The 144,179-nt window shown below is 38.5% G+C and overlaps 2 protein-coding genes across 2 annotated transcripts; both read left to right on the top strand.

Annotated features, from left to right (window-relative positions):
• Nucleotides 1-2,512: 2,512 nt before the first annotated feature.
• smpd3 (sphingomyelin phosphodiesterase 3) lies at nt 2,513-119,372 on the top strand. Its single transcript, XM_038286929.1, has 10 exons — nt 2,513-2,708; nt 46,588-47,313; nt 48,772-49,023; nt 49,802-50,753; nt 94,530-94,605; nt 98,915-99,076; nt 100,795-100,884; nt 106,345-106,408; nt 106,655-106,823; nt 117,269-119,372. Exons 2-10 carry the CDS (start codon nt 47,012-47,014, stop codon nt 117,368-117,370), a joined length of 2,169 nt encoding a protein of 722 aa, XP_038142857.1. The 5' UTR covers nt 2,513-2,708; nt 46,588-47,011; the 3' UTR covers nt 117,371-119,372.
• Nucleotides 119,373-136,406: 17,034 nt separating this feature from the next.
• On the top strand, nt 136,407-138,151 carry LOC119784736 (monocyte chemotactic protein 1B-like). The gene is made up of 3 exons (XM_038286942.1): nt 136,407-136,560; nt 137,291-137,408; nt 137,498-138,151. Exons 1-3 carry the CDS (start codon nt 136,500-136,502, stop codon nt 137,610-137,612), a joined length of 294 nt encoding a protein of 97 aa, XP_038142870.1. The 5' UTR covers nt 136,407-136,499; the 3' UTR covers nt 137,613-138,151.
• The last annotated feature ends 6,028 nt before the right edge of the window (nt 138,152-144,179 follow it).

A 144,179-nucleotide genomic window follows, 5' to 3' on the forward strand; every position in this document is an offset into this window, starting at 1 on the left:
AGACTCGTTCTCTGAAGTGATGAATCGTGTCTCTCCATCTGGAATTCTGATGGGTTTGGTGGTTGCAAGGAAAGTTGTACTTGTCTGGCTGCATTTTGCCAAGTGTAAAGTTTGGTGGAGAGGGAATTATGGTGTGGCTTTGTTTTATATTTTTTTTCTCATGAGCAGGGCTCGGACCTTTAGTTACAGTGGAAGGAACTCTGAGTACTTCAGCATAGCAAAACATTTTGACATTTCCATGCTCCTAACATTGTGGGAACATTTGGGAGCTGAAACCATAGATGGCAGAGTGTGTTGTGTATAAACTTGACTAGCCTGCACAGACGCAACCTGATATGTCATGAATCGCAGACAGATGGACCCAGTATTCAGGAGAGACAGTCAGTAGGAAAGCTCAAAAGGTTTATTAAAATAAAAACAAAACAAAAGCGGAGCTGTGGCTCGCGGACACTGCAGGCGGGGGGGGCGGGGCACCGCCCAATCTCAGACACTCTAGGGGAGGAAACACCGGTAAGTGACCACGATAAACTGATATATGATTATCTGGGTTGGTCACTTACCTGGTTTAACAGTCCAGACCACAAGTGTCCCCAGTGCTGCAGTCCCAGAGGTGATGCTGGAAGCTGATCCTGGTGAGGTATCCAGATCAGGCAGGAACAGAGACAGGTGGCAGGATCCAGACTTCCAGACATGCGCAGGCTTCCAGGAGGGTTCAAAGTCAGACTGGGACCAGAAGCATGACCAGGTGGTCACGCACAGGAGCAGACAGGATCAGGTGCAGACAGGCAGGCACAGTGGAAGAGGGTAGCCGAGACAGGACGTAGGAACCAGAACTTGAAGCAGACTTTAAACTGGTCTCCTCCTGGAGCCAGGCTTACTTTGATAAAAACTGAACCTCCCCCATAATGAGCCAAAAACCCAGAGGACTCCGCAGGGGAGGAACAGTGGACAATCAGGAGAAGAGACAAACACTAAAACCCTCTTTCCACTGGCAGCTAGGATCCAGGACATGAACCAAATAAAAACTGAACAGAAAGACTGACAGAAAGACAAGCAATGATCTGGCACTGAATGCTCAGGCTGAACTGAGTATAAACCAGAGGAAACAGGTGAGGGGAATAAATTATAATTGAGGCTGGGAAGGAAGAGGGCAGGTGAGAGGAATTACTAATTAGGGGAGAGCAAACAGGCCAGATCATGACATGATAGAACACATTTGGGATGAATTAGAGGAGAGATTGAGAACCAGGCCTTCTTATTCAACATCAATGTGTGACCTCACCAATGCTCTTCTGGATTAATTGTAAAACATTCCAAGAAGCAAACTCCTAAACCTTGTGTACAGTCTTTCCAGAAATGTTGAAGCACTACAAAGTCAAAGAATGACAGTCTCAGGTCAAGTTATTCAAGGCTTAATTTTCTGGCCAATACAGTTACCGCGAGAAATCATAGAATATAAATACTTACAATATCTTAAGTTAACACAGCTAAGAGAACTTTGGACAGATGTTTCATTAGTTCCAGATTAGATTGTGACACATACATAAAAAACCCATTTATCTTTATATATAATGAACACATCATCAGCTAGCATTCTTAACTCTTTTCCTCCCTCATGTGCATAAATCTGTTTGCTAAATCACAACACTAAAATGTCGGGTAAGACTGAATTATAGGCTTTCTGTTTGTTTTTAGTATTTTTGATGTGCAGCTTTGGAAGAGGCAGGGGGGTAAAAACCATGTACCAAGAACACACTACTTTAATACATTTCTTAATAATGTAAAACTTAAAAGTAGCCATTAAAAAAGAAAATTATTTAAGAAAGGGAAAAAAAGATAAATAGAATGGCTAATCAAGAACTGACCTCTCAGTGACAATCAACAATTTGCTGTATTCTCACTTAATCTCAGAGTAGTTTAGCAGTCAGAAAAAGGCATAGTTTGAACAAACAAAAAGTCTTTCTGTAAAATCAACTGTGTGTCTTTATCTAGTGCATTTCTGGATAAACAGTGCTTGTTTTTCCTTGAGTAAAATTAATTAACTGTGGATGAGAAGCCAGATATGTCAAATAGTAATGCTTCATAAGAAGAGTTATTTACGTAAAAGTTGAAGGTATAACTACCATTAAAAGTATTTTTTTTACCTTAACATATTGTAACTATTTATGTTTTATGATTACTCAACTATCAACATTTCTTTAGAAAATATCTGGCCTAATTTTATATCTTTTTACTTATCTTTTCAGTCAATTACAGATTACATGTAGAATTGACTACAAGTCAAGACAAATAAGTGTTAAATTCTGAGAAATAAAGCTGAATAAAATGCCAGAATGATAAACATTTACAATAATAGCAAATAAACACAATTCTTGAAGAAATCAATAAATTCGTAAAAAAAAGGACTTAAAGCTTGTTTTAAGTTTGGAACCCTCCCTCGCTAAGCACGGGAGGCGTGGCCACTGTGGTCGCTAGGAGAAGTGGGCGTGGAGTCGTAGCCATGAAGTTACGTCAGCGGGAGCTGTTCAAACCAATGTGGTGCTGAAGGGAGCACTCTGCCCGCCGCTCAGTCACACAGCCAGCGGGCTCAGGCGCTCCGTGGCTCGATCGGCTCTCTTTACTCCACGGGGAATCAGCGGCTCCTGGAATTTCCACGCACCGAGGAGCCCTTTTTTAACCGCAGCTCCTGTGGGAACAGTTTCTAACAAGTAAGCGGTGTCTTTTCTCTCTTCCTCTGTATCGTGTGTGTCAGAGACCATTTGCGGGGGGTGGGGGTTACTCTCCAGCTGCATGGGGGTTAGAAATGATCCTGTTTTGCTGTTGAATTGGCTCCTAGAGACTGGCTGAAGCTGCAGTCTGTTTCAGTCTGTGTGTGGCCCCCAGCCGCACCTAAGTCTTACCTGGTGCCAGCCCGGGTGAAACATTTGACTCGTATTTGCATAATCCAGCAGGCAGTCGTCAGACATGCTCTTTCTCTTTCAGTCCGGCGTTTATAGGCTACATGGACACTCTTCTAGTGTAATAATTTTCCACAGCCTGCCCTGTCCACGCAGCCCATTCTTCGTTTTTTTTTTTTTTTATCCCAGCGGGATCAAACTGGGAGAAGTCTTCTGTTACTGGTTGGGTTTCTGGGTGGCTGATCCAGGAGCTTGGAGCAGAAAGTGAAGAGAATATGCTCAGTTAGGTTTTTTTTTCTTTTTCTTGCAGAGCATATTTAGGTGCGGCTTCTCCACTTCCCTTTTCTCCTTACTCCTTCTGTTTTTTAATCTCTTCTTTTGCTCTGACCATTTTCCAATCTACTTTCCATCTTTGTATCTGTCCCTCTAATTTGTCCTCCCATCTCCCATTTCTGTTTCCATTTAACACCACTTTCCAATCATCTTTATCTCCCCTTCTTCTACCGAATTTAGTTTCCTCTGTTTGTTTCCCTTGTGTATTTTGCCAGTTTTTTCCTCCCTTTATCACTGCTTTTAGCCTGGTCCTGCTACTCTCCCTCTCCCATCCTTATCTCGATTTTATTGCCTCATAGCTGATGTTGTAAAACAGACACACTACAGGCCATAAAACTGCCACTTTTTTTTTTATCCTAAAACAAAGTGAATGTGAATCAGTTTGATTAATACTCTGATTTAAGTGAGCATTCAGTTCTCTTCTCTAGGTTTATTTATTTATGATGTTCAAATAAAGCTTTGTATTTACCAGTTTATTTAATAGCAGACAATTATATTGATTATCAGAGCCGTAAAAAAACATAATCAGTGGTTATTTTATGGGGTTTTGAGCCTCCTCTTCCTTTAGACTTTGATTGATTCTGAGTTAAGTTTTGTCTTTTCACATCTTCCCTAAATAGTTCTTTTAGAACCTGATCCTTTTAGTGTATATGGAGAGTTCCCTCTTTTGCTGCTATGCCATATTCATTATTTTTTAAGTCTTGGTAATAGCTTCACCTTCTTTTAATCATCCAATTTTCCATGACCTACTGTATTTCCTGTACTTCTGTGATTCTGTTTCTTGATTAATGTTCATCCCTAATGAAATCGTCTGGAAAACAGATAGACTTAAACTGAGCATGAATAGTGAACTCTCTTTTCCAATTAGGTATTTTCTAATGGGAATCAATTGCAAAACATTTCATTAGTGAGTATCAGAGTGAAAATTGCTGTACCGCTCAAGTTCAAAAGAAGTGGTTAATTTTTCTGCTTCTTATAAGATGTTTTAGGCAATTTTTCAAGTGGCTTCTTTTGCATATACAACCTTGGGTGAAATCTTTTCTGAAGGTCTGAGAGTTTGACATTTCCAGGAGACCTTATTAGACCCATCAGATGGAGGAATATGTTTGGCAGTTCATTTTCTTACACATTAACGCAGTAGGAATATGTCAGTTTCCTGACAGATTCCTAGAACCTTTCTGACATCATTAAGCTCTTTACCTTTTTCAAGAAATATGTCTCGGCTGCAGAAAAGCTGCATTTTTCACAAAGCTTAGAATGATGAAAAAACAAATAAACAGTGAAAAAGATATGAATTTTAAAAGAGTTTGATGCAGTGTTTTTTTTTTTTTTTACTGCTTCAATTAAAAAACTTGTAGGTAGACACCTCTTCTTGGCTATGTTTGTCATTTTTTCTTTGCTTACATAATTTTGATCAGCTGTGATTAATAATCAACTGGCTAGTTACTGAAAAATTACATTCTTTTTTCTTCCTTTAATATATTACAAGAATTAAAACGAAACCTTTCCCTAATTTTTTGTAAATAAACTCATAAGCCAACTTCACATATTTTGTAATTATAGTTCACAATGAGGTTTTATGGTAATGCATTTCCTATTAAATCAGTTACAAAAAAGGTATTTCCCTCCTTTTTATAGCTTCCATTATTTGAGAATCATAAATCAGAATGGATTAATACATGTCCTTTAAAATGATTGCTATAAAATATCCAGCTGCATTTTCTCAAAAGATCAATATAAATATATGTCTGTAGAGATGGCTTCTATCTTTCACTTTAAGCCACAATGAATGGTTGCACAGAAGTGAGAGTAAGTGTGTCTAAAGCTAAATAGAGCTTGCAGAGTAAAAGAGGACAGTGCAGTAAAATATGGATCATTTTCACCAATTTGTTCAAAAGAAATAAAGAACAAAAGTATTAAGCCTTAAGAGCTAATTAGACTGGATAAGCAGTATGCAAAGGTCAAGTCTTGAAAAAATATGCCACTCAGTTGAAACAGGAAATGTAAAATGTGTCATCATTTATCTCATCGTCTATTATATATTGAGGTTTTGCCTTGCAGTTCTTTAGGATCTAGTTTCATTTCTAGATGTTTTTGTTTTCACTATTTCTCCCATGTAAGGTCCATGCAGCCTCAGCAGTTAAACACTTGAAACACAGAATATTTCTTTCTTTTTTTTTACTCAAGTTTCATCTATAGACCTCAGATGAAGCTCAGATCTTGTCCAGATTGGTTTTACTTTCAACCCAGATTATCCTGAATCAAACACATAAGATTCATTATCATAGGGCCATTATATCAGCTGTGGGAAAACCCATCTTATCCATTTTATTTTGTCCAGTTTACAAATATTTGCCTCACATGAAAAAGCAACATTGGTTGTGTAGTTAATAACATACTAGTAATCTTTGTCAACCAGTAGCTTTGGTGATTTTCATCTTGATGCAGTTGAAATGTGTAAAAAATTGTGCAGTGGTGCGAAAAACTGTTTCCCTTCGGTCAGGTGCTATTTTTACATAGTGATTTAGAGGTAAGAGCTGGGTGAATTTAAACTAAAAGTTCAACCTGGAAAGATTCCCAAAGAAGACAAGCAACAATTAAAGAGTTTTATTGAAATGAGAAATATAGTCTTTGGTGCTCAGTTTGTGGTGGAAGAGACGTCCCCCCCAACAGGGGCCCGACGCTAGTGGTGGAATGAAGGACGAAGAAAGATGGGGTGGAATAAGGTCACAGCTTGATGGGGCAGAAAAAAAAAAAAAACAATTGGCAGAACACAGGCGCTTTAAAGCAGAGTCCTAGATGATGATTGGTCATTTTCAGACACTGGACTTATTACCTAATAAAAAGTAGCCGAAGTCCACAGAAGGTCTGAAGATCAAATTTTTAACAAGACGTTAGAATACTGTTAAGTTTTCCTCCGTTGAAGCAAAGCATAGAGACATGAAGAATGACTCAGTACTGTTACAGAATGCTGTATGGAGATGAAGAGGAGTTTTATGCTTCTCCATGCGGACTGAGATCTGGGCCCGTAGCCCAACTCTTCCTACAGTTCTCTAATCATCTCTGTATTAAAGTAATCCTCTGCATTTAGCCAAAACAACGCTTGCTGTAACTGCTGTGGCTTATTTATCACACTTTTCGGCTTAAGACCAAGATGCCGGGGCAGCAGAAGTCTTTGCAATATGCACACATCTTTAAACAAAATCTTCAGACTAACCTCCTCAGTCTGCTCTGCATGACGTGTCCTCGTTTCCTAGTTTGATTGCTTAACTCACCTTCTGTTTGATATGTTTTTAATAAGACCCATTCATACCCATGCGAGGAAATTATTTAATTTCTTACAATGCAAATCAACCCTCCCCATGTTAATAGCCTTTAATATAGCTAAATAAGAGAGTTTTTGTTCTTCCTCCTCCTCTTTCTCTTCTCTGTCTCCATCCACAGAGCTTAGTGGGTCTTTGTTAGATCAGCCAGGTCGATTTGATGGGCAGGTGGGGGTGTGTGTGCTGGGGGCTCCTTTGGGACACCTGATAGTGCAGGATCTGGTTTCTCAGCCTGTGAGCAGGTGCAGAAACATCAGCCCCATATAACTGCGCATAATGTGGAGTAATGTTTGTATTTACTTGTTTCCAGGCAAAGGATTGAAGTTGCATAACTTGGGGTGAAAGGAACAACATGTAATTGATATGTTAGGTCTTCTGTGAGTAGCTCACAGGGTGTAGATAGGATATTTATATATTTGTTTTTCATCTTCTGCTTTGGTATTTATTTGATTTCCTTACAGTTGAATGCCTTTTACTTTCTAAGCGCTCATACCTTTTAATCTTTTAAATGAACTTTGTTTATTAATGTATTTCAGTTAATCAAATAAAGTTTTATTTTGTTTTTGTAATTCAGTTATTTTTACTCTCTTGCTGATTAACTAGTTTTTTGTTTGTTTTTTATTTGATTCAAATTCTAATGTTTAGCTGTGGCAAATTTTCTTCTTGTTCATCACCAATAATAGTTTTCAGAAAGGAAGAAGATTCGAATCGGTATGTTGAGTTCACGCTAATAGAATCCTAATCTTAAATTCTAGCAGATAATCATTATAGTAAACAGAAAAAAGTTAGAAAACATTGGTGCATGTGTAAATAATCTCTCTCACTTTTAAAAGGAATCACTACATTTAATAAAACAAAAGAGGCACCATCTACAGCTGAAGTGTAGCTGCTTGAAAAGGCCTATTCCCTAATAATATTTGGTCAGATGACCTAAGGGTCTGTGCTGAAGTATAAAGTTTTAATAAGACAGGTTTACCCTGAGGTGCACAGCTGTGAAAAGCCTTAAAAGTTACCAATTTTAAAAAAGACATCTAAAAGTAAAAGCTGATGAGTGAACCTGATAAAACAGGAATCCTTCACCTTCATTAATTAGTTCCAGTTGGGAGCTTTTTGTGCTTTCTGGAGGCAATCAAATCCATCTTTTTTCTGTGGTGCCGCAGTTGATTTTTAAACTTTTGAAATCCACTAACCACTTAGGGAAATCTTTAATTTGGTTCCCCTTGGTAGGCACAGTTAAGAACATTTAGAGGATCTTAGGTTTTCACTGCTGATATTGAACATTTGAGGTTAAGAAGAATTAATTTCCTAGATTTATGTGTTGTCTTATACTTATAAAGGACTATTGAGGTAAAATATTCAGTAGGACAACCCATATATAGAGAACCTTCTCTCATAGGATGCTGTCCAGTTACTAAAAGGGGTCTGAAGATGTCCAGAGGCCAAAGAAGATATACAGTCCTTCCTCCAAGTTCTATACTTAGGCTTCTATTAAAGCCTCCTGAGAGTTTTGAACAAAAAGGCTTCTTGATCCGTTCACTCTTCTGGTGGTTGGGAGAAAATTAGCTTAAAAACCTTTACTCCTTTTTATTCTAAATTTAAAATAAAAAAGTGTTTGTTTTTTCAACCTGTTGTGCTGGAAAGTGTAGTAATTCGCATAAAGGCATAGCTGAGGTCCAGTAAACTGTTCTTTCCCAGTGCACCTCCTAATAAAGTATTTGTGTTAAAACAGCAGCTGATGACCCTTTAAGTGACCCGATGCTGTGAAGTGTTGCTCACTGTACATTCTCCTTTAGACTTGGCTTGGACACTCTCTGAACAAGGCTAATTTTATCTGCTTCTATCTTGAATCTCATTTGTTCGAGATCCTCATCAGATATCACAGATAAGGATTTGATTGCTAATTCACCAGCACATAAAGAGCTTCGCCTTTGGCCCCAGCTTCTACTTTACAGCAGCAGTCTGTAGTAACAACATTGTTACTGCAGATGTACAGCTCAATTAGTCTGTCTTTTTCAGTGTCATCATGTATCAATGACACACCTAGTTGACAGTATTTTCTTCTAAAGAAGTAGAGACTCTTCCTGAGAAAGAGGCGGCAGTTTGTCCTTTTTTTCAGGTGGGAATCACAGCCTATGGCTAAAAAGCAGCTCATTCTCATCAAGCAAAACAGAAACTAATTATCAAATGAGACACCCTTCTGTCCATAGAAGATATCTTAAGAACTTGTCTATAGACACCTGAAACAGGGCTGGAGGCTAGGAGTCAAATTGCACGGGAAAATCCATTGGGCCTTTTTCTACAGACTGTGTTAGTAAATCTTAGAAAGTTCTTTGATTTGTCACAGAGGAGCAAATACCTATACAGTACAGCTGTCATGAAAATAATAGCAATGTGTTTTAAAATTAGTACAATCTCCAAAAAACTTGATTTTCATACATTTATACATACAAATTCACTGGGAACATTGGATATTCTACTCCAAATAAAAATCAAAGTATAATGATTAAAAACAAACACCATGCTAAAGAAGGGAATACTATAATTAGGGTTGCACAATTACATAAACATATGTGAATATGGCGTTACTGCTGAAGGTTTTGACGTTGAATTATCTCACATTTGTCTGTTTGCATTCAGTTGGCATACTATGCTATGCTATATTATGGAAATGAGGGGTTCCAGACGCTTTTAATGTTTAGTCATTACAAAACTGCCTTTAGGAATTCTTTTGCACACACAAATGTAGGAATGGCGATTATAATCGGTTATATAGTAAATCTCTACTTATGATCTTTCAGAACACATAGCAATGTCAGTTTCCTTTTTTTTATTCGCAAATCAAAATATTTACAGAATAAACTGCACAATAATTACTTTTTCAGATTCAGTGCATTTCTTGGTTTTGGGTCATAAAAATGTTTAATGTCACCCTACAGGTTTCCAAATGCAATCATTACAAGGTTTTGGTTCCGGTGTATCGCAGCCAATTTATTTAGTTATTTAACATAGTGAAACATGACCTCTTTAAGCATTTTTAGGTATTCCAGTGGCTTTATAATGCATGGTATGTATTAGAATCAGTATGACATAATAGTAGGAGAAACACCCCTTTGATCGCACATCATAATACCACAGCTACTATGCTTTAAAAGGCAATGTGGCTTGAATTCAGATTTGAGAAAAGCCTGTAGGGCTGGGAGACATGGACCAAAAATATTTCAATAAACTGTTATTTCCATAAGTGATTATTAAAAAAACACTTTGTCCAAAATGTTACACAGATGTACCATAGATGTATATGAGAAACACATGGCTCTAATAAAAATAAATAACAATCCTCCTCAAATAAAATGAGTTAATCGGTGTGGGGGAGTGATTTGTGTTCAAGGGAAATGAGAAGTTCAGTACAGACCAATGGGGAAGAAGAGAAAGAGGAACTGGTGGGTCTAAAATTATAATTGCAAACCGACGCAGACCATCTGGATATTAACAATATACTGTGGTGACATCTTATATCATAAAGTATCTACATTTTAAAGGAAAAAAATCTTAATATACATTAGCCATCCACAGTTGCATGTTAAACTGCCTTGACCCAAAAAGGACTATCTTGCTATTGTCAGTCTTTTCCAGTGTAAACTGGATCACACATGATTTTTTAAAATACTTTTTTGAATTCTCAAAGACTAACTATAGAGCTTCCTCGATCACCCTAGAGAAGAGCACTGGCTGAGTTTTTGTCATTTGGCTGTTCTTTGATCTCTTGAAATAGCTTCCCCCCCCCATCTTATTGGAAAGTGTCTGGTTTTGGCCTCACTTAGAAAAAAGAGAGAAAGAAAGAGACACGAGTGTTTTTCAAAACAAGATTTCTTTTTTCCCAAACTGTCAGCCCTTTTCTGCACATTAGCCCCCAGATAAAGGTTATTCCTTGAAATGATTTCTTAAATAACTTCTAGATGAATGCATTATAACCAGCCTGTCTACCGTTTACCATCTTCGGCTTTAAATAATGGCCAAGTATGGAGATCTTTTTTCCCCCCTGGATCAATGACCTCAGTAACTGACCTCCAAACTGCTATTATTTCTAATGCTCTCCTTCAAATTAAGCAGCACTCAATTAATAGCTATTGAGTTTGTTTTTCTCACAGACTACAACACCTGCAAGTACATTTTTATTCAACAGTGATTGATCTGCTGTTATATTGCATGTGTCTATAGAGAAAAAGACAATTCAGGACCTTGGACTGACCTCATGCTTCATATTAAAGTTGTATTTGAAAAGACTGGGCAGGTAATTACAGCAGCTAATGGCTGTTCTTTTAATTGCCCTTCTCTCTCAGGTTTACTTTACTTTACAGATCTCTATTACACGTTTGGACTAGAGGCTATGTTGACAGTGAACCTCCTACCTCTTTGTCGCCTCTTCATATTCAACATCATTTTTCCCCCTACATTTCAGCCAAGACTTCACACTCAAGTGCATCCCTCTAATTTCCCTTCGCTCTTGCTGATAGGTGCTCTCACAGAAGACTGAATAGTTTATTGTCGCCGCAGCTGGCAGCAATCAGATAAGAAGCTTGTCTCAAAGTAGCCACACTGGGGTAATTAAGACAGCGGGAAGCACAGAGTTTTCTATTTCCATTCTGATCTGAACACTGAGGACATCAACTCAGTGTTGCAGAAAGGAGAGGCTTTGTTGTGGACAGTAGAGTGGAGGCCTGCTGATATTTGAATCAGAAACCGCAAACCTTAAAGGATGTGTGATGTCTGTGGGTTTTTGTTGTTAATTTGAAACCAGGAATTCAAAACTGGTGTGAAATCCGACATCCCATGGAGAACACTGTTTAGAAAGCCTTAACTGGCACCAGCTGAGACACACTCCCAGTTGGAGGTTATTTATTTTTACCCCGTGGGTTTCATGTGTTCAGACACTTCTAGACAGACAATTCAGACAATTCTAAATTTGTCACAATTTCAGTTATTTCTCTCAGTGTATATAGAGTATTTTTTTTAATCTGTTATATATGCAGATCATTTCTCTGTGGCTGTTTTTAACTATTGCTTTACATCATGGCTTCATCCAATTACAATACGGCTGATAAACGGTTAGCCAGTTTTCATTTCTTTCTCTTACGTTCCCCAACAGGATGAGGATTTAAATAGTTAATGATTTTCATAAAGTTGAACTCTTTTTTTGCTAATGTTTCAGATTGTAACTATTGTTATGTAATCACAGATTAACATTCAGCATTTCATTTGTTCCACCCTATTCCATTGGAGTGTTATTATATATTTGCAAACAAATACTTTTTCCCTAGAAATTGACTTATAGTGGCTGTCACGCACCTTGTATATAAATTTTCTTTTCCTTTAAGTAAAAATACCTTTTTTGGGGGGGGGTAATTTAAGAGGATGCACAATAAAGAGTGAGTTGATTGTAAAGCACAATAGAATTACTGGGTATAAAGTTTTAAGAAAGCATAATAGTAGTAAAACAAAATACATTTTTAGACTGACCCCCCAAAAAATGTACAAGGAGTCTATAGCGCTACCTCCAGAATTTAACAGAAAAGGTTTACTCTTTTAATTTTGCTAATCACACCTAATTTTGCCTTCTTACTTAAGATTTTGACAAAGTTATAAATCCTTTTTCCCCATTTGTTGCAGTGTTTTTGCTGCGAAAATAGAGTGTCCCACTTCCAATTATAGATGTTCCACTTTAACAATATAGTGTCTCCAAAAATCTGACACACACGTCACCTCAATCAACTTCCCATCTTTCGCGGCTTTCTCTGCAACATGCTAGTTATGTATTCTTCTCATGATAGTTCACCTCGCAGGTAGTTTGTAAGATGGGTCACCTGTGGCCGCCTGGACAATAAGCTGGCAGCTTGTGGTTATCCGATGAGTGAGGAGATTGGTTAGCTTGGCTGATAGAGCTGTACTTATAGTTTCATGCATGTCAGCTTGTCACGTTCGATGTGGTAATTTCATAGTATGCCTATACAGGTTGGAAGACTGATTCGTTCTCGCCCCCAGATATACATCCGTGTTACAATATCAAGGTGAAAGTCAGCATTGGTATAGACCCAGCCTCCCAACCCAACAGTGAGAATAAATTAATATTTTTTTTATTGCCCAATGAGAGTCTGGCATTAACGCAGCATTTCGTCTTTCATTGTGTCCCTAATGGAAGACAATGGCCGACTGATGTATAAAAAAAATAAGATTTATAAAAAAGTCTTGTTAAATGTGTTTCTTGTTCATTTCACCATTTGGAAACATTCACTATAAACAATTATAAAACCTAAAAATCTACTAAAGAAGGCAAAGTGTAAAGCTGTAAGGCATTTTTTTTCCTCAGTACTACTAAGAGAAGCTTAATAATGTTAAGTAACTTTATTCAACTGGGAAAGGGCCGACTGAAATGAATGTACCATTGTGTGTTTGTTAGACCACATTTGTCACTGCTGTCAGGAGAAGGTTATAAGCCTTTCTATATCCATTTTTGTTTCTAATCTAAATCTAGCTTAAGGAGAAAATTTGTCATTTTCCCTATATATAAACATTTCCAAAAGGCCTTTTTTAAACATAACTAATAGTTTTTAAAATAGGCTCCACAGTTTTGAGCTTTTGTTCTGTACAGAAATGTTAAGAATACGTCTTGCTCATGGCTTAAGGGTTTTCATGGGCTGAAACCCACAGCTAACATGTAGGTGGTGTTTAACCAGCAGAATGCCATCTACTTACAGTAAATGAGACTGAACTTTATGACTTTAACCCTTTTCAGAGCACGTACAGCTGATTAAAGACCATTTGCAGCATGTCCTCCACCCTCTACTCTCGCCTCCTCTGTGATTTGTCCTCAGATTGAATGGGCTCCATGTTTTCCTCTTGCCTTCATGTGGGCCCTGTCCTCAAAGTCTCCATCTCTATACCCTCTCATCACTCTTGTGTGTTGCCCTCCTCCTGTCCCCCATCTGTCTATCTGTTCACTCCATTCATGCAGGCAGTTAATGGTGCCAGCATGGCAGCACGAGTGGGATGTCTGCTAAACTCCTCTATTTCTCCAGTGCTGTCCCAAAAGAGAAGGAGAACAAATCAAAATCTGAGCTATGGACACAGCCCAAAGTCCTTTTGTTATTCATCTGTTTTTTCTGTTAAGAGGAGAAATCTTGAAAAAAAGGAAAAGACAGAGACGATATAAATTGGAGCACATTTTGAACAACTAATCTGTTATGTTTAATTAGCATATTAATAGATAAATTTATTTGGTGCACCTCCAGTTTTATTAAAACTTTTCACAACTTTGGGATTGTGGTGCTTTCCTTACATGTTATAATCTGAATTATTTTTAGGCAATTGCCTGTTTTGTATGTTTAGATTTGAGTTCTTTTTTGTGTGTGTCTTGTTTTGCCTGTTTAACTCTTGGAATCCATGTCCCAGAGCTAGATAATAGCCCAATAGATTTACTTTTACAAGCAGGCCATTATGCCATAAGGTTCGGGAATAAAATCATATGCAACTGACACAGAGACGGAAAAGGAGGTGAGAAAGGGAGAGGGGATAATAATTAAGGGGAGAGAGAAAGAGTCCATGAGACAAGAGGGAAACAAGCAAAACAACAGCAAAGAGAAAAGAAAGACACCAAGAGTGATCATCCCTTAGATACCCAGTCAGTACATGTGTGAAGAAAACAGAATCTTTGGTGATTATATTATATTATTCAGGGTTATATATATTTGTAGCTGCAGCTTAGTATTTAGTATTAGTGTGTATCAGTAAACACCTAAAATCAAACTCCTTTGGTATGTATGCAAACCAAAGGCATTTGAAGGGTTAACACGCTTCTTCAGAAGGAAAACCTGCTCAAAAGCAGGTGTGGGTGGCCTCAGAATTGTCCTTCAGAGCCCAGGATTGTGACCAGAGCCCTAGATATCTACAGTAAAGGCACTCCAAACCACAGGGACACAAGGGGGGCAGACCGCTGCAACTACCAGAGAAGGGCAGATGAGAGAGCCGGGGCCTGTCTTCAGAGGGGCCAAACTTAGATTTTATTTCCAAATGCAGAATTTTTGTTTAGCAGTGAAGTTTCAGTTAAGGGGAGTGTTGACCTAGTGGTTAGAGCAGTGTTCTTGTACTCTCAGAAGGTTGTAAGTACCCGGTTTGATCCCCACAGCCTCCACTCTGGGTCCATGAGCAAGACCCTTAACCACACTGCTCCCCTGGCCCCGCACAATGGCTCTCCACTGCTCCCCAAGTGGATGGGTTAAATGCAGAGGGAAATTTCTCCAGTGTGAGATTAATAAAGTTCAGTTAGTATTATTATTATCACCTCTAGTCACAAATCCAATATGTATATGCATGGAGCAGTTCTGAACATCAACAAGCCTCCAAACATTACCTTTCAGGCCTGTTTTAGTTGTAACTTCTACCAGGAAATGAACACAACACAGTTCTGATAGAAACTGCTAAGCTTGTTAGCTCTAAAAGGCAATGAGACGAGAGGTCCAGCAGTATTTTGCAGGTCGACAGTGAAACCAGCTGACAAAGCCAGTATCATTTCGTCACATCAGAATGACTGCCTGACCCAGAGGGAAGAGAAATATTAAGACTACATTTTACTGTCTCTGTCTGTAGTTCACTGAACATTTTATACCTTTACTGGAGCGATGTAGGGATTTTAAAGTCAGAAAACGTTAGAGATTTCAAAAGTACTTACTTTTTTTACTGAAGCAAATGTACAGATACCTGTGTGATTAAAGACACTGGTAACAGTAATAGTACAGATGTAAGTCCTTTACTTATGTAAGATAAAAAGCACAGGTTCTGCATTGTACCTCATTACCAAAGTAAATTTGTTGCCTTAAATAATATGAAATGCCTTTGAAATACTTTCTTATAAAAACAGATATATCCACAGAAAATAGGTCAATATTCCTGTTTTGCTCATTCTGTTGGTACATTCTGTTGGGAGAACATAGAAAATACTAACTGAAAATATGAAAAAATACAATTTCAGACAGGATAATATTGATTGAGCTGAACAGAAATTGTGCATGAGCAGCTGAGTACTTTTAGAGCTCTGGTATCCATTCAAATATTAATGCTGGTTATCACAGCATTAAAGTTGCAAACAGAATTAAAATAGAAGCTTATCTTGAAGCATAATCGAATTTAAAATCTACTGAATGAGGAATGGATAGGAAATGACTTATGCCTCTGAATCTGAGCTATCATCTTCAGTGTTTTCCAGCCTCCTGTCTTCATCTGTGTTTTTCTATAAACTAACTGGCTCCAACTTGACAGATTCTCTCTTTGAATTCTGCGGTTTTGTTAAGCCAGTTTGAGAAAGTAAGGAGTAGAAAGTACAGATCTTTGTGTTCAAATGTAGTTCAATTCAATTCAATTCAGTTTATTTATATAGCGCCAAATTCACAACACATGTCATCTCAAGGCACTTTACAGTTCAACCAGATCATACAGTCAAATTGATACAAAGTTTTCTATCTAAGGAAAACCAGTTGATTGCATTGACTCATTGACTCAAATACAATCCCCCACACTAAGCATGCTTGTAGCGACAGTGGAGAGGAAAAACTCCCTTTTAACAGGAAGAAACCTCCAGCAGAACCAGGCTCAGTGTGAGCGGCCATCTGCCGAGGCCGACTGGGGTTCAAGGAGACAGAAGCAGAGATACAAAAAGCAGCTGTAAAAGGCGGCCCCGTCCAGGAAACACACAGCCAGGCAGACGAGCTCCAAGGCAGCTCCCATGCCAGAGGACGAAGAGAGCACATCCACTCAGTCACGGTCAGAGAAACAGGACCACACTGGAAAACAGGCCGATCTCCAACATCTATTAACAAGGGTGTTGATAGAAGCAGCACAGCTGATGTTTTTTTCCAGGATGACGTCACAGCCAAACAGGAACAGACGAGGCAAAGCTACTCTGAGGAAAAGCAGAGAGAGCAGAAGGTTAGAGATTGAACTAACAGATTCTGCAGAATAGGAGAACAGAGAGAGAATGAAGCAGAATGATGAAATGGGGGTCCCTATGTCCTCCAAAAGTCTAAGCCTATAGCAGCATAACTATAGAGATAGCTCAGGATAACCTGAGCCACCCTAACTATAAGCTTTATCAAAAATGAAAGTTTTAAGCCTAGCCTTAAAAGTAGACAGGGTGTCTGCCTCACGGACTAAAACTGGTAGTTGGTTCCACAGGAGAGGAGCCTGATAACTAAAAGATCTGCCTCCCATTCTACTTTTAGAAATTCTAGGAACCACTAGTAAACCTGCAGATTGAGAGCGAAGTGCTCTGTTAGGAACATAAGGAACAATCAGATCTCTGATATAAGATGGAGCTTGGCCATTTAAGGCTTTATATGTGAGAAGGAGGATTTTAAATTCTATTCTTGATTTAACAGGAAGCCAATGAAGAGAAGCCAGGATAGGAGAGATATGATCTCTCTTTTTCATTTTCATTAGAACTCTGGCTGCAGCATTTTGGATCAGCTGAAGGCTTTTAACTACAGTTTGTGGACTTCCTGATAGTAAAGAATTACAATAGTCCAGCCTTGAAGTAACAAATGCATGGACTAGTTTCTCAGCATCACCCCTGGACAGGATATTTCTAATTTTTGCAATGTTCCTCAGATGAAAGAAGGAAATTCTAGAAACCTCTTTGATATGGGATTTAAATGACAGGTCCTGATCAAAAATAACACCAAGATTTTTTACTTTATTATCTGAAATCAGTTTAATCCCATCCAAATGAAGTGACTGGCTAATCAGTTTCTTTTTCAGAGACTCTGGTCCAAAGACTATAACTTCTGTTTTGTCTGCATTCAGAAGCAGAAAGTTAAGAGTCATCCAGGTTTTTATGTCTTCAAGACATGCCTGTAATCTATGTAATGGGTTAGCTTCATCTGGATTTATAGACAGATATAGCTGGGTATCATCAGCATAACAGTGGAAATTAATCCCATGCTGTCTAATAATTCTACCAATTGGGAGCATGTATAAAGTAAAGAGAATTGGTCCTAGCACTGATCCCTGTGGTACTCCACAGGTAACCTTTGAGCGTGTTGAAGATCTATCATTAACATGAACAAACTGAATTCGTTTAGATAGATAAGATTTAAACCAGTCTAGTGCTGTTCCTTTAATTCCAACAAAATATTCAAGTCTTTCTAAAAGAATATTATGGTCAACTGTATCAAATGCAGCACTAAGATCCAACAGGACGAGCACAGATACAAGTCCATTATCTGAGGCCATGAGAATATCATTAGTGACTTTCACCAGAGCTGTTTCAGTGCTATGATGAGCTCTAAAGCCAGACTGAAACTCTTCAAAAAGTTCATTATGGTGGAAGTGATCGCAGACTTGTTTGGCAACTACTTTCTCAAGAATTTTGGATAAGAAAGGAAGATTGGATATAGGTCTATAATTGACCAAGTCATCTGGGTCAAGAGACGGTTTCTTAAGCAGAGGTTTAATTACAGCAATCTTAAAAGCTTTAGGTACATATCCCTGTAACAGAGATAGATTAATCACATCTAAAATGGAGGAGGAGATCAAAGGGAATACCTCCTTAAATAACCTGGTTGGAACTGGATCTAACATACAAGTTGAAGGCTTAGATAAAGACAATAATTTTGCTAATTCAGAGAGTTCAACTGGATCAAAGCAGTCTAAACCCGGTTCAGATTCCATGACTACCTCAGGTACAATCGCGGATAGAGGAGTGCTTGTGATCTTATTTTTAATAAGATCAATCTTATTTATAAAGAATCCCATAAAATCATTGCTGCTAAGAGCAGGTGGAATGGACGGTTCAACAGAGCTATGGCTCTGGGTGAGTTTGGCAACTGTATTAAAAAGAAATCTAGGATTATTCTTATTCTCCTCTATTAATGAGGAGAAGTATGCTGCTCTTGCTTTACAAAGGGTCCTCTTATACAGCAGTAAACCATTTTTCCAGACTAGGAAGGACTCTCGCAGGCCTGTGGAGCGATATTTTCTCTCCAGTTTCCTAGCATTTTGCTTCAAAGTACGCAGCTCTGCATTAAACCAAGGAGCAAGCTTTCTATTTTTAACGGTTTTCATTTTCAAAGGAGCTGCGTTGTCTAAGGCAATACGCAGAGAACTAGCAACCCCATCAACAAAATCATCAACCTGTGAAGGGGAATAAGCTAAGCTTTTGCACTCTGCAGCACTGCTCAGTGACACAGAGCAGAGAGAAAGTGAAGCAGATTCTTTAAAATTTATAACTGCACTATCTGATAAAGATCTACTAAAATTGAACCTTCTTTTGGGGGAGGAGAACTCTGTTAAAGTAATCCTGAAGGTTATTAGAAAGTGGTCAGAGAGGACAGGGTTGTGAGGAAATACTGTTATTTCTTCACATTCTATGCCGTATGTCAGCACAAGATCCAAAGTATGAAGATGAGAATGCGTGGGACTATTCACATTTTGAACAAAGCCAATAGTGTCTAAGATAGCATTAAAGGCTTTTCTTAAGCTATCGCCTTCAATGTCAGCATGGATGTTAAAATCTCCCACTATGATGACCCTGTCAGTATTTAATACCAAATCAGAAAGGAACTCTGAAAACTCATCTAAAAATTCAGAGTAAGGACCTGGTGGACGATACAAAGTTACAAAAAGAAGAGGTTTTCTTGCCTTGAAATTTGGATCAGGGAAATTAAGGGTTAAATGTTCAAAAGAGTTGTAGGTATTAATTGTTTTGGGAGTAATCAGTAAGTCAGACTGGAAGATTGTTGCTACTCCTCCTCCTCGCCCAGAACTTCTGGGGAGGTGAAAATTTAAATAGCTTGAAGGAGTTGCCTCATTTATGCTCACATAATCCTCTTGCTGCAGCCAGGTTTCTGTAAGGCAAAACAAGTCAATGTGATTATCACAAATCAAGTCATTAACTAGTAGACTTTTAGAGGAAAGCGATCTTATGTTAAACAGACCGCATTTAATTGTTTTAACTTTTTCCACAATTGGAGTTATTTTGATTTTAATTAGATTATCATGATTTACTCCTTTGGGAATCTTTGCTAATTTATTAGATTTTGGTCGTGGGCAAGACACTGTCTGGATGGAGTAAAGAGTGGGTAACAGTAGAGAAGCTGCAGAGATGTGTGTTAAACTACAACTCTGCTTCCTGGTCTGCACCCTGGGTGGTCAGGGTTTTGGAGGACTAATAAATGTGGCCAGTGTGAGAATAGTGAGAAAAATACTCAAGAAAAGTACGGATACTGAAAAAGAATTCAATTATTTATAGTTACTAAGTATTTTTACTTCCCACCTGTGGAAAATGGGTCAGCATTTTGGCCATTTTTTGTTTTTGGGATTGGGGGGCTTCTTGATCTTTATTGACCTGGATGATCGGGATATTTTATAACCGGTAAAAGACAACTACATTTTTCTTCAAAGTCCTATTTTTAAAGAAAATCTTAGATATAATTTGATGTTTGAAGGATGCAGTTCTGGACTCCCCGCCATAGGTTGAAAATCTCAGCTGGATCACAGGTCTTCTAATCTTTGTGTCCCAAGTGTCCAGCTCTGTCTTTGTCTTCTTTAAAAGTAAAAATCTTTATTTGATTTATCAATATGGTTTCTTTCAGATCTTCGGGAAGTAGTGAAATATTTTTATTTAAATAAAGTTGTTTTAAATGGCAACTGAGGCAAATATACAATTCTCCATCTTAAATTTCTATTGGGTTCTTTAGAGCAGGCATGCCCAAACTCGGTCCTCAAGGCCCCCTGTCGTGCAGGTTTTAGAGGTTTCTCTGCTTCAGCACAGCTGGTTATAATGAAAAGCCTGTTTAAAATCAGTTGTGCTGGAGCAAGGAAACCTCTTAAACCTGCAGGACAGGGGGCCTTGAGGACCGAGTTTGGGAATGCCTGCTTTAGAGATTTTCGTTAGTCCAAAAATATCTTAACTATTTCAAGGATGTCAAAAAATAAGAATCTTTAAATTTTGGGAAAGAATAATGGAAGAAAAGTTTGTTGTTTAAGGCTTGTGTTCGAAAAAAGCATCCAGGATTACAAACCCCCACCCAAGCACTTTTTAGTTCTGTTTAAGTTTTCTTTTTAAGTTTTCATTGGTTTCATTTTCCTTTTGTGTGGTTTTCTGATTGTATTTGAGTTCTTATGTATTTCTTGTTTACTCTCTGTTGCCCTCTTGTTCCAGTCTCCTTTCCCCTAGTTCCCCTTCTAGGTTCTTCTGTCCACACCTGCTCCCAATCAGCTGATTACCCCAGTCTGTTTAAAATGTGTTCTGTTTAAAATATATACTCCTTCTATTCAGTTACTGTTTGTTGGTTCCTCGTCGTTTCTTTGCTCCTTGTTTGTGTTTTTCCTGACGTCTTTTTTGGTTTCTGTATTTGTGGTTGGACGTTGCTACTAATACCTTTAAAACTGCATTAAATCAGCAATAGACATGCAGCACTAACTGAAACATTTCCAACCTGAGACATTTCTTTAGGGCGAACAGGCTTGTTGCTCTATCGCCTGCCTTTTAAGAAAATAAAACATGACAGGGGTCAGCAGACGTCCAGAGTGAGAGTGGGCGGCAGCTGCAGCACAGCTTTAACTTAACAAAAAGAGAAAAAAAACAGAGCAGGGCATGATCTGAGCAGTCTGAAAAGCATTTCTTCTTTGTTCAGGGCCCTTGGTCTGTACAGCGTTTTATTTTTTATGTCGTCACAACATTTACAGCTTCGAACGTTTAAGAGGCTCTAAATAGAGGAAGCCAGACAACCGACCCAAGGTCACCTGCCTGCTGCAGGCAAGACAACTGAGCGCACACACAGACACATCATAAATACACATTAACCTCACTTGTGCTCTATGACACATAGAGATTATATAAATGGGCTCCTGCGTCACACAGCAGCACACAATTATATGGTCTCTTCTCTTTTCAGTGTGGAGCTTTAAATCCCTCTGTTGCTGTGATCGGAAATCTGATTGTTAGAAACTACTTGAGGTGGTTTCATTTATTTGTCTCTGTTCCCATTTGTTTTAAAAACACTACCATTCTGTAAGTTAAAATAGTTATGCAGGTGCCAGTTAAAGCTGAAGTCTGTAAGTTTTAAAAATCACTTTTTTGTCATATTGGCTAAAACTGTCCCTATGTCCAGACAGCAGTACATGTGATATGCAACCTGTGAAAAAAACTGCTTCAATTGGTCCCGCCTACTGCCTGTATTTCAATCTGGAAAGAATAATTCGGGACGAGTCAAAACAACCAATCACAGCCAGAGGAGCGTCTGATGGAGTGTCAATCACAGCTCACACACGCTGAATCCCCCCCCCCCCCTTCTGGTCCATGCGGAAGCCGCGCAGATGCTGTGAGAGGGGTGGAGCTTGGAGGTGGGGCATGAGTGAAGCAGAGAGGGTGGGGGAGTGGCGTGAAACCTGTTTTTCTTCAAATTTTCAGTCGAAGTCTGCTCTCTCCTCAATGTTACAGACTGCAGCTTTAAGGCTTTCAAATATATATTCAAAGACAATGTATGTTGCCATATGTTTTTCTAGATTGAAACCAAATCACCCTTTAGTCCAATACAACGATTATTTGGTCCATGTTTGAGTGAAGCGATGCTACGATGTTGTGAACCATAATTATAGGTCTTAATCGCGTTCTGAAATAATGAAATCTGATCTCAAGCAGCTATACCCACAATGTAGATTCCAGATAGTTCATATTTATTTGAAAAAGAATGCAAACAGAAAAAATAGCAAAAGTCAGCAAAACTGTGCTGCTTTAACTGCAGCCAGATGCTACTAATCCAATGCGCTTGATTACCTGATCATCACCATCAGCAGGATCTGCTGCAATAGCAGATGTTTTTATACAGATGTATGCCAACATGGTGCTGTGTAGGGAAGAAATCCATACTGAATACTACTGTTGTCATACTGAGAGATATCAATACAACCTCCTTTTTTAATTTGAGCTGGATCATAATTGAACTAAGAGTATGAATAACAAACCAGGATGTGCAAGGCTCTTTTAGAAACAAATATCTGGGACAAAGTACAAAATATATAAAAACAAAAAAAAAGACTTGTTTTTTTGGATGAATGTATTTTTAATTTTAAAACTTTCAACAGGTAACAAAAATCCTTGTGGTCACTATAATGACGTTATACCATGATCACATTGATGTGGCCACATTCCACATGAATCCTGGGTTAAAAACGACAACAAAAAAGGGAGACCCTTTCTGAGGGAAATTTGTGAAATCTGTTAAAGTATGGCCCATCCAGTGGGAGGGATCAAAGCCACCTTTTGTCCCCCCTAACTCTTTTTTTAGACCTACATGATATCAATCTCAGTGTTCCCCACCACTAGTTAGAACTGAAGAAGCCTCTTGGATAAGAGGCGAAATGTCTTCTAGAAAACTTCACGTCAAGTTGCCTAAACTTAACTTTTTCAAGCTTGACCATGACCTGGATGACTGAGAATCTTCACAGATAAGGTACAAATATGAGTTTCTTTAAATTGAGAACACTGTGTTTTTGCCCTTTGGGAGCTGTATTATACACACCTGTGTGCTGCTGAGCAGCTTGCAATAGAGGTGTTCACAATAATCATGACCAAATCATCAAATGCATTTGATTAGTAGCTCCTAGCTTCTATTTTTTCTTTTTAATCAGAGAGCAAACATCTACCATGATTTTTTAGCCAGCCAAATTAACTTTCTTTTTTTTTCTAAACAACATCCAGGTGTAATAAACTAACTTTTGAAAGTCAATGCATTTCAACTTGTTCTGTTTTAAGTTGTTAAGGATGCTGATGTATGTATGCCTGTATATGGCTTCACGGTGGTATCTCCAGTTGAGTCTTTAGTCCAGGTGAACACAAATGCATTTATATGTAAATATATACATAATTATATAATTCACATATAGGCATCTGGAACTAGCTCGTTGATCAAGATACTTTGTGTTGTATTGTAGAGTAGAGGCTCAGCTCGATCACCATGTCAGATTGGGTCATTTAAAGGCAGATTGGGAGAGTAAAGCACAAGTCCATACCAATGAGATTGACTGATTGATATATGCTCCGGATTATGGATTATTTGCTGAAATATTCTGAGCGCATTAAAGCCAATGGACAGCTGCGTGGTGGATACTGAGTTTAAATAGAAGTCATTGGGAGGGTTGGTTGGGTGCCCACCGCTGTTGGCAGGTCAGTGTGGACACAGAGTGTGAATATAAACACAGATTATGTTTCCATCGCTGGGAAGTTGCAGAAAGCAGGATTTGGGCTGGGTCAGTTTAATCTTTTAGTCAGGGGGGTGGGTTATATTTGGAAACAGTGAGAGCGTGTGGGTGCTTTCAGTCATCATCACTGTTAACTGATGAAATTACAGACTCTCATTTAGAGCAGAATGGGTCCACACCTTCCGCACGCTGCCGCTTTTTCATAGGCGGAGTTCTGTAAACCATTTAGCAGGGCGTATCGGATGCCAGATGCCCTGATCAGACCCACCTTAACCTCATGGCTGCTGCTAACATAACAAGGCTGATGTGGTTCCAGGAAACATTTGAATCCCAATGGTTTTAAAAAATAGATGACTGGATGTAATGATGCCCTAAAATGATTTTTCTCATACAAGAAGAAAATAAATATTCTAAAAACTGTGTTGCCCCTTCTGTTCAACCCTTCTGGGTTGGTGTCCTGTTAAAAAGGTAACCCTATTTCTCTTTTATTTAGATTTAACTTCCTCATTGAGCTCTTGGTCATTATTTTGGCTATAAGGAGCTACACTATAGGACCTAGCATATGTCAAATATTCAGAATGTGCTGCAGCATCAGCAACATTGTGACATTTCTTAAATTTTTAAAAGCTAACCACCTTACATTATTTTTGCAGTATTATTTTTACCATCATCTTACCATTTTCTCCCGCTTAGTCCTTTTCAGGTTCACAGTGTATTGTCTTATGTATTGTCTATCTAGCAAAAACATATTTCTAAAATCAAGTTTTTTTTCAGCTTATTGTGGAACTCATTAAATCTCAGACTAGTTCTGCAGTCTTACATTGCCACAGCATGATTCCTCCACCACAACACTCTTCTATATTTTCTTTGAATTAGTTTAACTCTATTTAACAACCTTCTCAAAGCTTAAAGGAAAAGTCCGATCAGCAAGGAATGATCAATGGATCATTATCTATACCTTAAACTAATATGTTTGTGATGATTTAACAAATTTAGCGTTAATCACAAAAAAAATCATCACTTAGTCCTGGACCAGCCATTTTTGCCCAAAACATAGTAACACCTCACTCCTGACATCTTCCGGCAGTGACGTCAAAGTGCAGTAAGCCTGGCATCATCCTACCCGCTTTAAAAGCAAAATCGATGGAAACTACTAGACACATGTGCAATCAACAACAATTATTTAAGATTTCGAGAGGACTTCACCTTTGAAATTCAAGAGAGCTATAGTTAAACTGACAATGCCCACGTGCATGGCAGTTGGATGTTGTAATACATCCAGTAAAAATGAACAAAAAAAAAAAATTGTTATTTCACCTTTCCGATTCATGATCCTGCATAATCCTCATGATGGGGATGTGCAAGGACAAGTAATTATCAGTAGTATATGATCACACATAACACACAGAAAAATAGTGACTGCGCATCTTGAATAGAACCATTGGTGACAGCGTGCCACCACATGTTACAGACATCCCAAGTTCCAAAAACTTATCAGGGTAAATTGAATCCATTACAAATACACAGCAAAACAAATAAAAAACCATTAAAGTTGGTTGTAATGTCATTAATTAAAAATGTTTAAAGGGAGCTTTTTAATAAACTGTAGTTTGCAGAAAAGGAGCTGACTCAGTTTGTGCTGTGTTGACAATTTTTTTAAACTCAAGTGTAAAGTAACAGCTTAAATTATAAGAAGAACAGGGCATTGCAGCCAGAGCTGCCCTATAGGTGGTAATACTTTCTGTCTGTGTGGCTGAAAAGAGAACCTTGGGGTGGAGTCATTTGTTTAAGATGTGGTCGAGGTAAAACATGCTGTTTATACAGAGGGGCAGAAGTGTGCTGGAAACCAAGGGGCTAACTTAGATAAGTGCATATGCAATAGAAAGAGAGTCTCTTATTATCTGTGTAAGTTAGAGGCCTAGTTCTAACTTCAGAGACAGATTCTGTGCTTGTTGAGCGAGGACTATAAGGGTGGGGCGGACCCCTTGTGCTGTAATTAGTGAGGTGATGAGGTTAAAGATGACATGTGAGCCGGGTGGGCTGTGGTTCTGCTCTGCCTGTTAACCTGATTTTCGACTTCCTTCACATTTGTTTTTTTTTTTTTTTCTTTTCTATTCTCGGCCGTCAACATGGCAGACTCAGAGTTGCTGTTTGGCTGATTAGATCCATCCAGATGCAACAAGTACATCTGGTAGCATCAGTAAATATGGGAACAGATTTCTTGCATTTGCTGGAAGAAGTCGAGCCAGGTATGAAATGAAACTGGTTTAATTTGGCAACAGCCAGACAACAACCAGGTTAGACCTGAAGGCAGCAGACACTGCTTTGTGAGGACGGCTACACCACAAGAAGCAAAGAAAAATATATTCCCATTTAAACATGTCTTTATTTGTTTTGTTAGACGTTATAAAACCTTAATAAATAAGTTTTTAACAGATATTTATATTATTAACCTTTTAACAAATATTCAAAAAGTGTATATATATATATATATATATATATATATATATATATATATATATATATATATATATATATATATATATATATATATATATATATATATATATATATATATATATATATATATATTATTAATCCTATTATTGACTTTTAACTCTAATGATTTGTTGCCACAGAAATTTACCTCTTTTCTTTTTCTATGCAGAGATCTCCAGATCTCTGCAGAAAGACCTCATAGCTACAGTCAGCATAAGTCTCTATTTTGGTTACTGGTTATTCTAAAGAACACTTTTAGTGGTTAGGCCTCTCATGGTTAAGCTTCTAATTACATCTGTAATGTTAATGTGAAAATTGACCATAGGTGTTACCAGATGCTTTAATTAGTTCCTTTGACCAATTTTAAAACCTGGAACATTTCATAAATCAGTTAATTTAACTGTGGAACATGCTTTTGTTTCTTTACTACTAACAATTTAGGAGTAAACTATTTAATCCAAGAAGGGTTTGTCAAACAAAGGTATAAAGTTCTATTTGCTATCAAAATATAAAAGAGACCAAAAAAGTTAAATAAACGTCAATTTCAGGCAAAAGAAAATGACAAATATTGAAACTTTGCTGATGGGGATCTAATGACCTACGCTTTCACTGACCATCAGCTAAAGGAATTGGTAATAAATATGAGCACCATTATCAGCTAATATCCCAAAAGCATAATAAGAGGCTTCAGTATATCCTGTCATCTTTATCAAACTTTGTTTATGTGTCATAACGGCCCAGTGACAGATGATCAGATTCACATTGTTTTCAGAAGTTGACCAGTTGTGGATCAATCAACCGATGATGCAGCATTCGCACAGCTTCCGAAACAGCTTATATGTGAGGCCATCTATATAAACAAACATCTCCTGAGGAACTCGTCTGTTAAAAGCCTGGCTGATGGTCTTATTGTTTTCTTTCTGGTGTACCACAATCAGATCCGTCATACTAACACCCATTAATTCATTATCATCCTCAGCCTAATGAATAATTGATGCTGTGTGTATGATGGGTACACTACTCAGGGATAAATAAGGCTTTTTCTAATGTCGTGTTTATATGAATTTGTGTTTTTGTGTTGTTTTTTTTAATGCTGTTCATAATGCAATATAGGCATTATTGTTACCTCTGCTAAGGAGTTTATTTTTTTAGGAGAGTTTGTGTGTTTTTTATTTTTTATCAGAGGTGTCCCTCCTGCCAAGAAACAATCTGTAACATTTTGGTGATGATCATATTTTGGATACAGGAATTAAAAAAAAAAAGATTCTCAGACATTGTGAGATAGGAATATTTGGCGGAACAAGCATTTTCCTATTAAACTAGAGGGTGGCAGCAGTTACTACTGAAGACCTTAAGCGTCAGACTCAAAAAGTCTGGGGGTATTTTACTGAAGACAAAAAACACAAGAGAATGGGACCTTGATGGTTTGCTGTTTGGATCAATTGCAAATTTATGAATGGATTTTTTTTGTGTTTTTTTTTTACATTTTTTTACCAGAAGTGTGCCCCATGCTCATGGAACTATTCATTTAAATTTGGTAATAATAATTCAGATAATGTCCCAGTTTTAGCTATAGGTGTAAGTCACAATATGGGGAAGAATTTGTTGCTTGCCTGCTTGTCTGCACTCTTTAAGACTTTTTCTACTTTTCATATTATAATTAGATCAGAAACTCATTTGGAAAGAATTCAAATTATGGAAGAAGTTTCGAAAATAATAAAACGTCACATGTGGTGGTTGGAAATTTAACTCATCTTCTTACGTTGATAGAAAATATTCTGTTGCAGGAGTGAAACATTTATAATAGCAGTGAGAGCTTTCAGACATGGAAAACTCAGGGCCCTCTACTGTAACTTCGTGCTTCAGAGAATAATTTAAAAAAAATGTATAACTGTGCTTGAAATTTTTCAAAAACTGTTGGGTTTCTGAGTTTGGCTGGGATGATGTGGCTGTGCAAGACTATGAATAATTGGTGCAGCTAGAAAAGTGCTAAAAAAATTCAGTCCCATTAATAGTATTAATTAAAAGTTCTAACCACAGGTTAACACCTCTCCCCTCAGCTCCACAGCGGTGGAAGGTCCAGAGGACCTTCATTGCACCATGCAAAGATGGTGCAATGAAAGCCAGTGATAAATGATAAGGTCAAACTGCTTAACCTTTCATTTTTGGGGATCCGGATATTTTCAACCGCTTTATTCCTCAATGGAAGAGTAGTACACTCAATACAGAGAGGCTATATTTGTTGCTAATTTTGGTACATTTAATATTCAAACTTAATCTTTTTCATTACCTGAGTTAATATATACACTCAAATAATTTATCTAATGAGTAAAAGTTCATATACCCATAAATATTTTAATCTAGAGAGGTAAAGTAAATCCAGATGCTGAGATAATTCAGATTCCTGTCAAAGTGATGTGATTTCTGTAAATTTACTGCGGTCTGCATCCAGCACCCTACAAAAATAGAATCAAATCAAATTTTATCATGCAGAGCCTGCTATTTAGAGGCTGTATAAATGCTCCTAATATTTATAAATGCTTTGATTTGCTATGATGTGCAAAGAGGGAGTTTTCTGTCTAAGAAAAAGGACAAAGGCAGGCTACAATTTGTAAACAGAACCTATGAAATAATGCTCTTTAGAAAGATGGCTTTAAAATTGAATCATCTGGACAGCGGGACAAAGGATATATATACCATAGCCCAAATACAGCATTCCAGGAAAATGACATAACTGTTGCAAAGCATAGAGGTGGCAGTATCATGGTTTGTTGCTGCAGGCAGCTCACTATAACATAAACCATCACAATTCCTACCTTGAAGAAAAGATCATCTTAAAGACATTAATTGAAATGAAGGGAAAATTAAGGGTAAATTAATAATTAAATAATAGTAATACATACTGTAATGATGACAATAAACTGAAGCAAAAATGCCAGTAAATTGATGAAAATCCTGATAACATATCCTTCATCAACAGGAAAGTTGAAAGTGATTGTCTAGGCTCAGAGACCTCCTATATTTCGAAGAAAACATCCTTGGCCAGATGTTGCATCCTTGGGAATAAAAAAATACTGAAAGTACAGTTACGTAAGAACTCACTCTAAAATATGTTTGGCAGATCTCTGAAACTGTTTCCTAAATATGCATTTGTTTACTAGTACTGAAATAGAAAACAAAAATTGTTACTAATGCAAATTGCTCATGATGTTGTGGAACAGTGCTTTACGGATTTAGAGCCTTAAAAGCATACAAAGCAACTTTTATTTTAATGGATCCATCATAACTAACCCAGACATTGATAGGATCATTCAGCGGTTTTGGATCGAGTTCCTGAATGAGGCTTTTTGCAGCAAATGTCTTGTCTGCAGTAGTTGAGGTGCTTTATGCTTTCTTTTTGCCTCATAATCAGGTCAAATCTGCTGTCTCTTGCCCCTTATCCAGTCCATTATAGTTGTACACCTGTAACCACCTGTAAAGTGTATAATATATGAGTACACAAAATAAAAATCAAAAATCAAAATTGAAATTTTCAATATGCAATATTTCAGTTTCTTATTTTATTTTTTGCTGTTTTTATGATAAAACGTATAATTCAGTTAATAAATAGTATGACATAGAAAATTGCCAGAAAAAATAAATAACTGTCAGGTTGTTTTTTTTACACTGCAAACACTTTTCAAAAACAAGTAAATATTTATCCAAATAAGTGTATTTTCCCCTTATTTCTGTAGGTAGATAAAATGATCGGGGAATGGATGAACAGCACACTAAATAAAAGGGCTGAAATAATTAAATAGCATGTGCTTGAAATAGTTTTCCTTTTCTAATCAAGAAAAACATAGTACTTTAAGAAAAGTTTACTTTTTTGCATTTAGATTAAAACATCTTAATTTAATTTCAAAGTTTTTTTTGATAATTATGCATTCAAAAAAAAATCACCTCTCATCAATGGAATCTCCTGTGAGTTGTATTTTAAATGTTGTATTTAGTTTGGGTTTATTTTACACTGCATTAAGCTGGGTTAGGACGTCAGCTGCATTTTCTTCAGTCGTGGTTTTACATTCACCCTGATGTCATGTTTGTTGAGTAATTCTGTTTACATTTTCTTTAAAAATAATTGAATTCAGAAATCTTTCATGAGGATTGTGGTATAATGAGGATTGAGGAATGCTGCTATTGCGAGCCACACCCCCTTTGGTTTAGTAATCTTGGATGCATGCTTTGAAATTTCACAGAGCATGGATTCTTTTCAGTTTGATTATGTAATTGGACAAAATGTCCAAAACTGAAAATGGTTTGTTAAATATTATCATATATTATTGTTCTAAAGCGGAGATAGGTACCAGCACCCCTCGGATGGATGGATGGATGGATGGATGGATGGATGGATGGATGGATGGATGGATGGATGGATGGATGGATGGATGGATGGATGGATGGATGGATGGATGGATGGATGGATGGATGGATGGATGGATGGATGGATGGATTATTCTAAAGCTATGTGTGATGTGTCATCTTCCAGTTATAAAATTTAACAGGTACTCAAGAGTCCAGGATGAAAATCTGAGGCCTTTTATAATAAAATAAGAAACAAATTATTTATTTATATATAATTGTCTTTGGTATGTATATTTTTTATCCTGAACATATAAAAAGGAAACATATGACTAAATACATGGTCATTAAAGGGTAGAAATTTGAAAATGTCTGTCTCTACCACCCAACACCTGTGTTTGCTATAGCCTGGACTTCGGGCTGTTTCCATGACAGCGTTCATCATACTCAGCAGCAGTGACAGCCATGAAGCAGTCAGCTTGCTGCTGTTTTCTGTCTTAATAGTTAAAGACTAAACCTCTTTTTCACCTATCCTAATTTCATTTGCAACTGTTATTTTTCTTAAAATTCAGGCTTAAAAAAATCGTGTTTTTTTTTTGGATCGTGACTCATGAACAGCAAATCCATAACGGTGGACATGCTGAGCTTATAGTTGTAGCTTATTGTCCAGAGAGAGAACTCATAGCAGAGGAAGAAATGACTGGGATGTGGGGCATGCGGAAAGCAAGGGGCCGCTGTATGTAGTTTGATAAATAATTGATAGGACAGGGAGAAGTTTTGGTTGTCAGGGGAGAGATCTGCACAGACTGATAGGACAGCATGCAGGGAAGCAATAATACTGTATTCATAAGCCGAGCTTTGGTTTCTAAATTGTAAGAATGTTCAGAAATATTAAACAAAGACAGAATTATTTAAACTAAGCAACTAATCGAAAAATATTAAGAAAAAAAGATAAATTGTTAGGACTCCTATACAACTTACAGAAAAGTCTGCTTGCTGAAAGCAAAATATACCAAAAGGAAGAAAGACTTTCACATATTACTCTGCATTGTTAAATTGAGATAGGAAAACTCATTGACAAGTATATTTTGTGTAGGGTATGGCAAATTCAATGCATTTGCTAAATAAACTAAACATTTTTTCAAAACAATTTCATCACATATTTAACGAGAGTAAGACAGTGACTTTAAACTCCAGCCCTTCATATGGAGCTAATGCACTTAAAGTGGGTTTTCTGCTATGAACTGCAGAGGCAGACAGACCCATGCATATGAGTACAGTAAACACTTTTCCACACAAAAGCAACAGTCCTGTAGCAATTGGCTCTGCAAAAGCAAGCTTGCAAGGTCATAAAAAAATCACTGAAACCATGAAGTAAAACATTTGTGGTTAAAAATGAGGGAGAAAATTTGAATTTAGATTTTTGACAAAATGGTTCTGCCCTAATGTGTCGTGAGAGTCAAAACATTGTGAACATTTTTAACTTAAATGCAAAAACTATATACTATATATGACTCATTCATTTCTCTAGGGTAGCACAGTGCCCCTGGGTATGTATTGATGGTTTAGTGAACTGAGAGTGCCTTTGTGTCTCTCTGTCATATTGGGTTTTGTTTCTCTTTTTCTCTTTGCATGAGCTGACATGTATGCAGGGGCAGAGGTTAGGGTTCACTAGTGCAGAAAGGCATGCGATCAAAAATAGAAGCTGGGGACTGAATGAAATGGATAGAACTCTCCAGAGCATTGTCTGACAAAACACTGAATACAACACTGGAAGTACAAATCATTTCTATAGGTGCCTACCTCCTCACTTTCGTCAATTACCAAAGAGAAGGGAAGTTTCCAAGAAGCATTCAAACTGAGAGAACCTCTGTATTAATGTGTTTGGTTTGTCCCTTTTTGCTTTTTCCACAACCACAACCACATTAAGCTCTTGATAAAGTTTGCTCCTTAATATATCAATAATTATGAATATCAAATTGACAAAGACTGCCACAAAAGTCCACCCCTAAAGAGGTATATTCTATAAAATAGCATCAGCATTTGCATCTTAATAAGTGGACCAATAAGATCCTGTAACACCTTACTCAGTAGAAATTCTTGCTAAATATAAAAACTGCTCATTGCACATATATTTATATAGAGATAGCCAACGTCCAGAAGCTTTACAGTTGATCTTGTTTACAGGGTAAACCTAAAATAACGAAATTTTAATCTGAAAAAACTCACACCCAGAGAAAAGACAATTAGAAGAAATTTATTGCTACAATTACTGTCTTTGCTGCTCAGACCTCGGCAGGAAACATAGCGCTATCTGAATGATATGCATTAACAGGAGTAAAGAACAGGGTTGTTTCTCCCCAGGCCTATAACTGATGGTGGAGTTGAGATAGATGAAGTTGGAGGTTCATGAAGTTGTAGACTGCTGGTTAGCGAGACGGTATGCTGAGCTTTATGGGGAGATCCAGTGGATTGCATGAGCTGATACTAGTGCTTCACTCAGGGACCTGGAAGATGGAAGTCCAGTTTGGATAACACAGGTTGAGAGAACCTGTCCATGATGAGCAAGCATGAAGCGACAGTGGAAAGGAAAACTCACCATTGGTAAGATCAAGAAGATCTTCTCCAAACACAAAATCCCAGTACATTTCAAGCCAAACAAAACCCTTCAACAGAGGCTAGTGCATCCTAAAGATAAAACCCCCAATACAAGGCCTTGTCTATATAAAGACTCAAACTCACTGCGGATCCAGACATTTGAATTGAGAAAGCTTCCTGGAGAGGTAGCGAAACGTCTTCAAATCTTGGAAACTAAGTCCAGTGGATTTTTTTTTTTTTTTTTACTTTTACGGATTGGTAAGAAACCTCTGGCAGAACCATGCTCAACATTGCGGTCTTCTGCCGGACCGGTTGAAATGAAACGTGGAATGCAGAAAGAGTCCGGGGGGAATGACACTCTGGAGGTGGGTTGAAACGGGGTCATCTGAATGAACCACCGCCTGCACACTAGGTAGCAGACGAGTTGTGGATCGAAGGCCTTTTAAGATGAACTTTGAATGCTGATTGGCTTTTGTAGAGGTGTGGTTCAAAGCTGATTGGCTGTGCCGTAGGTGGATGAAGGCGAGTAATCAGTTTCTTCAGTTGAACTTCCGCCTAGGCTCCATATCTGAAAATAAGCCTCATCCTTGAAGATAAAAATCTATTTTAGGGCTGTAACTAATGCTTATTTTGCAAATCTATAAATCTGTCAATTATTTTTCAGATTAATTGATTAATAATTGGATAAAGAAGATTTTTTACAAAATGAAACCTGGTAAAAAATCTAAACTTTTCCACTGGAGGAGGTCCAGATAGAGCATATTGACAGATGAATTTTTAATTTTTTTAATGTACAATGTTAACATTTTTTCTTTTTACAATTTTAGTATAGTAAATGCTTTAGAGTTTTATAGTCTCTGTACTCCAGTTAACGATAAATCAATTTCTAAATTAGTTGAAGATTATTTCAATATACGATTGTTTCATCCCTAAGAAAATTTGCAGCAATTAAGTTTACTGAGGCTCAAGGTTTGTGATTCATGAAAGGTTTGTCCCTTATTTTGCCATGTGGGGTAAAATTTTCCCATATGTGCGTATATTTTGGCAAAGCTGACATAAATGTGGCAAAACAACATTAGCATCATCATTCAGTAATGCTTTTATTTGTGAGATCTTCCATGGTTACAGTTTAAGAATGATATGTATAGAAAATTTGTTTTCTTCGCATTTTTATGGGATATATTCAGTCAGCATCTTGAGAGAAAAAAAGGAGCTTTTAAAGTAGCAGTGATGACAGTCTCACAGTTATGTCTTCATTTCTGTTTAATCAATTATATTGAGTAATATATCTTATCTTTTTGTATCCATGTTGTTACTTTGTTTTATTTCTAAAGCAGATAATTTTCATTATGTCTAGATATGTTTAACCCAATTATTCCAGAAGGAGCTATGAGTGTGACTGTTTGTTTTTTATGTATTAATAGATTATAAACGTTAGCAAGTTTAGGTGTTGTCTTTATTAATTAAACTGATGGCCCTTCTGTGCTCTGTTGCATATTACTGATCCCAGCAGCTGTAGACAGACATTAATCGGTTTCCAGGATTGATCAATAGCAAACTAGCCGACCTGGATTAAGCTGAACAAACAGGGCGGCAGCGTTTCTGAATACAGTCACACTGTCATGCAAATGTAAACACAGCAAGTGGAAAAAACACACATATTGTTTGTCTGAGTCTAGATGTGGGCAAATATGAACGGCTACAAAAATGGTAAACTGCTGAACTGTTCAGGTAGGACGTTTTTGTGAAATGTGTAGTACTTTGGTCTTTCATAGATTAAATAAATAACAGCTTGTTTTCTCTCCACTCCTTTTGAACTCCTTTCTTTTTCCATCGTTTTTTTTTTTATTTTTCTCTCTCCATTGTCTTTTTAATTATTGTCTTTTGTACAAATAAAGCATTTCAATAAAGAAATAAAATAACAAAGATAATATTTCTATTCTAAAAGACTTAATTAATTTGAGACATCAGAACTTGGAGGGGGAAAAATATGACCCTGAATCACAGCCTCACGCTGACCTGCCTAACAATATCCCTGCAGAAGCCAAAGGTGCTGCTCTACTAACAAGTCCTTGCACTTGTCATAAGCAGCCGATGACATGCTGATGTGGGCCGTGAATCAAAAGCAGGTTAATGGCTCTAATAGCAACCTTTGCATTACATAAAGGGCAGAGGTGTGGCTGTGCTTCCCTGCAGGACAATTTATTAGATCAGCTGCAGGGAAGAGGGACAGAAACTGTGGGAGAGAGCCGGACTGAGAGATGAAGGAGAGGATGACATGAAACAAAAGGTCACGAGTTGGACTAATACCTTTAATGTCAGTTCAAGGAACCATTTACTTCAAATGAGATGAATAAAAGCCCAGATGACTAATGTTGCTTTCTTGTAACTTTTAAATAAATAAATCCTAGCATAAATTTGGACCATTTGTACTGCCAGTTGTTCAGAGAAAGTCCAGCTCTCTGTCCAGCAGTGACTCAGCCTTGTCCAGTTTGTTTGTTGTTATAAGTGCAGCCGTATTGCTCCAGAGCAGGTGGCAGCAGGTCCTGATAGAATTACCTAAGCCTAGTAGTGATGGCATTATGTGCCTTCCCTAACCATGTTACATAACCACAATTATTCAGACCAAGGAGGCAGATAAAGTAGGAGGGGGGTGTAAATACATGATGGGTTAAGATGCCTGCAGATATTTAATGTAAGGAAAATATTTTAATGTGATTCAATGGCGGCAAAGTGTTTGCTCTATACCTAAAGATGAAGGCTAAACTACTCTGTAAATAAAAAAAACCTATAATACCACATATTAATGCTTTATAATTTGCCCTAATTTCTTAAAGAACAGCCTTATTGTACTTCCTCCAAAATATAATACTAGAAACATTTATTTTATAAAGGCCTGTCTGGCAAACCAGGGAACGTACTGTGGGGGGAGGGGCTGGCCATCGTGATAGACTGATTGAGAGATTAAATGACACTTGATAGCAACACCAACATGGAGAGTGATTAAGCTGTTAAAATTATGTATTTAGACTCACTCCAACTCCCTTGCTTTAACAGAGCTGCTTTTTATACCCCTACCTAGAGCTGCTGATGTCACTTTCTCTGCTTCAGGTGATTGGTGGTCTAGTGGTTAGGGCAGAGAGCTTGGAATCCTGAGGTTCTAAGTTTGAGCCCCACTCCCACAGCTTGCCACTTAGAGTCTCTGAGGAAGACTCTTAACCCCACACTGCTCACAGGCACCCCATGATGGCAGCCCACCGATCCCCAAGGGGATGGGTTAAAGGCACAGGTAAATTTATCCTATGTGAGATCAATAAAAGTTCATAATTATTATGTCAAAATATCTGGAAAGCCAAAATGGCCATTAGTTGAATTAATAAAGACAACAAATAAAGTTGGTAACATTTATAATCTATTAATAAATAAATACCAAAAGGTCACATTCTTAGCTCCCTCTTGAATTGTTGAGTTAAACATTTCTGGATATAATAAAACAATTCTGGCTTTTATATCTGCTTTCAAAATCACATAAAAGAATAAGATGGAATCGAAAATACATGACAGATTTTAACACTAGATTCCCTTTTGTTTTTAATCCAGGTGTGCCTGACCTCAGTAACCATGACAACAATGGCCAGACACACCTGGATTAATCAGTTCATCCAGCAATGAAAGACAGGAAATAAAGGAGCTGCCTTAAGTTGAGAAAGTAGTAGAGCTGTGCATAAAGCCATTCTTATTGGAGTATAGCAGTATCACTGCTAGCAGGATAGCCCCACAACAACAATCAGCCACAACCATGCTTTACAACAAGTATCTTGTTATTTGGTTTGCAACCTGCACCTCGTCTCCTCCAGGGATTCTTATTTCCATTGTGACTTAAAAGCCCAATCTTTGTTGTGTCTGATCATAATAAAATAAAGATCTTCAGAATATGTTTAGCTTTTCAATATTTGCAACTTTAAATTTCACTTTCTTTCAAGCTTATTTCTTGGCAACCCTTCAGTCTGTGTTGTATGAAACAGGCTTTGCAGTTTTGAAAGAACCATCATAGATGAATTTCCTGGCTGCCTTGTGACACTGGTGTCAGAGCAGGTTTCTAGTTCGTGTCAGGTTTGTATTCTAGTGGCTCTTAGATGGTTCTTGTGTATCCTTATAGTTTCTCTTTTGTCTTTTGCAACAGGTCAATGTTCTTATTTACATGTCACAACTAGGTTTACAATGGCTAAAGCAGGCTGCTATTCAGCTTCACAGGAAACACTCTAGTTTGAATGAACTCGATTTTTATGGCCTTAAAAAAGTGAGGTAGGGACCTTTAAATATTATATTGAGGTGATTGTAAAGATTAGAGTTTGTAGATTTAACTGAGGATTGGAGAAAATGCTCAAAATATGCAAACCAGGGTTTCTTTTAAAAAAGGTGGCTGAAGATATGCTCTGTTTTATGTAGTTAACATCAGGTTTTTTGAATAGAGAGGCCTCTTAAAACACTTTCATCTGAAGTATATGTGGATCTGTTACGTGGATCTGTTTGGAGCAGTGATGTCATGGACGATTATGGATAATAAACACCCACCTGTCCTTTGACAGATGGTGAATAATATGACAGTTTATGCACCCTAGTGGATATGTCTTAAGTGCCAATGGGATTTCTTGCCCTTCTCATCAGCTCCTATGGGTCTTATTTTAGCCCTGATTGACTTGTTGTTGTAGACAGAAACATGAAGTCATATGTTTTAATTGATTAAAAATACCCACCTGGGAGCAGACATGTAATATGGATTGTAATGAAACCTACAGTGTACACACATACATACAATATTTAGACAACTTTCCATAAGTCTAATAAATTCAGTAGAAGAAATTGAGATATATATAGAGTCAAAATGAAGACCAAAAAATGTAACTTTTCAGCACAAGGAACTATTGATAAAGACCACCTTAAGAGATGTGAAAAAAAACTGGATCCTCGAAGCAAAGGGTATCACATGGATATCTCTTGGAGCTTGCGGAGGTAAAACGCTTCAGTGTGGTTTGAATTAAGGCAGGCTCTGTCCTGACTGTGCCTCTGTTTGTGTGTGCGTGCGCATGTGTTTTCTGTACAGTAGTAGAGAAGTGAGTAGGTCACCATGACAACCGCAGACCCTGGAGCATGCTGTCAGCAGAGTGACGTCACGAGCCTTTGCAGGTCCATGTGTGTGTTGATGTTGGTGGCGCTGCAGAAGCTGATGGCACACGCTGCAAAAAAAAACCCCACAGAAACAAATTAAAAGGTAAAAGGTAAGAAAGAAGACTGATAGATGGACTGAATTGGTTTGTGCTTGATTTCTTTATGTTATTACTCAAATCATGGGGATATATTAGTGTGATGCTTTCCACCTGAATTAACCAGGGGAATTTATAACTCTTGTATTTCATTCAACTGCTTATCTGACCAGCACAGTTTAACGGTTATGAAACAATAAACCACAAAACAGTACAAAACAGTTATTAATAGTCTACTCTTCCTAAAGAAGATGCAAAGATTGAATAGTAAATTGCACATTATACAGGTGCTGGTCATAAAATTAGAATATCATGAAAAAGTAGATTGATTTCAGTAATTCCATTTAAAAAGTGAAACTTGTATATTATATTCATACATTACATACAAACTCATATATTTCAGATGTTTATTTTGTTTAATTTTGATGATTACAAATGACAACAAATGAAAATCTCAAATTCATCATATCAGAAAATTAGAATATTGTGAAAAGGTTCAAAATTGATGGCCCCTGGTGCCACACTCTAATCAGCTAATTAACTCAAACCGCCTGCAAAAGCCTTTAAATGGTCTTTCAGTCTAGTTCTATAGGCTACACAATCATGGGGAAGACTGCTGACTTGACAGTTGTCCAAAAGACGACCATCGACACCTTGCACAAGGAGGGCAAGACACAAAAGGTCATCGCTAAAGAGGCTGGCTGTTCACAGAGCTCAGTGTCCAAGCACATTAATAGAGAGGCGAAGGGAAGGAAAAGATGTGGTCGAAAAAAGTGTACAAGCAAGAGAGATAACCGCACCCTGGAGAGGATTGTGAAACAAAACCCATTCAAAAATGTGGGGGAGATTCACAAAGAGTGGACTGCAGCTGGAGTGAGTGCTTCAAGAACCACCACACACAGACGTATGAAAGACATGGGTTTCTGCTGTCGCATTCCTTGTGTCAAGCCACTCTTGAACCACAGACAGCGTCAGAAGCGTCTTGCCTGGGCTAAAGAGAAACAGGACTGGACTGCTGGTGAGTGGTCCAAAGTCATGTTCTCTGATGAAAGTAAATTTTGCATTTCCTTTGGAAATCAAGGTCCCAGAGTCTGGAGGAAAAGAAGAGAGGCACTTCATCCACGTTGCTTGAAGTCCAGTGTAAAGTTTCCACAGTCAGTGATGGTTTGGGGTGCCATGTCATCTGCTGGTGTTGGTCCATTGTGTTTTCTGAGGTCCAGGGTCAACGCAGCCACATACCAGGAAGTTTTAGAGCACTTCATGCTTCCTGCAGCTGACCAACTTTTTGGAGATGCAGATTTTATTTTCCAACAGGACTTGGCACCTGCACACAGTGCCAAAGCTACCAGTACCTGGTTGAAGGACCATGGTATCCCTGTTCTTAATTGGCCAGCAAACTCTCCTGACCTTAACCCCATAGAAAATCTATGGGGTATTGTGAAGAAGAAGATGCAATACACCAGACCCAACAATTCAGAAGAGCTAAAAGCCACTATTAGAGCAACCTGGGCTATCATAACACCTGAGCAGTGCCACAGACTGATCGACTCCATGCCACGCCGCATTGCTGCAGTAATACAGGCCAAAGGAGGCCCAACTAAATACTGAGTGCTGTACATGCTCATACTTTTCATGTTCATACTTTTCAGTTGGCCAACATTTCTATAAATCCTTTGTTTTTATTGGTCTTCAGTAATATTCTAATTTTCTGATATGATGAATTTGAGATTTTCATTTGTTGTCATTTGTAATAATCAAAATTAAACAAAATAAACATCTGAAATATATGAGTTTGTATGTAATGTATGAATATAATATACAAGTTTCACTTTTTAAATGGAATTACTGAAATCAATCTACTTTTTCATGATATTCTAATTTTATGACCAGCACCTGTACATTGCACAAGTTATTGCAGTTGTAGTGTTGCATTGTAGAGTCTGGTTGCAGCAGGTATGAATGACCTGCAGTAGCGCTCCTTTTTACAAGCGGGGTTTTAAAGTTTTTCCCTAAAGGAGGTGCTCAGCTCCTCTACAGACTGGTGCAGAGGGTGAAAGGTGTTGTCCATGATGGATATAAGCTTCCAGGCAGCAAGATGTCTGTCCACTCTATAGTCCTTTAGCTTCCCCCTCAGCAGCTCTGAACTGATGGTGTTGAAAAGTCAAAGAACATGACTCTCACTGTGCTCTCGGTGGTCTCCAGGTGGGTGAGCGACCAGTTCAGGGTGGTGATTTTTAGGCTGGTTCACATATTGAATGTGGAGGTAAATTCCTGCAATACTATATTCAGAGTAACTGTGGAATATTTTCATTAGTTACCATACAGCATTATTGGGAAATTACAATGGTTGTCATCTGGTCTCTGTCAATTTATAAACATTCTTCTTTTGGATTAGAAGTATTTTAGGCTTTACCCTTATTAAGACAAACTCAGGCCTACGTTTAAAAATATTAAATGTTAAAAAATATTTGATCAAATCCTGGTATCATCCACATGAAACCAATGTTTTTAGTCTGTAAATAAACATCTTTGAGACCTGGTCCAAGAGTGAAGATATATAAAAACTTCCGGCCTCTTGGTTTTGTCATTGTCTTGCCTGTAGATTAAGAAAATTACAACAACATTGACACTGTACAGTGTAGTGCGCAGGCCCAAATTCCTTCTAGCTAGTTCACCATCATTGTGTCACAGCACCACCAACAGGTCTGGCCATCTGCCAAGGCTGACTGGGGTTCAAGGAGATAGAAGCAGACATACAAATAGACGCATAAATTAAAAAAGGTATGTAACTGTTGCTGGATCTGTGTCCTCTTTCAGGGAGACGAACTTCAAGCCAGTTTCCAGTTTAGTATTTTGCTTATAGTTTTTTTTATCCATATAGATTTTGAATTTGGTCCCTTTATTATTTTTTTGTGTATGTAGTTATTTTGTGGCTTTTATTTCTCACTTTGGTATACACATTTTAGTTTCATTCTTTTTTTTTTTTATCAGTAAATTGACATATGTATCACTCTTCTTAGATAACTTTCTCATGCTGCTTTTTTTTTTATTCTTTTGTTTGCATTTAAGAATGCCGTGCCCCTATATATTTTCTATGTGTGGTTTATTTGTATGTTGTATTGAGACAGGGGAAAATTTCTATTGGGTTTTTGTTGTTGTTGTTTTTTTTTTGTTTAAATTGCGAAATTGTGTCAAAATCACTCCTAATGGAAACAACTTTGATACTCATATTTTGCTTTTTTTGTGAAAATGTTAATAAAATTCGCAAGTTTAATACTTCAGTAGCTGAAAAAAAAATCTATAGACTATTGAGAGAACTTAGTTTATCCAGTTTGCATCTAGACAGAGATTATTGATTTGGGCTGAAAGGGAAATATTTTGAGGCAGATTTATGGATGAACCTCCTGACAGCTTTCAAGGTCGTATGTACAACTGTGATTTATCCCAGACATCTAGGCTGTCAATCAGAGCTGTCTGCTGTCATCTTTACAGCAAAACTGTAACGGCCAATAAATACTTTATGAAGCGTAAGCTGGAGTGTGAAATAAAAAATAGGATCTAGATAATCTGAACTTTATCATTTTATAAAATTACATAAGGTTCCAAAATGGGTAATAATTTCTAGTTTTTGGTAATTTGTTTGCTGATTATGTTAATTGTGAAGTTCTATTTTTATAAGTGTAATTTTTTAGTTTGGTCATAAAATCAGGTAAAACTCCCATGATCAAACATAAATAAATATATAAACTGGAATTTGTTTACACACAGAGGGAAAATTAAAACGAATCATCAAGTGCTTTAAAAAGCCACTTCAGAGAAGTGAAATGATTTTGCTTAATAGATATAATTAGGGAGTTAAAGGTCCATTATGGAAGTGAAAACAGTTTATCCATCCAAAGTGCTTGTCAGATATGTTTATCATAACTTTCAGCAGCTTTCAACAGAAAAAGTGTTTGCTTATTGATTCAGCAATGGCAGTTCAGCAAATTAATACTGAAATTAACATCACAATTTTTCAGCCTTCATCTTCACTAAGAACATTATAATTGCTATTTTTACATTGTATGTATGTTCATTATAGCGTGCTAAGTATCTTCAGATGACTGTTGTTACTCTCAGTGTGCCACAGTCTTCTGGGAAACTAAATAATAGAGGATAGTGATGTTTTGTTATGTTAGTTTGCTGTGTGTAATTTTTTACAGAGTACTTTATTACTTTTTATGGTGGTTGATCATTTTACACTCCATCCTTTGATTCATTGAGGGTACCTTGTCTCTATTTTCTCTCATTATTGGACCCATTTTCATTTATTGTCAATCCCTATGAGCTTGTGAGTTAGTGAAATTTAAAGTTTACTTTGGGTAAACTGTAGGTTTTTTTTCTCAAACTTAATTTTTGCCTATTTGTGGTTCGGCGTATCTGGGCCTTTTTGGGGTATAAAATATGCACTGCTGCATTTCCCCTGATAAGGCTAAGAGTGACAGTCTGCGCTTGCTGATATATCAGTTCTGATTGATGGGTGTTTTTTCTGGGATTGGTTATTTATGCTGTCTGTTGGTAGCAAAGAGAACGTCCTCCAGAGGATGTAAGGAAACAGTCGTGGTAAAGAGTAGAAGTCTTTAAATGTGGTGGGTGGTGGGAGGATTTAACACTGTTGGGAGCACAGAGCCAAGCAACAAACAAAACACAGTTCAGCAGAGCACATCTTTCCTAGCAGTTGGCCCTCTTTAACCTTTAAACTCTTGTCAGTCTTTTTGAGTTTTATACCTTTAAATGTCATGCAGTCGGTTTGGTGATAAAGCAACTCAACACTAGTGAACCCTGTTGTGGATGCAACAGTCTCCCTGTTTATGCATTACCTGAATATCCTTAGAAATGTTATTGAATATTATATATATATATATATATATATATATATATATATATATATATATATATATATATATATATATATATATATATATATATATATATATATATACATATTTATAAACAGATCAATCAAAATAGATAGATTTATGATGAAATGTAGGTGCAAAAAGGTATGGAAAGCCAAGATGCCAGCTAAAATCTCCCAGTAATGAGAAATCCATCCTATCCCTTGTCAGTGCAAATTAATAACAGCAGTTCATTCCCTAAAAATGGCCTATAAAAAGGTGTCTCTTGTATCACACAAGAAACATTCCATGATGGGTAAAAGTAAAGAGCTCTCTAGAGGAAGGAGGAAAGATGATGATAAGGGATGAGAAGGCAGGCTTTGAAGAAGCAGTTGACTATAGCGTGGATGGTGGTGAAAGCCTTTGGTGGTAGTGGTGGTAGTGGTAACGAAATCCAAGGCAATATGAAAGCTCGGATGTTAAGGGATAGGCAATGGTTGAAGAGGACTACAGGGAGGCTGGTGACTGATGTGACATGAAACTCACACTTCTCAGCTTTGACAAAAAGTTCCTTCTCTAGAATACCATGGAGAACTTGGCACTGATGGATCTTATGTTCGGATAAGGTCCTGGAGAAAATAAGAATATCATCAAGCTATACAAATACAAACTGATTTTTAAAATCTCTAAGGGCATCATTCACAAGTGATTTGAGAACTGCAAGTGCTTTAGTGAGACCGAAAGTTATTATGAGATATTCAAAATGACCTATGGGGTTCTTGAATGCAGTCTTCCATTCGTCTCATTCTCTGATTCTGACCCAGTGGTAGGCATTTTGGAGATCCAACTTGGTGAAGGAGGGGATATTTATTTTTCACAGTGATCTGGTTAAGGCTGTAATCAATGCAAGGTCTTAGTGATCCATCCTTTTTCTAACAGGTGAGGTAGAGGTACGGATAATTCTAGCAGCTAGCGACTCATTTATGTACTTCTCCTTACTCTCCCTGTCAGGCTTTGCTTATACCAACTACTGTAGGGCAGAGGAGGTCCAGGAAGTTGCTCAATAGAACAGTCATAGGACAGTGAGGCAGGAGAGGGTGAGTCTCAGACTTACTGAGAACGAGATTAATCTGATGATACTCAGGTGGAACCAGGGAGAGGTCTACCACAGTTTCCTGTTCTTGAGATTTTAAGGCTGAAGACACAGCTGACTGTAGACAGTTTGACAGATAGTGGTTATTACGTAACTGAGCTCTATTGTCTTTCCAGTTCAGGTGAGGATTATGAAGTGTGAGCCAAGAGTACCCTAAAACAATGGGAGATTGGTGTGAAGAAAACAGGAAAAAAATGATTTATTTTGTTCGGTCTGTGATTGCATGCAGAGGACTTCCATCTAGAGCTGAGTCATGAAGTGGTTCAGGTAGACATACAACAGGAAGAAGTAACTGTTTAGCTAAACTGTTATCTATAAAGCTTTTTTTCACAGCCACAATTAATTAAAGCAAAAGAACTCACCCCTAAATCAGCCTGCATCAGCCCACTGCAGGGCTGGATCAATCAAAAAGCTGAGCACAAATTAGATTTAGTCCTCATCAAACAAAAAAGACCTGGTAGACTGACTGAAATTTAGTGAACTTTGTAACAGGAATCCATGACACGATCCACTTTCACTCGGTTGATGACAACTGATGACTGATACATCTACTTAATTGAGAGATGAAGGAGAGCTCACTTGGATGTGTAGAATTTGATTCAGCAGGCTTTGCAGACTGTAACCCAGAGGTCCAGGGGAATGACAGTGGAATCTGAAAGCATTGGTAGTTGCTTTCTACCTGGTAGACATTGTGCTGGAGAGCAGGCAGGCAGGAGAAGAAGACTGAGAACTGCTGCTCAGAGATAAGACCTTTCCAATGAAGATTGGAGACGAACTGAGGTTCATTGGTTGTATGGAACAATAACAATGTTCCCATGAGAGAGATTCAAGAGAAGACACATTTCAGCAAGAAAAATATTCCTGTTTAGATGTTTGCCTGGAATACCAGCAGAGGTAATCATCCGGTGAATAGAGATGATCTTTCGCCTTCTTGTATACACGCTAATCATCCTGACTGAGAAATGTTCTCAGGTGTGCAGCAACACAAGTTGGCTCAGCCATGAGCAAAGATCCTCTCTGTAACAGGAAGCTCACTCACACCAGAAAAACAGCAAAACCCCAAAGACCCTAACAAAATGTGTGCATTTTACTGTAACTGAACTGAAATAAACTGCAAATATCAAACAATCTTTGATATATTGTGTTGCAAGGTTCAGTTTAGCACAACACAGACTTTGAGTAGGCTGCAGATGGAAGTATTGCACGTTGATCCCCAGACAATACAACAACTACTACTGTACCACAGTATGTCAGTCTGATGTGCTGATGAGTCAGCAAGCCACACTCTGTCTTCTGTTCAACGAGATAGCTAGAAGTAACAGGCTGCTAGTCAGTCATGGAACAAAACATAGGGATTATCCATCATAGGAAGGATCGTTATCGATTACTGTGTACAACAGGGTTGGATTTTATAGAGAAACAATTACTGAGAGGCAGTATTCAATAGTTATTGTTCGTGTGAGAGATGGGCTATTCAGAGAAAGTTGCTTTATCCAACAAACAAGCCTGATTTTGGAAGAAAGCCAACTGCCGTTACATATGGTTGACTTTAAAAAAAAATCTGTAACTTTTTTTAATTTATTTTAGAACATTGTGTAGGTGTCATAATGAGGATATGCTGACATGTTACATATAATGAATCTGTTAGTGGTCTGTCTTTAAACCTAAACTGGACATTTAATGAAAAATACATAAGGAACACATTATCTTAGTATTACACTGTATCTTGAAATGTTGAACAGGTTACATTTTATTGTAAACTAACTGTAATGTATCTCTAAATATTAATTCAATTCAGTATTAGTTTTGTTTAATTGGAGAGATACAGTGAAGTGAATGTAATCTATACCCATCCTGGTGGAAATAAAAAAAAAACAATTATCACAATGATTTTATCCCATTAAAGAATGTGTGGAAAAATATTTGTTGCTTTTCATTCTTAAATGAATATTTACTCCTTGTATGCAAATGATACAATAGGTAAATTACTGATATCTTCCCTGTTTTCCCTCCTCTCTCCCTCCCCTCTTTATTGATTTGTTCACTTTCCTCCAGGGCCGCAGGAAATCATGATGTTTAATGGAGGCCCCCTTCGGAGGTCATTGGAGTCTTTGCAATCATAGACCTGGCATCAAGGAAGCGGATCTCATAATGGCAACAAGCTACCTTCAGCCTATGCTTCTAAAGCCCTCCTGTGGAGGGTGTAATAACTGAGGGAGGGTTAGTGAGTCTGAGAAAAGCTTCCACCTGCAGATGAAAATCATTCAAAATATGTAGTGTTCCTTTCTCCAAAGAGGGGGGAGGGTGTAAACTGGATTTTGATTGCTTTTTACTTTCTTCTGTTCATGTAATCACTGAACAGATTTGTGGTTGATTGTTGAGTGTATGTGGGTGTTGGCAGAGAGTGCAGGGTGAGGAGAAAGGAAAGTGAAAGAGTGGAGAAAAAAAAGAGAGAAAGAACAGAAGAAGAAAGGAAGAGATGGTCCTCTACACCACCCCATACTCCAGTGCCTGTCTGCACTTCCTGGATGGCATGTCGTGGAGCCTGGTGTTTCCCTCCTACTGGCTCCTGGACCGACTCCTGGCCTCTTGTGTGGCCACCTCACTGGAGAAGCGCCAGCGCTCCCAAGACCCCTGCTCCTTCCTCACCCTGTGTGTCCTGATTGCTGCCCCCCTTTATCTGCTACTCTTCCTCGCATCTCTGCCTTTTGCCCTCCTGGGTTTCATCATTTGGGCTCCCCTACAGGCTGTTCGCCAGCCTTACCTGTACACATATCAAAGGTGAGTGTTGAATGAGCTACTTTTTTAATACTTATTCTAAGGGTGTGTACTAGTCTTATCTTCATTAGGTTTAGAGCACACAATTTCTCAATATAAGGCCACCAGGAACTCACCAGTTGCTACAAAGATTTTTAAGTAAATTTCATCTCAAGTCATTTTTCTAAAGACAATTCAGTCAGATCATCCTGTCAGATATGTAAAGTTTTCTATCTAAGGAAAACCACAGGATTGCATTTTGTCACTGATTATCAGACACACAAAAAGAACATAGGAGCACTGATTCATAAATACGTTCTATGTTAGAAGGGGTTATGGTAAGCTAGTTCCACAGATGCCTATGTCTAGGAAAGAAACAGGACTAAACACAAAAAACAACTCTATTATCTAAGCAGATATTTCTCTCCAGTATGATGTCAAAGCCAATCAGGAAGAGACCAGAAGAAAACACTGTGACAAAAAAAGCAAAGAGAACATAAAGTTAGGGTTCAAACTAAAAAACAACAGAATGGGATATGGATATTGAATAAAGCAGAATGATGAAAAGTGGTCCCTATGTCCTCTAGCAGCCTAAGCCTAAAGCAACATAACTATAGAGATAGCTCAGGATAACCTAATATATACAAACTTTGTATTCAGTATTAAAAAAATTCTCCTGAAGGACTCATATTATATTTTATTCTTTTGTATTTCTTTTTTCAAATAGCAATCAAATATCCCACAATATGCCCCTTTCTGTGTAAAATGTGTCCTGCTTCTTGCTACAAAATGTTATCTGTATTTTTAGGGCTTATAGCTCCTAGTTTGTGTTTTTTAGATGAAATTCATATTAGTTAAAAAAGATGTCTAACTTCTTGCAAAACCTCCCTTCAGGTTTCGGCATGGCAGCTCCTTACAACTGGCACACTGTCTTGGAAAAGTGCTTGCTTGGCTCACATATTGAACACGAAATTACTCCACAGAGGGACTGTAATTGTTGAGATATTTTTTAAAAATATTTAATATATTTAAGTGGACAGGTTCTGGATGTGACATAAAGGGTTTTTAGCTGGCATTTCAGGACATGAATCTGAGTAAATCTTTATCAGTGCACACAGAGAGTCTGCAGCTAAGCATAAGAGACTAAATTCTATTATTGGTTAAGTGCGACAACATTTGAGTAACACAAATGATTTTGTAGCAGTTTGTGTTATATGTGTCAAATTAATCAGATATCTGACAGATCCTGTAAAATGTTTTGACATGTCCCAATAGACTTTGTAGTAATGCCCTGGCTTGTGATCAAGCTGTCTATTCTGCAGTGTTAAAAGTGTGGGAAGGTGATGTCACTCCCAAACAGCTGTTTTAAATGATGTGAACTGTGCAAGTCTTATAATGTATCTCCCTTGGCAAAAAAGGGCAACTATTTTCCAAAATGTATTTCATGTTTTAGACTTTGTGTTGTATTTCATTTGTTTCCAGGCCAGATAAGAACCAGGCAGAGGAAGGTCAGGCTGGACCAGGTGGCACTGGAACTGCGGATTGGAGGCCACAAGGCAGAAGTTTCTGTTTCTGCAGTGCCAATGTTTGTCTCCTCCCGGACTCCCTGGCCAGGTTCAACAACTTATCAGACACCCAGAGGAGAGCTCGCGAGGTGGGCAAGAGAATCCGCAATGGAGCAAGCCGGCCTCAGATTAAAATCTATATTGATTCGCCAACCAACACATCCATCAGGTGAGGGGACTCTTCTTCAAATGATTTGATTCCATATCAATATAATTATTAGCCTGACGTAGTCCGACTCAATTCTAGTCAGAATATGAGTCTGATACTGCTCCATAGAGCTGTGATTATGGGGCGTGTTTTGAACGAACCAGGAAAAAAAATGCCTCTGTACTCAATTGGATAGACCTACAACCAATAAGAGCAACGGAGTGCGTGACGTATCTTAAGCGAGGCATAGTTGTTGTCCACAAAAATCAAAGCGTGCAGTTTCACGCCTAGAATAAGAAGATGAGACTTGATCGCGTTTCTCTGTTCCTCTTTTAAAATTAATTTGCTGTCGATATCTTCTAGAACAGACCTAATAGCAGAATCTACTCACCCAAACTCTCCAGCGGCAGCCATTATTGTTGTCACCCAAGCGCGCTTTGGTCACGTGGTTGATAACGTTACTCTTGATCATCTGTCCATCATCGTATAAAGCCCGCCCTGTCAATTTGATTGGATCGCCTGACAGTGGGCTTTAATACTCGCGCTACTATGGAGCAGAGCCAGACCGAACTTCCCCGAACTCAAACCTTGTGGGCGGGACTAAGTTCGGACTGGCACCCAGGCTATATAATTATAGGATCTAAATACAGAACCTGCAAAAACTTCATACTACAGAAGCAGATGGTTAAATGGAAGTATTTCATTCTTATTTTATCTAAAACACTGTATGCCTTAATTTTCTCAGCTGCTGGTGAGAACTATGCCTTCCAAACATATTTCTTTCTATTCTGTTATTTAGTGCTGCATCCTTCAGCAGTCTTGCCACAGGTTTCCGCCGCACTTCATCCCTGGACCAGCGTCCAGAACAAGTCCACACCACCAATGGCCCAGCAGAAAATGAAATCGAGCCCATCACAGAGTGCCCTGTCCACACTTCAGTTGCCACCGATTGCCCCGTTCACCCATCTTCAGGAGACCAGAGTTTTACCAATTGTCCCGTTCACGAAGCTGGGTCAGATGCCACAACAGATTGCCCCCTCCACCATGCAGGGACCAACAACAATTCAGACTGTCCAATCCACCCCTCAGGTGATACCACTGACTGCCCGATGCATTCGACAGGTGGTCAGAATGACTCTGGCCATCGTGACTGCCCAATGCACGGGGATGAAGCACAGAAAAAACCCTCCACAGAGTGTCCACTTCACACCTCAGCAGTTCAGATCAGCATCAGTGCCCCAGAACCAGACCCCCAGGAGGAGGAGGCTGAGACTGGAAATCATAGAGATTTGCCAGGAGGAGACACAGGGAGCATCACTGCCTCTCGGGAGTCTCTCACTCGTTACCATAGTGGCGACAATGCAGTAGGGATATCCTCCAACAACACTCTCTCTCATGTGCCACGCACGTCAATCTTCAAACGCCCTGGAAGGAAACGTCGACATGGAGATGAAATGTTTGACCATGAGATCTCTGCTTTCTTCCCTGCCAACTTGGATTTTCTGGCTCTACAGGAAGTGTTTGACCATGGAGCAACAACAAGACTCCGACATCAGTTACATCGCTATTTCCCCTATGTGCTGAGCGATGTCGGGTGTTATGGCTGGAAAGGCTGCTGCTCCAGGTTCAAATTCTTGAACAGTGGCCTAATGCTGGCCAGCCGCTACCCTATCCTGGATGCCCGATATGAATGTTACCCCAACGGTAGAGGAGAAGATGCATTGGCCGCCAAGGGGGCATTGTTTGCTAAGGTCAGTGTTGTCATTTTTTTTCTTGTCCCAGCTTTGCTTTACCTGTTACAGATTTTAAATATCTTTATTTTTAAAAGAATTGTAGTCTTTCTTTTTCTAAAAGACATGTGACCGTGGATAACAATGACACCCTAACAAAACACGAAGAAGCAGTGTGTTTAAGGTAATACCTTTAAAGTTGTAGGGAAACAACTGTTCCAACCATTGTATTTCCAAATTCTCCAGAGTGGTGCCCAAGTTTACACAAGTGAATAAAGTGAATATGATCGGTTGTGATGGTGATGGTGGCAGAAGCTTAGTTTGCTGTAGAAGGCTTACAGCCGTACATGTTTGAGCCCTTGCCTCGCAACGCTGCCAGTTCTGTTAGGTCTACGCCTGCCGAAGACGTACACGTCCATCCCCGTCAACACTGGGACGGAACTCAATGGTAAAGTAAATGATTCTTATTTCTTATTTCAACCGTTGCGCATATTAGCTGCGACATATGAATTAGGATGCTATGACTGAAAAAATTTGATTGACAGATGACTGTTGATATATGATTGGCTGAATTTAGGTGTACAAACTGACATATAACTAACTGGCCTGCATAAAATAATGGAAAAAACCCCTCAGATTTTAAGACAGGATTTTTTTTTTCAGATAGAAATTTTCTAAATTTTGGGACAATATAATCTGATAAAGAGTACATTTATATACATGTTTAAGCCAGAATGATTTGACAATTAAATATGACTTCCCTAAGAAATTAACTATAGTAACAGATGGGACTCTGTTACTAATTTAGCTCAGATGGTGGGATGTAATATGGGGCTCTACATCCCTGGCATCAACACAGCGGCTGTTTTGGCCAAGTGACCCATAGTGATTTATATATTTTAAGTGATGAATTTAAAGAAAGTGATAAGCACATTTATTTTCTGTTTTCTCAGATTTAACTACATTTCTTTTTGACTTAACTCGCCTGAAACAGGAAAAATTTTGTCAGATTAAATCTTTTTGGGTTGCAATAAGGGCTGTGTAATATTGCTTAAAAACACAATGATATATCAGTCGATGTCGAAAATTGATTAGTGTTTCGTTTTGAAATAAGGACCCACTCACTCACCCACGGGAAAAATTTGTTTAAAAATACATTTAAAAGACGAAATGATTTGCGTCCAAACCACATCTACATTTGGTTGAAAAGTGAATGGCGAAAAGCCTTAATTTTCAAGAAGTGGAAAAGATGCTGAAAAAGACGTCTAAAATCTCTTTTTCAACGTCTATTATTGGACTAAACTGGGACAAAATGAAACACAGACAAATTTTCAACAATTATTTCTCACCAGATTTAGCCTAAAAACCAAGGTCTAAATGATGTCTGGTGTTTGGGAAAGCCTACTTTTAAAATGTAACCAGAACCCTATTTAAATGTAAAATTGAACTTGTTAAGTTTGGCTGTGCGAGGCTGAGAAGCTAAGTCCTTTGCTCTACCTACATTAACCAGAATGCCATGTGGTGCTGGATCGGACATATTTGCTACTGATATTGTTCAGGTTTCTTTTGTGTTATAAGCTGGTATTTTTTGTTATGGAATAGAAGAATAGAATAGAATTCAACTTTATTCTCATTACATTGTCACAAGTTCAAAGCAACATTCATTCTCTGCATTTAACCCATCCCCTTGAGGAGCAGTGTGGGGTTAAGGGTCTTGCCCAGAGTGGCAGTCTGTAGGAGTGGAGCTTGAACTCAGCACAAAATATTCCTTCATCTACAAGATGGAAACTAATTTCAGAATAAGTCTGAGCTAAAGGTCAAGAGAGAAAAAAACAGAACGGTAACTACATCTCTAGTTTTAAAGTGAGACCCATTTAAGAGGCTTTGGGACACCTTTGGATTTCTTTATACCTTTCCTTGGTGTCATTTCAAGTCACATTTGGTCCTTTTACTCACTAAGTAGATTTACTGGTGAGCATTTCCTATTTTTTGCAGGTAGCCTTACCTTAATTTTGATAAATGATTGTGTCTGTTCTTGTTCTGCTGCAGTAGAAATTTGTTCTGTATTCTGATTTCTCCATGTTGCTGTTTCAGTCATAGTTATCTTCTTGATGGTTGCGTCTTTATGTTTACATGTACTTATAATATTTGTTAAAGATTGTATAACTTAATCACTTTCTGCTGGCTGTTGTTGGGCTCCTCTTGTTGCACGGGACTCTTGTGTAATGGCACATTTCAAGATCCACTTTCTTCTTCTTTTTTATCTTCACCTTATTAATGATAATGTGCTGAGACTTATTCAATATGCAGTTTTTTATTGAAGCGTTTGGAAACAATTTAGTGCTTGAAAGCTTTCCCTCTTGAAACATGTGTCACACATGTTGAAATTTACTTTTTTACGCCCACATTCATTCACACATTGAATTGAGTGAATCCTTGTTACTAATGTGCGCAGCTCCGCTGTGTAAAAGCAGAAACAAACGTCATTATTTTCACAAGGTCTACAGCTTTCATGTTTGTCAATGAATTGGTACATTTCCTGCTTGTGTTTGTCTGCAGTATTCAGCATAGTAATAATGGGTTCAATGCTGAAAGGCCGAGGACCTATAACTTTTCAGTGGCACATTCTTTTGTCTTCCCTGCATCGTGCTTATAGCCGCATTAATGTACTGAAATGAATGAGCAAATTATCAGTATTGTCTGTTGTTTAATAATATTTGGAATAGTCTCAATATAATTTTTTTTATTTGAGAATATATTGAAAATATGATATACTAAAAAGCACATAATACATGTATAATGCATTGATATGAATATATAGAGGTGTGCTACTCTGTCTACTTGGAAGGAGTGATGACTGCAAGCTGCTGGAGGGTGGCTTACTTCCTCCACCTGCTACTTTGATCTTGATTCCAGGTGTGTCTAAAGTGCAGCTCCTAAGGTCTTACAGTCCCTCATTTCAGTTAAAGAGTGATTTTGGTCTCTCAATACTGCTAATGGAGTCATTAGTTCTAATCAGGTCAAAATTATTACAGAAAATACAGTAATTGTCTTTTAGTAACTACACTTTTTATAATTTTCTTGCACTTAGGGCACCAAAATCTGCTGTTATTAACTTATTAAACTCAAATAAATAGAGCAAGAAATGTTTTATCCATATCTTGGTCTTATTCCTGAAAATAGACAAAATGTTTGACTATTTCTATCAGTTTGGCTGAAAAGAATTAAGAGTAAACTGATGTCTATATTTAATAAGGCCAATACATATACATACACATGCAAATAATTTGCCTAAAGAGATTCTGACTGCCTTCTCTGATTAAAATGTCTCATGTTCATTTTTTGTGGAGCAGAGTAAAAAAAAAAAAAAATCACCATAGACTTCCTGGTAGTTTTGGAATTCTTAAAAATTGATTGATCCTCAAATACTTTTGAGCAGACAGTTTTTGGCCCATGTGATTTAAGGTTTTGACACTAATATATATCTAATTTTTTTTGTATTTTGAAAACTACTTGAAATCAAATTAGAATTTATGGCTGAGTGGGAAAAAAAAGAATAAAATAAACTGCCATTAGACTATTTTAAAGGCTAGAAATATTTTTTTTTTCTTCCATATGCAAAATTATTTATCATCTATTTACTGCAGCAACCTCTGCGGTACCTGCTACCTCTCCATGAGGCCTTTCATGGTTTTGGTTTTGTATTCTCTAGGTGTAATGTGCTGCACATACTCCTCCATCTGGCTACTCTGCAATGGTTTTGGAAATGATCACAAACAGCCATTACTGCACCTCTGGCCTCGTCCAAGGTTTCTCACAAGAGTAAGAAAATAAACCTATCGATTATAAAAAGGGCCAAATTGGACTATGGCTAGTGAGAGAATACAACAGGAGTAAATATTGGGTCTGGTTTCAACAAATCTGTATTTGGACTAAATTGGGACTCAATGAAAAAGCTAGATAATTTTTTTTTTTTTTAACCTCAGATGACATTGTGCCTCTAAACAAAAGACCTGTGCAGTTGTAGGGCTGTACTGTGGTGCTTTTTCTCTTCTTCCATGAGCGTTCACAACAATGCTGTCATTTTAAATTCTCTCAGGAGGGAGCAAACATCTGCAAAAACTCTGGAACTTGCTCTATGCTCCGTTAATGCATCCATCCCGGGGATTCAAATACATATGGAAGGGGTTGCATGTTTACTCTGTCTGCTATTGTGATGGGAATGAGTTATAATATCATTTAGGTCATTACTGTTACAAATGTAATGCTTGCCATATGCCTAGCAGCCTGTGATGGATAGATATAAGGCCATTAACTATGATGGATTTAAGACATGGCTGCTAATGTACTGATGCAGGCTCTATACAGAGCGACAGGATAAATAAACTGGTGACCTTTGTTGCCTTTTTCCATTTCCATCTACCAGTTGTCTTTGTTACTTTGTATTATATCCAAACTCATAACTGTTGGATGAAAGCAGCGATGGAGAGTTGAAAGCTTTTCAGTGAACCAAATCACTGCAGAAGCAAAGGCAAGGGATGTACTGAATGTATGTCTTATGTAGCCTAATGACAGTGTGTTTGTTCATTAATCAGTCACAGGCTGTGATTATGGCAGAACAGGGATGATGGATCAGTTCCAGTCCCTGGTGGGCTGGATCGGCAATATGTGACCGGACGCAGGTGGTGAATACCTGTATGAGCATGTCTTTGCATGCCCCGATGTAAGGAAGCCGTATTCCATCACAGCTTGCACGCTGACAGTCTCATCCTGTTTCCCCGCTGTCTGCTGACTGTCGAGGCAGCCCGCAAGCTGCCTTCACGTTCATGTTTTACCAGCTCCCAGTATGTGAGGTCACTTTGTTTCTTGTTGACAAATCGGCCATGTGCCAGCTGACAGGTAATTTCCTCATTTAAAAGTGCCAGGAAAGAAAGAAAAAAGCAGTGTTTAGCAAAATGGTTCTCACCCAATTTAGATATATTTCTGGGAACATCTGTTTAAAACAGCAGATGAAATAAGTGTTTAAAATCTAATAAAAGGAATGATACCGTAGAGACCTGATTGGAAGTGCTGCTGGGCTTTATTTGTTTTTTTTTTTTACTCTAGTTTTTAAGAGCAAGAAAACTAAAATCATTCACTCGGCATGTTCCTTCTCTGGGAAACATATCCCAATTTCTGAAACCTTTTAGTATTATCTAATGCCACTTTACACACATGCACTAAATTGTTGGTCCCCCTTGTTTAATGAAAGAAAAACCCACAATGGTAATAGAAATAACTTGAATCTAAAAAAAAGTGATAAATCAAAGTTGTGTGAAAATGATCAAATGAAAGTTAGATATGTTGCAGCTCCTTCCAAAGGCATTCAAAATGTTTTAGGTCAGGGCTCATAGGAGGCCATTTCGTCTAAGCTTTCTTTCGCCATTATTCTGTGTTTGTAGCTGTGGCATTTGGGTCATTACGCTGTTGACATGTTACTGAGACCAAGCTTTCTGACACTTGGCAGCTCTCTCTAGAGTCCCTAGATTGTCTTGAGATTTCATTGAACCCTGTTGAGATTCCAGACACACTGTGCCAGTTAAAGCAAAGCAGCCCCAGACCATAACATGCCTCCTCTGTGTTTCACAATGTTCTCCTCTTGTGTCATTCTTTAATCTGTGTACATAGAGTTGAAGAAGGCTGATTTTGTGTCTCATCTGTCCATTGATCATTCAACCAGAAACTTTGTGGCTTGTCAACATGTGGTTTGTCAAATTCCAGTCTGGCTTTTTTATTATTTGTTTTCAACAATGATGTCCTCCTTGGCCATCTCCTATTAAATCCATTCTGCAGCTGTTGTGATCTGACTGTTGTTCTTTGAGCTTTAAGTTTACCTTTGATCTCTTTGGAAGTTTTTTCTAGTATCTTTTGTTAACATTCATATTCTCCATCTCTTCAATGTGTCATTAATTCTTCATCTGTGGTGAAGTCCTGGTAGGTTGGCTACAGTCTCATACAGTAGATGGTCTGAATATAATGCCTACCTGTCCTTACAGGAACAAGCTGATTAGAGGTAGTCTTATAGATTGTACCTTTATCATGCCTATATACAATTTTCTTTGTAATCTCCTGAGATAATTTTCCTGAGTTATGTCCTTACACTTCCATTAGGTACTATATAGTTGTAATGAACTTCTTATATTATTCAAAACTACAATAAAGGCTTCTTTTCAATCAGACACGTCACATGATCTGTAATTGGATTTTAATAGCATGCAAAAATAAGATAACTAGAAGTATTTGATGGACGATGGAGCATATTTGGATGTAATAGCAGACCAAGTATTTTTTGACAATGAGCATTAGAGCCGTGGCTTAAATATATATCTAATATATAGATATATCTCATGTTTTTGTTCCCGTCTTAGGTAATGGAAATACTGCAATTTAAAACATTTCCATTTTTTAAATTAGCAAATTCACACATTGTGTCCACATCTGTAATAGGACCAATGACTGATTGCAGGATTGTAGACATCTGTTCAGCTAATTAGTGGACATGCCTTGATTTAACATGTGTCTTAGTCACATTTACATTCTTTTTTAGTGGTGCCATCAGTTTTGTCTTGGCCTGCTTATTTTTCTTTTTTTTTTTAAATCATCCTGTTGAAGAATGGTTAAAAAGAAAACTTTCATTTGATTGTCTGTAAAAGATTTTAAATTACTTTTTCCAGAGTCATTTCCTTGACCATTGTGGTTTTATCTTTTTACTTAAAGAGGGGTACCGACAGTTTTGTCCACGTGTGTACCTAAATTCATAAAGTTATATTTTATTTGTCATCTAAAAGCAATTTTTAAGCAATGTTACTGTAAACACTGAACTGATCCCCAGATTTACTTAAAATATGGTTGAAAGCATACTTATGGAGCAGCATGATTTTTTGTTCAGTTTTTATCTTCAGTTTGGTATAAGAAATATCTTTGTTAATTAGAATATTTGAAATATTTATACAAGACATTAACTTGTTTGTGTTATCGTTTGTGTACAAAATAGCAAAGAGTTATCCCTAGTCTGAGTTTGGGGGGGTGCACCGCCCAATCTCAGACACTCTGTAGTGGGAGAAACACAAGTAAGTGACCACGATCACCTGACAGAAGATTATCCGAGTTAGTCACTTACCTGGTTTAACAGTCCAGACCAAGAATGTCCCCAAGTGCTGCAGTCCCAGAGGTTATGCTGGAAGCCGATCCTGGTCAGGGATCCAGAACAGACAGGAACAGAGAACAGGCAGGATCCAGATCAGGCAGGAACAGAAACAGGTGGCAGGATCCAGACCTCCAGGCATCCACAGGCTTCCAGGAGGGTTCAGAGTCTTACAGGGTCCGAATGCGTGACCACCTGGTCATGGTTAGGAGCAGACAGGATCAGGTGCAGACAGGCAGGCTCAGTGGAAGAGGGTAGCCGAGACAGGACGTGGAACCGGAACTTGAAGCAGGACTTTAAACTGGTCTCCTCCCTGGAGCCAGGCTTACTGGATAAAAACTGAACCTCCCCACATATTGAGCCAAAAACCCAGAGGACTCCGTGGGGGAGGAACAGTGGACAATCAGGAGATGAGACAAACACAAAAACCCTCTTTCCACTGGCTGCTAGGATCCGGGACATGAACTATGAACTAAAACTGAAACGACGGACTGACAGAAAGACAAGAAATGATCTGGCACTGAATGCTCAGGCTGAACTGAATATAAACCAGATGAAACAGGTGAAAGGAATAAATTGTAATTGAGGCAGAGAGGGAAAACGGCAGGTGAGAGGAATTACTAATTAAGGGAGAGCAAACAGACCAGATCATGACAGTTGAGGGCTCTAAAATTCATAAAGACAGATAAATATGTTAACATGTTTTGTCAAACTAATGTTTGCATGCATACAAAACCATAAACTAAGGGTACATTATAGAATTGCTGAAGGTTGCTGCTTGTTAAGGAGACTGTAATCTCTTCTGCCATCATCAGGTGACTTTAGTTCAGTTCAGTTCAGTAGTTCAGTAGCTTTTATTTGTCCCAGTATGGGCAATTTTGTGCAGTAGTAGTACACCTTTCACAAACATGTTCACATTTCACAAATCACAGATAAAAATAAAAGAAGCACAAGAGACACATAAATATTTAAAAAGTAAGGTGGATAAAAGAGACAGAAATGTAAAAAATAATAAAAAGTAAATAAATATGTGCAAATGAGAGCATAGGCCTGAATGCACGCAACATATGGCTATCTGCTTTTCCGGCTAGAGTTTAGCAGCTGAAGAGCAGAGGTTAAGAAAGTTAACAAAGTGATAAAGAAGGCTTCTTGTGTTCTGGGAACTCCTGTAGAACCTCTGCAGATAATTTTGCATTCTCTTCAGAAGACTGCTAAAAACAACAGAATAACTTTTCTAGATAATTTCTGCATACAGCAACGTACTGTATACAACAACAGGTTGAAAAAAAATCAATAAGAGTTGCAACAATTTAATTTCCCTTTGGGATCAATATAGTCTTATTGAATTGAACTAAATCACAAACTCAGCAAGAACAAAAACAAAAGTATTTTTCTATTGAAAGTGGCATTTCTATACAGCACTTGTAAGACACAGCACAAGAAAAAAGTTCAGCCGGGATAATGTGTGAAGGTGCAAATCTCACAAATCAGAGCTGCAGAAGCAGATGATGTTATTTGTTCTTGCACCACCCGATTAAAGAACAAATCTCTGTTCTTAGGAAGTACCACAAAAAAATTAAAGGTTGATAAAATCAGTATAGAAAAAATGTGTCTCTGCATGTGCAAGCAGAAACATAACATAGCAATAAAGATGCAAAATAAGAGGGTAAGAGTTTTTTATAAAGATACCTACAACGGAGTGCTGAGGATTGCCACACATTTAATAAGTGTCAGAATAAATATCCTGCTTGGCTCCAGAAACCAAAAGCAGGAAGTGAGAATGACACTCGAGATATTTGCTCCGCTGCTGCTTCCTAACATTTAAGTGAAATGGATGTAAACAGACTCACAGTGAGCAAAAACAACACAGCATATGCAAAAACAGCCTTGAATCAAAGCGGCTCCATAGGGAGTCAGACCGCAAATTTGAAACCTACAGCTTTATTTTAAAATGACTCAGATTCTCACTACACAAATGGTCTTTTCTTAACTCTGAAAAACCATGAGGTTTCTAATGTAGGATGCTTCTGTTTCTTTAAGTGGCTTCCCATTCAGGATTCACAAAGCGAAACAGATCCAAACTAACAGTGAGGTGATGTAAAATTAAAGTATTTGTATGGTTTTAATTGGTGTTTACCCAAAAGTCATTTTAAGATATGCTTAAATGAACTCATTGGATATACTCCAGTATTTTTATGTCCTAAGACTACAAAAAGAAATAAATAAAATAAAACCTCTAGCTGCATGTTTAAAAGTTTGACATCACAATAAATGGCTACTCCATCCTTTGTAACTTCCATGAAAAAACGAACATGCTTGTTTTAAAAAAAAAAAAACGCTAGAGACAAAGATACGCCGTTTATGTTTATGGCAAAACAAGTGCTCTTTTTTCGTACACAACTAACATGAACCTACCAGGACATTTGGAGGACAACCTTACATGGAATAAATATAATTTGTGTAGGTATTGGTTAATAACAAAACTAGTATAAAGAAGAGCTTCCTCTGCAATTTTTGTTTTTTAATTACTTTATTTGTATATACTCTCTAAAACCCTGAATTTGCCCATAATATTATATTTTGGTCTTTATTACATATTTTTTCATTATCAGATATCATTATGAGTTAATCAGTGCTTAAGTGGCTTTTTTTTTTTTTTTTTTACCAAAAACTTTAAGTCTTCCTTAAGTCATTTCTTGGTTGGCTGCTTTCTAATCTTACTGTAATGGGGTAAAATATGATGCAGGCCTACTTTTACGTTAGTAAAATTTTTGGGTACTCTACCCACCTCTGATCATCGTCATATGTATGACAGATTACCAACCCCCTCAGGCTCATCTAAACTTTCTGCTCAAAGTTGAGATGAAGTGGCTGTTGTAGCAGCTAATCTGCACAGTGACAGCAACTGCTCTATATTTAGCCTTATTCCAAGTCTTAAAAAATACCAGCCTTCCTAAAGAAGGCTAAAGAGAAAGATATGCACACACACAGGAAGAGGCAGCATTTAATGTATCAAGGGCCCTCTTCCAGGAAACAACTAATATTTCATAACTGATAAATATGTCAAAGGCAATATATCGTCATATATGCCTATAGTTGTCTGGGGAAGACTTAAAAAAAACATGATAAAGAATATTTGAATGATAAACAAGAGCAACGCCATAGTAACAGTCTTACAGCCATTTAGATGTATGAAGGATACAAACTGAAGAGAACGGGTGTCTGACCATGTCTGACTCCATTAGATATAGACAGAGACCAGTGTCACTGCAGATTATGAAAAATACCATTTAGATTTGAAAGAATCTCTCAAGCTTTGTAATTTAACAATGATGGTTTAGTTTGTCATTCTTTGGAAGCATCTAAAAAGCACCTAGAAACTGATGTAGAACATGCATCGCATTCAATGGTGTTCATTTGAGGCTCCTTTTTATATAAAGACATGTCATTTTAACCTATTCCGTTTATTTTCTTTATTTTCACAGAAACTGTCTCCACTGTTAGACATTTCCAGAGATTGAATTATATTATTTTATCAATTACACATACATGGACACTTGGGACTGTGTTAAAAGCCCTTTTAGGTGCAACCAACTGAGTCATTACTGGTGCAGTTATCTCTGAGCCCCAGTTTTCTTTCTCTATGTCACTTTTAATGCATTGATCAGCTTCGGCTCTGTGTTATTCCTCGTACGCCTGATTTATGGCCAGCTACAGCCTTTGACGTGTATGCTCTTTACTCCTCACCTCCCCCCCATCCTCCAGACATCTTGGCAACTGTCCGAGGTGAAACCCGCCTCCCCCCCGCCGGACCCCCAGCTCACTTCACTGCCAGCTGGGATGCATCTCATTAGATATAGTTCATTTCAGGCACCTGATGTTCACACTGTGTTTGTCTTTGTACTCACCAGATGACTTGATTGTTCTCTCATATAAAACACATTAGTGGCGTTGTCGCTTTGTTGATTGTACTGTTTGATGCTTTGCCATGTTAGCTGTGCCTTAGGATTATTTTTACATGTAATTTCCAGTTTCATTTCAATTTGTTCTGTAGCATCACAAACAAATATTCAACTTTGTTTAATAGAACAGTGTCACCTAATTCATTTATAATAGAAAAACTGATAATCAGTGTCACTTGTTTTTCATGTACAAAAAATAAAGCGAAACAATGTTTATTAAATTAGAATTACATCCAGTAAAATTTAAATATAAAATATTTCCCACAGTGCTTATGGTTCTTCGTGTTACTGGTCTTTAGTGTGAAATACTCCTTTGTTCTCTGACTTAATCAAGCTCAGGATATAAATTACACACACAAAAAACAACTTTATTCTGATTCCACATTGTTTAAAATCAATTCTGCGACCTTGATGATCTTTGCACCAAGCATGAAATGCACACCTTTGACTTTTTAAGTCATACAAGTTTAACATCATAGTGGCAGCATCTTGCTCCTGGATGAGGTTGTGATGCTACAGCAGTGATAGTAGCAGCAGTAACAGTTTTTATCTTCAGTTTGGTATAAGAAATATCTTTGTTAATTAGAATATTTGAAATATTTATACAAGACATTAACTTGTTTGTGTTATCGTTTGTGTACAAAATAGCAAAGAGTTATCCCTAGTCTGAGTTTGGGGGGGTGCACCGCCCAATCTCAGACACTCTGTAGTGGGAGAAACACAAGTAAGTGACCACGATCACCTGACAGAAGATTATCCGAGTTGGTCACTTACCTGGTTTAACAGTCCAGACCAAGAATGTCCCCAAGTGCTGCAGTCCCAGAGGTTATGCTGGAAGCCGATCCTGGTCAGGGATCCAGAACAGACAGGAACAGAGAACAGGCAGGATCCAGATCAGGCAGGAACAGAAACAGGTGGCAGGATCCAGACCTCCAGGCATCCACAGGCTTCCAGGAGGGTTCAGAGTCTTACAGGGTCCGAATGCGTGACCACCTGGTCATGGTTAGGAGCAGACAGGATCAGGTGCAGACAGGCAGGCTCAGTGGAAGAGGGTAGCCGAGACAGGACGTGGAACCGGAACTTGAAGCAGGACTTTAAACTGGTCTCCTCCCTGGAGCCAGGCTTACTGGATAAAAACTGAACCTCCCCCCATATTGAGCCAAAAACCCAGAGGACTCCGTGGGGGAGGAACAGTGGACAATCAGGAGATGAGACAAACACAAAAACCCTCTTTCCACTGGCTGCTAGGATCCGGGACATGAACTATGAACTAAAACTGAAACGACGGACTGACAGAAAGACAAGAAATGATCTGGCACTGAATGCTCAGGCTGAACTGAATATAAACCAGATGAAACAGGTGAAAGGAATAAATTGTAATTGAGGCAGAGAGGGAAAACGGCAGGTGAGAGGAATTACTAATTAAGGGAGAGCAAACAGACCAGATCATGACAGTTGAGGGCTCTAAAATTCATAAAGACAGATAAATATGTTAACATGTTTTGTCAAACTAATGTTTGCATGCATACAAAACCATAAACTAAGGGTACATTATAGAATTGCTGAAGGTTGCTGCTTGTTAAGGAGACTGTAATCTCTTCTGCCATCATCAGGTGACTTTAGTTCAGTTCAGTTCAGTAGTTCAGTAGCTTTTATTTGTCCCAGTATGGGCAATTTTGTGCAGTAGTAGTACACCTTTCACAAACATGTTCACATTTCACAAATCACAGATAAAAATAAAAGAAGCACAAGAGACACATAAATATTTAAAAAGTAAGGTGGATAAAAGAGACAGAAATGTAAAAAATAATAAAAAGTAAATAAATATGTGCAAATGAGAGCATAGGCCTGAATGCACGCAACATATGGCTATCTGCTTTTCCGGCTAGAGTTTAGCAGCTGAAGAGCAGAGGTTAAGAAAGTTAACAAAGTGATAAAGAAGGCTTCTTGTGTTCTGGGAACTCCTGTAGAACCTCTGCAGATAATTTTGCATTCTCTTCAGAAGACTGCTAAAAACAACAGAATAACTTTTCTAGATAATTTCTGCATACAGCAACGTACTGTATACAACAACAGGTTGAAAAAAAATCAATAAGAGTTGCAACAATTTAATTTCCCTTTGGGATCAATATAGTCTTATTGAATTGAACTAAATCACAAACTCAGCAAGAACAAAAACAAAAGTATTTTTCTATTGAAAGTGGCATTTCTATACAGCACTTGTAAGACACAGCACAAGAAAAAAGTTCAGCCGGGATAATGTGTGAAGGTGCAAATCTCACAAATCAGAGCTGCAGAAGCAGATGATGTTATTTGTTCTTGCACCACCCGATTAAAGAACAAATCTCTGTTCTTAGGAAGTACCACAAAAAAATTAAAGGTTGATAAAATCAGTATAGAAAAAATGTGTCTCTGCATGTGCAAGCAGAAACATAACATAGCAATAAAGATGCAAAATAAGAGGGTAAGAGTTTTTTATAAAGATACCTACAACGGAGTGCTGAGGATTGCCACACATTTAATAAGTGTCAGAATAAATATCCTGCTTGGCTCCAGAAACCAAAAGCAGGAAGTGAGAATGACACTCGAGATATTTGCTCCGCTGCTGCTTCCTAACATTTAAGTGAAATGGATGTAAACAGACTCACAGTGAGCAAAAACAACACAGCATATGCAAAAACAGCCTTGAATCAAAGCGGCTCCATAGGGAGTCAGACCGCAAATTTGAAACCTACAGCTTTATTTTAAAATGACTCAGATTCTCACTAAACAAATGGTCTTTTCTTAACTCTGAAAAACCATGAGGTTTCTAATGTAGGATGCTTCTGTTTCTTTAAGTGGCTTCCCATTCAGGATTCACAAAGCGAAACAGATCCAAACTAACAGTGAGGTGATGTAAAATTAAAGTATTTGTATGGTTTTAATTGGTGTTTACCCAAAAGTCATTTTAAGATATGCTTAAATGAACTCATTGGATATACTCCAGTATTTTTATGTCCTAAGACTACAAAAAGAAATAAATAAAATAAAACCTCTAGCTGCATGTTTAAAAGTTTGACATCACAATAAATGGCTACTCCATCCTTTGTAACTTCCATGAAAAAACGAACATGCTTGTTTTAAAAAAAAAAAAACGCTAGAGACAAAGATACGCCGTTTATGTTTATGGCAAAACAAGTGCTCTTTTTTCGTACACAACTAACATGAACCTACCAGGACATTTGGAGGACAACCTTACATGGAATAAATATAATTTGTGTAGGTATTGGTTAATAACAAAACTAGTATAAAGAAGAGCTTCCTCTGCAATTTTTGTTTTTTAATTACTTTATTTGTATATACTCTCTAAAACCCTGAATTTGCCCATAATATTATATTTTGGTCTTTATTACATATTTTTTCATTTTCAGATATCATTATGAGTTAATCAGTGCTTAAGTGGCTTTTTTTTTTTTTTTTTTTACCAAAAACTTTAAGTCTTCCTTAAGTCATTTCTTGGTTGGCTGCTTTCTAATCTTACTGTAATGGGGTAAAATATGATGCAGGCCTACTTTTACGTTAGTAAAATTTTTGGGTACTCTACCCACCTCTGATCATCGTCATATGTATGACAGATTACCAACCCCCTCAGGCTCATCTAAACTTTCTGCTCAAAGTTGAGATGAAGTGGCTGTTGTAGCAGCTAATCTGCACAGTGACAGCAACTGCTCTATATTTAGCCTTATTCCAAGTCTTAAAAAATACCAGCCTTCCTAAAGAAGGCTAAAGAGAAAGATATGCACACACACAGGAAGAGGCAGCATTTAATGTATCAAGGGCCCTCTTCCAGGAAACAACTAATATTTCATAACTGATAAATATGTCAAAGGCAATATATCGTCATATATGCCTATAGTTGTCTGGGGAAGACTTAAAAAAAACATGATAAAGAACCTTTGAATGATAAACAAGAGCAACGCCATAGTAACAGTCTTACAGCCATTTAGATGTATGAAGGATACAAACTGAAGAGAACGGGTGTCTGACCATGTCTGACTCCATTAGATATAGACAGAGACCAGTGTCACTGCAGATTATGAAAAATACCATTTAGATTTGAAAGAATCTCTCAAGCTTTGTAATTTAACAATGATGGTTTAGTTTGTCATTCTTTGGAAGCATCTAAAAAGCACCTAGAAACTGATGTAGAACATGCATCGCATTCAATGGTGTTCATTTGAGGCTCCTTTTTATATAAAGACATGTCATTTTAACCTATTCCGTTTATTTTCTTTATTTTCACAGAAACTGTCTCCACTGTTAGACATTTCCAGAGATTGAATTATATTATTTTATCAATTACACATACATGGACACTTGGGACTGTGTTAAAAGCCCTTTTAGGTGCAACCAACTGAGTCATTACTGGTGCAGTTATCTCTGAGCCCCAGTTTTCTTTCTCTATGTCACTTTTAATGCATTGATCAGCTTCGGCTCTGTGTTATTCCTCGTACGCCTGATTTATGGCCAGCTACAGCCTTTGACGTGTATGCTCTTTACTCCTCACCTCCCCCCCATCCTCCAGACATCTTGGCAACTGTCCGAGGTGAAACCCGCCTCCCCCCCGCCGGACCCCCAGCTCACTTCACTGCCAGCTGGGATGCATCTCATTAGATATAGTTCATTTCAGGCACCTGATGTTCACACTGTGTTTGTCTTTGTACTCACCAGATGACTTGATTGTTCTCTCATATAAAACACATTAGTGGCGTTGTCGCTTTGTTGATTGTACTGTTTGATGCTTTGCCATGTTAGCTGTGCCTTAGGATTATTTTTACATGTAATTTCCAGTTTCATTTCAATTTGTTCTGTAGCATCACAAACAAATATTCAACTTTGTTTAATAGAACAGTGTCACCTAATTCATTTATAATAGAAAAACTGATAATCAGTGTCACTTGTTTTTCATGTACAAAAAATAAAGCGAAACAATGTTTATTAAATTAGAATTACATCCAGTAAAATTTAAATATAAAATATTTCCCACAGTGCTTATGGTTCTTCGTGTTACTGGTCTTTAGTGTGAAATACTCCTTTGTTCTCTGACTTAATCAAGCTCAGGATATAAATTACACACACAAAAAAACAACTTTATTCTGATTCCACATTGTTTAAAATCAATTCTGCGACCTTGATGATCTTTGCACCAAGCATGAAATGCACACCTTTGACTTTTTAAGTCATACAAGTTTAACATCATAGTGGCAGCATCTTGCTCCTGGATGAGGTTGTGATGCTACAGCAGTGATAGTAGCAGCAGTAACAGTTTATCCAAGACAACTGAAGCATGTACTTTAATTGTACATTAGAGAATTTACCACCGGATTTACAACACAGCTGCTTTGCATCGCACATATATTATGCTTATATATGAACTGAGAGAATCTCATGAACCAGCTGCAGCAGACTGTCCCTTGCAGCAAACCTGCAATGAAGTTTACCTTATAATTAATCTCTAAACCAAATACAAGTCATCAACAGGTTTCATGCACTTAGATGTGGATATATACCTCAGTTCCTTTCAGTGGACTGAGAGGTCTGCACACCTCCATATTTCATGTAGGTGGTTTACTGGGATAATGACAAAGGAGATATATTTTTAAAGATGCAATTCAAATGCAGTAGCTCCTTTATTGGTGTCAAAGAGAAGCTTTGGCATTATATCTAATGATGAGCATGAAGAAAAGGTATGTAAAGCAGCTTATCAGGTTTATCAGATTGTTGGGAGCTGGAGAAAATCCCATCTTTCTCCAGCAGAGTCCGCCGTGGATCCTCTGAGGGAGCCTCCTGCACAGGTGCAGCTCATCAAGACCATCAGAGGATCCACTACATAAGCTGTCTTCAGACCTTACCTCAACGCCGCAGTGTTGTTCCAGTTGGTCAGCGCTAAAGCCTTGCTCCTTGTGAATCTCCATGACCTTGAATCCAGATTGGATTCTAACTTCTCTCTCTGTGTTCCCAGGAAACCCGAGTCTCCTCTGTGGAAGCTCTAGGAGAGCTAACCTGCCGAGCCGACCCTCTGAGCCAAACCCTGAAGACTTTCTGAGAAACCCCAAGCAGCTCAGGACTAGAGCTGGAGAAACCAAACCAAGGTCTGACCAAGCTAGACGTGAGACGCTGAAGCAGCTAAGGACTCTGCTGATAACTCTTCTCCAGAACCAACAGAAACTCCCCCAAGAAGAATTACTCAAGAACCCTCAAGGTACTATCTGAGCTCACTTGTAAACCAAACCCTGCCAGCAGTTCATAACAGCTGTGTCTCTCACGCAGATTCCAGTGAAACCAGGTCCCAGGCCCGAACCAGATCCCAGTTCATATTGTGTTGTGCTTAATAAACTGTTGAACTTTTATCCTCGTGTCCGCCTTGTGGTGTTCTGCATAACTAGGTCTCCATTTGAGAACCCATCATGACTGAACACTGCGGCCAAACTCAAGGCCCAGCAGAACATCTCCGTCAACTACTAGAGGAGCGGGATGCCCAAATCCACAGACAGGTTCAGACTCTGAGTGAGTTAAATTCTCAAATTGATTTCCAGGATCATCTTGTCCGTAATTTCTCTAGTAGATTGAACAATGCTAACGCTACCCCATCTCCACAACCATTTCCGGGTCCTGTTCCCCCTCCGAGGTCACCAGCAGTGACGTCATCTGAGTTCCGCCCCAGTCTACCAGAAAAGTTCTCTGGCAAGATGAAGGATTGCAGGGGATTTTTATTTCAATGTCGTTTGATTTTTATGAACTCCCCTGGTTGTTTTCCCACGGACCACAAGAAGATAACATTTATTCTTTCTCAGTTAACAGGAAGAGCCTTGGAATGGGCTCAGGCCAGATTTGCATCCGACGACAGCTTAAACTGCTATTTTTCAGACTTCATCTCAGAATTTAACCAGGTATTCAATCAGGAAACTGACCAAGCTATTGATTCCAGAGCTCTTTTCAGCCTCAAACAGGGAAATTCATCTGTGGCGGATTTTTCGATTAACTTCCGGGTTAAGGCGGCAGCTTCCGGATGGAATCAAAGCGCCTTAAAAGGAGCATTCTTCATGGCATTAAATGAACAGATTAAAGATGAACTAGCAACCCTCGACGAACCTGCTTCCCTCGAAGATTTAATCCGCCTCTCCATCAGACTTGATAATAGGATTCGAGCCAGAAACAGTTCTAAGAAGCAGAATAATTTCTCTCCTGCCTCTCTTAACGTGACTGTGTGTTCTCCTTCTACAGAGCAGATGCCCACTCAGAGGTCTAAGCCCCAGTCTCTTTCTTTGCCTGTTCAGGCCTCTCATTCGGGAGAAAGGGACTCCGAACCCATGCAGGTGGGACACACTAGGCTCACTCCTGAGGAGAGACAGAGGCGGTTCCTAAGTAAACTATGTATCTACTGCGGTGAGAGTGGACACTTTATCGCCTCCTGCCCGGCAAGATCAAAAGCCGGGGCCCGCCAGTGGATCTGAGGAGTCTGGCGGGCCAATTAAACACAACAAAATCTCCTCGTTTGATGCTTCCAGCCACCCTGTTCTGTGATAACCAGAGTCTTTCTTTTTCCGCCTTCATCGACTCAGGCTGTGAGTGTAATTTAATAGACTCTAACCTCGTCCAGCAACTTCACATAAAGACCGTTCCCCTCTCCCAGCCTCTCAGTGTTTCAGCCATCGACGGAAAAAGACTCCACCGTGTAACCCATCAAACCCAGCCCCTCGAGCTACTTCTATCAGGTAACCACCGAGAGACAATAACCTTCGTTGTTTTTCCCTCTGCATGTTCCCCATTGGTCCTCGGGTTTGAGTGGTTGGAGAAGCATAATCCTCACATTAACTGGACTAAACGTCTCCTGGAATCATGGTCCACTACGTGCCACGAAACATGCCTTCGTTCAGCTGCCCCTATGGTGGGGTCTCCTAGTGGTGGGGGGGAGATGGACTCTCCTGACCTTTCTTCAGTTCCCTCTGAGTATCACGACTTAGCCCCTGTCTTCAGTAAGGTCAGTGCTACGTCCCTACCTCCACACAGACCATATGATTGCGCCATTGAGCTTTTACCTGGCGCTCCTCTTCCTAGCAGCAGACTGTATAACATTTCCAAGCCTGAAAGAGAAACTATGGAGAAATACATCAATGAATCATTAGCTGCTGGAATTATTCGTCCTTCTTCCTCTCCGCTGGGTGCAGGGTTCTTCTTCGTGGGCAAGAAGGATGGTTCCCTGAGGCCATGCATTGATTATCGGGGTTTAAACCAGATCACAATTAAAAATAAATACCCTCTGCCTCTTCTTGCTTCTGCTTTTGAACCTGTGCAGGGAGCTACAGTGTTTACTAAGTTGGACTTAAGAAACGCTTATCATCTCCTGAGGATACGAGAGGGCGATGAATGGAAGACTGCCTTTAAGACTCCTTTGGGTCAATTTGAATATTTGGTAATGCCATTTGGTTTAACCAATGCTCCTGCCTGTTTTCAGGCCCTAGTAAACGATGTTCTCAGAGGTTTCCTCAACGTGTTTGTTTTTGTGTACATTGATGACATTCTCATTTATTCCAAGGACCTCAATGAACACAAGAGACATGTTCGCCTTGTCTTACAGAGACTACTGGAGAATAAGCTGTTCGTGAAAGCCGAGAAGTGCGAATTCCATCAACCGTCAGTCACCTTTTTGGGGTTTGTGCTCGAGGGCGGTCAGGTAAAACCTTCTGAGGATAAGATCAAAGCTGTTTTAGACTGGCCAGTCCCTGAGAACCGAAAACAGCTACAGAGGTTTCTAGGATTCGCTAACTTCTATCGACGTTTCATAAGAAACTACAGTCAAACCGCCCTTCCATTAACCTCTCTCGCCTCCATCAAACGAACTTTTCAGTGGACCCCTGAGGCTCAAGCAGCATTTGAAAAACTAAAATCATTGTTTTCCAGAGCTCCTGTTCTCATCCAACCTGATCCAGCAAAACAGTTCATCCTAGAGGTGGATGCTTCTGACTCCGGAGTTGGAGCAGTTCTCTCCCAGAGGCTCGATTCTGATCAAAAGATACACCCCTGTGCTTTCTTCGCCCGTAGGCTTTCCTCAGCTGAACAGAATTATGACGTGGGCGACCGTGAGCTCCTGGCTATTAAGCTGGCGTTGGAGGAATGGAGGCATTGGCTGGAGGGAGCTGAGCATCCAGTTCTTGTGTGGACAGACCATAAGAATCTGGCTCACATCCAGTCAACTAAACAGGCAAATCCTCGCCAATCCAGGTGGTCAATCTTCTTCTCACGTTTCAACCTTATCATTTCCTACAGACCCGGATCCAAGAACGTGAAGCCCGATTCTCTCTCTCGTCTCTACTCTGTGGATCATCCTGAGACACCTGAACCCATCCTCCCAGCTTCATGTACCATTGGAGTGGTCAACTGGGAGATATCGGACCTCATCAACTCGGCCCTTGCCACTGAACCAGACCCAGGTACCGGTCCTCCTAACCGCACATATGTCCCATCCTCAGTCAGGTCCCGTCTCATCCAGTGGATGCACGCCGCCAAATTCACCGCTCATCCAGGAGTGAGTAGGACTATAGCTCTCATCTCCAGGCGCTTCTGGTGGCCCAAACTCCACAGAGACGTTAAGGAGTATGTGTTGGCTTGCCCCACCTGTGCCCACAACAAAGCCTCACACCAACCTCCTTCTGGCCTGCTTCAACCACTACCTGTTCCCTCGCGTCCATGGTCCCATATAGCTATAGATTTTGTCACCGGCCTCCCAGTCTCCCGAGGTATGTCCACTATTTTAACCATTGTTGATCGTTTCTCAAAGTCCTGCCATCTGGTTCCCCTCAGGAAACTTCCCACGGCCTTCCAGACTGCTCAGCTATTAATAAAACATGTTTTCCGGCTTCATGGCATCCCCCAGGAGATCCTGTCGGACAGAGGTCCACAATTCATCTCGCAGGTATGGAAGGCCTTCTGTTCTGCTCTCGGCTGCAAACCATCTCTCACTTCAGGTTACCATCCTCAATCAAACGGCCAGACAGAACGCATGAACCAGCAACTGGAATCCACCCTCCGCTGTCTCACTTCCAACAACCCTGTGGATTGGAGTCAATACCTCCCGTGGATAGAATATGCCCATAACTCTCTCCGTTCTGCATCCACTGGACAGTCCCCATTCCAGGTCAGTCTCGGTTACCAACCAACTCTTTTCCCTGCAGATGAGAGAGAGATATCGGTGCTGTCCATTAACCATCACATCCGTCGCTGCCAGAGGATATGGAGGGAAACAATCGCTACACTCAACCAGTCAACCGAGTAAGTCAAGCGTTTCGCTGACGCTAAGAGACGCCCCGCCCCTGAGTATTCTGTGGGCCAAGAAGTTTGGCTCTCCACTCGAGACATCCCCCTCAAGGGGATGTCTCGAAAACTCTCCCCGAGATTCATTGGGCCTTTCAAGGTTTCTCGTATCATCAACCCCTCCTCTGTACGTCTTCAGCTTCCTCACTCCCTCCGTATCCATCCCACTTTCCATGTTTCCCAGATCAAACCTGTTTCCTCGAGCCCTCTGTGCCCACCGTCCGACTCCCCACCACCCGCCCTGGAGGTCGATGGCCATCCGGCCTTCACGGTGCGCCGCATCGTAGACTCCCGTCGACGAGGTCGCGGATGGCAGTACCTCGTCGACTGGGAGGGCTACGGGCCTGAAGATCGTCAGTGGGTCCCAGGCTCGTACATCCTCGATCCTACACTCATAGAGGAGTACGAGCGTTCCTGTCCGTCCACTTCCTCCGGACCGCCAAGGGGCGGTCGTTGAGGGGGGGGGTACTGTTGGGAGCTGGAGAAAATCCCATCTTTCTCCAGCAGAGTCCGCCGTGGATCCTCTGAGGGAGCCTCCTGCACAGGTGCAGCTCATCAAGACCATCAGAGGATCCACTACATAAGCTGTCTTCAGACCTTACCTCAACGCCGCAGTGTTGTTCCAGTTGGTCAGCGCTAGAGCCTTGCTCCTTGTGAATCTCCATGACCTTGAATCCAGATTGGATTCTAACTTCTCTCTCTGTGTTCCCAGGAAACCCGAGTCTCCTCTGTGGAAGCTCTAGGAGAGCTAACCTGCCGAGCCGACCCTCTGAGCCAAACCCTGAAGACTTTCTGAGAAACCCCAAGCAGCTCAGGACTAGAGCTGGAGAAACCAAACCAAGGTCTGACCAAGCTAGACGTGAGACGCTAAAGCAGCTAAGGACTCTGCTGATAACTCTTCTCCAGAACCAACAGAAACTCCCCCAAGAAGAATTACTCAAGAACCCTCAAGGTACTATCTGAGCTCACTTGTAAACCAAACCCTGCCAGCAGTTCATAACAGCTGTGTCTCTCACGCAGACTCCAGTGAAACCAGGACCCAGGCCCGAACCAGATCCCAGTTCATATTGTGTTGTGCTTAATAAACTGTTGAACTTTTATCCTCGTGTCCGCCTTGTGGTGTTCTGCATAACTGGGTCTCCATTTGAGAACCCATCATGACACAGATATTCTTTTTGATATGTGCAGCACAATGTTGGTGCACAGTGTTCAATAAAATCAGTAATGATTGTGTAACGCAAGTAAACATATTCAAAAAACCCTAAACAAGTACAATATCCGTTTACACTATAAGGTTACTTATATGTGCTAGTACAGACTCATCTTTTACCACATAAAGGTTGTCTGTGCCCCAAAACAAAAATATACCACTTATTTAATATTCCTGAAGGACTTTTTAACTCAGAACAAAAGGCTTCTTAAGGTTTTCAATCAACTTTGTAAACAACATGAGTTTTTCCTCTGCTATATAAACCAATCAGGTGTGAGTAATCAGGCTCTTCAGCTGTCAGCTGAGTCTCAATATAGGAGTGTACGATATTTTCAATCATTGTACTCAGCTCCAGCTCAAACTGTACGACGAAACCACAGAGTTTAATATTTGACAGCTCATGATGCATGTTGACTGAGCGCTGAGAGATAGAGCTGGTCGGACTACTCAATCTGAAAGAAGTAGAAGAAGAACTTGGTTGTTTGCACATGCGCAGTGCTCAAGGTTCTGCTAATCTGCTTGTAGCACTGCTTCAGAAGCAGGATTTACCCATGAACACCTTTCAAGTGTGGCACCCGAGAGGTGCGATCATCTTAAAAAAAACCCCATAAAAACCAAACAGACTGCGGCGATTGTGAGCAGGGCTCTAAAAAGTTTAATGATTAAAATCCAATAAAAAAAGATAAAAAGACAAGTTAAAAGGGAAAAGATTAAAAAGAAAGATAAAAATCCAGATGGTAAAGAGCAGCAGAGTCAATGGGCAAGTCTGTTAAAAGACGCGCACTTGGCGGGTATAATGGAGGGCACCGTCCACCCCAGCGCTGGATCCTCGTTCCGGTACGCTGTGCGTGTGGGCCTCTCCAGCATAGCTGGCCTTAGCGAGGTCGCCTCCAACACGTGCATCCACCCCAGCGCTGGGTCCTCGTTCCGGCACGCTGCGCATGTGGGCCTCTCCAGCGTAGCTGGCCTGCGAGGTCACCTCCAACACGCGCCTCTCGCCAGCGTGCCTCTGCGCCTCGCTCCATGACGGGCCTCTCTGCACCCCGCTCCGGCGTGCGTCTCTGCACCTCGCTCCGGTGCGCGTCCCTGCACCTCGCTCCGGTGCGCGTCCCTGCACCTCGCTCCGGTGTGCGTCTCTGCACCTCGCTCCAGCGGCCTCCTGCCGTCAGTCCCCAAACCTCTCCCGCTGCTTCTCTCTCACCCGCTCCGTCCGGCTCCCTCCAAGATCGGCCTTCCCAGACCAAACCTTCCTATGTCCGGTCTGTCTCTCCAACCAAACAGCTGCCTTTTTAATCAGCGTCCCAGTCGGCACGCTGCTTGGTTGATTGGGAACACCTGTGCCGTTACTGTGGGCGTGTCCAAGTGTGAGTGGCAATGTGGCCTCCAAACAAAATCCAAAAAAACATGCAACACACAAAATTGAAAACAAGCAAACAAGTTCAAAAATAAAGAAAATCCAAAATTAGAAAACATGCAACCATTTAACAAAAAGGCCACATTACCACACAAGGGCCGGCAGAATTTCAAAACTGCTTAATTTTCTTCTGAGCTCAAGTTTCCTGATCAGGAGGTGGTCAAGAGAGGTTGATCACCCCTCGTTACCCCCTGCATACTACACCACACAGGACGCATAATCAGGCTGAAACTCGGCACGATCGAAAATATTCTCACACAACTGGAAAAATCGGCCCAAAAAGGGGCAAAAAAGGACATGATGCTGGTTTTTTACCGCATCTCTCTGCATCTGCTTTTATTAGAAGATCTTTTCACTGTAACAATTCTTCAGTATGACTTCAGTGGTATCCAGGACTCTGCACAGAGACCCCTGTGCAGAAAGCTCCAGCATATGGGGAAATATGTGATAACAGTGTCAGTAACCATTGGAACAGAATGGCCTGCAAGGCTGCAGGGAAAACTGTGATTGAGTTGGTCCAGAGACTTTAGTGTCATTGTTGTCCTAACACTAGAATCAGGCCATCCAAATCTGAGTTTTGCCTTCTTTTTTTTTTTTGCATTTAACAATACGTTTGCAGTCTGAAACTTCTAAATAATTATAAAAAAACAATAATACAAGACTCATAAATCCATTCTCAAATCTTTGAGGAAATAGGAACATTTCCCAGTTCTTTGAAAACTAATTTGAACTTAAATGAAACCTGTTTATTTACCGCTGTCTGATTTATGGATTTAAAGCTGATTTTAATGTAAAGTTACAGTCAGTCATTTAAAGTTCTGAGGGAGTTCCTTCAGCTCACAAAGAAAGTTCATTTTTAAGACTAAATTACGTTTAAATTATTTTTTGTATTTTTCATTTTGAACGTAATATACTTTCCTATCCTTAGAATGTTTGATTGAAGGTACATGTACAATTATCAGTAAAAATATGTTTTGGAAAAAAGATGATATGAGAACCTCCTTTGTAGAGCCTGTTTCGTTCTAAATGAAATAATTAAATAAACAAATGCTGGTATTGATTAATTATTAATAAATATTCTATTAAATAAATGAATCCCACCATGAAGTAAATTTGATTCCAATTTATTTCTAGATTAATTTATTTCACAATGGAGTTTCATTTGTGTCTACACTTTTATTTTGTAAAGCTATTGTACATAATTTAGTGGCTTTAATTTTTTAACCCGGTTTTTCATTTTAAGCTTAAGGGTTTTATCTGAGGGAAAAAAGACCCCTCTTTAATCGGGGCAGGTCAAAGATGGTCGGTCAGGCTCAGCAGGAATTGCAGAAGGCGGTGGCAAAATTGTGAACAATAATTAAAATAATTTGCTTTCTAGTACTCTAAACTATTGCATTTAAGCTAGAATGTGGGTTAGTTGAACCCAAATACCTACTCTGTTCATTAAGGTCCCCCATAATTAAAAAGTTGTTTGCATTTCTCGGCACCGGCTCGCCTCGACAGCTGTGAGCCCATCAGGCCATCTTCCCTCCCTGTCCTGGGGAAAGGGCCTCTCCATAACCTCCAACCATAAGTGTAACAGCCTAGCTGTCCACCTGCCCTGTGGGGGGGGATTTTTGGGATTCTTTTCTGCACAAAATACTTTTTCAGTGTGCGCTACTTTGCATTTCTAGGCAGAATGTTGTTGAATATCGCCATAGTCAACAACACCTCGCAGATGTAAAAACTACAGATAGATTGATGCAGTTTTTTTAAAGGCCGATGCAAATACAGATTTGTTGACATCTGTCTAACTGATCTTTTATATGTCCTGCAGATATTTTTGGGCTAATTCTTTGAGCCGATATAGCATATTTTTCCTTGATTTTAATGATCAAAATGACAGAACAATAGTAAATGTTCTAAGGCATCTCTGTTTAATGCACTAATGAATCAGCCAAACCTGTGCAAGTGTTTGTTGATACTGGTACAAGAACAAACAGGAATACTGGCCAAAAATATCTGCAGGCCCAGTCAAAACAATAGCAGCCTGGTTCAGGTCAAAATAAAAAGAGACACAGTTGATGATGATATATTTTTTGTAATGTGGTGACAGATTTTTTGCACGTGTACATCTGAAACAACTATGAAGTATTTTCAGTGTGCAGAAAGTGTGATTTTGTGATGAACCATCCTTCCTGGTGGAATCAACCTTTCTATAGCCTCAAACATATCCATCAGCTTGGATTTTAAACATTTGCAGTAGTAGCTCTACAGTTTAACCTGGAAGTTGGGTTGGTCAGATTTTCTGATAACTGAAGCTTTTAAGGATCAACCCTGATCCTCCTTGAGGATTCCTTCCTGATAGATTTTCATTACTTAGGGAAAAATATATGGCTCTAAGTGTGACTCCATTGGCTTGGATATGTAGCTCAAGAGGTGCAAACATTATGATTTCCCCTTGGATATATTTACCCTGGAGAGCAGCACCAAGTCAGCACCATAAATCTGAATCGTAAAGAATAAATAAAACTGAAAGAGTAGAAGAGAGAGAATATTAATTAAAATTTTTTCCCTGAAGACAAACACAGGGCACCATTGCCGGCCCCCTTAATTACAGCTTTTTCAGTCCCAACATTTATCCCCTCTTATAATTACTTGAAGCTGTTAAGTGAATGTCTGAGAGAGTCACACACATGCTTGTGAATAAATAAACTGTTTGCATACATTACTATGAATTAAAACTAAAAATTTACCAGAATCTGACTCACTTTGGTCTCCACTGAATCCTTTTTCTACAGTAGAGCAGCTTTTGATAATTATATCTTCCAATGTAAATTCAGAACTAAAGCTGCAGAACTTCCTGCCAATCGAAAGTAAACCCCTGAGAGTTGCTATGGATGTAGGCCACCAACCAAACAAGACTTCTTAAACCAACACACAGATAAAATCCAATAGCTCCTTTCCTATGAAACCGTTTCACCTTTTATAACTTCAGTCCTTCTGTTCTGCATCATCAGAACAAAACCTTTGATAAAATTAGCTACTGCAGCCAGTTTCAGCAGAGCTTCAATTTTTCAACAGTTTTATACTACAATTTTCCTTTTTGTTTGTCTGATTTTACCCTTTGCCAAAGTTTAACATTGAGGCAAAGAGTTCTGATGTTTTAGGACCTCAGCTTCTTCTCAGTTTCTCCTTCACTGCATGTCTAATCACAGAAATGTGTCGTTCAACAGGATGTTGACAATCTGCCTGTTGAAAAGCACCAATCTCTAGAATTTAAAGGAAAAGTCCAGTCAGCAAGGAATGATCAATGGATCATCATTTATACCTAAAACTAATACGTTCGTAGTGATTTAATGAATTTAGCGTTAATCAGTAAAAAAATAAAGATAATAATTTTTGTTTCGATCACTAAGCCTAGCACCATTCTCCCCGCTTTACAAGCAAAATCAATGAGAACTACTAAACACATCTGCAGTCCACAACAATTATTTAAGATTTCGAGAGGACTTCACCATTGAAATTCTCGAGAGCTATAGTTAAACTGACATGCCCACATGCATGGCAGTTGGATGTTGTAATACATCAGGTAAAAGTGAAAAATAATGAGTAATTTCACCTTTCCGATTAATGATCCTCCACAGACGGGTTACTGCAGTCCAGGTAGTTGGATTGCCAACTTGAAGAGGGAGGATTTGCAATCAAACTTCTGGCCAGAGAAAAAACATGTAATATGTTGCCAACATTTCGAAGAAGAATGTTTTTAGGATCGTCGTCATCGTCGTCTCCCGCTTTATCCGGAACCGTGTCGCGGGGGCAGCAGACTAAGCAGATAGTTCCTCCCAGACTTCCCTCTCCGCAGACACCTCCTCCAGCTCTGTTGGGGGAAGCCCTAGGCGCTCCCAGGCCAGCCGAGAGATATAGTCTCTCCAGCGTGTACTGGGTCGTCCCCTTGGCCTCCTCCCACTGGGACGTGCCTGGAACACCTCCCGAGGGAGGCGTCTAGGGGGCATCCGAAGAAGATGTCTGAGCCACCTCAACTGACTCCTCTTGATGTGGAGGAGAACCGGCTCCACACTGAGCCTCTTCCGAATGACCGAGCTCCTCACCCTATCATTAAGGGAGAGCCCAGCCACCCTGTGAAGAAAGCTCATTTCAGCCGCTTGTATCCGGGATCTTGTTCTTTCGGTCATGATCCAGATTTCATGACCATAGGTGAGGGTAGGAACGTAGACCGACCGGTAAATTCAGAGCGTTGCCTTTTCACTCAGCTCTCTCTTCACCACGACAGACCGGTGCAATGACCGCATTATTGCAGCAGCCGCACCGATCTGTCTATCGATCTCCGGCTCCATTCTTCCTGTCTCTCGTGAACAGGACCCCAAGATACTTGAACTCCTCCACTTGAGGCAGGGACTCTCCTCCAACCTGAAGGGGAAAAGCCACCTTTTTCCGGTCGACCACCATGGCCTCGGACTTGGAGGAGCTGATTCTCATTCCGGCTGCATCACACTCGGCTGCGAACCGCCCCAGCGCACGCTGTAGGTCTTGGCAGGAGGGAGCCAGCAGAATTATGTCATCCGAAAAAAAACAGGAACGAGATCCGCTGGTCCCCAAACCAGACCCCTTCCGTTCCTTGGCTGTGCCTAGAAATCCTGTCCATAAAAGTTATGAACAGGACCGGTGACAGAGAGCAGCCCCATCGGAGTCCAACCTGCACTGGGAACAGGTCCGACTTAATGCCGGCAATGCGAACCAGACTCCTGCTCCACTTGTACAGAGAACGGATGGCCCCTTATAAAGGGCCCCCGACTCCATACACCCGGAGCACCCCCCACAGGGCAGCATAAGGGGCACGTCCACAAAACACTTGTGGACTGGTTGGGCAAACTCCCAAGAACCCTCAAGCACCCTGCAGAGGGTGTAGAGCTGGTCCAATGTTCCACGGCCAGGACGAAAACCACACTGCTCCTCCTGCAGTCGAGGTTCGACAATCAGCCGGACTTTCCTCTCCAGCACCCTGGCATAGGCCTTTCCGGGGAGGCTGAGAAGTGTGATTCCCCGGTAGTTGGAGCACACCCTCCGGCCCCCCTTCTTATGGAGGGGAATCACCAGCCCAGTCTGCCAATCCAGGGGGACCGTCCCCAACCTCCACGCGATGTTGAAGAGACGTGTCAACCATGACAGCCCGACAACATCCAGAGCTTTAAGATACTCAGGACGGATCTCGTCCACCCCCGAAACCTTGCCACCGTGGAGTTTTTTGACCACCTCTGTGACTTCAGCCTGGGTGATGAACGAATCCAGACCCAAGCACCCCGTCTCTTCTTCCCCCACGGAAGGCATGTCTGTCGGGTTGAGGAGATCCTCAAAGTATTCCTTCCGCCGCCCAACAATATCCTCCTTCAAGGTCAGCAGCTCCCCACTCTCACTGAAAACAGTGTTAGCGAAGCACTGCTTTCCCCTCCGGAGGCGGCGGACGGTTTGCCAGAATCGCTTTGAGGCCAACCGATAGTCTTTTTTACATGGCCTCTCCGAACTCCTCCCAGGCCCAAGATTTTGCCTCTCCAACCGCCTGGGCCGCGACACGCTTGCCCTCACGGTACCTGCTTGCTGCTTCAGAAGGCCCACAAGCCAGCCAAGCTCGATAGGACTCCTTCTTCAGCTTAACAGCATCCCTTACTATCGGTGTCCACCACCGGGTTTGGGGATTGCCGCCACGACAGGCACCGCAAACCTTACGGCCACAGCTACGGGCAGCCACATCGACAATAGAGGCAGAGAACACAGCCCATTCGGACTCCATGTCTCCAACCTCCCTCGGAACCTGAGAGAAGCTCTCCCGGAGGTGGGAGTTGAACACGTCCCTGACCGAGGGTTCCACCAGACATTCCCAGCAGACCCTCACTACACGTTTGGGCCTGCAGGGTCTTTCAGGCTTCCTCCTCTTCCAGCGCATCCAGCTCAGGAAGATCCCAACCACCAGGCGCTCGCCGACGAACCCCAACCCCAGGCCTGGCTCCAGGGTGGGCACCCGGCTCCGCCGTACAGGGCGACATCACGTGCCTTGCTGTAGTTGTCTTCATAAGGGTTTCCCCTCCTTGAACTGCCACCTTAACGTGGTGGAGGGGTTTCAGTTCCTGGGTGATCCCAGAGGCTATGTTGTTGGGGGCTAAATGCCCCCGGTAGGGTCTCCCAAGGCAAACAGGCTCTGGGTGACAGGTCAGACGAAGAGCGATTCAAAACCCCCTATGTTTTTAAGAAAACTTGGATAATAGCGCGTAGTGAAAAACACCAAATACAGCATTGGGACTTCCTCAACAGCCCATACCGCACCGTGACGTCACAAACCGGTAGGTGGCAGAAGTGTTCTTTGACAAACATGGATTTCTCCGGTAAAGCACATTTAAATGAAAATTACTCTTAATTAAAATCACTCATCATTTACTGAACAGTATGCAATAATATCATATTTATAGTACAGTGTCCTTTCAGCATTGTCTGCCATCATACTGAAGGTTTTAAGTGTCTTATGGTTGTGATGTATTGCTGGTATTGGTATTCAATTGGTCAATATTGACCAACCCTTACCCAAAAAATTATAAAGCAAAGTTTTGTTTTTTCTTTTAGATTTACATATTCCACATTTGAAATATAATTATTGATGATAGTAAATGGAATGTACTTATATAGCACCTTTATTCAAGTTAGGAGACTTGACCAAAGCGCTTACACTACATTCATTCACCCATTCACACACACACTCACACACTGATGGTGGCAAGCTACATTGTAGCTGCCCTGGGGTTCACTGACAGAAGCGGGGCTGCCGTACACTGGCGCCACCGGGCCCTCTGACCACCATCAGTAGACAATGCAGGTGAAGTGTCTTGCCCAAGGACACAACGACACTGAAAGTCGGAGTCGGGGCTTGAACCGTCAACCCTTCGATTTCAGGGCAAACTCCTACATCCAACACCACTGTCGCCCCGACATAGTAAGACACAATCACGTCAATTAAGTAAGTTTGGTCACCCATTTCATTTCCTCTTTAAGGCTCTCCTGAACTAAGATGTTTCATATCTGACTTGATTCATTTCGACCATTTAGTGAGTATCTCTGAGTATAGGAGTATAGACCTGAGGCTCCTGGTATCAGAGGTTCTTAGAGGGGGAAAATCAGGCAGATATCAGCACAATTAGCTTCCAATATGATCCAGTATTTAGGTTACTACATTGATGGAATAAAAATATATTTAGCCCAATAACACCCTTTCAGAATTTGTTTAGATCGACAATTTACTAGATTTTATTTCTGATTTACTTTGAGTTATTCTTGGTATTTCCTTTCTCCTGGGAGCCCTTTTTTTTACAGCAACTTAGCTAAATAATACATCTAAATGAAATCCTCAAGAGCCATGAGGCTAGTTGTGCATGATAAGATTCCATCTTAATGCAACTAAGATTTGCACTTAACTGTTTACTGCATTAAAAAAGGATTATTTTTAATGTTACAGTATACAAAATACTAGAGTGAAAATAAACGCTTAGTTTGTCTGGAAGCAGGACTGGGAAACCTCAGCAGTACCATCTGTCACTGTGGCTCGTTCCTCTGCTTACTGTCTGTCATGCCAACAAATTGGCTGCTTAATTTTCCAGTGAAGCAATCAAATCCATGCAAGTAATGTGAGGTGAAATATCAGTTCATCCCCCATGTGGCGGTAAAAGTTAAAGCAATTATTTACCGAGGGCTCAGATTTTTTGTAATTAGACTTGCCTGGCTCGGTTGGTGTCAAGTGTGAAATTTCCTCTTGCAGCTCGTCTCTGCTCTGCTCTGCTTGGTTCTGTCTCAATGCAGTGTAATGAGAGGAAGTCTTGGAAAGTTTCAGCATCTCACGTCCTTGACTCATTTCTTTTTTGCTTAATCTAAAAGAAACCCACTTAATTATGCTTCCTGTTCTTTTAGCTCATACAGAGCAGAGGATGAGGAAAAAAATAAATGAAAGTCTCCATTAACTGTTTCCTGTTGAGGCTTTTTGTCTCTTCTCTGAGCTTTAAAACATTTGGCACCATGACATGATAACCTTATACAAAGGGCTTGGATCTTACACACATTTACTGTCCAGTGGCCCTTATAAGCATGAATGTGCACGTACACACACTTAAAAAAATCCCCTCAGGCCTGTTGTCAGTTTGAGGGTGCACACACACCTATTGAACCATGCATAAGCCCCTGAAATATTAATACAGAGCGTGGCATGTCGATAGAGAGAACAGCACTAGGGGAGAAAAGGAGCAACTGAAAGGGGAGGAATGGAGTTAAGAAATACAGCGAAAGAACCTTTGATTTTATTCAAACAGCACATAATGAGGAGTGAATTACATAGATTTAAGGGAATCATATAACAGCTTTTTCCTGCCTCCTTTAATGCAAACCAAAAGAGAGGAAGGGTGGAGAAAGGATAGAAATCCCTCATCAATTTTCTTACAAGCTATTATCCCAAAACGTTTGCTTATGTTCAAATTCATGAGCGGATGAAGGAAAATCTGAGCGCATCAACAAAACGGCAGGAAAGAAAGAGATTGGATTTTAACATTGAATCAGGCTGCAGCTCTCATTTATATGCTACAAACAGGTTTAGGTTTGCCCTATTTCATTTTTTTTTTATTTAGATGTATTTTTGGTTTATTCACTGAACTGCACTTTTATACAACTAAACAAAATTAGAAAGTGTCAGACAGGTGCTTTCACATTTTGTGCAACTAGATTATATATTACTATCTGAGAAAAAAAGGATATACAACAGTATATCAGGTATTACATATGTTAGCAGTCTCAAGTGGAACATTAAAAGGTTGTGTGAACATAAAAATGTAAAACTTCAACATAACATCATCAACCTGATCCTTCATCTTCCATTTGTGAGAAAATGGACTCTAGTAACATAAACAAGCATATTTATTTCCCCTGTTAATTCTAATGCTACAGACAAGTTAGGAAGTCAAAGTATTATTACATTAGCTATTGATTTTTTTTTATTTTTTTTTGCAGTTACACTCTATTTGTTTTTACTTTTACATTCTGTGCTCTAAAAATCCCTATAAGTACATTATGTTTTACTTTTTTAAGGGATAGCTTTTTGTTGTAGACTGAAAATAAAGCCTGAGATGGGAAGATAGGATGTCTTCATGCACAAACATACCGGTAACAATATTTTAGAGTTCTAAACTCATAGCCAGGATTATACTGAACTAAAACTCCTTGGCAGCAAGGTGCCTGTGCCATCTTTGTTGTTAGTCGCCGCTGTCGGATAGCGACAGCCTATGATGACAGTGTGCTGCTGTGACAGCAAATCCCATGATGCTTTGGGAGGAGAGCTCTCAACGCAAAGCATTGTGGGATATATCTGCCTCTTCTGTGGCCTTTCTCTTCTTCTCATGCACTTCTTAGAAACTTTTTCTGTTACGACCCTCGGCCATTTTCACAGAACTGCTGTGAGAAAGATGAGCTTTAATGACTGTCCGAAACCGTAGCTCACCCCAGATATATGCCTGAAAGTGCGCATGCACAGAAAAAGATACAGTAGCTAACGGGACAAGCATGTAGGAAGACTTTTCGTAAACATATCAATAGAATGATTGACAATTAGGAGGGCTACTTATTGAGATGATCCACTCGGAAATAAAAGATTGTCCTCTATACCTTTAACAGGGAGAAAAAATAACAAACTGAAACTCTATCATCATTTTATTAAACTAACTGAAGCATTCTAAAATTTAAAAATAAAGCCTTTGATTTTGTGCATATCTGTCTTTTTTCGTAAGCGTCGAAATCTGATGTGTTTTTTTCCACATGACACAGTTAAAGTCAGCTTTAAATAAACCTACTTTGGCCTGTATTCAGTTTATTTGCTCAGTTCCAATAATATTATGATCCAAACTTATTAATTCCTGTCTCTAAATTAACCAAGTATAAAAATGAAAGAAAGATATTAGAACTACTGAAAACTGAACTAAAACCATGCATTAATAAAACAGTGGTAACTAATAAAAACAAGCAAACCCATCCTAAAAACTAACAGAATTAGATTAAAAAAAAAAAAAAAAAAGTCACAACTAATGAAACTAAACTAGAGTTTCCAAAAGGTCCTCCTGATCTGTTCTCAGCCCCATTTCATCCCTCTCAGAAGTGCATTTCCTCTCTGATTATCAGTCAATGTTGGTGTTAGGATTTCCCCTCTTTACTCTACGGATGACAGAACCATACCTAATGGTTCCCAGTCTTCATTTGAAATTTTAATCTGTCTTTTTTCAGCCATACACACCCCTATTCATCCTCCGTTGGTCAGAGATGAAAAATATTCCATCTGCTGATTGCAGCAATTGTCCATTTTAATTATCATCTGAAGCCACGCTGTTAAGCTTTATCTGATGAAAGGAGCAGCTGCAAAACGTACCATAAACAAGCATGTTCAATGCCTAGAATATATCTACAAGATGTCTAATTATTAGAAAATAAAATGTGTCTGTGTTTCTATGTGAGTTGTTAATTCAGTGAATCTATTTGAGGATCATAGATGTATCAGTTATATGTAAGAGACATCTATTAAACATGAACCATAAAGTTATATTTAGAAACTGATCTTCAGGAGGTATCTTAAAACAGGTGGAAAAATATTTGTATCCACAGAGCAGCCCTTTAAAGTAAGCACGAAGATATTTGTGTTTAGAATTTAGCAGACAGAGCATGCATTGCATGCAAAATTTTATTATGTCTATGCCTTTAATAATATGCAGATGATATTTAAATGACCAAACTGCTTAAATTCATGGGTGGAGGACATGTAAATGTAAATTAATAAAACGTAAGCTGAACTGTTGCTGCAGTTTTTTTTTTTTTTTGCACTTCTCTAAGTCAGGTGTAAACGGACATGCAAATGAATCTATGGTCACTGTTGCTACAAAGGAGGCATTGATACAGACAACGATAGATGATGGAAAGAGATTATGTGTGTGTTTGAACATATTTGGACTGTCAGATATATTAGCAGTAATCTATGACTGAAATTAAATATTGTGGCTTGTTTATATTTAAAAAACCAGAAGAGTTGCTATGAATCTTTGAAGATCAGGCCCTTGGTCTAATTTTTTGTCTTTATGTTAAGAGGAATTTTATCTCTCAACTTAAAAATACTCCCCTTAGTGTTTTAGGTGGTGATGGAAGAGACAGCATTCATAAATCTGGAAATGATTTGTCCTTAAATTCACAGTTGAAATTATTAGTCTGATAGGGTTTGTTATAGCTTTGCAGCTTTTTCGTCTTTAGGTTAAGCTTCCCGACAAGGTTTAGGAGTTTCTTTATGGTATTGACCATAAAGAACGAACCATGGTTGACCATTCCTGATAAAGGGCTTGGCTCACAGTTTCTTCTCCAGTTTGTCCCAAAGGTGTTCTTCTTTACCAAATACTCAGCAGCTTTCTCTCTGCACAATTCTTAAAAGTGTGCAGTTGAACAAATGTCGGGCTATACCACTGCCAGACAAAGAGGCCTGTGTTCTGTCAGAATAGCATACACTTCCAGATCGGCTTAGTTTTTATCTAACCTAAATGAACTCGGTCACAATATAAACCACAGCCAATGTTTTCAATGATTTTAAACATGAAAATAAAATGTAACCAGATTTCAATTCCCGCACACACTTTTTGGTTACTACTAAAGTAACTTATTTTAAATAAATATTGACTAATATGGTTTTAGCTATAGAGGCTTCTTCTCTCAACAGCCGCAAAACTTCAATCATGTCTGGCCATTTCAATATCCATCAATATTATCAAAGCTGATATTCTTTTTTAAAAGTTAAAATAAATATGTTTTTTGCTGGTCGGTACACTGCTGCTAAAATTCAGTGGGTATAATTCTCCGTTGTTCATGTTCACACATGCGTATTAGAAACAGTGTATACCGATCTGACAGCGTATGTTGGTCTGACAGAACACCGGATTCATCACACTGAAAAGGTCTCTACTGCTCTGGACCTCAGTGGGGCCCTGCTCTACTGTATATTACCACATATGACGCTTTATTGCCTTTGGAGAAAAGTCAGCTGGATAATTAAAATCCATTGATGCTTACAATGTAGATTTTACTCTGCAGAAAGTTTGTTTCCTATGGACACTTCATGCCTCAACTCACACATGGGATTTTACAAGGCCTACCTTTTCATGTCTGATTTGTTCCCAAATACTAAGGGTTTAATTTCTTGGCTTGATCTTTTGCACTTGTTTCCTCCTATGTTGGTTTTGAATGCCTTGACATTGGATTTTCTACATGGAAATTCCAGTACGGAAGAGCTGAACTTACAACATTAACAGACGAGGGAATTTGCAACATAGTCTATATTGCATTATTCTCTCACCCACATTCCCTGAACACTCATTATGTGAAGAGTAATTGAATTAGAGACTTGAATGTTGAGTGGGAACTCCGGAACCATTTCTATCAGGTTTAGTTAGTGTTTTTAACTCTTGAAAGTTGGCTTGTGTGTGTTGTTTAAAGTAAGAGTAATTAGGCTAATGCTTCGCTGTGGCTGTTGGGGTATTTTGTTTTATAAAAGCCTCTGCCCAGATATCGAGCCAAAACAGATCTCCTGTTGTTGGCAGTCGGCTTCCATTTGTCTGAATAAACATCCAGGCTGCTCTAACACTGTGACTAATTCAAAGAAGAGAAAAATTATGTTTTTGTCACTTATTATGTAAGATGAATTTTCACTTTCCTGGACGCCTTTCTATCAAAAACACTTTAAAGAAGAAGCATGTTTTTAAACCTCAGATAAAGTAGCTGAGAGAACAGTTATGCCAAAGATGTTGATTTATTTTATCACATTCAAAGTGCATCATCCGCATTTTTTTGTTTACGCATGCATTTTTTTCTTCTAGATGGGCTCCATTTCCAGGGGTGTAAAGAAGTATTTTGGAAACTTCAAATTTATTCATTTTGCACATTCAATTTTCAGATTTATGGGTCCCAGGAAGGGTATTGCAGGGCCGGGCATGAATGTGTACTTCAATTAAACAAAACATTTGTGTAAATTAATCGATAGATCAATAGATTAGTTCCAATCAAAACTTCTGTGTTTTGTGACTCGCTGTGGCATCAGTTACTCTGAGCTAACGGCTACAGTGAGTTTTGGGGAGTGGTGGCCTAGTGGTTAGAGCATTGCGCTTGGGTCTGGAGGTTCTAAGTTCAGGTCCCACTCATTTCCACAGACTGCCACTCTGGATCCCTGAGCAAGACCCTTAACCCCACTCTGGCTCCCCAGGCGCCACACAGTGGCAGCCCACTGCTTCCCAAGGGGATGGGTTAAATGCAAAGAGAGAATTTTCCTATTGTGTGACAAAAAAAGGGATTTGCATTGAATATCTTGGAGCTAAAGGCTAAAGTGTTTAGCTAAAGCTGGCTCTAGCCAAAATTAACTTTGCAAAGCTAACCTTCTAAACACAGAGAAATGCTGCGTATGACTGATTCTCCAAGTATGAGTCACTGGAAATTGCGCTGATTCATCCTTTTTAGTACTATATAAATCAGGGGTGATTTGTACTGGGCTGTGAAAGTGATGGTTTGGTCACTAAATCCCACTGGAATAAGTGTGTTAACGGGTTTTTTTCAAACATTGTTGACCAGTTAGCAATCAGCATTTGGCTCCCTTCCCATTGGTAAAAAAAGCTAGGTCTAACCCATAGCTGGCAAGCTGCTTGTCCTCTGTCCCCCTGCCGCTGCTGTGTGTTTGGTGACACCATCACGCTGGGTTAGCGTTGATACTATCACCAGTGTGACAGAAATCAGGAAAGTAAACAATGTAGACCAATATGTGTAGGGTGTAGTAAGAGTGCTTTTTTTGCTCTTTTATCTGTCCGAATCTCTCTTTCCAGTGCTGTGTCATATTTATTGTATGCAAACAGAAGTGTTTTAGCCTATTAGATCAGACGCTACTGTCACGGTTTGTTGACATCGGTAGGTTGCGTTCAGTGCTTTCACGTAAATTAGATGATCAACCCTGGTCTGGTGTCTCCACAGCATGCTGATCAGAGCCAAGGCGTTTTTAACACAGGTCGCTTGCAAAGTCATTTGATCCAGGTCAAAACGGGTCAGTTAGCTGTTCCCACTGTCACTAAAAGATGGTTTCTAGGTTTAAACTGGGTTTTTAGCCAGTGGTAATTGGGTATTACCTCACGAACCAGGCTGTGATTCCAGTCAGGAGTGATGTGGGTGTCAGACTGCTGTGACCTGAACGAATCATGCAATACACTAATCACACAGTTTTTTTTCAGCTTTAATCTGGAAATCAGTCCTTTTAATAATTGATTTTTTTATTTGATTCTTTAATTAATTTCTTTAATTTGATTCTTAATTTTGATTCTGATTAGTTTTTTTCTCTCCAGACCCAATCCTCTGTCGATTGCAATTTTTTCTCTGATGATGGAAAACTGAATGTGTTTGTAAATGTTTGCCTCAAGTCTTCCTGTTCTTTTTGGTGCTACGCACTTGGTCTACAATCTTCCTATCCTTTCTTTTAAGTACATTTATATCATTCCAAATGTTTATTTTCTAGTGTTTGTTACCTACCTGTTTTGTGTGTTTTTTTTCCAAACAGGAGACATGACCTGGGTCTGAATGTTGTCAGCATGCTCAGTACCTGTGGTATCAAATGATTGGGCTGCACATGGTCTCCATAAGGGTGGACCTCGCTGACCATACCATGATGAATTGTTTTGTCATGCAGGCTTTGCAATCCTGCAGAAAAACAATAAATTCGCTTTGTATAGATGTTTTCTCGCCATAACACTTTGTCAGCAATTTCCATTGTTGCAGTTTGACCACATCTACATTTATTCAGACATTATTAACAAGAAATATATTCTTAATCAAAATAAAACTGCATTCTTTAAAATATAAACAATAAAATGTATCTTTTCTGTGAAATGTTATGAAAACAATAAAATAATGAGAATAAGTAACTGGAAAAAAGGAGGCTTCTTCCTTATGGTTGGATTCAGAGTAAACATCATCATTGGATCCAAAGAGTAATCCCAGGCCTCCAGGCCTTTAGAAATCCCTAAGGGATTTTGCTATGAGATTTTAAAAGGTCCCAAAGCAATTTGAAATCAGGTATTCAGCTGTGCAGAAAATGATCTGTAAGTGGGATATTCAAAACATCTACTGTATGTATAAGTCTGTCCTTCTGGAAACCTTAACCCTAAAAGCGGACTGCAAGGTGCTAAAAGCATTGTTCCAAAAACCAAAAAAAGTATCACACCAGAAACTACAGTGGGCTGAAATTGCCTGTTCGTAAAGTTATAAAAGCTGTTCAAATGTTACCTTAAATCGTGAACATACCACTCTAACATGTACAGCAGACAGTCAGGGCAGACATCATTTGTTTCAAAGACATTTGTGAATTATTTAGCTTTATTACAAAAAACGTAACATCTTATTTTCTTCATTGAAATCTCGTGTTTATTTATATATAAGTTCTGCAAACAAAGAAGCAAAAGAAGAAAAAAAACAGGAAGCGTATTCTGTTGATGTCTCCAGATTATAACACTGTTTTACTCTGAGTTTAACCATCGTAGTTGGATTATTTTGGTTGAAAATATGCAGCAAATGTGGCGTCAATTTTTTCTTTGACTGTAAATTTGATCCCCATTTCTGAGAAAGTTTTTAAGAAATGACTCAGATGCTGATCCCTCCAATGAAATCACAGGAATCTTAGAGAAATTTCCTGTTTATAGATGTCAGTTTTTGGATTTGTTTTCCTACCCTTTTAGTGGTTGGTTGTCTATGCAAGAACAAAACATCTGCAAGTCTGATCTGAGGATAGGTTATATAGGGGCTGGTGCAGGTGGATATGATGAGAGTTAGAGTGAGAAAAAGGGTGGAGCTTGACAAGTATGTAGAATAAGGGATCCGACCAGCATCAACATCGAGATCATACAGTCACAGAGTTAAGTATTTTGGCTGATTGCATGCAGTCATTGACTTTGCAGGATTCGTTCCTCCTGGATCATTTTAAGAGGAAATAAAGTCAAGTCCACAGAAAGAACGTATGAGTTGCAGCAGTTAGTGACACATGAATGGAGGCATTTGTTTCTGTGTAGCAGTTAGGGGTTCAAGTCCTGTTCTTTAAACCCAAAATAGGCTTCAATTTGCTCATTTTCTTTCTACAGAAACCTCTCTAGCTTAGTTTTTATTATCTGTTTATTAGTTGTATTTCTCACTTTTCTTAAAACTCATATCATATATCCTGGTGTTTCAGTAAGGTTTTTTTGTTTTTCACAAGGCTGTGGGTCCGATGATCGTACTATGAGTTCAAAAAATCAGTGCCTTCAAATGACATGTTGTGATTATAAACAAACTGAATTGAAATTGATTTGGAAAAATAATTGATTAACAAAATATACATAAAAACAATTTAAGGAGATAGTATTTTTCCTATCTTTGGTTTTTAACAACTACTTCTGGACTGTTAGATTTCTTTTTTTAAAGTAAATTGTGAAATGGATTTCGGTTCAACTGTTATTCTAGGATCAGATAACCTAGTCTGAAGCTTCTGTCTTTTTAGCTCTTTGTCTGATCCTTGAATCCTATAACACACCTACTCCACCCAGGCGCCTTCTCACTTCAAACCACCACACTATCACAGCTTTTCTTGTTCCTTCTCCTTATTCCTCCTCGTCGTCATCAGCCCGCTTCCACCCACCATCACTTCAGACCTGCCAGTTGATGCCTTTGCCTGCTCTCCTACAGAATACTTCAGCTCTGCCCTTGAAGCTGTCTTATTAAATCCAGAGTGATGTCTTGTTGCTCTGGCATCGCTCTCTCTGCTGTTTGTGAAGTGGATGAATTGAGGTTGGGAAGAAGTGCTGAATAATATAAATTTTGGACATTAAGTTTTTAAAGGGTCTGTTAAAATTAGATCATATCTTTCAAACTAAGCCTCCCACAGGCACAGAGGATGGTTCTATATGCTTAGTTGGTAATTAGACAATAGATACAGTCAGGTAACCTGGCAGTAGCCATACTGACATGTGTAGAACTGAGTTAAGTTCTACGTTATCAATCTGGGATGGCTGCTGATCAGTCTGTCCGTGAAAAGGATAGATGTTTAGTACAATACTTCGAGTTGATTGGGTGCCGTGCCAGCTAGTAACCACCTTCCATGATACGCTTTCAGCCAATCAACACGATGATCACAATAGGATTTGTTTTCAGCTTCTTGAATGTTTCCGTAACTAGCAGAGTAAGCTGATAAATCAAACTTTTTCGGTATCCTGTCAGAATAAAAGCACAGACGTCTTTCCCATCTACAGATGCACAAAGTGCTTCTCTTTTTGTCGCTATTTTAGCTAAAACCAAGTCAATTGGGGCATCGACAGATTAGTCCTCCAGCGTAGCAGTGTGTGTTATGCCTCAGGATGGCCCCTCTGACTGTCGTCATTACTTCATGTCCCGTCCTAAAAAACCCTGCTGGCATGCTATTGGTCCGACTCGCTGGTTTTATTACCAGACAGATGTGTTAGTGGGAGTCTTTTAAGATGGATTTGTTGTGAGACTGAAAACTCAGATCTTGTAACAATCCAGCTTGCAGCGCAAGGTTAAGAGCCTGGGCCGGAAGTTACCTTTTTTGGTTACCAGCCACAGAAATTTTTACCAGCCATTTTCTTTATGCTTAATTAATGGTAAACAACTACGAAAAATGCTTTAGAAGGGTTCATGAGCTTCTACAGAATACACATTAAAGTGATGCTGGGTTACTAGCCAAATTATTCCTATATATGACTGCACCTGCACAATGGGAGCTTTATTTGATCTGGTGTGACTAATATTTAAAAAAGATACAAACAGCCAGTCGTCTCACTGAAGGTCTCATTTATTTAATAATATGTAATTCATTAATCAATATATAATTAATTAATATAAAATTAACTGTATAACTGCTTATTTGTCACTGTTTGCATCCATTCATTCAGGTTCATGGCAGTTTTAACTTTATACAAATAATTAGATTTTATACCTTATGTTGCTTTTGTATGCTGTTTCATTTATTTATAGTAATATTACTTGATCAAAGCTTTTCTAACACTGCACTCTATTAAATGAATAATAAAAGCTGGGAACATTTGTGCTGATATCTTATCAGGTTTAATATTGGTATGGATTAATTCTCAAAGCTGTAATAATGCGTATCGGAAATGAAAAAGTTGTGTCAGGATCCACCTGATGACAACAATAACGTATTTAACAGAATCCACACCATATTTCACTGGAATGTCAAGGTCAGGCAACTATTAAAAAACATTTTCGCAGAACATAGACTGAGGGCTCTGAGTCCTCAAAAGAGGAAGAAAAGCAGACAATCACCTCTGCTTCCTCTACTTCCCCAATTCCCTACATATAGCAATCCTCACCATGCATCCCCTCTGTTGTGACAGCAGACAGTTGTGTACCGGCTGTCACTTCGTATTGAAATGTCTTTTTTTTTGTCTCTTTGAATCGTCATCCTCCTCATATTTATTTTGGTCAGTTTGGTCTGTTAGTAAGAGCCATGTTTTCTTTTAAAAAATACAGGGAAAGAGAGAAGAAAAGACCAAATTGTACTTGTCTGGTCAACAACACACAATTGATCAGTTTTGTGTTGTTTTGTCTTATTGGCTCCATGCCAACCTTGTAAGTAGATTGACAGTTTCACCAATTTCATGCCCTGTATGCTTCACTAATACTACAGTACATGACACCACAACTCCCATAATGCTCTGCTGATGGGTCAGTAAAGACCTGGTTCCTTTGTTGATGTTCCTTAACAATCCTTTTAAAAATAACCTAAAGTCCGGAAACTAACTGCATTCTAAATGCAGCTCTGTTTGTTTAGTCTGTGCATCTGTGACCAAAGAGCATAAAAAGATCTTTTTTTTTTATTATTCAGCCCAGTGTAGGAGTTCATCCCAGCAGCAGATCAATAATGTTACTAAATAACAAATTTAGTCTTTTTTTGTATTAAGAAGGCTTTATTTATGAATTTGTCTCTACTACAAATAAAAAATCTTAAGTTGAAAACAAAGTTGTTTTGTTTGTTTGGCATCTTTAAGGTGGAGAGCAAACATTCAGAAAATTATTATCTTTAAAACAAGTTTTTTGTTTTTGTTGCTTGGAGCTGAAACATTTTTGGACCTTAGAAATAGAAAGCACGCAAAAAAGTTCAAACATCATCAGCAAATAGCATAATGTTCAAATTTTGAATTTACTTTTTATTTATTTTTGCTCTACAAAAGTTCTTGAATGCTTAATTCATGCTGGAAAGGTAAAAAAAACTGTTTATAGTAGAGTTTTTTTTTTGTTTTGCATATTTAACTGGAAAAAAGAGGAGAGTTGCCTTGAATAGCAGCAAAAAATGTGCAAAAATGTCTGCACACCTCTGATTTACATGGATACATGCAAACGTTAAGCTTCTGGAATATCCTTCTCAAAGCATCAACCTCAACTTCATAGAAAACACAGAAAGCATTTCCTAAAAGTTTGGACTGTCAGGAAACCGACCCATTTCTTGACCCAATTCTGCTAAGGACATATTGATGGAAAAAGAGGTGGAAGCTGGTTCTGATGGAAATTTTCAGTGACACTGTGTTGCGTCTCACCCCTGCAGGTCCATGTGGGAACCTCCCATCAGGAGCAGAGAGTTGTGGGATACCTCACATGCACGCACCTCCACGCCATAGAAGGTACAGTAGATGCTTGTTGGTTCTGATTGTCTCCTATCCATGTCTGCCTCCACGTTGGGAAATTTAGATGAACGAGTGCAACAAAACCCTCTATCTGCTGTTCCCATGGCGACTGCCTCACGCTGGTTTAGGCGTCACAGACCTATTTAAAGCCTCCGGTCAATGCCACACTCATTTTTAACCAAAGACGCAACCCTCTCTCTATTGCTATTCTGGGCTTCACCTACGCTTATTGCATGTCTAAATATAGCAGAATCAGGGCTGCTTCTAAAGATAAACCAAACATAAATTCCCTTTAAAGTGAGAGGGGTTTTAGATGGGTTAGGTAGTCAGAGAAAAGGAGGAAAAAACAGGAGGGAGACCCGACAGCTGAATCTTTTCTGCCAACAGGGAAGTAAACAGGGGGACTGAATATATAACTGAACATGCACTAAAATTAATAATATAGTATCTGACAGCAGGTTCAGTGAGTTTTAAGGTGAGCAGCAGAAGTTTGTGTGTTTTCTTCGACACACCTGAGAGCTTCTTAGAATGGTACTTGTGAAAAAACATGAATTTCTAAAACTTCTCCTGACTTATTTTTATTTTTCCTTCCCCTGCCTCAATTTATCAATTGTAACCCCATAATGCAAGACTATTTTTTCTTTACCATACTAACTTTCTTTTCTATTATTACCCTATTAAGAATTTACACATTCTGTTGAAATAATTTTTTCATGCTATATAAAATGATTGTACATACATGTTTGTTTGAATATTGTGTTTTTTGTTATTAATTTTATATTTTCTATCTGTCACTAGGGTTAAGGTTAGGGTGGGGTTACCCTAGTTCAGTTTGTTGGTGGGCATTGTATAAATAATTGCGTTTTTTCTATACCAATAGCATGTTAAATTTTGTTACACAGTGAAATACAGAAACAGACTGGTGAACTTTAAAGGATCGTTTTTTTTTTTTTTTTTTAAGGATATTGTAGTGTATTTTATTGTGATATATGATTTACTGTAGGTGACATTTTTATTGGTTCAACTGTTGATAACTTTGGGGTGCAGAAACTTTCTCTAAGCCAGATTGGGGCCCAGCAAGAAGAAATTAAGAACCAATGTTTGAATCAAATTTTTATTTGCCAGAACTTTTTTTTTTTTTTCAGAATGTGTTTAATCTAACTGATTAAGAATTGGTGAGATTTGAAAAATAGATAATCGGAGGTTATACCTTTACAATCTATTAGTGTTGCGCCTATGCACTTTCTTGGCCCCAATACCAATACCCGATACCTGGCTGTGTAGTATTGGCCGATACCGATACCATACCAACACCATCTGTTTGAAATGAATGTGTAAAATAATTGCCATCATGGCTTTGTGAAGAAGGAAAAAGACTAATGCAAAGTGAATCCAGCAGAACTTTTTATTGCCTACCTGGAATGGGTGACAATAGTTGAATAACATTTTGGCTCTCAAAATGGTATTGGTGCCATATTTGTCGATACTCGCCGATACTGATACCACCATTTTAGTGCAGTATCGGGGCCCCGCCCAATACTGGTATCGGTATTGGTGCAACACTACAGTCTATATCAGTCTGTAGATGCTAAAGTTATTGAGGAAGTCCCCCACAGCAAACAGCTCTAATGACAAAAGGTTATCTTTTTGGAATAAAAAAATATATATATTTTTCTCCTAAATCACAATTACTTAACATTTGTCATAGAAAATTCTATTAAAAGCAGTAAATGTTAGTAAAGTAAAGATTTATTAATGCATTTCAAATTATGCTGTTAATATATTCATTGGCAGAACAATAATCATAAAGCTGGTGCGTGGTTTGTATTGTCTAATTGATTTTTGTACATTTTTGGGGGCGTTTTGGCAAATTCTTTACATCGTTTTTGCACATACACCTCTTAAATCCCTTGTCTGCAGTTAAATCCTCATAGGACTGATCACAGAATATACATAAACATTTTGTACAATTAATAAAGTAGTTTCCCAGCTATCTTGGGACTTCTCTTATACTGATTTGACAAAAGACTCTGTGTCGCACCTGCATATGTAATGTGTCTGCTTTGAGGATCTATATAAGGAATCATGACAGGAGTCAAATTCAGGTAATTAGGCTTCTGATCTAGGATGCAGGATGTTAACCTAGAAGCAAGTACAAACAGTGAGAGCGGCTGTCATTTTAAGAAAAATGCACTTTCCTTTCCTAAACAGGCAATATTTGAATAGTGAATTTCTATATTTTTTATGTTTATTCACAAAAAAACAAGTTGAGCAAAAAACGTAATTTTCGGGGAAAAAAATAAAATAAAATTGCAGCAGGTGAACTGTTTCTACCAGCTATGCCCATAGGAGGATTATGGCCACTTAAAATAAATATATCAATTGATAAAAAGGAAGAACTTTGAGTTTTTCTCTGAATTCTGACTTTATTGCAGAAAGGCATCTAAATACAACTGGGAAAAATCAGCTTCAATGACAGAGATGTCGGTGTTACAGGAAATTAACCAAATTTCTGGAAGAATGTGTTGGATATTTCTTACTTTTTATGTGATTGGGCGACCCAACCAATTTGGTTATGGCAGTTAACTACCAGCTTTAGACATTAAACCAGCTGCCTTCTTTTATTCACCTTCTACTTGTCCATAAATAAAATGGTTATTTGGAGGGAAAAAGGTCTTATTTCTAATATTAATATCAGAATCCAAAGGAAAAGTAGGTAAAGATTAAAAAAATTTAGTCAGAAATATGAGCAACAAATCAGAAACTTTTCTTTTTGGAATTTTTCTCAGTGGCTTGTATTATCTAGTGTAGATTTAATTATTCATTTTTTTTCAGTAGACATAATATGAAGGAATATGAACTTCTTAGAGTGACCCAGCCAAAGTCTTTTAATATAACAGATACATCTCTGGTGGAAATATCCGGGTGATGGCAAGGAGGAAATTCAAATATTTGCCAAGATCTCACAACCAAAGTAAAATACCAGAGAAAACTTTTAGAAAAATCTGGTCAGCAAATACAAAAAGGTTTTTGTTCCCTTAAAACAACCTATCTGTTCTTCTGTCTGTCTCATTTTCTATCAAAAGCAATTTTCTTGGTTGACTGGAAATAATTGAAACTCTAAATCACTGAGGATGGAATTCATTTTGAACATAACTTTAGGTGTTGACACATTTCCAGTTCATCCACTGAAATAAGCAGCTGTTCGAGCCTCAATGATTCATAGGGAGGAGTCCACCTCCTCAACATTTCTTTGAAATTTAGAAAATAAATGATTGACTAAAAAAAAGATTATCAAGGGCACGTTGAATGGAAACAAAAATCTCTTTAAAAGAAACAAAACTTGTTAATCTAAAGAAGGGGTGATTCAGGAGGCGGCTCACACTGTTTGCAGCCCTCTGAATGATTTTTCTACACAAGGCTATACATCAACAGCATTACAGGTTCTGGTCGACTAGCACGTTAAATCAATGCAAATGGGACACAGACAAACATTTTTAAGTCTACTTTTTTTCTCACCTAAAAAAGACACAGAATAAGTAATCTGAAGCAGACTGCTGTGACTTTCTGCCTTTTTTGGATTTGGACTGATTGATTTTGTCAGACAGACCTAATCTGGATTTAAAAGAAGCCATCAGTTCCATTAAAGATCCAATGAAGCACAATGAGCTAATTTCATTACATTTAGATGTTTTGCCTACAGAACCTGATGGCAACTCAAGAATGAGCAGCAGCTTTTCATCAGCCTTTAAACCTTGAGAAAAAAAGCAGATTTTTTTCACTCACAAGAGCAAAAGTCATAATTCTGACTTCTAAATTTTTTATTCCATTCGATTTTTTTCTGTTCAAACACATACCAAACAAATTTACAGCAAACACACCTCCACATTCCTCACTTTCATCCATTTTTTTAGTACATTTTGATAAAACGCACACACATAAGGGTTTCAGATGGAGCCGAGCTGCAGGCCAGAGTAATCCAAGCCAAAGCCACCTACTCACCCTCCAGTATCTTGACACGTCTTTGTTTCTCACACCTTCCACTATTCATCTGTTCTCTCGAATGCTCTCCACCTCCCCCTCTGCTCCCCTCTTCTCCATCTCTAACAGCAGTTCATAAGATTTACTGCTAGCAGTGAACAGATGCAGCAGACTTCAGTACTGAGGAGCAAACCTATAAAAACTCTAACTCCTTTATTACGTAGGAACATTAAAAAAAACTAAAGCATTTAAGAGCTTCTGGATGAGCTTGTTTTAGCTACAAGTGGATAAACAAACTGTGACGTATCTTTGTGTTTACATCCAGGCGATTCATCGGTCCGATGCGAGCAGCTGGACCTCCTCCTCCAATGGGGGGCCGAGTTTCGGCAATCCTCATCCCAATCCCCAGAAGGAGAGAAGGTGCTGGAGGACCTGGTGGCCTTTGATGTCATCTTGGGAGACCTCAACTTTGATAACTGCTCTTCAGGTATGCAGACCTGTAGGCCATGAACCAAGATATCGCTGGTTTGTTGTTCAGTCCTGTAATTATTACATTATAGCATATGAAGTGTTATTCCAGGCGGCTTCATGTTATGGATTTCAGCTTCGGTGCCATTTAAACCCAGGCTATGGCTTAATAAATTTGATCATTACAACAATTTTGTTTTTTGTTGAGCTTACATCCCAGAAATTAACATCAATTGCTATCTGCCATCTTCAATTATTTCTATAGATATTTATTCAGATCAGTTGTGCTTACTGATAATGGAACATTTCACCATCAACCATCGGGCCAAGCTGTACTCACTTGTCACACTTGATCCTTTTTTTCAAATGTAAAGCCCTTGCATAGCTCAGCACTTTAACTGTTTATGTTATAATGACAGATATTAAAGCCGGGCGTACACTGTGCGATTTTTTCAATCGTAGCTACTGCTCACACTGTTCGACTAAACCCCGCGGTTTTAGTCGAACAGTGTGAGCTCACAGCTCACGATGTAAGTGCAGCACAACGCTTTCATGCGATCTATCTGCTCACACTGTACGACTAAAAAAACCATGTCGGACTCAGCTCTGCAGTGATATGGAGCTGCTCTGACTCGTCTATCTGGAAGCCAAACAAATAGAAAAGGAATATGAAGCTCACTAGAGTAAAACGCACTGCCTTGGCAATTTGTACCATTTTGTGCTGAAAGCCCTAAAAAAGAAAAAGGTGGCGACGTAATTGGACAGACATGGCTGAGCAAACGTGGCTACTACGGTCTGCCAATTTGACAGAAATAACTCCATTTTACTCATTGCATCCCTGCCATGCTTCTGTGTTTTCCTCTGAGAGGAAGAAGAAAAAGAAGAGTCCTTGTTTGCGCACAGAGCGATTTGCCCAAGACGGTCGGAAAGAATCAAATATGTTTGATTTTCTCCCGACCTCACGATTCCTGATCGGGAGGTGGTGGTGAGAGGCTGGTGAGATGCACGATCAGGCTGAAAGTTGGCCCAATCGAAAGATTCGCGCACGACTGGAAAATCTCCCTGAAAATTGCCCAGTGTATGCCGGGCTTGAGAGAGACTGCAGTGGCTGCTGCAGCTTCCAGCCTGTTTGTGTCATGTGACGGTCACAGTCGGCTGTACTCACACAGCTTTCGTTGTTATAGAGATACAAAGTTCAGAAGGGAAAAAACAACAAACAAAAAACAAAACAAAAACATTTTAAATAGTTCCTTGTGAAAACAACATCAGCAGAAGCAAGACAGAGGATTTAATAAAAACTTTTTTGCTCATTGATTTCTTATTTTGGTTTTGGTTATTTTTCCTCTGTATACATTATTTTACTCTGACTCTATAATATCAATGAGATGTTTAGAAACAAAAGGTAATGTTCATTTAAACAAGGAGCAACTGACGGTTCAAAAGTTTTGGACAATTAGAGGTTTTGGAAACTCCCTCCTGATGTCACCTTAAAATAAACCCTGCTCTACTCTTTACTGGTCTGAATCTGGACCACATATACTCTTAAACGTGTCCAGTAGAAAATTATTTCTTCCATTTACTCTCAAAAGACTTAAGTAAAGGATTCCCCTTTGCTGCCATCTACTGTTCACTAAAGGTAATAATATTATCATAAAAAGAGCTGCAGGTTTTCTGTGTTTTACAAGGTTTTAATGCTTTTATAAAGTCTGCATTGTCTGTCTACCTTTTGTTCTGTAGAAGACAAGCTGGAGCAGCAGCACACAGTTTTTACTCAGTACAAGGACCCGTGTCGCCTAGGGCCAGGGGAGGACAAACCATGGGCTCTGGGTAAGAACACAACCACACAGCTTTACCCAACATCAACAGTGATTTCCATGACCCCTCAAAGCTTATAAGACACCCTGAATCCCAGGTGTTGCTACACGAAATAGGCTTAGAGCAGAACAGACTGCAATCTGCTTCCTCGGGCTAAATCTGGATATGATTTAAAATACCTCCAGCACAGCAGGGCTGATGCACGGGCATTAGTGACGTAAACATGGGAGGGTTTTGGTTTCGATGTGAAACATTATTTAGGCCAGCTGTATTTCAGGGACAGTGTGGGCAGGACTGAGTGAAAGGGTTGTTGCGAGGAAGGCTTATTTATCTTTTTTTTGTGGCAAGCTGGGAAATAAAACAGATCTGTGCTTCATGTGTAGCTGCTGAGAAAGAGAGCAGAGACATTAAAATTCGATGAAGGTGAGGATTATCCAAAGAAGACATATGTTAACAGTTGAGATGCAGAAAACAGCAACAGGAGGGTCGAATCTTCCAGCTGCAGAGATGTTACAGTTTGCTCATCATGGTCTTATCCTGCAAGGGAGGGTTGACCTAATCAAAATCAGCAAGCTTATGAGACAACTGGATATCTTAGACAAATAAAATAACAATATGCAAGAAACTGTGAAAATTTAAAAGATTGTCTGATTTGATTACACTGTAAATTAAGCATAAAGAAAACACTAGCTAGTTAATATTAAGCAAATAAAATCAAAATGATTGAGCAAACTAATAAAAGCATTAATTTCTAATTAAAACATTATCTGATGACAAGATTAATACCAGATCAAATATTTTATGTGAGGTTTTAATAGTTGCTAAATAAATGAGTTAAACATGAAACCAGTTCTAAGGTAAAGTTTCCACAATAAAAATCAGTCCAGAAAGTGTCTCGTTACTAAGCATCTTAACCCATTTATTCTCAATGTCAGCACATTTACGCAATAATATGTTATGTAATAACTTTGTATTTAATGCCCAAACCCATTGTGGCTGGTGAATTTGTTGTTTAATTCAATTCAATTAAGTTTATAAAGCGCCGATTCACTCGTCATCTCAAAGCACTTTACAGAGACAATTCAACCAGATCATACAGTCAGATTGGTTAAAAGTTTTCTATCTAAGGAAAACCAGTTGATTGCATCGACTCATTGACTCGAATGCAATCTCTCACACTAAGCATGCTTGTAGCGACAGTGGAGAGGAAAAACTCCCTTTTAACAGAAAGAAACCCCCAGCAGAATCAGGCACAGTGTGGGCGGCCATCAGTGGTTCAAGGAGACAAATGCAGACATAAAAAAAGAAGCAGAGATACAAAGGTAACTGTCAACCAGCTCCACAGGCGGCCCCGTCTTGGAAACACACAGTCAGGCAGATGAGCTCGGAGTTAAGATCTGAGTTTATTAAAAAAAAAGCTTTCTGGCTGTATATCACGTTTGTGAACACATGCCCAACTGGCTGTGTGTTACATTAGGACAACAAATGAAAGGGTAAATCAGGCCCAAATCTTGGTCAAACAATAATTCTGCACATATATGTAATAAGTGTACAATACTTTTCATTCAAAATATAAGAATTTATAAAAAAGAAAAAAAATATATTTTCGATTTCCATTTTGGTGTCTCCAAATTTCAGGAAAGCTTACCATATCCAGCCTGTAGCAGTGGAGCTAATGTCCTTTCCTCCAGCCTCCAGTTTCTGGCGTCTTAAAGTTTTCTGTAAACTCAGAGAAAGAACATTGCAGAAAGTCTGTTTTGCAGAGTGTTGTTCTGAGATTACCCACAGCTCCATTTCACTTTGGCATTCAGAAGGTTCTGATTACTGTGGCCTGCCATGCCTTGCATCAATGGTGTCTCTCCAATATGGCCAACTTGGAAGCAATGGCAGAAAAGGATGAGACAAGCATGAAGCAGCTTCTTTTTCCTAAAGTACGGTGGTAGGCAAGACATGTACCTATGGGAGGCCTTGTGATGGTCCTGAATTATTTTAAAGTTGACCAACCAGGACATTTGTTCTCAATGTCCAAAATTAATATCATGTTTATGGCATTATAACCCTTTAATTGTGCATTTCTGCAAATTCTCTTTTAATGGGAATGTCTAAATTTACACCATTGTATACATAAATGTTTACAAATGCAGTATTGTCTTCAAATTAGATTTATTGAAAAAAAAAATCTGAATGAAAAGATTACAAACATTGATTATGTGGTCCTGGATATAGTCATTCAGACTGGGGAAATCGATGCAAACATGTGTTTCTGTGATATGTTATGTTCATATTCAGAAACAAACAGAAAAAAAACACAAGAACAGAAACTGGCTTCTGGTTAAAATGAGGAAACTTGGTTGGAACTACTGTGAAGGAACATGCTTTTTGTGTTCAAGTACGACACAGAGTGTGAAAGATGTCAACATTTATTAGCTCAGGGAAACTACAAAAAAAAATTTCTACAGTCATGGGATAAACAACGTCACTGCAGGATGTTCTTTCTCCTTTTTGTCTTTCCAGTAGTTTCTAAATGTCTCTTTCACATTACTGTAGCCATTTGTTGAGATTTGCTGACATATTTACTCTCGCCTCACATTTTAAGTTTTGAACTTTGAAGTAGGGCAACTTTACGCCATTAGTTGAGCAAAGAGTTTAAGTTGATATTCTAACTTCTACAAAAGCGTTTTTAAACAGGATTTATACTTTAATATACTTTAATAACACTTTAGACACCTCTGTTTATGTCACATACAATAGCTTTAATATAAACTACTCGTAAATGGCACCAAATTGTCTCACATGTAGTACTTTGTATGTGTTAAATATGCATGGACTGTTCATGTAGAGAATTTATAGAGGTTTAATTGGTCTAAAAGACTTTAAGGGTGGCCTTGATGGGAAAAAATGTTGTGATAAAAAATCAGTAATAAGTACTTAGTTCATTAAATTGCCCAATAACTAAAGCATACAAACCATTAAGAAGGGATTAGCTTTTTGGGGATTGAACTACACATTAAACTGTGGTTATGCAGGTGGACAGCAGTAAAAGAAATACATAAGTTGGTAGTAACCTGGTCCGTTGTAATGATGCATGAGATAATTTAGCAAATTGATGGATCTGTCGATTATTTTTTTCAATTAATTGATTAATAATTGGATAGCCGAACATTCCCTAGAGATAAGTTTTTTTAGAGAATTAAACCAGATGAGATTAAAACTTTTCCAGTTGAGGAGTTCTGGTTAGAGCATATTTACAGACGGAAAAAAAAAAAGTATCTTACATGCAAAATGTTTATATATTATTTCACAATTTTGGTATAATAACGACTCTAAGTGAGTTGCTCAGTTAGCTAAAGGCATGTTTTTGAGTCTATATACTCCAGTTATCGATTAATCGATTTCTAAATTAGTTGACAATTATTTGAATAAGCAATTAATTACAATTAATCCAAATAATTGTTTCAGCCCTACATAAGATAATGACCGATATATAATTGTAATACTTTGTTTCCTAAAATCAAGGATAAATGGAAGAGAAGTAGTTCAAACTGAGACAAGTTCACAGCCTAGACATTCTGACATTTCTTCAGGTGGTGAACTATGAGCACAAGTTAATTTAGTTTCAATGATATGACCTGAACTCAGAATAATAATTGCTGATAAGGGATCCAGAAGGAGCTATTCCTCACTCCAGAGCAGCAACAGTTGCCTCTTTAAGGTCACTGCTTGCGTCTTTGCTTCTTGGCATCCATGTCAGCAAAATTCTGAAACCAAGCAGACCATCAAGAGCATTTTATCAACAACACCTGGCTGCTTCTAGAAACCCAGATGTACATATTTTCCCTCCAACGCTACTGACAGTCTTTAAAACCTTTTTTCCATTGACTGAGTATCAGCACTCTCTCAAATGAGCTGCAAACAACTTCCACTCTGTGTAGAAGAGTGTTCCTGCCTGCAATCTCACTCCTCTTTATTCCAGTTATCGGAAGATCTGCTGTTAGAGTGAAAAACTGCTGTCTGCACATCAAACACCCACTTTTCATTAAAGCTCTGAGCACTCATGAACTGACTGGAATCTCTCTTCATATGGAGTTGTTTCCACTGCATTATCTAGCCGAACAGCCTGACATTATTAGAATCATTTTTGGGTGCTCGTCTCTCCTCTCACCATCACATCTCTCCACTGTACGGCAGAATATTGGGGTCTGATGGTTTTGAAGGCATATATTGACCCTTTAAAATGCATCCTCTCTTGTAAAGCTGTGCTTTTAGAAAAGCTATTCTGGAGGTAAAACGTTGAACTTCGTAGAGAGGGGCAGATTGTAAAGCATGCTTCAGATTGATAAAGAGGATGCTGGGATGGTTTTTTGTTATGCAACTACGGTGGAACATATTGCTTTGTCTGTTTCACTATTTGTTGATAGAATTGCTTCAACTCTGACCTGGATTTTAGTTTTGCTGATTCTTTAATTTTCATTTCTAGAAATGCAGATTGGGGGGGTTTTAAAAAAATCTATTTGATTATATACTTCCAATTATTTGGTTAATATTAATCTTTTGTATTAAATAGAAACATTTAATAATATGGGGAGGCTTCTTTAACTGTTTGAAGTTTAGTTTTTTTACCATATTGAACCAAACTACATTTATTTATACAGGAGTTTAAAATGGCATATGGCTGCCCTTAATTACCATTATGCCCAACATAAAGGTAATTAAAAACAAAATATTAAGATGGCTCGATAACATCGGAATAAAGAGTAAAATCACTGTGTGAGCTGAGCTAAAGGAACGAGATGGAAACAGGGTGGACGATGGTTGGACAAAGATACTAAAAGCAAATGAAGGGAGTTTAGCTATGCTTCCTTCACCAAACCATACAGATCTGATTGCTAATTGGTTCAAAATGTCTTATAACAAATATAACAGTCTAATCAGTGGCTTTTTAAAACTGTTAATTTGGATCAACTTTTTTTTTTTTATGCCAAAACCCATAAATGTTTTAATTAAATATTTCAAGAAAAAGATACACCCTTAAGTGTCTGGATTTGTTACAGCTGATTTTATATCATCTGCTTTTAGGTCATGTCTTTTATTTTTTAATCAATATTTTAATCTTTGCAGAGTCTGGTTCAGGTACATAGTATCAGTTGACTTGTTTGATGCATTTAAAACATAACTCTGTATTGCATCCCTATTATTTGTGTGTCATTTTGGTGGTTTCAGTTCTGTAACATTAATAGTCCTTTCAGTCATAAGAAGCATGTTGTTAAAGTTAACTATTACCTTAAACCTAAATCTGCCAGGGACTTGAATAACTTGGGGTTTGAATGTGCATTGGAAGATTGCCTGTAAACTTAAGAACCTGCAAAAAGAAGTGATTGCATTTTGAAATTTGAAATGTGTATCAACCTTGCAAAGGTTGAACCTGGATTAGAGAGACGTGTATCTGTATTTATTGAATGGCATATTCTGCAGGCACTCTGTTGGATCCCAGTGGCCTTTATGACGAAGACGTCAGTTCACCCGAAAGTTTACAAAAGTAAGTCTCACATCCATTTTGTAGTCACAGTGTTTGCATGTATTAAACTCTGCTAGCTTGATGCTGGGTCATACAAACTCCTATTATAATCACAAAGTTAATTTTGTGGAAGGAAGTTTTGGTTTAAAAAATATTACTGGGATGTTTTTAAAGTTATTTGTTCCAGGCACAAGTTAACATAATAGATGTTGTAAAAGTCCTCCTGCGAGTCCACTGAGGTGAATTTGTTTTTGTTTTTTTTTGCAGAGTGATGGAGAACGAAGAGGGGAGAAAGGAGTACCTGGTGTTTCCTCCCAGTAAGAATCAGTGTCCTGCCAGCGGTCAGAAGGGGCGGAAAATCCCACTGAAGGGGAATGGCCGCCGGATAGACTACATCCTCTACAGCGACGAGAGCATTCAGCAGGACTGGAAAGTGGTACGTTTAGAACCGATAAGGAATGAGAAAATGTGTCCCTGCATCATATTTATTAGCTTCACTGAACTTCATTCTTGTTCAGAAACTGCCATTTTTGTTACAGTGCTTTTAATTAGCCTTAAAAAACATCATTACACTAGTAGATAAATACATTATTAAACATCTTTTGGAAAGCAAATGTTTGTGATAAGAAGGTGAAAAGAGAAAAACTGCAGCAATGTATTTCCATAAGCGAATTAAAGAATACAGTGTACATTTGAGGACAGTCTCGAGTCTCGGGAAGTAAGATATCAGTTCTAGAATAAAAGCTATCAGATTTCAGAAAAATAAATTTTCTCATAAAAGATGTTGCCAGGCTTCAGGAATAAATCTAAAGTTAATTATAAAAGTTACATCACAATAAAACAGCCAAAACAGCCAAGTTACATCACAATAAAACAGCCAAATGATGAGAAATTCCATTTCTCATCATTTATTGTAGGTGAAAGCAGATTGGTCAAACTGTAACACTAATGGCAGACAGCACAGGGAAAACTGAGATTAAAAATCATATATTACATTTTACAGTTTATAGGAAAGGAATCTTGGATGTCTCTTTCTTTTTGTAGAAAGGGATTGTAAACTTTTAAAATGTGTTAAATGTTTATAGATTTATCACATTTTAAAAAAGGTTGCTGTCAAGCTGAGTGTATTTCTTCCAAATTACACATGAATCTGCTTTGTTTTAGGAGAGACATTAAGCAGTTCTGTTTTCTGCATATTCATGATATATTAACCATGTTTCAGTCATTTTGCTTCAGCTTGTTTCATTTATTTTTCAGGAAGGCAATTATACTTTTTTGTTGTAATTTTATAGCTTTTAAGTTAAGCTTTTTCTGCTAGCTTACAACTTTTTCAAAAAAAATGCTACTTTTTCTAGTTTACTATTGCCTTTTCTAACATGGAAAGTATTTAAAGATCAGTGTCTCTATAGTCATATAGCAGATGTCTGTTCACACTGAACCTGATTCTGCCAGAGGTTTCTTCCTTTTTAAAGGGAGTTTCTCCTCTCCACTGTCACTTCATGCATGATTAGTAGGAGCTATTGCTGTCAAGTCAATGAATCGATACAATCCGCTGGTTTTTCTAAGAAAACTTTTTACCAGTATGACTCTAACCTATTAAATAGTCTCTACATTTAGATGATGTGTTGTGAATTAACGCTATAAAAATAAACTGAATTAAATTGATTTTAACTTGAACCCTTCCTCCCACAGTAGATATACAGTGGGTACGGAAAGACGCCTGACAATAATGAGCAAAGGCACTGAATACTTATCAACAATTGATATTTCAGTATTTCTTTTTTAATGAATTTGCAAAAATGTCTAAATTTTTGTTTTTATCTGTCAAGATGGAATGCTGAGTGTACATTAATGAGAAATAAAAGGAACTTTATTGATATTAGCAAATGGCTGCAATGAAACAAAGAGTGGAAAATTTAAAGGGGTCTGAATTCTTTCCGTACAACCTGTATGTGAGGTCTACAGAAGATTTATGCTAGATATGGAATAACTACAACCAACTAGAAAGTCCTGCAGCTCCTTAAATGCTGCTGTCAGTCTCCCTTACCAGTTTCACTTTTTGTCAGTTTTGGAGAGATTGTGCCAATATTCTGCCTTTGAATAATAAAATCATTCTAAAGTAACCTTATTTGCTCTTACATAAATGATGCAAATGTGAACATGTGAGAAAAATCCAACACTTTAATATTAATCAGATTATCTTCTGCTGATGGTCGATGTAAACCCATGAGTTGTGGGCTGTGTACGCTTATATAGCTATATGTTTGCAGCTTTTTAATGATAATTTTGACTCAAAAAGAAGTTTTTTTTTAGTAGATCCAATTTCTTAGCTCATTCTCTGCCATTGCAAATGGGGCCTGTGCTCTTGATTAATCATGAAGTTTTAAAATGACATAAAAAGAATCTATAATAATAAAAAAAAAAATACAAATAATGTAAAACTGCATCTATCCAAATGCAGAAGCAGAATGAAAGTTAACTGAGTATACGTGGGACTAAGATCAATTAACGATGCTATTAATGCTCGACATGTTGCAAAGTCTTCTGATTTTGACTGACAAACTGAAATAAATGAACACTAAAAGTTACTAATACAGTAGTTTTCTTATAGATTAAAATCATTGTGAACAAAATCCTCTATATCCTCAAACCAAATGTCAGCAAAGATGCAGCTCAAACATGTTTTTTCTGCTGTGCTATAATCATGACTGATGCACCACAACACAAGCATCTTTAGAAGGAAATGCAATTAGTATCAACTGGCAGCAGTTACTTGTCAATGTGGTTTAATGCATATTGGATATATATAAAGCGCATTATGTAAAACCCGTACAAGCGAACAAGCCATTTTCTATCAGGCTTCATAGAGCATTAGTGTCTGCATGTGGTTCACTCACAACAAAACCTTCATTGAATCAAACATGAAGGCTTTGACTGAATCCAGAGACCAGAAAAATGAAACAAAGCAGCACAACCTGGAAACCACATAAAGACAGTAGAACCTCTACTGCATCGCTGTCGATCAGAAAACCAAAACACAACATTTACATCAGAACATCTCTATCTCTGCTTTCAGCCTGTTTGCTTTCAAACTGCAGCCACATGTCACAACCTTGTGGCAGGATAACGTTTTGTGTTTTCAATCTAAGATCATCAGAAAAAAATATCAATTATCTTTCGTAGTTGAGGATCTACTTGGATACCATACCTTATCAACTTTATTTATGAAGCACCTGTCTACACCGGCAGGATGAAAGTGCTGTACATTTTACATTATACATATTAATATACAGACACAATAAAACAAAGTGAAACCTCTCAGATTGTGCCAAAAGCCAAAGAAAAAAGATGGGTCTTAAGAAGATACTTTAAAACAGCGAGTGGAGAGTCCTGTCTTATGCCCAAAGGAATAGAATAGAATAGAATAGAATAGAATAGAATAGAATAGAATAGAAAATTCCTTTATTGTTAAATTCTGGTGTTTACAGCAGCAAAATATTATAGAAAAAAAATGGTCATTTAACTATGGACCTTAGAAAAAGTATAAGAATAACATAATAGTACTCGTACTTGTACTCGTCGTCTCCCGCTTTATCCGGAACCGGGTCTCGGGGGCAGCAGACTGAGCAGAGACTCCCAGACTTCCCTCTCCGCAGACACCTCCTCCAGCTCTGTTGGGGGAAGCCCTAGGCGCTCCCAGGCCAGCCGAGAGACATAGTCTCTCCAGCTTGTCCTGGGTCGTCCCCTGGGCCTCCTCCCAGTGGGACGTGCCTGGAACACCTCCCGAGGAAGGCGTCCAGGGGACATCCGAAGAAGATGTCCGAGCCACCTCAACTGACTCCTCTCGATGTGGAGGAGAACCGGCTCTACACTGAGCCTCTCCCGAATGACCGAGCTCCTCACCCTATCTCTAAGGGAGAGCCCAGCCACCCTGCGGAGAAAGCTCATTTCAGCCGCTTGTATCCGGGATCTCGTTCTTTCGGTCATGATCCAGATTTCATGACCATAGGTGAGGGTAGGAACGTAGACCGACCGGTAAATTGAGAGCTTTGCCTTTTCGCTCAGCTCTCTCTTCACCACGACAGACCGGCCCCTCCTTGAACCGCCACCTTAACGTGGTGGAGGGGTTTCAGTGCCTGGGTGATCCCAGAGGCTATGTTGTCGGGGGCTAAATGCCCCTGGAAGGGTCTCCCAAGGCAAACAGGCTCTGGGTGACAGGTCAGACGAAGAGCGGTTCAAAAACCCTTATGACGAGGACTAAAACGAGGCACGTGACGTCGCCCGGTACGGCGGAGCCGGGACCCCACCCTGGAGCCAGGCCTGGGGTTGGGGTTCGTCGGCGAGTGCCTGGTGGTCGGGTTCTTCCTTGCGGGACCCGGCCGGGCCCAGCCCGAAGGAGCGACGCGAGGCCATCCCCCAGTGGGCCCACCACCTGCAGGGGGAACCATGAGGGACCGGTGCCAAGGGGATTGGGCGGCAGCCAGAGGCGGAGACCTCGGCGATCTGATCCGCGGGCGCTTAAACTGGCTCTGGGGATCTGATCTAACATAATAGTGAAGAGTTAAAAAGCAACAAATAAAATACAGTACTGTAAAGTGTTTTAACAATATAAATACTGCACCTGGAGAATAAATATACAGCTATGGACATTTTTACAGTAATGGATGTTTGAAAAATATCAGCAACATCAGAGATGTGCAAAATGACAGCAGCATGTTATTTAACTGATTAAGACAGAAACTGTGCAAAATCAGCATGAATGTAACATCTTATTAAAGTTGTTGGGAACAGTGGTGGTTATAAAGTCTTCCAGCTGCTGGGAGGAAGGATCTGTGATAACGCTCCCTGGTGCATTTAGGGTGCAGCAGTCTGTCACTGAAGGAGCTCTCCAGTTCTGCAACAGCTTCCTGCTTGGGATGTGAAACATTATCCAATAGAGATGTTAATTTAGTTAGGTCAGTGTGTTTTTCTACCTCCTGCACTGAGTCCAGAGAGCATCCAATCACAGAGCTGGCCTTCCTGATCAGCTTATCCAGCCGTTTTCTCTCAGCTACAGATAAGCCAGTGCTCCAACAGACAGCTCCATAGAAGATGGCTAATGCCACAACAGATTCATAGAGGGTATGTAGGAGTGCCTAGCCTCGTGAGACCATTCTGACCTCCTGAGCTTTCAAGATTTCACTCATTAATCAGTCTGGAGACTCTCCGTTGAAGAAAATTTGGAGCCGTTCACCAAACGAACGTCCAATCAGCGTTGGCTTTGAGGCGGGTTGAGGTGTGACGCAACGAGAAGTGCGACAGTTCAGTCTAAAGATCATGGCGGCTGCAGCCGATGAAACTAGCGTTAGAGTGGCTATCGAGCAAGTTTTATTGGAACTACAGAGTATTTCTTCACTGAAAGAAGAGCAAAACACTGCTCTGGAGGCTTTTCTCAGAGGAAAAGATGTTTTTGCTCTTCTCCCGACAGGTTTCGGCAAGAGTAGCCTGGCTGTTAGTACGTCATATGCTTCGTTAATCTGATTGGTTTATTTGGCCCATCTATCACCAACATAGGCCAATCAGCTAACCAGTATTTTCGCCCCTTCCCAAAATTACTTCAACCGAAGGTTTCGAGATGGATATGCGGAGCAAATCCATCTGGAGGAGTCAGGTTAAGGAGTGCCACCTGCACTCTGACCTCAGTGTTGTGAGTCCAGTTTGTTATTCAGGCCAACACCTAGGTACTTATAAGAGTGCATTATTTCAATGTTCATTAAGATAGCATGGCCCCCTCTTTGTCCTGGGCACCTTAGAAGCAACTGATCAGCTGACCTTAGGGAACAGGAGGGTGTGTAAGAATGTAACAGCTCAGACAGATAGAGAGGGGCAAGGTCATTTAGAGCTTTAAAAATAAATAAAAGGATTTTAAAATGAATCCTAAACTCTACTGGCAACCAGTGTAAGGAAGCTAAAATAGGGGAAATACGGTCAAATTATCATGTACATGTTAAATGACATGCAGCAGCATTTTGTACCCTCTGAAGCTGGGAATTAAATAAATCATTTACTCCTATATAACGTGTATTACAGTAATCCAGCCATTTGAACACTAATGCACAAATCACTGTTTCAAAATGCTTTCTGGTAAGAAAAGGGTTTACTTTGGCTAACTGCCTTAAGTGGAAACAAATAGATTTTACAACTTAGGACAACATAGATTTTACAACTTAGACTTACGACCAGCATCTATCTTGACCCTTGTATTTGTAACAACCGGCTTGACATACTGGGCCAAAGAGCCAAGATTGGTCAGGGAATCTACTGTGGATTTGCCAAAAATCACTACCTCTGTCTTATCTTCATTAAGTTTCAATAAATTTAGAGCCACCCAGGCCTTCAACTCTTCCAGACATACAGAGAACCAAGAGAGGTGAATGTGTTTTAAAAGATAAAGTACCGGTAAAGATAAATGTTATTCATTTGCTTCTATGTTAAATCATTTGTGGTTTAAGCCTTCCTAAGTTTTATTAGTGGAGATTTGATCCTTGTTTAAAGATGAAATATAACAACAGTCTCATTGGAAAGGACCTCATGGGGTTAAAATATTCCCACTTCTTTAGTACAGAGATTTTTTTCCCCCTGTGGTTTAAACACATCAACACCATCATTGATGAAAGTAGATCGGAGAGGAAGGGAGCTGACTGAGCTTTCTAATTGCCTCATCCGTCCTTAATGTGCATTTAATTTTTCCAAAGTATCCACAATGACCTTCACTGAAAAATAAGCTTCAATTGGATCACTGGAGCAGCAGAAAATTATGCTCCTAAAGTTTCTTATGGAAAACAAGTGCAAATGAGCCAAACAAATGTAGGAGTTTAGTGTTGGGCCGACGTGGGCTGTAGAACACATCTTAAACAGAACTGAAACTCATCAGTTTTATTTCCGTTAGGCTTTTGTGATGTTAGAGTGACAATGTACACTATGTCTACATATTAAGTGTGTAGAAAAATAATCTACAGTTCTTGCAAAGAAAACTCTAGAAAGGCTGGTCTGTATTTGTGTTCAGTCTCCTATACCCTGACTAATCTTTATAAAATAAAAAAAGAAGAGAGTAGTTGAAATGTGATGTCTTATGAAAGAGCTTAATGGTTGTGAATACTTCTGCAAAGTGTCACATTTGTCAGTTTAATCACATGTCTAGTTATATAAATAAAGACTTACAAGAGAGAGCAGCTGCGTGAACATAAGGACAAATTTAGAAAGGGGAAAAAACAGATATGTGTTGCTTTTTAACAACTCAAGGGTCCGATTTATATTGACCCAAAACACATTTCTACCTTCCGCTCCGAAGCTTGTGATAACTGATGTTGTGCTAAAAAAGCTTTATTTTGTTTCCCTTTTATGTTTAGTTTATTTATAAGGCAAATTGATGAGGTACTTAAACATGTCATTTGCTGAAAGAGTAATTTACTCATAGGAGTAATTAAAAAAAACTATGTACAAGAAATATGAACATTTTACAATATTAATTTTTACATAATAAAATACTCATTTACGACTGTTTGCCATTTACACTTCATTTTTAATGGGCAACAAATGCCTTTAAATGTAACTGAAATATCAAGACTTTATCTAGCAGCTGAAACTTAATAAAATGACTTGAAAATTGTTTATTATGAACAGAGAACAAGCTTTCCGCTAAACATAGAACAAATTTAAGGCCTCTATTATTTATCAAGAGCAATGAATGCTGTGCAAAGATCTGCAGCTGGCAAGCAGCAGTTTCTTAATAAAAGAAGTCAAAATTTCTTTTACTAAGTGTATTTACCCTTAATTTGAGTATTGAATAAAATGATCTGCCAATAGAAGGATTATATTTACCCTAAAAAAAAAGATAATTAGATATTATGCACTTGAAATAAGAGACTGCAGTTGATTTTTATTAATTTAAATAAAAATTGTCTTGTTCCATGGGCAAAGGGTCTCAGCTCTTCAATTGAAGAAAACATTGACTTATTTAAAAAAAAAAAAATACCCTTTTAGATTTTTTTTTCCCAATTTTGTCTTAGCTCTAATTATTTTATCTTTGGAGTTTCCAGGACTGTCAGCATCTTTAATATCACTGTGTGTATGAATAGAGACAGTATGTATCGTTGGAAAGTACCCTATGAGATCTACATGTCTTTAGGCCAGAGGTTGTTTATTAGTCTTTAGCCAAGTCCCTGGACTTCCAGCTAAAGGAAATAGTCGTGCTAGCAGCCTGGGGATTTGCCCTGTGGCCTGAAAACAACAATGACCTGTCTGAACTTAAAGTGCATCCATCATTTTAACCACATTTGCAGAAGTGAAGCCACAGTGTATATTTTCATATGTATAAAACTTTATCACCACATTTTAATGACTAAAATTATTTTATTTTAACCATATAAGGTGTATAAATGATAGCGAAACTCCTTAAAAATAATTTAATGTATTTGTTTATTATAAAAATAGATTATACGACATTTCTAAATATGGGTCTGTTTTTTCCCCCACAATATGTGGTTTAAAAAGGCTTTGACTGAATAGTGGAAAAGAGTTTTGTGTTGGTTTTCCCACTGCAGGTTCATGGCCTGGCAGGAGATGAACATGGGAATTAACGATGACAAGTGTGTACAGGGGTTTTGTTATCCTCATACAAATACCAAGTGGTGCTGGGCAATAAAATGATTTAGAAGATTTGATAAGAATTTGCACAATTTTCTGGTTTTATTCAAACACGTTTAAACTTTTAAGCCATACTGCTGATGGCATTTAAACATTACTAGGGAAGTACACAGATAGATACTAGGTGGTGCTAGAGAACCTGCACTTTTCCCCTCTGGACAAAAAAGTATTTGAGCCATTGTACCATGTAAATACCATTTATGAATTCAAAAGCCTATTAAACCCAGAGTCTAGATCTTTGTAATTTGGCTCCGCAAGACTTGTAGCATCACCTCATTAGATCCTTGCCCTGGTGAAGAGCAACTAAACAAGTGTATTTACCTCCTTCACCAATCGGCTAGTTAATTGCATAAACGTCTTTAATGGCCTCGGCCAGCTGCCAAGAAAAGGTTTAAAATGCAACTCTTTAATTCAATTAGAAAAAAATTTAATGCTTTTTATAGATGTAACTGTTTATGTGCTGTAATGGTCCCTGTATGGAACATCCATTTGTCCTTTTCTATGACAACTACTGCACACAGGTTACCCTTTGTCTCTTAAACATTTCATTTAAAAGCAAACATAAAGCCAAATGATCACAATTTGTAAAAATACATTTGAATAAGGTTCCATTCATTTCAAGTGGGGCGTGTAGATTAAGCTGCATTTTTAAATTCTGTGTTTATCTACGACTGCAAAAAATTACCTGAAAATCTAAGCATAAAAATATATAAGATGATCTGTCAGTGGAATAAGAGGTTTTAACCTTAAAATAAGATAACCAGATATTATGTACTAGAAATAAGATAATAGATTTGTGTTTTTTAATATTTCACATATAAATCTTCAGTTCATCTGCAATTGTCATATATACCCAATAAACCTAAAGATATTCAGGAATCCTGGAAATAGTTATTTATTTAAGTGACACCAGTTTCGCTTTGGTACCTATGGACTGCAGAAGATCGTTAAAACGTCAGCATTAGGCATGTTTGGCTGTTGGTGTTCCCATGCGACGTATAAGGTGCCCTTTTTTCAAACTGAGCACCTGCCCTATAAAAATGTCTGTGCACACCACTGAACATTACTTTACGGAGGATACAGAACTAGCACTGGAATGATTATTAATTATTGAAATAATCCTCAACTAATCAAATTGAATTGTTACCAAAAGTAATAATGGACATTAAAAGATACCATTTGGTGAAATAATTACCTACTTACAACTTTATTTAAGGCAAAACTTTACAAAACATATAATGAAGGTTCAAAAACTTCATTTTAAGCAAATAAAATTACATGTTTGTAAAATGCATCTGTCTAACATTTTGGCCATTTACAATTTATTCAAAATGCACAAAAAATTTTGTATTTATTATATTTGTTTATTTTAAAATGTTAATGATTTGAAGTAATTTTTTAAGTCAATAGATTAAATTATTATACAATAAGAACGTCTCATCATCACCTTTTTCAGTGTTTTACTGAGTAAAGTCTGAAATGGAGCCTGTTGAGTGTCGAGCAGTGATCATGGGAGACTTTTGATGAAATGAAAGTAACTTATGGTGATGATGCCTATTAAATTAACTTGCAAAGTGTTTTACAAGGTTATATTATGGGACATTATCACTATAAGTTACTTTCATTTGACCAAACACCATTGTGTGACCCTTTCAAATGCAGAACCTCATACTTGACTCAATTTTAACACCAGTAAATCAGAAACCACAATTAGTTCAGAGCTGTAATTTGCTATTTAATCTATAAAGATTTAAAATACTTCACATGCAAAATTTCTGCTCGATCAAACATCTGGAAGTGGGCCAGGGGCATCACCGTACTTATTGAACGCCCCTCGTAACTTAGAAATTAGAATTTTAACTGACAATCATTTTACATTAATATCCAAAATTGTTAATTGCTGGAGAAATAAACCATGTTTTTGTCAATACGATTCAGCTTTAGTGTCAAACAGTCTGAGCGAGGTTAAGATGTATTTACAAACTTAGAATTGTTATTTAAAAGACTTCTATAGAAGAAATATTGATCTTCTGATTGAAATGTGATTTCTCTAGAGTTGCAGCATTCACAGAATATTTATATATAAGGAACAAAACAGGCACCTGGTACAGCGTATTCAAATGCCTCTTTTGCAAAGTGAAATTAGCATTTCCATTTTAAATTGTCTGTATTAATGTGTTTGTCCTTCTCTTGCAGGACATCGAAGAGTTCAGCTTTGTGACACAGCTGGCCGGCCTCACAGACCACCTCTCTGTGGCCATGAGACTGGCTGTTTCCACCGGGGAAGAGGAGCCTTAGATCCACCGCCTGACTTATAGGACTTCTTTCATTTTACTGCCATGGAAGAAGGATTAATTAATTAAATGAAACCAGGAAGTTAAGAGTTTACAGATACAGAGCTGCATGGGGAAAGACTGGAGGGACAGCAAGTGGATGAGTAAATCAGTGGAAGAACGCTTTAAAGAAGAAAGACGAAAGTGAAAAGAGAAAATGCTGACAAGGAGAGATACGCTGGGGGAATTCAGACAGGAAGTCAGAATTTTTATTTTCATCTTCCCGGGTAAATTACCCACAGATTCACACTGAACACTGCGACTTTGAGACTGTTGGCCTTTTCCTCCGACCCTCCTGAGTCCAAAGGGTTTGTTTGGAGTGTTTCATGTAGCCAATGCACACACTTGTTTTATCGGATCTGTCTTAGGACGTAGATAAAGTATGATTCTTATTTTTATGACTCTACCTTCAGGGACAGCTGGATGGTCATTGTTCAGTGTATGAAAGAAGAACATAAAACTGAGGTGAAGCTGCTGACCGGCCTTTACAGTGACCATCTGTGACCTTGTGTTGTGTTTCTTCCTTCCCTGAAAGTTTTCGGTCAGTTTAGCTGTTGGTCGTCTTCTGCGCTGACCCCCCTCACATCATTCCCAAAATCTCAACAAGTGTCTTTTTTTCTTACCAACAAAGCTCACTAAAACAAGAAAAGAAATAAGAGTTTCTATTACAGACGCTCCACTTTTTATAAAATGTATAATGCCTGTTTAATATGAAATTATGTTTCTAAGGGACGGTAAAGGTTGGATTCAATGTGATGCTCTCAGCATGTTCTTTAGATATTATTAGGATGAATTTGAGGAGAGTTTTTTTCTTTTTTTGATAAAGCTCCATTGATGCATGAAGGTTAAAGGTTAACTACACTGTTATAACACCCTGACTTGAGATTGGATGCCTCAAGGTGCATTTTGCCCTGAAACACTCACTGCAGTATACTATTGTGCATGTTGAAAACAAAGAAAGGAGTACAAATGAAGAACGGGAGTTAGATAACAAAAGCACACAACCCCACTTTCTGCAGAAGATAACAGTTTGTAGGAAACCCTAATAGCAATCATCATCATTATGACTGTCCCCAATAGAAAAAGACTTTTTGATTAGTTAGAAATCTGTGAAGCTGCAATGCTTTATTTTCAATTATTTGTCACATAGATTTGTCCGCTCATTAACCACATTTCTATATAGGACAAAGATAACCCTGGTTAACACACACAAAAAAAAAATGTTTTCTAAATTATTGAGTCTATTTATTATAGAAGTGCAACAACTGTATTCAAGTGTTGGAGGTCAAAACAGGTTTATATCCATGTATAGGAGTACTGATCTATTATCTTTAATTTAGACACATTTAAAGGGCTAGAAGCTAAAGCGGCCTGTTATAAATTCAAGGCTTTGACTAGACCCACTATAAAATCATCATTGATCATTGTGTGACCCATTCCGAGGTTGATATCACTCACCATCGGCCCTGTTTTTAATTCAGTGTTTAACATCGATCGGGTTTTATCAGAAGGGGAGGGGACAAATGTTTCAGGTCTTATAATCACAAAATACCCTTTAGCTGGTTAGTCCCTCACTACAGTTCATGACCATTTTCAGGGGAAGGTTTTTACTTTTATTTAAGTCTACTTGTGAATAATTCCAACAGGAAAAGACTCCTAAACTTGAAGGATGAGCTTATGTTTTTTTTTTTTGACACACGCCAGGGAACTTTATGACCTTTAGATTCTTTTCTATAGCTGCCTTTAAACCTGGCAAGAAAACATTACAAATCAAAACGCACGTAGACAAGCCTCCTATCTGATGTTAGGGACAGATTTTAATGATAAATGACACTTATGATAATAACTAAATATGGATAGCGGTCCGTCCCAATTAGTTCTAATCCTCCTCATGCTAAACAATGTTTACAGTCATTTTTAAGCACCAACCTTCTTCTGAGTCACTCCAGGGGAGTCCCCAGACTGTACACTGTTGTAAAACCACACAATTATAGACAGGTTGCAGAACTGTGGCCCCCTGGGTATAACAGCATCTGAATGAGTCAGAAACATACCAGGTGTTGTGTATGATAGTTCTTGTTTTACAGTGAGTCCAGAGGTCACCTGGCAGCTCGGTCACGCTCCGTCTCTTTATGACTCACATATTGTAATAATGAAGAAAATACTATTTTTCTGCGAAATGGTTTGTTTCATATTTTCTGATTCACTAATTGTGTGGTAATGTACAGGTTGTTTTTTTTTCTCTGATCCCCGAAGGGTTCTCTTCATTTCCTTAGAATTGCAGTCTTTAAAAAGGGTGAAAACCTGTTTCTTTCATGATTAGGCTTTTAATGTCAGGAAATCAGAATGCTGCTGCATGTGTTACCACAGTTTAAAATATTTAAACACTTTGATATACAAGAATTGTTTAATGACACATACATTTGAGGCGTCCTGGTTGTGTGGCTGCAAAGCAAATCCATATCATCACCCCTACACCACCGTGCTTGCCAGTTTGTATTAGGGCATTTTTATGGATATGCTTTTTTTTCTCCCTTTTCTCACTACATGCCACCGTGCATTATGGCCAGACGTCTCTAATTTTGTCATCTAAGTCACGCTGCCTTATTTCTTTCAGAAAGAGGACGCTATCTCCTGGTAAGCCACCCAAAAAAGCCACATTTTAGATTTTTACCATCATTTCAATACGTTTAACACGATAACACGAGCTAGCTGGGGGCTGTAAAAGCTGAAGTTTGTGTGAGCAGCAAAAGTGATTCTCTAAATCTATTTTATAAATTTTTTTTTCTCGCTTTCGCATTGCGTGTGCTTCATAGCAGCTAACTGCCAGAGCTCCTGCTTTTACAGAGGGGACGTATTAATCCAGTGCATTATTATTATGACCCGAAGCTTGCTGGTTTCCTTCAGAAAACCAGCAGCAATTGTATACGTTGTTTTCATACTGAGCTTTATTCAGTTTTGATTCTTCTTTTTTAATAACTTAAGACTGGGTGGAATGTTTACACTTTAGATTAGATTAAAACAAAATATTTGTAAAAACCAGCTCATATTTTTCATTTCTTAATATGGAAGACCCAAGAATAAGGAAGAGGGTGTACTTTTTATTTTAAAGGTATAGTTCAGGATTTTTTCTTTCTGTGGGTGGATCATCAAAATAAGTGGTCCTCCTAATTGTCAGTCATTCTGGTGATATGTTTACGCAAGGCCGTCTTACGTGCTCTTCCCAATTTTCACTTACCGGTGAGTCTGACATAGTGGAAAAATTGTGAATCTTCTTTTTGAAAGTAATGCAAACTGCAACTTTTAAACAAAGCGTACACAAGAAGAAATGGGCTTGTGCATGCTCTCGCACGCGTTTAATAGGCATTCCCTGCCGGGAGCAGGTACAGGGTTGTGCATGTGCTTTTTTTTGTTTTTTTGAGTGGAGAGGGCAGGTCTTTTAAAAAAATTTGCAAAAAATCCTGCACTATACCTTTAACTAAGGCAATGTAAATTAAAAACTTCTACCGTGTGAACTCCTGTGATTAATAAAATACTGGCTGGCCTATTTAAGAATTTTAAAAATTCATATTCATTACGTTTTTTTTTTTTCAGTTTCTGTTTATATGAAATAAACAAACTAAAAAAAGTACTACAGATTAATTGAAATAACAAAAGTGACACAATGCCACCATTTAAATAAAAGTTAAAGATATTACGTTATTTGTTTAGTATTCAAACTATCTTGAAATTCATACATTTCTAAAAACATTTTTGTTCAGTATTAATGCAGAGAAGAAGTGAGATAGGGCCACAACATTTAGCAACCAAGTGTTAAATTATATGTAGAAATGATAAATAACAGCATCAAAACAAAGATGAAGAAAAACTGAGCTACTCTTTGAGCGCAGTTCAATGTCCAGCATTACGGCAGATTGCTTATTATGTTAAAATAGAGGTATATTTTAATTTTGTTTGCTGGGCAGAAAAAAAAGCCCTTTTTGGTTGAGAGCAAAACACTGGTTTACTTTAAATCCACATCTCCATCCTTAGTCACAAGGTTACACGATTTAGCATCCAAATTCAAGGCTTTTTGATTTAATTATATTTTAATCTTTTTTTTTTCTTTCTTCAGTCCAAATGTATGAAATTTTAAAGACTGACTAAAACTGACTGCAGACAACATTTGTTGCCAAAGTCTCAGTATTATTATTTAGTGTAATAGTGATTCTTTCGTAGAATTATTTCCTATTTTTTTCTAACAGATTTGCATCAATTTAGCTTGCACATTATTAAAAAAAACACTCAGTCAAAAAAATGTCTAATGACTTTATTGTATAATCATTAATTATATATAAGGAATTAATGCTAATTTATTTTCAGATGTATATTTTAAGACATTAAAACTAATCTAAATTTTGATTTTAATTGGAAATATAACAGATAAAGCGTAATTTCATCTGCATACATGGATATCAGAGCCTAAGAAATGGGGAAGAAAACCATTCCCTGTTGCATATACAGTAGCTGTTGGTTACGGTTCAAGTGTGGAGTTGTGAGCTGCCAGATGTACAATAGCTGTCTCATTTCAGGTACAGCTTTGTTTTTTTGTTTTTGTATTTTGCAGGTCCGTGTTTAATATAAAAACATTAACAAAAGTTTGAATTGTTTGACGGTTAACTTGTAACAATTTATAAAAATCTAATTTAAAAATGCCATTTATGATCAAACGAAAACCACTGCTGTGTAAGGGTGCTGTCCGAATCAGATAAGTCGGACTCTTGACAGTCAGGATGTTTGATGCATTGCAACTTTGTCTTTCTTCTTTGGATGTGGAATCCAATCAACCTGACTTACATCTAGTAGATATTGCTGTTAGTTCTGCTCATGACAATCAGGCAACTGGAATTAGCCATTCATAGTCCCTGAATAATTGCTTAAAAGCCACAGTGGGGCAGAAATGTCCAGAAGTCTAACGTGTCCTTGTGGAAGATGGTGACTTAAGTTGTAGTTTTGAAAGACATACATGGAAGTTTAACATTGGCACTTACACAATGATTTAATAAGGCTTAATCTCCACAAGCATATAGATCAGGTCTCTGACAGCATGCCTGAGAAAAATGTTTTTTTTTTTTTATTAAAATGTGCCCTTTTTCATGTTAACATAAGATACAGTTAGGAGTTCATCTCTAAGCTTGCATACCTGCATGTACTGTAATAATGCTTTACGCTTGTAGTCTCCGTGCAATTTATGCCTCACTTTGCTATCCTTTTCTGGTTTGACTTTTCTATGATTTTATGTTTTTTAAATAATTGTTTGTCTTTGGTGGGGATTGTCTATCTATGGGAATGTCTAACTTGGTCTCCGTAAACGAAAGAGATCAGTTAGTTTTCTCTTGCTGATCTTCATCAACAAACTGCTTATTTTCTTCTGCTTTTCTAAGATTAAAAAAAAAGAACATTCCCTTTACTTTGTGTGTTGTCTTAATTTGAGCATTCTGAACTCTGAATTTGAGGGGTTGTGGGCGATTATGAGTGGAAATAATTGTTCAGTGTAGGAGCCACCCATGACATTAACTCTGAAATAAGGAAGTGGTAAATGGACCACAGTATAAACAAAGAGAGAGGGCGTTTTAAAGTTGTTTAGGTCTTTATTTCCTCTTTTTTAATGTCAATGAATATAAATACTACTCTATCTGGTGCACACCGGACACTCTGTCTAAATGTCTCTTTCAAGACGAAAACCTTTTTTTTTCTTGATGACGAAATGAAAGAGGAAAGCAGAGGTTCTGCTTTTCATTAACGAGGGAGACATCTAGCTATTTAAATTTACACTTTGTGAAACTCCCTTTACAGTGAAACTCTGGTCCCTTACTCAACCACAATAAAACATTAAGCACTTTTAACCAATGGAAGGTCAAAGTGGTTGATCTGAAAATATTGCACAGCTGTTAAAAAGAAATAGAGGATTTGTCCAAACATAAATAAGAACATCCAGATAGAAACAAGTAAGACATTAGTAGAGAACAGACAAGATTTAGTGCAATATATCTGGTAGACATATTTGCATTGAATTAGGCTATGCCTGGCAATAATGGATGACTTGTGCATTAGAGACAGGATTCTTGGCTGGCAATTTGTCATCTGGTATGGTCTCTCCCAAGTCCTCCTCCCAAAGTAACTTAATCGAGTCCATAGTTTGTGGGCGTAGTAGTGTAATTTGGATGTAGTTAAAAGAAACTTCCCTCTTCACACTAGGAAAAAGATGTCTAAAGATGAACGACCAGGATAGAGGGGAAAAGCTACAGACTTGTTGGTTTTGGAGAACTAACTTATCTGAGATCTGCTCCAAAGAGGCAAAAATGTTAAACATTTTTAAAAATGTTGGAATGTCAAATTTTGCACTGATTTGATAATTTCTACAAAATGCTAAATAAAGGTGAATAATAATTCAGGAGGACTCCTTTCAGTTTTTACCTGAACAAGCAAGACTTCATTTCAACTATCAAATTTGAAGAGTTGGTTCATCAATGCTTAAAATACTCTATACAGTATCCTGATTAGAGCTGCTAAAAACAATCTGAGAATATTATTTACAACAAAAATAGAGGCTTACATTCATATTCTGCTCATGCAACTTTAAAAAGTAAAATATAATAAATACTATTAGATTAGAAAGAATTACAATTGATTTAAACATGTCACACCTGCAAAGGTTATAACTAGTGTTTTTAAAAGGTAGAAATGTTGAGAGGAAAGAAACTGAAATGACAGATATTACAGCTACATATTATAGGACAGTTCCTAATACTGCTGAATGCACATTGGAGGTTGTTTTAGTTGTCAGAATGTTATAAAATGTGTAGGAAACAAGCTGTATGATCTATAGTTAATTCTAACAAAACCAGTGATGTTTTTTTTTCTTCTACAAAAAAAACAAACAACAACTTCGGTCTAAAAACACCAATAATCTGACACTGTTTTTATATTGTCACTGTGTTCTGAAAGAACTAAAAAATATATAATAGAAGTAGGGGCAGACTTAAAGAAAACACTGCAAAGTGAAGTCATACAGCTATGTGAAAGAGTGGGAGTTTCATGTGAAACTTCCACTTTGAGTCATAATAAAAGTTCAAGAAGAGCAAAGTTGCAACCTTACAAGAATATTGTTAAAATAATACAAAGTTTTAACACTAGTAGAACTTTATTGTTGGTAGCATCATTATCTTCTCAATGAGGAGATGAGGAGTTCTGCATGGTGCATGGTGGTCTCAAAAGTCCGCAGTAACAACACACATAGGGCGCACCGCACCAAAGGGCACGGCGCACATTTTGAAGGAAAAATAAAGACGTTTATATGCGCCTTAAAGTCGTGAAAATACGGTACATTTAGCATCTAGTAAAGTTATTATCAGTTTAACTGACCAGATGATTGATCAGGCAGTTAAAGGGTCTAATGATGTCAATTTATTCTTGAACTACCAGGACTTTTTTCTTGTAGACATAATATTAGGGTGTGCACACCTTAAAATCAATAAGTTGTTGAATATATTTAGATTTAATTGAAATAAAGTAAACTATGCCTGACATTTGCCTATTTACATCTTAAGCTAGAGTTGAAGCTGGCACCAAGTTTTATAAAATTAACAACACTTAGTAGATAAGTTCTTGCAGCTAGTGATAAACAAGCTTGACTAGTGATCTGAAAATAATTCTCTTGTTGGGTTTTTTCTTTTTTTGATTGTACAATCCAAAGCTGAAATTCCCTCAAATCTGTAATAGCAGTCCCTTTGCATACAATTAAACTACTGTTATTTTAAAGCTTGTATAAAAATGTCCCCAAAATAACAAAATTTTTTAAAGAAAAAAAAAAAGAGAGCAACATTCACAACAAAAGCATTCTTTTCCTTTTTCTTATTATTATTTTTTTTATTATTAAGCTATTTTTCTTTCAAATATTATGTTTTTTCATTTTCTGGAATTTCTTGCATCATTCTAAATCATTGTGTTCAATAAACAAAGACATCATTATTTCTTTAATTCTTGACTGTTTCAAACACTTATTTTTATGCAATATTTAATTTTAAAGCCAAATGATCTATCCACAGGTTCTGCCACTGAGTCTGTTCAGTCAGCAATAACCTTGTTATTTTCATTTCATCAGGTTAAATTTTAACACTTATTTCTGATCGTTGTTTTATAGTTTATTCACTCTAATACCTTAGAAGTAACAGTCATCAATTTCCAGAGAAAACACTCCAGAAATGACTGTGGATACCCTGAAAGCAGAAGTCAGCTTTTTAAACACAATGGTCTGACCAACTCAATACGTGTCATTGTTTACATCAGGCTTTGGTGCCTGTATGCGATCAGAAATAGACCTCATTAAAGATACGATAAAATGGTAAATGGCCTGTACTATTTATCACTGTTTTTCAAGTTAGGACACTTGAACAAAGCACTTTACACTATATTCAGCCATTCAATCACACACTGATGGTGGCAATCTACAATTTAGCCACAGCTGCCCTGGAGCACACAGTCAAAAGCAAGTGTGCCGTACACTGTCGCCACCTGTCCCACTGACCACCATCAGTAGGCAATGCAGGTGAATTGTCTTGCCCAAGGACACAATGACATTGAAAGCCAGAGCTCGAACCAACAACCCTCCGATTGCAGGGCAAACTCCTGCACCTGACGCCATTGTCGCCCAATGCTTTATGGAGCCCCTGTTTACACATAAACTGAATGCAGGTTATGTGTAAACTGGAGCGTCGGTTATCAGCCCTGACAACAAGGGCTGAGAAACGATAAGCAAAGTACAGAAAAGAGATACTTTTATTTTTGACAGTGGGAAAGACAAACATTTACAGCAAAACAGTGCTGTAAAGGTTTATTTGCTTAAAAATGTTTAAGTTGTGAAGATAAATATCATTTTTACTTTTCAAATCCAAGGTCTGCCTTTGCAGTGTAAATAATGGCAAGAAACTGATAAACAAGGCCAAATTATATGTTAATGTGCTTCCTTTTTTCAGAATTATTCTAATATAAAAGTTAAAACATACATATTTTTTACTTATTTGCCTTTCCAAATTTGGAAAATTTCAACAGCAGCTATTAAGTGCCAGTTTTTCTTTCAAGACAAGAGAATTGACCTACAGTGTCTCTGATTCTTTTTGTGATCTGGGTAATTACTGAGTTTTATAATTTGTGAAGGAAAGCAGACTTATGAAAAAACATAAACATTTTGTACTTCTGGTATTATGGCCTTATTATCATTGGGTTAAATGATCTGCAGCTGCAGAAACATTTCTTTATTGTCTGACTCAAACTCATCAGGGGAATACTATATGAGTGATTTATGCAAAACAACCCAATGAGTCATCTACTCCTGATCAAGTATCCCCGATTCATACAAGCCTTAAAATGCTCTCCTGTTTTAAATATATACACTATATTGCCAAAAGTATTTGCTCACCTGCCTTGACTCACATATGAGCTTAAGTGACATCCCGTTCCTAATCCATAGGGTTCAATATGACGTCGGTCCACCCTTTGCAGCTAGAACAGCTTCAACTCTTCTGGGAAGGCTGTCCACAAGGTTTAGGAGTGTGTTTATGGGAATTTTTGACCATTCTTCCAGAAGCGCATTTGTGAGGTCGCACACTGATGTTGGACGAGAAGGCCTGGCTCTCAGTCTCCGCTCTAATTCATCCCAAAGGTGTTCTATCGGGTTGAGGTCAGGACTCTGTGCAGGCCAGTCAAGTTCATCCACACCAGACTCTGTCATCCATGTCTTTATGGACCTTGCTTTGTGCACTGGTGCACAGTCATGTTGGAAGAGGAAGGGGCCAGCTCCAAACTGTTCCCACAAAGTTGGGAGCATGGAATTGTCCAAAATGTCTTGGTATGCTGAAGCATTCAGAGTTCCTTTCACTGGAACTAAGGGGCCAAGCCCAGCTCCTGAAAAACAACCCCACACCATAATCCCCCCTCCACCAAACTTTACACTTGGCACAATGCAGTCAGACAAGTACCGTTCTCCTGGCAACCGCCAAACCCAGACCCGTCCATCAGATCGCCAGATGGAGAAGCGCGATTCGTCACTCCAGAGAACGCGTCTCCACTGCTCTAGAGTCCAGTGGCGGCGTGCTTTACACCACCGCATCCGACGCTTTGCATTGCACTTGGTGATGTATGGCTTGGATGCAGCTGCTCGACCATGAAACCCATTCCATGAAGCTCTCTGTGCACTGTTCTTGAGCTAATCTGAAGGCCACATGAAGTTTGGAGGTCTGTAGTGATTGACTCTGCAGAAAGTTGGCGACCTCTTCGCACTATGCGCTTCAGCATCCGCTGACCCCGCTCCGTCAGTTTACGTGGCCTACCACTTCGTGGCTGAGTTGCTGTCGTTCCCAAACACTTCCATTTTCTTATAATACAGCTGACCAGTGACGTGCGGTCAGGGGAGGCAGGTGAGGCAGTGCCTCACCAGCCATCATGGAAAGAAAGAAAATATATAATCATAAAGTAATTTAAATTGTTATATTCATCCGGTGGTTTGTACTAAAAAATATTCATTTTTCATGTAGCTTCACCAATTTCGATTTTTATTTGTTCAAAATCGCTGAATTTTCTTATTTTCCCATTCAAATGCTTGGAAGCGATGCCGGTGAGGCAGCAGCGAGCTCTGCCTCACCTTGGATTGCGCAACCCCTGGCTCTGCGCTGGCTGCAAAGCGGAGAGAGCATGTTGCTGTACGGCGTCAATAAAATGGTTTAAACAAATGTAATATGTGAACTTATTTCTAATAATTTGGCTTATGTATATAATGTACAGAGCTTTTTGTCACCAACTGTGTTTGTGTAACGTGTTTCGTGTAATGAGCGATTATAAACGGCAGAGAACAAGTTCGAGGTGAGGCAGGCAGTTCTCTTGCCTCATGGCAGGGGGTGCTCAAGAGACTGAAAACATAAGGCAGGAACAGGACGGATCAAGGAAGGCTTTCTTCCCTGGCAGTGATCTCCATTGAGACAGAGAGACTTTTAAAACTGAAGGAAGATAAGGAGGACTTCTATTCATTTATAAGTAAAGGTAAGACAGTAATAACATTTATTTTGTTTTGTTTTTTAAGGAAATGTGTGTTTTGTGAGCTACAGTTTGTATGTGTAAGGATGCAGAAGTGAAACATAACATGTAAACTGCTGTCAATCTATGCATCTATTTGCAAATCTGATTCTGATGACGTCAGTGCCTCACCAGCTATGAACCTCACCGCACGTCACTGCAGCTGACAGTTGACTGTGGAATATTTAGGAGCGAGGAAATTTCACGACTGGATTTGTTGCACAGGTGGCATCCTATCACAGTTCCACGCTGGAATTCACTGAGCTCCTGAGAGCGACCCATTCTTTCACAAATGTTTGTAAAAACAGTCTGCATGCCTAGGTGCTTGAATTTATACACCTGTGGCCATGGAAGTGATTGGAACACCTGATTCCAATAATTTGGATGGGTGAGCAAATACTTTTGGCAATATAGTGTATATATTTTTTTAATGACTGTACAGCTTTTCTTTGATATTTTGTGGATGCTTAATGATAAAGCATGACTGAAAATTAATTTGTACAAGAAATTATAGTGGAAACAAGTACACTGCAAACTGGTGTCCCAGTGTTTTTATTATGTGGACTTTTGCAACACGGGAAATACAGAATAGCATACAGATCAGAATCCTGTGACCACCGAATCTCCCAAAGCTGTAAATCAATAACTAAGTTAATCTGGAAACAAATCTCAAGAAATTAGTAAGCATGTGACCAGAGAAAGAATGTCTTCAAGATTGGATTGATCGAAAACTCCCAAAGCAGCATAGTCCAAACTACCTGATCTTACAGTGGCTGTAAATGTAATATGTGGGTTTTAAATATATAAAAAAAGCATCAAAGCAAGCTTTAACAACTGTTGGTAGATTTTAGTTTTGTAGATTTTCAGTAGACTTGCTCCTGCTGAGATTCGAAAGAAAGAAAATTTGGTATTGGATCTGATAGTGAGCCAACTGAGTGAGTAAAGGTTAATTAGTTCATTAAATCCCTTTTATTTGTGACTGAATATTTGTTCACGGAGACTCTCACCCAGTGACCACTGAAGATGGGTGCCAGGCCCCAACTCGACTCCAAAAGTTTTAAGCAAGAGGAAATAGATTTTTAGATGAGGGGTCCATTTTTGGACTTTAGCCACAATTCATCAACTCTAAAAAATGTAGATATTTGAAGATTAAAACAACTGATTCTGGAGAAGTCAAATCTGGGATGGACTAATAGCAGAATAGGGTGAGTGTCAGTGTTGTTGGTGAAGACATACTGAACATATGCGTAATATCTTGCCCTCTTGAAGGATTAAAGAGACACCTTTTGAATCAACACTACAGTTTAAGGACTTTGGGAGGAAATAAGAGAATCTGTGTACACATAGGAGGAACAAGCAATCCCCATGCAGAAATCCCCTCAAGCTGGGATTTTAAACCCGGGATCTACATGCATCAAGACAACAGTAACAAAAACCTGCAACAGTTTTAATTGAAATAGAAGAATGGCAAATTTGCAAATCACAGATACAGCTTACTGACTTGATTCGTTATGGTTCTCCCCTTTTGGACTTTAAGTTTTTAGTTTTCAGTTATCTAAGTAATTCTGTTTTCTTGATCTTTGGTTTATTTTCCATTTTGCGATTTAAGCAGTCTTAACTTACTCTCTGCCCCATTTTGCCTGTCTCCTTTCCCCTAGCTCACTTCTAGTCACTTCCATCCCCACCTGCTCCATATCAGATGATTACCCCAGTCTGTTTCCCATATATACTCTCCCTGTGCAGTTGTTTAGTGTTGGTTCCTTGTTGTTACTTGGCTCCCCATGTGTGTTTTCTCCTGTCGTCTCCTGGGTTTTGATTCTTGGATTTTGTTTCTGTTGGCCTTTGACTCCATTAAACCTACAAGAACTAATTTCTGCCTCCCTCATCTATGTATTTTGGTCCTTAATCAACCTCCACCTCACGATGACATGATTTTAAAATATATAATGTAAGTTGTAAATTAATAATGTGTTGGGTAGGGTGTGGAAAATGTAACACACAGGATTAAGAGACATTCAGTCAGCATGTAAATATGTTTGGGCTGTCAGAACAACCAGTAGAATAATATTAGAGAGGGAACACATGTCTGTGTAGACAGGAACAAGTTAATGTGGCAGAATGCTATCTATATTGGATGGAACCAAAATAAAAAAAAACAATGACTAAACCAAGATAGGGATGTTTAAGAAAAATATGAAGCACAGTTATGATTTATAATCTATGACACATGAGGCCATGCGGGTATTAGAAGGTAGGAGATGGAGCTGAGCATAATCTTTCTGTGAATCTGACTGCATATTTAAATGCCTCTGATTTGGATTCTATGAAAATCAGGCTCTTGGTGTTTTATCTATTGTCTTTTAACAGAAAGTTACTTCTCGCAGCAGCCCAGCCAATGCCCTCCTTTCAGGACATTGTCACAACTGAACAGAATAGTAAGACCGATGTAGGGACCATAAAAAGAAAAAAAAGAGAGAACATAGTGTTACAGGTTAATTTAACAGCAAAGAATGTAAAATTGGATTAGAATGGTACGAGAGTGTCATAGAGGGAGGAAAACTGGTCAGGATGTCCTCCAGCGGCCTAAGTATATAGCAGCATAACTACAGACATATCCTAGAATAAACTAATCCTGTCATGATCTAGGGACTGATACCTTATTAATTCATTTCTTCCACCCGCTTGACTCCACCCAGTTTTCATTTGCTCTCATCAAATCCACCTGTTCCAGTTCCTACTTAAGTTGCCTGTTTCCAGCTATCAGTGCCAGATTATTCGAGCCAAGTGTAAGAGTTCTCTAGCGTACCCTGTAATATTTTGATTACATAATCCTGACCTGTTTCTATCACTGGACATCTGAGTTCTGTTTGCCCGTGTTCCGGTCTGTTTCTGCCTGTTCCTGTTTTTGGACTGCGGTTTGGATTCTGTCTGTTAACGACTTAGGATCTGTCCCCTGACCCCTGCTTGGATTCCCCTTCAATATCTCTTCATCTCTCTAATCTTCTGGTCTGGGCATCTGCCTTTGGATTGTCACCTTCTTGATTCTCCCTTCGGATTCATCTGCTCTTCTGCATCTGCTGGCTTCTGCTCGTCAGTCTGCCACAGGCTGTTGAGAAATCATCCGACTGGTTCCCACTCCTTTGGGCACAGACAGAATTGAAGAACTAGATTAGTGACTCACATGCTCATTATCGTTCCCAGTCTGAGTTTCGTGGTCACTAACCTGAGTATCCATCTCTTCAGAGATTCCAGTAAGCCAGTCCTAGCTGACAAGCCGCAGTACTCAGAGCAGTCAATAAAGCTTTTCTTTTTAAGAGAAACCTGTTCTGTCTACCTGAATTCTGGATCCTATTTTTGGAGGCTCGACAAATCTGCTCTACCTTCAATCTCTATCAAAAGAAATTTTTTTCTGCCAAGCCATAAAAGTATACAGGGAGTCTGCCTCAAGGACAAAAACTGAAAGTTAGTTTTACATGAGTGGAGCCCTGCTAGTGCACCATATTCACTGCATGTGCGCTTCCTAGAACATGTTTCAGAAACAGAATACAAGAGATATATGTCCTGGCCTTTAGTTTGGCCTTTTATCATCTCAAACTCAAACATTACGTTACTGAAAACTTAAAGTTGGAAAAGCCTGAAACGTAAAAAAACAATAAAAGGAAATTACATACAGAGTATGAGAATGTCTTACAAGAAACTGTGGGGATTTTTTTTTTCAATTTTGAAACAGCTGAGCCAGTCCTTAACAACAGGTCTCATTACAATCTTCAGTACCCAGGATAAAAACACCCAGACTTCTTAACTTCCTCCAGCAATCACATGTAAAGAATTTATTTTACTTCATGGATATTCTGTGTATTCTTAGCCTAAAAATCATTTGTTCAATAAAACAGGACTAGCCTTGCTTACAGAGAATAGAATAGAATAGAATAGAAGAGAAGAGAAGACAAAAAAGGAAACAAATCAACATGCACAAAAAAGCATATTAGAACACATATAAAGTGACTACTAATAGAGACTCCAAAAAGTGCAGTTCTTACGTCAAATTACAGTCGATATTGCAAACAGAATAAACTGCATTCTCTTCCATGTGATCAAGGTGGCCTTCCTGATCTAAGAGCTGTTGAGCAGTTTTAGGAAGGATGTTTGAGATGAACTGATTATTGTGCTGAAGTGGTTAGTGATATCAAACCATTTTATGTAGTGTTTAACATTTAGAAAGTTGATACAGTACAAGTTGAAAGTGTTGACAGATTGAAAGTGTGATTTATAAATCAAGGTAAAGACTGAGACTCTTTTGCCACACATCAGCAAAAAAGAGCAGTGCTTCTTCCTATCAGCTTCTGCTGAACTCAGTACTAACCCCCACCACCACCATGTTTGAACTATTTTATAGTTTTTTTACTTGCATTTACAATTATATAAGTTTGCAGAGAAAAAAAATGTGTTACCCATTCATTAGCTATAAATATTGTTAAAAGTTTCAACCCCACCAGTGGATACAGACACCATGACTTACTACTATCTATGGTGTCTGAAATCATATGAGAAGAAGGATAAAGAAGAGGGGTTGGTGACATGTTTATTTAATCAATTGATAAAACCTGCTGTTTTTGAAGATTATTTTTTTTTTTTATCTGTATTTTATTTCACCAATATACTCATTGGGCTTAGTGACATCCATTGGTCACTTCTTGTGCTCAGAAATATACCTAAAACTGATCATGCAGCTCTAAGATGCATATTTTTTCTGTTATATTTTCGCTATTTACACTAAGCAGACCTGTTTATTTTTTACCAAGCATGTTTATCAGCTTGAATTTTTAATGGGTCTAATATTTTAGAGAGTTTAATTGAAATAACAGCTTTAAAAGTAATTTCTGTAATTGATCATGATAAAGCCAGACCCAATGTTTTATATAAGAACCATTTCTGTTGTTTATCATGAATTGTAATTTCTAACTAGAACCAGTATCATGGTAAATACCCTGTACTAATATAGCAGAGCTTTGACTAAAGCGCTTTACACTACATTCATTCATGCACCTATTCACACACACACTGATGGTGGTGAGCCACACTGTCGCCACAGCTGCCCTGGAACACACTAACAGAAGTGAGACTGCCCTACATAGGTGCCAATGGGCCCTCTGACCTCCATCAGTAAGCAATGCAAGTGAAGTGTCTTGCCCAATAACACTACAATCAAGAGCTTTGGTTTTAACCATTGACCATTCAACTGCTGGGTAAACTCTTGCATTCAATACCACTGTCGCCCTCATACAGCAGCACCACCTCTGTGATCGAGAGGCTCGTAACTCAGAGATAACTGATGACAGAATATATCAGATAACTGAGGACCGCAGTCAAAACTTTATTTGTTTGAAAATATAAAACTATAGGAATAAAAATAAAAGTTTTACATCGGGACATTGAACATCCTTGACATAATTTAAAATGCTTTCACATATTGGAGGGTGCTGAAGCGTAACTCCTCAGTAAATACATTGTGCCAGTTACTCATAAGGTCCAGATTTTGAAGGCAGACCTAAATCGGTAAGGTTACTTAAGGCATGGTGGAAGTGTGCCAGCAGTCGCTCTAAGTGCTACCTGCTTTGGCAGAAACAAAGGAGCTAGGACAAGAAATCAGGAAGCTTCCTAGCACCAATGCAAGTAGCATAGGGACCTCCTGATGTTCCTTGTCACTACAGATGTGTATTAGTATTCTTTAGTGAGTTAAGGATAGAAATAAGTAGTTTTAGTACCATAATTACTATATTTATGGACACCCGGATGTATATCTATTCACGTATGCGCAAAATGGATCGTGCTTCCGGAACAGATCGGGTAATGACATTCCTTGCCAACTGTAGGAGCTATATTTATGACCACAATCCTTTGCTTAACAAGAGTATACCATAGCAGCCATTCAAAATGGCCCTTCCCAGTCGAATGGCAGCCCACTTCCATCAAACTCCCAGCGAAATCCCATCCAACTCCAGCCAATGGAGTGACCCCCGTCTTGCATATTTTTTATTGACTCCACCCTTTTGCTGAATTACAGGGTCTAACCAGGAGATGACGTTTCTCTTTAGATATTAATGTTCACAAATCATGACAGAAATAATATTTTAGTACAAAGATTGATGTTTAAAAAGGAATTAAAGGGGATCAGCCAAAGGCCCATGAAGGAAAGTGGGGAAGTTTTGAATGGTTACTACTGTAGGCAAGAGTGGTCCTAGCCCATTTGGTACCCTGGGCGAACTAACCCCTGGCACCCCCCCACCACACCAAGTAACATTTAAGAAAAAAGTTTTTAAAATGACTTGAGATTCTAACAGTGTACAGTGCAGTATCTATTTACTGTAGCAGTATTGATACTATAGGACAATATTTCCTAAGTATAAGTAAAAACTACTTTGCTTTACAGCTCCTAAAAGTGCAAATTGTCCAAAGTATTATTCATCACTCTTTCTCACCTTTCTATCTGTGTTCTTTGCCACGAAGTAATATTGTCAAGCAAGCATTATTAAATAGGTTTGAATAAATCAAAAATATTAATAATGTTTCCCGTTTGTTAATCACTCTCCTTCTCTTCTTTCTCTCCATCTCCTTCCTCTCACCTGAACGACATGAACTTTAAACATTAAAAAAAGCAATCTGAAAACATTCTGGTCAGTATCAGAATGATGATATCAAGCAATCTAAAAAGACTTCAGCATACACATTTACACATTTTAGACACGTTTCTTGGCTTATATGTTTTATAATACATATGCTGCAGCCGTACCACAGACAAAAAACAAATGAAATATGGAACTTGTATGGTTTCAAAATTTAAGCAGCAAAACCACATTTATAAATATAATTATTTATCTAAATTGTAATATTAGTGGATTGGACACTGCACAGCACTAGTGTCGTATAAGAATTAGGGGTATTAGATTTCTATCTCTGCAAAGAGGACATTTGGCTATGCCTTGATATGCGTAAATTGAACTCAAGGTTTACTAAAAGACACCTTCTAGTTTTTAAAAATAAATTTAAAGCCCCCTCAGTATCATTATTAAATTAAGTCACAGAACAAAATAAAATCTCTCTCTATAGGTTTCTCAGAAGTTATTAAACATGCTTTGATGTACTCAAAATAGTATCTTCAGCAAGAGTCAATGGTTCCTAAATAATAGTAAAAAAAAAAAGAAATAAAACAAGAATCTGGAATAAAATAATTATACAAATAATGTTATTTCTGTATTAGAAAAACTAATCTGTGCATTTAAGGAAAGGATGATTGTATATAATTTTACTCATTTTACTCATTTTATTCCATCTTATCATACTATATTTTATTTGCAGGTGCTGATATCTCAGAGCCCCCAGTCCTTTGATACAGAAGGCGATCCCCTTCATTCTGGAGTTTAAGACCAGAGCACCCGAGCCATGAGCTTAGAGCTGGGTCACTCAACGCCCGAACCTGAGAAAACATGAGTCTCAGCAACTGCATCACCCAACCCCTTCTATCAACAGAATCGGCATGACCCAGCCAACCAGACCCTCCACAGCACAAAATAGCCCCTCATACAATAATTAACTTTTAATAAAAAAAGAAAGTTAAGACAGACCTTTGCCCTGCATCTCTGTAAAATGAGGGTCTACTAAAATTAGGGTTTGCATCATAAACAGAGTACTCAGATGAGGTTCAATGATGAAAATAGATCATAGAGCCACAGTGGATAGAGAAACTAAAGCTTGGGTTAAAAAAGGGAAACCACGTTCTTCCTCGGTATTGCAGAAGTGAAACTTTTACGCACTAGTAAGCACAATAAAGCCAGAATTTTCCATACATGTAGGTAATCCCCCTAATAAGGTGTGTTCCTCTTCATAGTGAGTATAAAAATGAAAAGAAATCCTATCCAAAGAGCAGAAACAAACATCTGACCTTAGCTGAGATAAAATAACCTGCTGCTACCTAAAACACAAACTTCAGGATGGCTCGTCTGGTTCTGTCTGCGATTGTGCTGATGATGGCTGTCATCACTTTCACTGAAGGTAAGGTGAAGCTTTTAAATAAGAAAAATATTGTGTATTGAAAAAAATTAAGAAAAAACATTATACCTAAATTTTGAAACCAGATTTGATTTATAAATCTACTAATGCATTCCCTGGTATGTATTTATTTTTTGCCATGTGTGTTCAAATAAAGCCCTCACTTATGTGGAAATGATCAAAATATTTAGAAAATGTATATTATATTAAAAAGAAATTTAAATGTAAAGGTGGTTGCAAAAGTCCATGAAAACTCAAGCAGTTAGATCCAAAGACAATGCAGTTTTAATAACTTGTTGCTATGTACCAAAGATATTTAAACTGCATTTAAATTAAGTGTTTTTGTAAATTGCTTCACCTCAACACTTTTTAATTTAATAAATTTTTTTTAATTCCTTTAAATAGTCCTTGGCTCATTATTTTTCTCCATTTTTTTCCTCCAAAATGCTTTTTTAGGTATATTCATACAGTCATACAGTATTTTACAGAAACACCTTTTTATTTTTACGGACCCCACACGTTTGTTATAATAAATTAATGGAAAACAGATTTAAATGCATTTAATCTACACATTAATGCACTTTTTTTCTGAATCTGATTTTCAATTACAAAAGAGATAAGATACAATCTCTTAAATTAGAGGAAACTTCATCAGATGGCACCTTTTTTTTATTTTCACAGGAAAGTAAGAAAGAGTCAATCTGATAAACATGTTTCTTTGTTCTGTTTGCAGGTCTGCGTGGAGTTGGACCAAAGAAGTGCTGCTTCCAGTTCAATGACAATAAGGTTTCAATAAATAGGGTGGTGGGCTACACCAAAACCAGTCAGCGCTGCCCCAACCCTGCCTTTGTGTGAGTATTCACTGTTACAGAAGTGAACCAGTGATACTTTATCTGCTCCTGGATCTCCTGACACTCTCCTCTTCCTTTCTCATTTCCAGGCTGAAAACAGTTGCAGGCCGTCAGCTGTGTGTCAGTCCTTCAGCACCCTGGGTGAAGGAGCTCATCAGCCAGCTGGAGGCCAAAAAAGTTTCTGGTTCAAAGACCAACCTGTAAACGTGCAAATAATCTACCCACAAGCCAGCCTACATGACGATGTAGCTGGTATCTGATGCTACAGTTTCTTACAAAAAACAGCAGCTCTCTTTCTTCTATATTTACCAAATATTCTAATATTTGAAACCAGACTACCGGGATGAAATGAAGGGAATCAAATATTGTTCATGTAAATGAAGTCTGTTTTCTTTTTATTATTGTGGTTGTCATAAGGAACAACAGAAGTATTTTTGTAAAATACAACACATAAAGTTCAACCATCAACTCTGTGAGCTTTACCTCTATTGTAGTTTGAACTGATCTTAGAAAGTAACTATTGTAAAAGACAAATGTCTTCCAAAACCACAAAGTGTCATCTCTATCATATAAGCTACGAATATTGCACTTGCTTATGTAACAACTTAACTGCTGTTATCTGATTCTATTTAAAGTCTTATCTGACAGAAGTATTGTAACCCATTCAGAAGTATGAAATAATTTTCTGTATGCTTGAACCAATGTGATCCTTACGAAATAAAGCTAAATACATTTTAAATGTAACAAAATCTCCTTTTTGCTGTGATGTTTTTTCATTTTACAGTTAAAGCCCAAATTAATGACAAAAGCTTTAAATCAAACAATTTTGCTGTTTTTTTATGTCCCCTTCTCTTAACCAAATATCAGAGCAGATCTCATGATCATCCTTTAATTGGGGTTCTCAAACAAAATGTTCTAAATTCCATATTAAATATCAAGGTAATGAGATCTTCATATCATTATCTTGATATCAAGATAATGATATAAGAGAACCTAAGAGCGAAAGAAATAGGCACTTTCGGAGTAAGATTTCAATTTTAATGCAATGAACATAATCTTTTTTTAACTTAAAAAATAGGATTGTTTATTATCTGTATCACTTTTAATAAAGTGTACTGTAAAGTGAAAATAGCCATGTATGTAAATGTTTTCCTATCAGATAGTGTTTAATGCGTAGTACAAGCACATCATCAACGTTCAATCACAACATGTTTCTTTCATACTGGTAACTCATAATTAGTCATGATCTCGACCAGAAAAAGGTGACTTGTCCCTTTCAGGTTGGTTTACGGCTGAGTGAAAAATGGAGTGGGATATTAATAGACAGATCAATATAGCTATTGCTATAATGTGGACGGTGCACCCTCCTATTTTGGTGAGAAGAGAATGGAGTCAAAAGGCAAAATTCTGGATTTATCGATAATTCTCTGTTCCTACCCTCACGTATGGTCATGAAATCTGAATCATGACTGAAAGAACGTGATTCAGAACACAAGCAACTAAAATTAGCTTTCCTTAAAAGGTGGCTGGGTAGTCCCTTATGCTGCATTCACCCTGAATGTTTTTTAGGCATAAAATAAGAGCATCCAAGCATATACGTATATATCAATATCTATATATATACAGATACATATACACTCACCGGCCACTTTATTAGGTACACCTGTCCAACTGCTCGTTAACACTTAATTTCTAAGCAGCCAATCACATGGCAGCAACTCAGTGCATTTAAGCATGTAGACATGGTCAAGACAATCTCCTGCAGTTCAAACCGAGCATCAGTATGGGGAAGAAAGGTGATTTGAGTGACTTTGAACGTGGCATGATTGTTGGTGCCAGAAGGGCTGGTCTGAGTATTTCAGAAACTGCTGATCTACTGAGATTTTCACGCACAACCATCTCTAGGGTTTACAGAGAATGGTCCGAAAAAGAAAAAACATCCAGTGAGCGGCAGTTCTGTGGGCGGAAATGCCTTGTTGATGCCAGAGGTGAGAGGAGAATGGCCAGACTGGTTCAAGCTGATAGAAGGGCAACAGTGACTCAAATAACCACCCGTTACAACCAAGGTGGGCAGAAGAGCATCTCTGAACGCACAGTACGTTGAACTTTGAGGCAGATGGGCTACAGCAGCAGAAGATCACACCGGGTGCCACTCCTTCAAGCTAAGAACAGGAAAATGAGGCTACAATTTGCACAAGCTCATCGAAATTGGACAATAGAAGATTGGAAAAACGTTGCTTGGTTGCAACGCCACAGCCTACCTGAGTATTGTTGCTGACCATGTCCATCCCTTTATGACCACAATGTACCCAACTTCTGATGGCTACTTTCAGCAGGATAATGCGCCATGTCATAAAGCTGGAATCATCTCAGACTGGTTTCTTGAACATGACAATGAGTTCACTGTACTCAAATGGCCTCCACAGTCACCAGATCTCAATCCAATAGAGCATCTTTGGGATGTGGTGGAACGGGAGATTCGCATCATGGATGTGCAGCCGACAAATCTGCGGCAACTGTGTGATGCCATCATGTCAATATGGACCAAACTCCCTGAGGAATGCTTCCAGCACCTTGTTGAATCTATGCCACGAAGAATTGAGGCAGTTCTGAAGGCAAAAGGGGGTCCAACCCGTTACTAGCATGGGGTACCTAATAAAGTGGCCGGTGAGTGTATATATATATATATATATATATATATATATATATATATATATATATATATATATATATATATATATATATATATATATATATAGTTATATATACACTACTGTTCAAAAGTTTGGGGTCACATTGAAATGTCGTTATTTTTGAAGGAAAAAGACTGTACTTTTCAATGAAGATAACTTTAAACTAGTCTTAACTTTAAAGAAATACACTCTATATATTGCTAAAGGGGTAAATGACTATTCTAGCTGCAAATGTCTGGTTTATGGTGCCATATCTACATAGGTGTATAGAGGCCCATTTCCAGCAACTATCACTCCAGTGTTCTAATGGTACAATGTGTTTGCTCATTGGCTCAGAAGGCTAATTGATGATTAGAAAACCCTTGTGCAATCATGTTCACACATCTGAGAACAGTTTAGCTTGTTACAGAAGCTACAAAACTGACCTTCCTTTGAGCAGATTGAGTTTCTGGAGCATCACATTTGTGGAGTCAATTAAACGTTCAAAATGGCCAGAAAAAGAGAACTTTCATCTGAAACTCGACAGTCTATTCTTGTTCTTAGAAATAAAGGCCACTCCACGCGAAAAATTGCTAAGAAATTGAAGATTTCCTATAACGGTGTGTACTATTCCCTTCAGAGGACAGCACAAACAGGCTCTAACCAGAGTAGAAAAAGAAGTGGGAGGCCGCGTTGCACAACTGAGCAAGAAGATAGGTACATTATAGTCTCTAGTTTGAGAAACATTCCTCACAGGTCCCCAACTGGCATCTTCATTAAATAGTACCCGCAAAACACCAGTGTCAACATCTACAGTGAGGAGGCGGCTGCAGGATTCTGGGCTTCAGGGTAGAGTGGCAAAGTAAAAGCCATATCTTAGAGTGGCCAATAAAAGAAAAAGATTAAGTTGGGCAAAAGAACACAGACATCGGCTAGAGGAAGACTGGAAAAAAGTGTTGTGGACGGATGAATCCAAGTTTGAGGTGTTTGGATCACAAAGAAGAACGTTTGTGAGACGCAGAACAAATGAAAAGATGCTGGAAGAATGCCTGGTGCCATCTGTTAAGCATGGTGGAGGCAATGTGATCGCTGGGGTTGCTTTGGTGCTGGTAATGGTGGGAGATTTGTACAGGGTAAAAGGGATTCTGAATAAGGAAGGCTATCATTCCATTTTGCAACGCGATGCCATAGCCAGTAGACAGCGCTTGATTGGATACAACAGGACAATGACACTAAACACACCTCCAAATTGTGCAAGAACTATTTAGAGCAGAAGCAGGCTGCTGGTATTCTATCGGTATTGAAATGGCCAGCGCAGTCACCAGATCTGAACCCCATTGAGCTGTTATGGGAGCAGCTTGACCATATGGTACGCAAGAAGTGCCCATCCAACCAATCCAACTTGTGGGAGCTGCTTCTGGAAGCCTGGGGTGCAATTTCTCCAGATTACCTCAACAAATTAACAGCTAGAATGCCAAAGGTCTGCAATGCTGTAATTGCTGCAAATGGAGGATTCTTTGACGCAAGCAAACTATGATGTAAAAAGAATCTTATTTCAAATACAAATCATTATTTTTAACCTTGTCAATGGCTTGACTCTATTTTCTATTCATTTTACAAGGTATGGTGGTGAATAAGTGTAACTTTCCAGGAAACCACAAAATATATATATATATATATATATATATATATATATATATATATATATATATATATATATATATATATATATATATATATATATATATATATATATAGGGCTTTGAAGGGGAGTGGCTGTCTTGTAGTTAGGGCATAGGGCTTTGAATTCACTCCCACAGACTGTCACTCTGGGTCCCTGAGCAAGACCTTTAACCCCACACTGCTCCCCGGGCGCCGCACAATGGCAGCCCACTGCTCCCCAAGGGAATGGGTTAAATGCAGAGAAGTAATTTTCCTCTGGTATAATTAGAGTTTATAAAATAAAAATAAAAAAATAAAAAAATATAGATGTATATATCCATCCATCCACTTTGAGTCACGCTTATCCCAAATGGGTTTGGGAGGGGTGCTGGTGCTTATCTCCAGCTTTCTATGGGCGAGAGGCGGGGTACACCCTGGACTGGTCGCCAGTCCATCACAGGGAAATACAGAGACAAACAGGACAAACAATTATTCACGCACACACTCACACCTAAGGACAATTTCGAGAAGCCAATCAACCTAACAGTCATGTTTTTGGACTGTGGGAGGAAGCCAGAGTAACCGGAGAGAACCCACACATGCTAGGGGGGAACATGCATACTGCATGCAGAAAGACCCCGGACTGGAATAAAACTTGGAACCTTCTTAGCAGTGCTACCCACTGTGCAGCCTATATATACATATACATCATATACATATCTTATCCCCTTTCTTTGTCATGTCCTTGTATACTATTTTACTCCCTAAATTATTTTCAATAAAGATTTATATATATATTTGTTCCAGATAAGTGGAGCGTAGGAACTAAATGCTGCTTCTCCATCTTTAGTTCTGGTTCTAGGTATGCAGAGCAGGCTGGAGCCAGAAGACCTGAGTGGTCTGGAGGGTTGATACACTGATAGCAAGTCTGCGATATATATGGGTGCTAAGCCATTCAGGGATTTATAGACTAACAGAAGTATTTTAAAGTCTATTCTCTGAGATACAGGGAGCGAGTGTAAGGACTTTTAGAACTGGGGTGATGTGGTAACGAGGTATAACTTCTGATTTCCTTCATTTTAGATATGATTAGCCTATCCATGTTATGTCAAATTTATGTCTGAGTTTTCATTGGTCATTGGTCATTTCCATTTTTGTGTTGTAGTTATTGTTGATTGTATTTGATTTCTTAGATATTTCTTGTCTTGTGTCAGTGTCCTTTTCCCTAGCTCCCTTCTGGCCGCCTGTTAACACCTGCTCCCAATCTGGTAATTAGCCTGGTCTGTATTTCTCTCTCCCATATAATCTCCTCCTGTTCAGTCATTCTTTGCTGGTTTGTCGTCATTTCTTTGCCCCCTTTAGGTTGTGAGTATTCCTGGTTTTCAACATTCTGGGATTTTTGTGGATTTACGTTTTTGGATTTTTGCTTCTGTTTAACTTTTTGGATAACAAATCTTCAAGTAACCTCCTTCAGTTTCAGTCTGCATTTGGGTCCTGTCAAACTCCCATCCCACTTGACAGTTACAGGGATACGTACCTCAGGCTCTTATGGTAGCTGTAATTAACCTTCCTTTAAGAAACCATCTGTTGACTTCTCTGGTTTAGCGACTTTCACCAGAGCACTGAAACAGCTCTGGTGAAAGTCACTAATGATATTTTCATGGCCTCAGATAATGGACTTGTATCTGTGCTCGTCCTGTTGGATCTCAGTGCTGCATTTGATACAGTTCACCATAATATTCTTTTAGAAAGACTTGAATATTTTGTTGGAATTAAAGGTACAGCACCAGACTGGTTTAAATCTTATCTATCTGATTGAATTCAGTTTGTTCATGTAAATGACAGATCTTCCACATGCTCAAAGGTTACCTGTGGAGTACCACAGGGATCAGTGCTAGGACAAATTCTCTTTACTATATATATATATATATATATATATATATCACTGCATGAAAAGTGAGATTTTCGTCCCCGTAAACTCCTGCAGATCTCCCTGATTTTCGTCAGTTAACGACAATTTGCAATCCGCGCTTGTCGCCGTTTGTCAGTGCCACAAATTGTTGTATGTGGAGAGCGATCAGCTGTACTAATGGCCCTAATTAGCATATGAATGCAGCGAACCCGCGCGGCTGGCCAGGTCTGGCTTAAATAACCTACTCAGTATTGGCTGAAACCATTATTCTCAAACAAGTAAAATCGCCCGTGATTGGTTGGCATATATATATATATATATTTACATATATATTTACACACACATATGTATATATATATATATATATATACATAAATAAATATATATTTATTTATGCATATATTTATTTATTCATATGCTGTATATTTATGTTATCCTACACTACTACACTATTATTAGGCTAACATCAAGGACATGAATGAATTTATACAGGAAATGAACATTTGCCAGGAAGATGTTTATGCA

The sequence above is a fragment of the Cyprinodon tularosa genome, unplaced genomic scaffold, assembly GCF_016077235.1.
Source record: "Cyprinodon tularosa strain WSP-4 unplaced genomic scaffold, ASM1607723v1 ctg232, whole genome shotgun sequence".
Lineage (NCBI taxonomy): Eukaryota > Metazoa > Chordata > Actinopteri > Cyprinodontiformes > Cyprinodontidae > Cyprinodon > Cyprinodon tularosa.

Excerpts from the sequence above, each read along its gene's own strand:
- smpd3 (XM_038286929.1), top strand. The coding sequence starts at position 47,012 with ATGGTCCTCTACACCACCCCATACTCCAGTGCCTGTCTGCACTTCCTG. Across the intron at positions 94,606-98,914 it reads GCACCTCCACGCCATAGAAG|GCGATTCATCGGTCCGATGC; the intron begins GTACAGTAGATG and ends GTTTACATCCAG. Across the intron at positions 106,824-117,268 it reads TTCAGCAGGACTGGAAAGTG|GACATCGAAGAGTTCAGCTT; the intron begins GTACGTTTAGAA and ends CTTCTCTTGCAG.
- LOC119784736 (XM_038286942.1), top strand. The coding sequence starts at position 136,500 with ATGGCTCGTCTGGTTCTGTCTGCGATTGTGCTGATGATGGCTGTCATC. Across the intron at positions 136,561-137,290 it reads TGTCATCACTTTCACTGAAG|GTCTGCGTGGAGTTGGACCA; the intron begins GTAAGGTGAAGC and ends TTCTGTTTGCAG. Across the intron at positions 137,409-137,497 it reads TGCCCCAACCCTGCCTTTGT|GCTGAAAACAGTTGCAGGCC; the intron begins GTGAGTATTCAC and ends TCTCATTTCCAG.